General features: G+C 42.3%; 2 protein-coding genes across 2 annotated transcripts; both read right to left on the bottom strand.

The window, feature by feature from the left end:
* Positions 1-6,493: 6,493 nt before the first annotated feature.
* On the bottom strand, positions 6,494-111,602 carry LOC138982612 (putative molluscan insulin-related peptide(s) receptor). The gene is made up of 25 exons (XM_070355943.1): positions 110,912-111,602; positions 96,949-97,491; positions 65,388-65,560; positions 64,570-64,777; positions 56,503-56,601; positions 54,145-54,313; positions 53,360-53,574; positions 51,713-51,839; positions 48,549-48,602; positions 46,388-46,566; positions 30,806-30,976; positions 29,415-29,595; positions 27,460-27,742; positions 25,990-26,077; positions 24,404-24,555; positions 23,000-23,168; positions 13,827-13,932; positions 13,321-13,382; positions 12,942-13,084; positions 11,804-11,868; positions 11,308-11,440; positions 10,608-10,764; positions 9,761-9,890; positions 8,121-8,255; positions 6,494-7,281 (listed from the first exon to the last, which is right to left on the bottom strand). Exons 1-25 carry the CDS (start codon positions 111,033-111,035, stop codon positions 6,546-6,548), a joined length of 4,602 nt encoding a protein of 1,533 aa, XP_070212044.1. The 5' UTR covers positions 111,036-111,602; the 3' UTR covers positions 6,494-6,545.
* A 16,562-nt stretch (positions 111,603-128,164) lies between these two features.
* On the bottom strand, positions 128,165-142,214 carry LOC138982598 (tudor domain-containing protein 10-like). Its single transcript, XM_070355926.1, has 8 exons — positions 141,713-142,214; positions 140,963-141,030; positions 140,085-140,275; positions 139,148-139,302; positions 138,414-138,535; positions 131,798-131,955; positions 130,509-130,576; positions 128,165-129,404 (listed from the first exon to the last, which is right to left on the bottom strand). Exons 1-8 carry the CDS (start codon positions 141,992-141,994, stop codon positions 129,321-129,323), a joined length of 1,128 nt encoding a protein of 375 aa, XP_070212027.1. The 5' UTR covers positions 141,995-142,214; the 3' UTR covers positions 128,165-129,320.
* Between the last annotated feature and the right edge of the window lie 1,965 nt (positions 142,215-144,179).

Raw genomic sequence — 144,179 nt, forward strand, 5'->3', positions numbered from 1 at the left:
GACAAGAGCAAGAGTGTCTAAATCTTACAATAGAACAACATTTAGTCTCGAGTTCTCTAATGTTACCCCTGTTTCCCAGTATTATGGACTGTCACATATGGACTTTGAAAAATGCAGATTAAGAGTCCAGTGTTTGAAGAATGGATGCATAATTCTAACGCTCCAAAAACCTTTCTAGTTAAGCTTGAGGTTCTGTTTGTCTTTAGTTTGAATTCAGACACACATTAGCTGTGATTTTGTTTCTTTCCTTTCCCTTTCTATGAAATTGAAAGCCATACCTCTTTTTCGTGCAACATAGACTGCCCTCTCTCTCTCTCTCTCTCTCTCTCTCTCTCTCTCTCTCTCTCTCTCTCTCTCTCTCTCTCTCTCTCTCTCTCTCTCTCTCTCTCTCTCTCTCTCTCTCTCTCTCTCTCTCTCTCTCTCTCTCTCTCTCTCTCTCTCTCTCTCTCTCTCTCTCTCTCTCTCTCTCTCTCTCTCTCTCTCTCTCTCTCTCTCTCTCTCTCTCTCTCTCTCTCTCTCTCTCTCTCTCAGGAAACAAAAATGTATTCCATACTAATTTCTACACCTGAAGGAAGGGGCTTAGAAAGAAACAAACCAAATCATAAAATGCCAAAATGCTATGGACTTTGTTTTTCACTCACCTATTTTTTTTCATCTTCCCTTTTTGTTTATTTTGTGACTAATCAACAAACAAACAAAAAGTAACATATCGGTTATCACACAGTCAGTCGAAAGGTTTGCAAGAAAAAGATTCTGAAATCAAATCAAATAGGCAGGGGTAGAACAAATAATAGAAAAAAATAAACATGGAGTAAAAACTAGAAAATTCATCTTGACAAAGCACTTTTTCTCATTTATAGTTGGTCCTCAAATAAATAAGACTCTCGCCTTCTCTCTCACCCATGTTTCTCTACCACTCAGTCATACAAATAACAACATCCTCATTTCATTTTTCAGTCCAAGAACTACAAAAACAATGTGTATGATATTTACAATGCAAAAGAAGAGCACAAGGTCATAGATTTCATACTGATTTTACATTACAAAGGCAGAAACAAATCTTGCTGTATATATATATGCAAGTGCAACTTACAAATTCACTGATCAAAAAAACATGCTAAATCAAATAAATTTCACAACTTTACTGGAAATATGAACAATCCGGTTAATGTAACTGGCCTGCTCTTTAGAATAAGATTTAATTGATAAAATGAAAAATTAAATAAAACAGCAGAGATTTGGAGAAAGACCAAGAAAATTGCCAGAACTTTGCCTCAACCCTTAAAATAAAATAGAATTCAGAATAAAAGCATTTTTTTTCTCCTTAAAATGACACAACCTCCAATGTAAACATTCTACTCAAAAAGGAGTCTAGATTCTATGCCCTAATTCCTATTAACCCCTTCACTGCCACAGTATAACAGCATTTTCAACACGTGGTACATGTAGCAACTTTAGCAACTTATCCGAACAGTCTATGGGAAAGAACTGTGTTTAGAACCCCTACAAGTTGTTGGACAGTGGTTACCTCCCATTTAGTTTTCAGAAATGTCCTGAAATGTTGTTGACACAAATCCCACGTATGATTATGGGCGTACGACAAACTGAAAATGACCACGTATTACATACGGGGTGGGCAGTGAAGGGGTTAAAGGATTACAACCTATAAAGCCCTCACTGGTATTACTTCAATGTATAACTTCAATACAGAATCTGAATATTCATTTACTGTGCATCACCGTATTCTCTGCAACACAGAATACTGTCTCTTTCTATTGCAGAACATATTATGTACACGCAGAAAAAAAAGGTTTCAAAGGCAGAGGTAATGCCGTACTGTAGGGCATTCTTCTTGACTAAAACAATTAGCAAACCATTGAAAACAACCACCTGCCACAATATAAATCAAAAACTTTGTATACAATCATAGATGTACTAAGATACTCCCCCCTCCCCCTAACCCCAACAAGTGACCTGGTTAAAAAAAAGCAAATACTATTACCACTGTACTAGAAACTACATGAATTTAAAACACTGTAAGTCGTACACTAAAAGTTTGTCAAAAACCTGAAGATGTCTGAAACTATAAACTCTGTAAAGTCTACATAAACACTAAAACAGGACAGAATTGTCTCACAACTAGAAAGTATCCATTTCATATGCTTTATTCGTGTTCCTCTATTCCATTCCATAATTATAAGTGGCTCTGTTTGGTTTGTTTGTTTACATGCATTGTTAACAGGATAATTCAGTTTGGACTGAATGTTAACTCTGATCTATCTTGGTGAAATATAAATCTACATTATTGCAAATGAACTATGATCCATTTAGATGAAATTCAACGCCACATTATTTCCAGTTAAAACTGATCCATTTTGATCAAAATTTAAATCCACATTATTTCAAAGTATTTGTAAATGATGATAACCAGCAGCACACACTTTGCAAACAAATTTATACATAACTGTTGAACCTTATTTGCCAAGACTAAAGACAGAATTTTCAACTTTGTATTCTGAACTTTGACAAATATAATAATGTTTACTTTGACAACAACAACAAAAAGCTGTTCTACTATTAGCGACAGACAGAACTTTCAGCGATTTGATATTCAGCTCATCACTAACTGTAGTTAAAGTCTCACTAGAAATTCAAGAGGAAAATGTGTTGTCAATGGCCAACATAACTGAGACACCAAAGAGGCTTGCTTACTGCTGCACTGAGTAAAGCATGATTGAAACGGCTCGTAGAGAGTTCGAAAGAAGGAAATTTGTTTTAAGACACACCCAACATCGGGGCAAGACAAGCATTTTGTGACACCGGTTCTTTAGTTCTCTGAAGCACAAAAATGCATTTATATTATAAATGTACGAATACACATTCTCTCTCTCTCTCTCTCACACACTCTCTCTTTCTCTCTCCCTAACAGCTGAAAATTACAAATCAACATGCTTTCTCATTTGTCCCACTTTAAAATGCTTTTAAGTGCAAACAAAGCACATGCTGATGACAACACGATTCACATTTTCAAAACTTCGCACATCTGAAATGGGAAAAAAATTCACAAGAAACAGAATTCGAGCAAACTTTTCAGAAAAGGTGGTATGACAGTTAACACCACCACTGACAGTCACACAGACAAAGTCCATTAATTAAGGTAAACGACAATGATCATTAATTAGCATGTCTGATTTTCACACTGTCCGCCTGCAGCACATGTATGTATCCTGACAGTACACTGTATTGTAATTTGTATGACTTGGTAACAAGTTCACAATGAATCATGAAACTCGTCCCTTCCAGTTCCATCCACTCCCCTCAACCCCCCTCCCCACCCTCACCTCATCCCCCATCCTAATGCCCCCCCCCCCCCCCCCCACCCACCCAACCCCGATCTCTGAAGCCACTTCACTCGAACACTTTGAGCCTATGGGGACCAGGATCATGATGCACAAAAAAAAAAGAGAAGAAAAAAAACAAGTCGCGTAAGGCGAAAATACAATATTTAGTCAAGTAGCTGTCGAACTCACAGAATGAAACTGAACGCAATGCCATTTTACTCGTAGCATCGTCAGGCCACCGCTCATGGCAAAGGCAGTGAAATTGACAAGAAGAGCGGGGTAGTAGTTGCGCTAAGAAGGATAGCACGCTTTTCTGTACCTCTCTTTGTTTTAACTTTCTGAGCGTGTTTTTAATCCAAACATATCATATCTATATGTTTTTGGAATCAGGAACCGACAAGGAATAAGATGAAAGTGTTTTTAAATTGATTTGGACAATTTAATTTTGATAATAATTTTTATATATTTAATTTTCAGAGCTTGTTTTTAATCCGAATATAACATATTTATATGTTTTTGGAATCAGCAAATGATGGAGAATATATAAACGTAAATTTGGATCGTTTTATAAATTTTTATTTTTTTTTTACAATTTTCCGATTTTTAATGACCAAAGTCATTAATCAATTTTTAAGCCACCAAGCTGAAATGCAATACCGAACCCCGGGCTTCGTCGAAGATTACTTGACCAAAATTTGAACCAATTTGGTTGAAAAATGAGGGCGTGACAGTGCCGCCTCAACTTTCACGAAAAGCCGGATATGACGTCATCAAAGACATTTATCAAAAAACTGAAAAAAACGTTCGGGGATTTCATAGCCAGGAACTCTCATGTCAAATTTCATAAAGATCGGTCCAGTAGTTTAGTCTGAATCGCTCTACACACACACACACACACACACACGCACGCACACACGCACGCACATACACCACGACCCTCGTTTCGATTCCCCCTCGATGTTAAAATATTTAGTCAAAACTTGACTAAATATAAAAAGCACAAAGTGTATTCTAAGAGACTTGATGCATTGTATGATCTCCTCACAGGCACTTCAAATTCCACACTGCTTTCCTGAAGTGGGGAACCTGTTTCAGTTTCTAGAAAAGGGTTTCAGTAACCAGAGCCACCAGTTCCTCAAAACAGATTCCCAGGTTCCACTCTGAGGAAGCCACACAGGAGGTTTTTTTTCACATCCTTAAAACTGCTAAGTCTTAGTTCCCTGAATGTGAAGAGCAACTGGTTTCAGCTCAAAAAGGGGCATCAGTCTCAATTCTTTGAAACCACAGGAGTTTGTATTTTCAAATCCAATCTCTGAACTTTTAAATTTTCAAAGCCAGGAAACTGGCTTTTACTTTGTTACAACACATCAACAGCGTCTCTTGTGGGAATTTCAAGATCAGAAGTGTCTGGTTCTTTTTTCCCCCACTTTCTACAGCTCGTGTAGTTGGTTCCCAGGCACTATGCAGTGCTATATTCCAAAAAGTTCATGTTATTTTTCAATGAGTTCTTCTTCTTCTTGTCGTTCGCTGTTAGATCGTCAGTCCGGACTGCAGGGCAAAACGTGCTGTCCTCTCCAAGTCCTCTCTGGGGCCGTATAGCTTCTTTTGTAGCGCTGTCTCCTCTGGCCAGGTGGTGTCCCTCAGAGCACTCATGCTGCAATCTTTTCACTTTTTAGTCATCAGATTCCTGGTCGGATTCTGTGTGATGCTTGTGGGTTTTGACATGCATTTCTATACATCCAAGGCATCCATGACTTCCAATTTCACACTCTTCTGATGGAGCATAATGTGTTGCCATTGCACACATTTCCAGTTGCTGACAGGTACACAAGCAACCCTTTCAACTTTCAACAGTATTCATGCCCAAGCAAACACGGACTGACGCACATCCACATATGCACAGTCATCAACTCAGTCACACAACACTCCCTCTACCAGACACCTGGTGTTATACATCACGCACAACTACACACTAGAAAATTCCCACTCAGTTATCACTTCTGTCCAGCAGCAAGTTTCTCACGGACATCACATTTACAGCCTCGGCAATGACTAAACACATGCTACTTTATTGAAAGTGAAATGTGTGTCTTTTCCCATATAATTTTTTTGGCGAAAAATTCCAGGTGGCTGGTTTATACCAGTGTATAGCCGCATCCACAGAGCAGTTCAGAATCAGGAGGCTTGGAGTCCATTCACAATTTAGCCAAACCTCACCTGCCGCACTCTCAAACTTTGACTGCATGAAATCAAATAGCCCCGAACTTCAGAAGTACCTCTGTTCATGCTTTGAACATTGAGGGGGGCTTTCATTTCACTTTCAGAGCAATGCAAAGGTTTTATCTTTGTGATGAGCAGAAACACAATAGGCCCAGATCAGATACGGATCGTCACACTGCACTAGCACAGTGGGCCAGATAAACTGCACAACACTTGATGGGAAAATGGGAAGTCTTTGTGGGTACTACTCCACTCCAACCGGTTTTGGGTCACAGTGAAATGTGGTCTGTTTGAAGAACAAGGTACCTCCTCACAGCTGTTATGACTAAACACTCACAACGCTCAGTGCGTCCATCCACCTCCATGAAAATCTCACTCCATCGCCAGCCCCAGTCCCTTGAAAATATGTTTCAGGGCTGCCTCCACAGAATATACCGGAAATTTACTCTCAAGCATGTCAGGAAGCATGGGCCTTGCACTTTCCCCTCAGGCATGTGCAGATGTAAAAGCCTCTCCTTCATAACGAGCAGCTTCCACACTTGCAGAAACTTCCCCTGGGGAGTTTTCCTCTTAAAGGTGTGATAAAGTATCAGCCCTTCCTGCACAATGCATCTCCCGCCCAGGCATGTGAAGAAGTAAAGGCCTTGCTTTATGAAGAACAACTGCCAACACTTGCACAAAGTTCACCCCAGAAGTGCAATCCTGCTAGACTGCAAGTGCGAGTAGCCAACACTGCTTTTCCTAACGGATCCCATGCAAGATTCAGAACCGACTTCATCATTTCTCTCACAGAAGTTGAGGCCTTTCTTGCATCATAAGAATGCGATACACACAGCATCCTCACACGCCCAGCTCAGGAGAGGGGAGAGGAGGCAGACGGTATAGGATGGGTAGTGATGGAGGAGGGATGTAGTGGGAGGGAGTGGGGGGGGGGGGGGGGGGGGGGGTAGTAGGGGGCGGGTATGCTTGCTCCATGAAGTGAGGTTAGCACGGTTTCGTCCTCTGGGAGTAAGGGTTGTATATATGGCCGTTGGCCACACCGTTCATGTGAGAGTAACTGCCCGAGCTTTTGCTGCTCCCCTTGCTGTCGTCGCTGGGAGCGTTGGCGGAGGTGGGGGAAGAACAGGTGGAGAAGCGATGACCGTTGGGCAGCTCTTCCATCATCATGCACTCCACGGGCGACCCAGACCCAGACCCCGCTCCGGCCCCCACCAGCCCGCTCGGACCCCGGCTAGCCCCCGCTCCCCTCACCCACGAAGAAGATGAAGACGCTCCTCGGTTTCCGTGGGAGGGGGAGTGGTGTCCGCAGGCTGCTTGACCGCCCGGGGGTGGTGGAGGGGGGAGGTGGGGGTTGTTGTGTCCCCCGTGCGAATGGTCCTCGGCCGACATGAAAGGAATGCGCGACTCCTCGTGCGAGTTCATGCCCGCGAAGACCACATCGTCTATATCGTCCTCCAGCTCCCCGTCGTAATACTCCTCATCCTCCTCCTCCTCCTCATCCTCCTCATCGTCCAGGCCCGCGTTGTGCGCGCTGAGGGCGTTCATGCGAGCCTCCACCCCCACTTCCCCCCCACCACCGTCCCCGTGGCTCTCCTCGCTAAAGAAGTAGGACACGTTCTGGAAGTTGGGCTCCAGGTCTGGCACCAGCTCCTCTATGATGGTCATGAAGGTGGGCCGGTGCTTGGCGCGGTACTGCCAGCACTTCTGCATCAAGCTCCACCTGTGAAGCAAACACACACACATGGGTCACGGTTAGAAAATAGACACAAAGACGGGAATTCTGAGGACTAAATGTACATTTTATTCTTCTTCATTCATGGGCCGAAGCTCCCACCTACACTCGTGTGTTTATACGTGTATGACCGTTCTTACCCCGCCATTTAACGTACATTATAATATGCTCCACCTGAAGCACACGCACACATGGGTCATGGTTAGAACATACATACACAAAGACGCGAATTTTGAGGACTGAATGTACATTTTAATATGCTCCATCTGAAGCAAATGCACGTACATGGGTCCCGGTTAGAAAGTACACACAAGGACAACCATGTAGGTGTGGGGAGATAGCTCAGTCCGTAGCGGCGCTGGCTTTTAAAACCAGTTGTCGCTATCGGCGTGGGTTCGATTCCCTGGTTCAGCGAGGGATTTATTTCATTGAGATAATTTTGTGCAGACTTTCCTCAGTGTCTGAACACCACCGTGTGCATGCATGCGCATGATAAAGAACCCAAGTTCACAGCCCAAGTCTCAGGGCTTGGAAACATGAATACATGCATGCAGTCAGATAAATGCAACACTGAATTCAGCACTCTGAACTGGAGTAAAATAGAAAGCGAACGGTCAAGTGATGACTTGACGTAACACTGAATTCAACACTCTGAACTTGAGTAAAATAGAAAGCGAACGGTCAAGTGATGACTTGACGACACTGAATTCAACACTCTGAACTTGAGTAAAATAGAAAGCGAACGGTCAAGTGATGACTTGACGACACTGAATTCAACACTCTGAACTTGAGTAAAATAGAAAGCGAACAGTCAAGTGATGACTTACACTTTGGGTGGACAGCCAGGTGGTTGCTCCATGAGGCGGCCTTCGCTGACAAATTTGACCACCTCCTCATTAGACAGGCCTTGGTACGGCTGAGCTGCCAGCGTGGCCATCTCCCACATCACGATTCCATATGACCTGCAGCACAGGGCACAAATGTTGAATGTCAAATGTAACACAATATTTTGTTGTTGCCCGATTTCGTTTTCTGCATATATTATACGTTATTAGCATTTTGGACCAAAATATGACATTTGACACAGATCTTGACAGTCATTGCTAGCACCGTCTTGTAGAACAATGGCTGTATCGATGACAACCAAAATTACAAATTAAATTAATGTCTCGAACCAGCCTAGTTAAAATTATTTTTTACAATTGAACGCAGGTTTGTAGGCTCGGCCAGCTGACTAATAATGAGGTTTAGTGGGCCTCTGACTTCACATGGCTCAAAGAAGAAATGTTCAATTGATACATTACGTTTTATTTACCCAAAGAGCTGGTTGTAAGACAATTCACTGAAACCTTTTCAAATAAAACACGTCGCGTAAGGCGAAATTATTACATTTAGTCAAGCTGTGGAACTCACAGAATGAAACTGAACGTAGTCCGCCGCTAGTGCAAAAGGCAGTGAAAGTGACGAGCCTGTTTGGCGCGGTAGCGGTTGCGCTGTGCTTCATAGCACGCTTTACTGTACCTCTCTTCGTTTTAACTTTCTGAGCGTGTTTTTAATCCAAACATATCATATCTATATGTTTTTGGAATCAGGAACCGACAAGGAATAAGATGAAAGTGTTTCTAAATTGATTTCGAAAATTTAATTTTGATCATAATTTTTATATTTTTAATTTTCAGAGCTTGTTTTTAATCCAAATATAACATATCTATATGTTTTTGGAATCAGGAAATGATGAAGAATAAGATGAACGTAAACTTGGATCGTTTTATAAAACAATTTATTTTTTTACAATTTTCAGATTTTTAATGACCAAAGTCATTAATTAATTTTTAAGCCACCAAGCTGAAATGCAATACCGAAGTCCGGCCTTCGTCGAAGATTGCTTGGCCAAAATTTCAATCAATTTGATTGAAAAATGAGGGTGTGACAGTGCCGCCTCAACTTTTACAAAAAGCCGGATATGACGTCATCAAAGACATTTATCGAAAAAATGAAAAAAAAGTCCGGGGATATCATTCCCAGGAACTCTCATGTCAAATTTCATAAAGATCGGTCCATTAGTTTGGTCAGAATCGCTCTACACACACACACGCACAGACAGACACACACACACACACATACCCTCGTCTCGATTCCCCCTCTACGTTAAAACATTTAGTCAAAACTTGACTAAACGTAAAAACCAAGAATGGTAGGTAATTGGAACGTTGATTATTGACAAAACAAAACGTTACATTTACCAGTACGTCGACCCAAAGGTCTTTGAAGCAGACAGACAGACAGACACTTATGAAACATATAAAGAACTTATCTCAAGATCGTGTGGCTACTCGCTTGCAAAATGCCGGCGAAGTAATCATCAATTGGAACATTGGCAGTCTAGCTGTTTTTGGATCTTTTTAAAACAAAAATTAGGCAGTCAATCCCTCAAAGCACAAAGGTGAAAAAGACAAAAGTGTCTTACCAGACATCAGACATTGTGGTGAAGACACCATCTTTCAGCGACTCTGGCGCCATCCACCGTACAGGCAGCAGGCCTTTGTTGCCTTTTCTGTAGTAGTCCGTTTCATAAATATCACGTGTCATACCAAAATCTGAAAAAAGCACAAACAGGTGTTAAGAAACTGTAATGAAATGGAGAAGTACAGGCTTCTGTTTCATAAATGTCATGTGTCATACCAAAATCTGAAACAAGCACAAAACAGGTGTCAAGAAACTGTAAGGAAATCCAGAAGTACAGGCTTGTTTTGAGCAGAGAACATCTTTCATTAGGGTAAAGAACAATGCAGGCTTCAAGCACAATTATAGGTCTCTCAGCCTCAAGACAAAGCCTGACAAAAGGCTTCAATCATGATGGGAACAAAGAATAAAACACTATGTTTTTGTAAGAAGAAATAAATGAAAAATGACACACTCAGTGAATTAGTGCCTCAACCTTATAAGACTCGTTCTATTCATTCTGGTTCAGAAAAGATGGCCTTTGATGGAATGCTGCCGTCATGAACTCATTTTAGAAAACAACTGTCAAGTTTATAAACACAGCAGCCATACACGCCTTATTTCATACAGAATCAATGGAAGACAAATGCATACATATCCTCTTTACCTGAACTAGAAGAAAAGTCATGAAATGACTCCACTTGCAACTGTTCTAGCTACCAACTCAAGTAGACAACACATGAGTACACCCATGAATCGATTCACTTGTGCATGTGCATCATCAGTAGCTAGACCACACATCAAGCTCTCAACCCTCCCTTCCTCCCCTCAAAGCCTTCTCGGACTAAAAAAAAAACCCGCCCCACATTCACCTCCAATTTTGACGATTTTTTTCTCTGACACCATACAGTTTCTAGCTGCCAAGTCTCGATGTACAAATTTTTTGGCCGAAAGATATGCCATGCCATCAGCTATCTCGCCAGCCATCTGTAGAATTTCCTTCACGGTGGGTGGGTCTCCGATGCAGTCCTGCAACACAGAAATAACACGTTACTGACCCACACATCTGTAACCACGAGTGCTGTGGCAAAAAGGTCAGGGTACTTACTCCTAGGAGCTGAAGCGATCACAAGATAAGCACTGTTCCACAAGCTTAACTGCTGAAGCTCTGAATATAGTAAAAGGCAACAAAAATCAAAATATGCAAGATTCGAGAAAGACCAGAGACAGCTTATTGACAGCATATTACATGCTGACAACAAAGTTCCTGCATTTTCATCAAGCTTCAAGGCCGATGTCTTACGGAGCTGCCAACCCTTGTGAAGCCTCAAGTATAGCAATTTAGAATTGTTTTTGGAGTTTTCAGCGTAGCGAATGGTATTTAAGCGTAACATTGTTTAAAATGTATTTGCACATTCGCATTTATGCAATTTCATGCATTTTAAGCCTGGCGTACCAGCATAGCAATTTGTCTTAAAATGTAGCTTGCTACGCTGAAAGCATAGCAGTTGGCAGCTCTGGTCTTAACCACTGGGCTATTATATTACACCTCTCTATCAATCCAGCACTGACCTCTTCATCTGGTCGGTGCATCCGTAGGTAGTTTTTGAGATCGCCGTTAGCCATGAGCTCCATGATGACCAGTGCGGGCTGTCCTCTGGACACCACTCCAATCAGCTTGACCACATGGTAGCAGTCAAATGTCCTGAAAATGACACTCAGTTAATATTTACATGTATATAAAACGAGAGAAGCTGCATAATACAATTTAATACTGCTATTTTGGAGCTTGCATTTGAAGGATTCCAAAGAGCCCATGGGTGCCATGTACCGACATGGTGTAAACAAATAAGGGAAACATGCTTTGAAAGAGTAAAATGTTAGAGAATTGTTCAAAAGGACATGCACTTTCTATCTCAAAACTGATTATCGTTAGTCCCTTAGCAGGCTACCTGTTTCGGATTTCTTATGCTTGATTTAGAACGTTGGCTGTCTTACCTATACCCTGCGGACTAGTTGTACAACATGCGGGAAACGAACAACAACATCAAAAGCAAAAACAACTTACTTCATGGTCGTCGCTTCTTTCAGGAAGTTCATTCTCTCTTGGAAACCAGCATTGTCATTCACCGTCTGTCAAAATCACCAACACACTGATTATTGATACATACAATGAAATCCCCAGAGAAATAACAGTTGTGTCAAACATCTTTATGATATACAGTGCAGTTACTCTTTCAAGACCCACTCCCCCAATTTCAGACTGTCCCCTTTTTCTTTCTTTCTTTATTTGGTGTTTAACGTCGTTTTCAACCGTTCAAGGTTATATCGCGACGGGGAAAGGGGGGAGATGGGATAGAGCCACTTGTTAATTGTTTCTTGTTCACAAAAGCACTAATAAAAAAATTGCTCCAGGGGCTTGCAACGTAGTACAATATATTACCTTACTGGGAGAATGCAAGTTTCCAGTACAAAGGACTTAACATTTCTTACATGTCCCCTTTTTAAGACCCTGTTTTCTGTATCTGAGACTAACCAGAGAGAACAGAGAAATAAGCAAAAAAGTATGTGTAAATATTGTTTATCCTTCATCTGCCCATAAAGTTCTTTTATAACAATGATGTTGTTTTGGCTTACTCCAGATATGTCCCCATGGAAGTGACATCACATGCTAAAAGGCGGGGATATAGCGGGGATATAGCTCAGTTGGTAGCGCGCTGGATTTGTTTTCAGTTGGCCGCTGTCAGCGTGAGTTCGATCCCAGGTTCGGCGGAAATTTATTTCACAGAGTCAACTTTGTGTGCAGACTCTCTTCGGTGTCCGAACCTCCCCCCGTGTACACTACATTGGGTGTGCACGTTAAAGATCCCACGATTGACAAAAGGGTCTTTCCTGGCAAAATTGCTTAGGCACAATTAATAATTGTCTACCTATACCTGTGTGACTTGGAATAATAGGCCGTGAAAGGTAAATATGCGCCGAAATGGCTGCAATCTACTGGCCGTATAAAATTTCATCTCACACGGCATCACTGCAGAGCGCCTAGAACTGTACCCACGGAATATGCGCGATATAAGACTCATTGATTGATTGATTGATTGAAAAGAAGAGTGAACATTTTCACATTAATTCAGTGCAACGACAAAGCTCATTGGGGGCTAAATCTGGATACTGCCGTTGTTTTTACAGTGGCAGTCGCGACTTACCTTGATAGCGACCTTGTATTCGTGATAACCAGGCACAAGGTCATGGGCCTTGCCCTCATAAACCATGCCGAATGACCCTTGACCCAGTTCCTTGAGCAACTCAATCTTGTCACGCGGGACTTCCCATTCATCTGGGATGTAGACTGAAAAACATATACAGCGCGACTTTATTTCTTGATGTCCTTAATAAGGCTTTCATCTGTGTGTTTAAAATTGTTACATATTCAATACGTAAGTCCAGTTGAAAAGACGTAAGATTCTTATTTTGCTATTTTTAAAAAACAAATTCCGTGGCATCATGAGCTGGAAATGAGGGTAATATAGCTGTGAAAACTATCCATTAGAACTACTTAGTTAAATAAGCATTGCGCATACTTACGGTCGTCTGAAGGCATATACCCTGGGTTTGGTGATATGACTGTCATGTCCTGATTTGTAAACCTGTAAAACAAATCACCGATACTGTAACATTAGCCACAGTTACTGAAACACACAAAGAACTGGTGCCACCATATTTTGTATCTGATTCATTGGACTAATCTGACTGCATAAAAGCTAAATTGACACAACCAAAAACATCAAAATGAATTCATGCATAAATGAAAAATGCAAATTTGGCATGTAAACAATCAACAAAGAGAAAACAGAAAAAAAATATGCATATAGCAATGGACATTTCATTTGCTGTTGCAGAAAGTGTAGCAGCTCAGACAGGTGATTTTGATATCTCCATTTTTGCTGAAATTACTAAAAGTGAACAAAGCCTTTTAGTGCTGATTTTGACCAACAAAAACACACAAACCCTTCAGCTGGGGCTGTAAATGTACCTAAAAACCTCATGTCTGAGCTTAACCATGCATGAAGCATGCTGCAGGTTGCACTTACCTGCTCTTTGCGATGAACCAGACGACAACGATGATGATGATGATGACAAGCAGAACGACGATGACGGACACAGCAATTATGGTCTCATTGAGAGGCGTCTCGATTGCTAAACAGAGTAATGCAGACACCTCTTGCAGTTTAGACATTCAATTTTCAAAGCAGTACATTAAATTGTCAAAGCCGCAATCACTATTTACTCCAATAACCTACTTGGTCAGATACAAGTTTTCTAATCACTGTAATCAGTGATCAGCCTTCAATATATCTTGGTTTTATTAACATAATATATATAGAGGTTACAACACGAGTGGTTTTTTATATGGCTTGTATTTCAGTCAAGACCCAGCGGATGAATATCAAGGGACTCACGAGCCTCTGGCGAGTGAGTCCCTTTGATATTCCCGCTGGGTCTTGACTGAAATACAAGCCATATAACAAATCACGAGTGTTGTAACCTGTATATCCCATAAAGATCTAAAAGACAAAGTGTGACGAAAACATCAAGCTTTAGTTGTCTGTTCAGATGAGACACCTCTGCACATACCTTATTCTAAAGGCACGTCTGTTGATCTATGTCAAGTCGGTGCATAATATAAAATTTTTAAAGTAAATTTTCATTTGATTAATATACTTACCCCAATCACATAAAGCATTTGACACAGTCTGAGATGCTAGGTACTGAAAACGCTTACCCGTCTAACACATCAAAGGGAAGCAACCCCATCACCAAAAAGGCAAACGTAGCCATGGTAACGGGCCGGTACACGGGAGTTACCTCCCATCTAGTGGATACTACGTCACTTCCTATACCAACACGAGGTCATATTCATACGGCTTTAAAGAAATTAAAAAACCATAAGCGGGGCAGGCGGGCAGGCCTTCACTATGTGATTGGGGTAAGTATATTAATCAAATGAAAATTTACTTTAGAAATTGTATATTAAATTACATATGCTTACTCCCAATCACATAAAGCAGATAACATCAACAAGGCGGTGGGAAAGAAAAATCTAACTCACTCTAAAAACCTTGCCAGAAACTGGCCCGCTGCCAAAAAAGGCATGAAGGGCCCGGTGGGAAAGAAAATTCTAACTCACTCTAACACCCTTGCCAACAAGTCGGGAAGGGGCCATAGAAAATCCTGATAGACAGCCAGGATGTCGCTCAGACCAAACTTGCTAAAGACAACTTCAGAAAGCCAGAAAGCTGTGCCCAACACTTCCCCCCAGACCGTAAAGAAAACGGCCCAGGAAGGAAGAAAAACCCTGGATTACATGAACCCGAGCCGAGAGGAGGGGAAAGACAATCTGACCCCCACCCCCCCCTTTTTATTGGAAGGCAATGCCAAAGCCCGACAACACCTGAGAGATATAGGTCAGCTCCAGAGAAGAGTGACCAATCTCCACGCAAAAAGAAAGAGAGAGACCTGAGTACGAAGTACCAGCGTCCAACCCGATGATAAAAACTCAAAAAGAGCATAAGCGTTCCTAAAGTTCCAAGAACGTGAAGAAACGCTCACCCCCCCTAAGCACACTGTCTGCTACTCTGCGTTAGAGTACAAACTAACCAAGAAACGATCAAGGTACTCTTAGGAAGTGACATAAGAAAACATCAGGAAAAAACCCTGACTGCGATCTTTTGACATCGTCACCCATAAAGCATGCTAAAGAAAGGTGCCGTAAAGAGCCGACCTGCTGCTCTCAAAAGAGATGGTAACCAGAAATCCTCTACCCGTTCGTGCAAAAGCAAAAAGAGAAAGTACGAGGAAGTAGCTACATACAACAAGCATAAGCACCCGAAAGTGCGGAAGTCACAGAGGACAAAGTCTAGAGTGACCGGTAACCATGAACAAAATGGCTCAAAGCCATAGAGTCCGCAGTTCAGTCTGCTTGTAGGTAATTGAAACCGAATCAAGAACCCAAAGCCGAAAACACGACTGGTAGGCATACTGGAAAAAACGTGAAGCCGACCAGCCAAAAGACTCCCGAGACAAAGAGTTCTCAGGAAAAAGCTGGAAATTATATTCAAGACCAAATCAAGAGCCCTCCTGAGTTTGGGCGAAAAACCAGCAAGCGTATGTCCACGTCTGAAAGACTGAGGGACAAACACTGAGACCAACAGGCCAACGCCATAGTCATAGTAGCCTGTGATAGAAGGGTGACTGTAACAAGAAACCCGACCGAACGGAAGTCGTACTGACTCACCTCAGAAAGAGGATGAAGAAAGCCTAGAAATCCGCCAACACAGGAACCGGAAATTCCATAGCTACCTGCGAAATGCAGGAGACAATCGCACAGGCCAAGGCTAAAAGCCATGATGCCCGTAGGACAGCCATAATTCCGAAGTACCCGCCGTACACAGGTAAACGAAAGAAATAGGAACATTAGCCAGCTCCCCCCTTCCAGAAGGAGAGGACTGGCCAAAACTGAGAGAGAAGGTAAGCCACAAAGGATGACTCCTCAGACCTACATTGCCAAAGACAATGCCCCCCCAGAAAATCTGAATGTAACCTCCGAGGCCAACTCAAGAACATCTTAAGTTAGGACGAAACACCAGAACAAATCTGATCGCCAGAGAAAGACAGAGTCGGACCCAGCGACAGACAACAATGACCACAAAGGTCAATCGTTGTTTCTAAAACCCTGACGTAACTAAGACGCCGGTAAGAGAAACAGCCTCTCCGGCAAGCCGGAAGTGCGACAGAAGCAGCAGCCCGTGGCTGAAACAACTGTTCACCGACTGAGGCCGGGCACCCGTAAACCCGAAGGGCAGAGAAGTGAGGATCAAGCACCTGATCTTCGCTCACACCTGCTACAGAAAACCCCCAAAAATGTCTCTTCACTAGCCACAGACTGAAGTCAGAGTGGCCAAGCGAAAGACAATGCCGAAGTCACATCCACCAGAGGCAGAAACAATACACGGGATAACCGGAAAACCGCGTACCAGAAACATCATCCCGACTGATACCCTGACTGAAAGCGAGTCAGAAACAGCCAAATGACATCCAAGACAACGGAACTGAATGGACAGAAGCCCCCCCACAGGAAAGGTGACGAGACAACTACCCCGGCCGAGGCCAGAACGCCCGAAAGCGACCGCTGTTCCTTTCTCCCAGAAAACAACCGGAAAGAAGAGGAACAGTATATCCGGACGCAGCCAGAAATGCAACCGACGAAGTCGCACCATGCGAAAACGAAGGCTGCTTAGACTGAGGCCGGAAGCCGAAAAGCCCGGAAGCCAGTCTCCGGTCAACCCCAGCACAGACACAGAGTGACCATGTGGTGAGAGACCTATGATTCCTAAAAGGAAAGTACCGGGAAGTAACCTCCGCCGCAGCCGCAAGAATAGCCTTGAGCCTTGACGGAAATCCCGACCATGTCCCTTCGCTGACCACCGACTGAACCTCAGAGTGGACCATTGAAGGACAAAGACCAAAGTCATAAATCCAGCGGTGGGAGAAAGCACGGAATAACCGAAAACCGGAAAACCGTAACACCGGAAAAACGACCCCACTCATCCCTTGACCGTGAGGAAAAGGGTAAGTAGACCAACCATCCGACCACCGGCCTGGATAAGCGGACGTCACAACACCCTCCGGGTGAAGCAACGACTGCCCCGACTGAAGCACAGAGTGCTGAAAGCCGACTGCTATTGTTCCCTCTCTGACAGTCAAAACTGAACAAACGCAGCCGCCGAAACCGCCACAGCGGAAACGAAGACTGCACAGACTGAGGCCGAAAGCCATAAAGCCCGGAGGCCAGTCTGCGGTCCCTCCACACACTAGCGCCAAAGCGAACGTGTGTAGGTGGACCTATGCTTTCAGTCAAAACCGAAAACGTTTATCCCGGCCGAAACCGGGAACGGCCGCCGCTGCCAGTCAACAAAGTCCGAATCTGCAACAGGCGTTCTTGTCAACTGGCCGCAAGCCACCCGAAAACGCAGCCGCCGAACCCGCCACAGCGGAAACGAAGACTGCACAGACTGAGGCCGGAAGCCAAAAAGCCCGGAGGCCAGTCTGCGGTCCCTCCGTACACCGCAGCTTCAGCGTACGTGTGTAGGTGGACCTATGCTTCCGGCCGAAACCGGAAACGCAGCCGCCGAAAACGCCACAGCGGAAACGAAGACTGCATAGACTGAGGCCGGAAGCCATAAAGCCCGAAGGCCAGTCTGCGGTCCCTCCGTACACCGCCGCTTCAGCGTACGTGTGTAGGTGGACCTATGCTTCCGGCCGAAGCCAGAAATGCAGCCGCCGAAGCCGCACAACGCGGAAACGAGGGCTGTGTAGACTGAGGCCGGAAGCCATGAAGCCCGAAGGCCAGTCTGCGGTCCCTCCGTACACCGCCGCTTCCGCGAACGTGTGTAGGTGGACCTATGCTACCGGCCGAAGCCAGAAACGGAGCCGCCGAAACCGCACAATGCGGAAACGAGGACTGTGTAGACTGAGGCCGGAAGCCATGAAGCCCGGAGGCCAGTCTTAGGTCAACCCCAGCACAGACGGCAGAGCGTTATTGTGGTGGAGGACCTATGCTTCCGGTGTGAACCGGAAACAAAGCAGCCGAAAACGACCGCCTCTTCTGTTCTGCTGCACGCGATGCCACGGCCGGGAACGGAGCAGTATGAACAGGGGAATGCAAGTAGTGACCTTGCCCCAAAGAACTGTCTCCCAAAAGGGAGTGTCCGGTAGCATGACGAGTGCTGGTGGACCAGTTCGACTTACCGGTAAAGCCCCCCGCGGAAGCCGAAACCGACAAGACCGGAAACCAACTTCCTAGACCGGAATCCAAAGGTGCGGTCACGGAAGCCAAAAACCGGACATCCCCCACGGACGGCGGAAGAGCGACGCTGCTGACCGGCGTGGAGATCTGCAACCCCTCTTAAACCATGCTCCAAATCTCTGGAACTAAGGAATACATCATAGAAAACATCAGAGCGCGCTGCTCCGATGCCAACAAAAAGGGAGGCAAAAAACAAGTGTCCGGCTGCGCCAAACAAAAGAGCTAGGCGCAGAAAAAAGCAACATAAACAAAGTATTGCGAGCATCTTCCGAAACAACAAATAAACAAGAAGAGCAAACGCTCGATCGAGTCACTTTCGCAGTTCTGAATATTATATGAGGCATCAGATGGACAGGAAGAAATTGCTATTCACAACACAATGAGTCACGTTCACATAAAATTTGAGCCCGGTCACTTTTATAGTTTCCGAGAAAAGCCCAACGTTAAGTTGTGTGTTGCCGAACAGAAAAGGCTAGTTATCTCCCTTGTTTTTCTGATAACGTTCGTAAAAGGCTACAGATGTAAATACTTTGATGTAAAGAATAATCCTACAAAGTTTCAATCACATCCGATGAACTTTGTCAAAGATATAAAATGTCTAATTTTTCCTTTGACGCTGACCTGTGACCTTGAAAAAGGTCAAAGGTCAACGAAACCATCGTTAAAGTGTAGAGGTCATTGGAGGTCACGACTAAACAAAATATGAGCCCGATCGCTTTGATAGTTTCCGAGAAAAGATATAAAATGTCTAATTTTTCCTTTGACGCTGACCTGTGACCTTGAAAAAGGTCAAAGGTCAACGAAACCATCGTTAAAGTGTAGAGGTCATTGGAGGTCACGACTAAACAAAATATGAGCCCGATCGCTTTGATAGTTTCCGAGAAAAGTCCAACGTTAAGGGCCGGCCGGCCGGACAGACTAACACTGACCGATTACATAGAGTCACTTTTTCTCAAGTGACTCAAAAATGGTTTGGAAGGAAAGGAAGCGACTAGACTAAAACTAGCTCTAAACGTCGGCTTCTCCCCGCCTCTTAACCGAGTCAGTCATACTGACTGATATACAAAAAGGCGTCCAAGGCAAAACATTTTACTGAACACGCAAGCCCAAAAGGACAAAGAAATCAGTACAAAACAACAGTTATCGTCAGAAACGACGACATAACCAAGCTCGCCAACCACAAAAGCCGGCAAGCAAAGGCTTAACACCACTTAAAAGTAAGTCAGACAAACTGACCAACAACAAAAATGGCGACAACACAAACAACACTGAAACAAACACGTCCGAATGGACAGAAATTCAGCAAAGAAACGAAAATAAACCAAGCTCGCCAACCACAAAGGCTGGCAAGCAACGGCTTAAAAACATTTTGATCTACGTCAGCCAAATTGGCAACAACAAAAATGGCGACAAAACAAAAAAAGCTACTGAAAACACAAGTCCCAAAATGGACAGAATTCAGTAACTACAACAAAAATTCCAGTCAACGAAAGACAAAGGAACGAGCTCACCGACTACAGGAACCAGCAAGCGGGAAGACAGGTAAAGTGGCCGGCAGGTGTCAACAAACACCAGAGTAAGCCACAGGAGCGCAAAAAACAGACGTCCTACTCTCAAGGACTGAAAAAGACGTATGAATATGACCTCGTGTTGGTATAGGAAGTGACGTAGTATCCACTAGATGGGAGGCAACTCCCGGGGTACCGGCCCGTTACCATGGCGACGTTTGCCTTTTTGGCGATGGGGTTGCTTCCCTTTGATGTGTTAGACGGGTAAGCGTTTTCAGTACCTAGCATCTCAGACTGTGTCAAATGCTTTATGTGATTGGGAATAAGCATATGTAATTTTATGGTGGCTTGGTTGTCCCCGTCAGTTGAAAGCCTCTTACACGGATTTGACTGAATACCTAATGGTTACACACGCATCTCCTGAGATCTTGGACACCTTCATCGTCTATAGGGCCTACTGCAACGCAGAAGAGCTAGAAATAATCGCAAAATGCATTAAACTGCTTGTCCAGAGAACACTCGTAGTCGATGATGTACCGATAAGGGCGTATGTACCGGGCACGCTGTAACTTCACATGAGCATAGTCTGAACATAGCAGTGCTGGTCGGACGGATTGGGTTTTTAACGATTGCTAGTTTGACTTTTGTTTTAGTTGAGAGCACGAGCACACACACTCAAACACATACGGCTGGTCATGTTGTTCTTTCTTTCTTTATTTGGTGTTTAACGTCGTTTTCAACCACGAAGGTTATATCGCGACGGCTTGTCATGTTGATCACAAGAGAGAAATAGAACAGCGAATAGAAGGAAACATAACAGATTACGTCCCCTTAATATGACGCGATGGACGACAGACATCATGAAATCTATGACGCTACGATGATAGTCTCGGCAAGTCGAGACTAAAACTCAGCTACAGCACTGAACGACTCTCGCGCAAGTTCTCAAAAGCGTGGTTACCCCTTGCACATCCGGTCTATAGGTACATGTGCATTTTGGAATGTCAAGGACGACAGAAAGTAGAGCCAGCTATGATGTATTTCGTGCACCCTTATTTATCCTCTATTTGGACTGGGTGGCCAAGTGGTAACGCACTTGCGCTCGGAAGCGAGAGGTTGCGAGTTCGACCCTGGGTCAGGGCGTTAGCAATTTTCTCCCCCCTTTCCTAACCTAGGTGGTGGGTTCAAGTGCTAGTCTTTCGGATGAGACGAAAAATCGAGGTCCCTTCGTGTACACTACATTGGGGTGTGCACGTTAAAAATCCCACGATTGACAAAAGGGTCTTTCCTGGCAAAATTGTATAGGCATAGATAAAAATGTCCACCAAAATACCCATGTGACTTGGAATAATAGGCCGTGAAAAGTAGGATATGAGCCGAAATGGCTGCGATCTGCTGGCCGATGTGAATGCGTGATGTATTGTGTAAACAAGTTCCATCTCATACGACATCAATAAATCCCTGCGCCTTGAATATGTGCGCAATATAAATTGCATTAAAAAAAAAAATTAAAAATCCCTGCGCTCAGAACTGTACCCACGGAATACGCGTGATATAAGCCTCATATTGATTGATTGATTGATTGATTGTATGTGTTATAAGAGTGCAATAGTTACATCATAGATGAACATTGGAAATACAAGAAATATACCTGGAGTACATTTACAGAGACAAAGAAGGGAGGTCATGGGATATACTGTATATCTATCTACTAGATGATAACCCGCTTCGCCGGGAAGAAGTAGAGCCGAATACCTGGCTGCGCCTGGGACCCGGCTTTGCGCAAAACACTGGAGACCTTCTAAAAATAGTAACGTGCAGTGACCTTCTAAAAATAGTAACCTAGTAAAGGGAATATGGATTGACGCCACACGGAGGAAGGGAGATAATCGCGGCTGAAAACACTGGAGAAGATGAGGAAGAGTTACTGGTAGTGGATCCCGACAACAACAACAACAACAACAACAACAAAATCGGTTCAGCGCGCACAGCTGAGAGCACGTGTTGAAATATCTCATCGATGAGGTTGTGTCCGGGGTGTAGCTGAATACGGTGTCCAAATTTGAAAAAGATCCACTGAGAACTTTGGCCGTGCATCGCGAACAGACAGACAGACAGACAGACAGACAGACAGACACTAGTCGTATATATATATAGATATACGACTTGTGTCTGTCTGTGTGGGTGTGGGTGTGGGTGTGTGTGTGTGTGTGTGTGTGTGTGTGTGTGTGTGTGTGTGTGTGTCCGCGATGCACGGCCAAAGTTCTCGATGGATCTCTTTCAAATTTGGTGACCATATTCAGGTACACCCCGGACACAACCTGGTCGATGAGATATTTCAACACGTGCTCTCAGCGCGCAGCGCTGAACCGATTTTAGTTTTTCTCTGGGTCCATTCCCAGTAACTCTTCCTTATCTTCTCCAGTGTTTTCAGCGTTTATCTCCCTTCCTTCGTGTGGCGTCAATCCATATTCCCGTTTCTATTTTTAGAAGGTCACTGTCGACAACGCTCAATCCATATTCCCGTTATACTATTTTTAGAAGGTCACTGTCCTGGCGAAGCCGGGTATTACTCTTCTCCAGTGTTTTGCGCGTTTATCTCCCTTCCTTCGTGCGGTGCGCCAGCTAAAAGCCGGGTCCCCTGCGCAGCCGGGTATTCGGCTCGACTTCTTCCCGGCGAAGCGGGTATTCATCTAGTATATATATATAAAAGCATCAGAACACAAGTTTTCTTACAATAAACAGTGATCAGCCTTAAACAGATCTTGACTTTAATAACGTATATATATCAATCACTCATCAAAACAAAAGAACCGGTGCCTTGTCCTCGCCTACTCATATCTTTACAAACCTGTCTACGTCCGATTCAAGAACAAAATTGATGACTCACCTGTCTTGGGGGGTATGACAAAATAGTTGAGCGGTGTGTACGAGCCGTTGCCTGCGAGCGACACAGCGGCGATCCTATAGGTGTAATTGCCTGTGTCCACCTTGATGAGGCGATGACCGCCGTTCTTAAGGTACTTTCGTTGACTGACGCACACTGTCAGAAACTCATGCTGCAAAAAACAACAATATGCACTTGATGAATTTACTTTGTCAAAATGTTGACCTAACATTGTCTTTCAGTACTGTGTCTGTCAGTCTGTCTGTCTGTTTGTCTGTTTGTAGCTCTCTCTCTCTCTCTCTTTGTCTGAAACACACATGCACACACACAAATACACACACACATACCATTTGAAAAATTCTGTCTGGAAACCAGATGCACACATATCTAAACAAAATGTTAAAACAAGTCGCGTAAGGCGAAAATACAACATTTAGTCAAGTAGCTGTCGAACTCACAGAATGAAACTGAACGCAATGCAACGCAGCAAGACCGTATACTCGTAGCATCGTCAGTCCACCGCGCACGGCAAAGGCAGTGAAATTGACAAGAAGAGCGGGGTAGTACTTGCGCTGAGAAGGATAGCACGCTTTTCTGTACCTCTCTTCGTTTTAACTTTCTGAGCGTGTTTTTAATCCAAACATATCATATCTATATGTTTTTGGAATCAGGAACCGACAAGGAATAAGATGAAAGTGTTTTTAAATTGATTTGGACAATTTAATTTTGATAATAATTTTTATATTTTTAATTTTCAGAGCTTGTTTTTAATCAAAATATAACATATTTATATATTTTTGGAATCAGAAAATGATAAAGAATAAGATGTACGTAAATTTGGATCGTTTTATAAAAAAAAATATTTTTTTTACAATTTTCAGATTTTTAATGACCAAACTCACTCATTAGTTTTTAAGCCACCAAGCTGAAATGCAATACCAAACCCAGGCATTCGTCGAAGATTACTTGACCAAAATTTCAACCAATTTGGTTGAAAAAGGAGAGCGTGACAGTGCCGCCTCAACTTTCACGAAAAGCCGGATATGACGTCATCAAAGACATTTATCAAAAAAATGAAAAAAACGTATGGGGATTTCATACCCAGGAACTCTCATGTCAAATTTCATAAAGATCGGTCCAGTAGTTTAGTCTGAATCGCTCTACACACACACACAGACAGACAGACAGACAGACAGACACACACACACACATACACCACGACCCTCGTCTCGATTCCCCCCTCTACGTTAAAATATTTAGTCAAAACTTGACTAAATATAAAAACACATCCACATATACACACACACTAACCTTTTAAAGCTTCAAGAACGTATTGTTCAGATTCAGATTCACACACACACACACACACACACACTACATTCAACAGAAACTACAACAAAGACTTACGTCCTCTTGATTTGCACGGCGATACTGAATAATGTATTTTATGATGAGACCATTGGGCTTGGGAGGGGGATCCCATAGGATCATCACTTCCCCGGTACTGTTGGCAATCAGTTTCGCATTCACAGTAGTCGCATTGATGTTGTCTGCTTTTTCTGCAGAGGAAAAATAATGAGAAAACACGGTAAAGGTCCAAAAATAAATTAGATGAATGGCATTGCATTAAAATCTGAACTGACCAACTAATATGGCCAAGAATCTATAGGTAATTCTAGAACAAAAAGTTTGAACAAATCCGTGCGAACATCAATAATGATCTTCCCTCCTCTTCAAAAGACACAGTTCTGCCCTTGCACAAAGAAAAACTCCAAGCCTCAAGAGTATTCACATTCATGACAGCCCCAATGTTTGAACACTTTGCATACAGTAGAAGCCCCCTATTAACCCCTTCACTGCCACAGTATAACAGCATTTTCAACACGTGGTAGCAACTTTAGCAACTTATCTGAACGGTCTATGGAAAAGAACTGTGTTTAGAACCCCTACAAGTTGTTGGACAGTGGTTACCTCCCATTTAGTTTTCAGAAATGTCCTGAAATATTGTTGACACAAATCCCACGTATGATTATGGGCGTACGACAAACTGAAAATGACCACGTATTACATACGGGGTGGGCAGTGAAGGGCTTAAGTCACCCTAATTTAAGACTTCCCCCTTTTTAACACTTTCTACCCCACCTATGTTGACCAACTTTTTTTTAGCTGAGACCAGCTGTGCTGCAGCAGGTCACTCAGAACTGTAGTAGCTGTGTAGAAACTGTGTATCAACACGCTGGAATGCAGGCGTTAGATCGACGTTACAGGAAGCGACTGAAGCTAGTAGCTGTGTAGGAACTGTGTATCAACACGCTGGAATGCAGGCGTTAGATCGACGTTACAGGAAGCGACTGAAGCTAACAGTCTGAGCGAATATATCCGTACCTGGTCAGATAGAGCCAAATGAGTGGGTACTGATATATCCGTACCTGGTCAGATAGAGCCAAATGAATGGGTACGGATATATCCGTACCTGGTCAGATAGAGCCAAATGAGTGGGTACGGATATATCCGTACCTCGGAGACAATGAGTTAAGACCTTGATTTGTTAGACTTTCAGTTCATAACCTCTGTAAATTTACCTCTTTTTCTCCTTATTTCCTTATATTTCTGTAGATCTTAAAAGGGGGGTTCCACTGTACCTAGCCTTGTGCCTACTTTCATTTTTATTTTCTCATTTTCATTACTTTATTGTCCCATCGCTGGGAAATTCGGGTCGCTTCCTCCCAGTGGAAAGCTAGCAGCAACGGAGTCGCGCTACCCAGGTGTCTGCGTGTTTAGGTGTATTCAGCCACCTGCACTTATGGCAGAATGACCAAGGTCTTTTACATGCCATTGTGATGACACGGGGGTGGGACATGGCTTCCGTTTTTGGGTCTGCACATTAAGTTGACCTGTGTCCGTCCCGGCCCGAATTCGAACCAGCGACCTTTCGATCACAAGTCCAGTGCTCTACCAACCGAGCTACCGGGCCCCCAGAGCATGTTACTTACCTAGCCGCTTGGTCCTAGCTACAGTGATGGCTCGGTTACTGCACAGCTTTTCTCCTGTCGTGGTGTCCGTTTCTTGGCAGGCCAGCACCTGTGATAGTGTACAAAAGTGCTCTATGTGAAACACAAATAAAACAAGAAACGCAATGCTGATACAATTCACCTCTGTCGTAAGTTATATGACACAGACACAAATTATCTGCTAATGATTGGCTGAAATCATTCCATAAAACGTTTAAGAAAATGATAATGTCATTCTGATCGACACAAATTCAATACCATCAGGACCCTGGTAGACAATGGAAGTCTGTGAAGTTTCAAACATCCAGCATAAACAAGAAGGGCAAAGCCCATACGACTCACATGCTTGACCTTGACCTTTACATGACCTTGACCTTCAGGGTCAAGGTCAAATAACTAAACCTAGCAATGACATCATAAACTAAGAAATGCTTTACACATTTTTCCTACCAAAATACATGTGACCTTGACCCAAGGTCAAGGTCATCCAAGGTCATGCAACACAAAGCTGTTAATTCAAGACATAGGAAGTACAATGTTGCTTATTGGCTCTTTCTACCATGAGATATGGTCACTTTTAGTGGTTCACTACCTTATTTTGGTCACATTTCATAAGGGTCAAAGTGACCTTGACCTTGATCATATGTGACCAAATGTGTCTCATGATGAAAGCATAACATGTGCCCCACATAATTTTTAAGTTTGAAACAGTTATCTTCCATAGTTCAGGGTCAAGGTCACTTCAAAATATGTATACAATCCAACTTTGAAGAGCTCCTGTGACCTTGACCTTGAAGCAAGGTAAACCAAACTGGTATCAAAAGATGGGGCTTACTTTGCCCTATATATCATATATAGGTGAGGTATTCAATCTCAAAAACTTCAGAGAAAATGGGAAAAATGGGAAAAATAGCTGTTTTTTAGACAACATTTATGGTCCCTGCGACCTTGACCTTGAAGCAAGGTCAAGATGCTATGTATTTTTTGGGGGGCCTTGTCAACATACACCATCTTGCCAAATTTGGTACTGATAGACTGAATAGTGTCCAAGAAATATCCAACGTTAAAGTTTTCCGGACGGACGGACGACTCGGGTGAGTACATAGACTCACTTTTGCTTCGCATGTGAGTCAAAAAATGAAGCAAATGATACTATCTGACAGACCACTACGCTGGCTTGATTCAACTAAAAGTGACTTAATGATTGCTGCTGCCCTGACCCGAATGAAAACGACTTGACAATCAAATCTGATATGATGTGACTGTCACAAGTGTTAGTGTTAGGAATGAACTGGGTATGAATGTGCCGAGTCAGAGTACACTTGTGACGAGAGATTCGGGATGCACATGAATTAGTTTATGGTCATGGTTGAATGGTTTACATATGACATGTGTGTGAGCTGTGTATGAATCAGTGCAGGCTAGGACAGCGTACGGTATGACCGGACTGACCTCTATGCTGTACTCCTGGAAGTGGCCCAGGTTGGTGAGGGTGATCTGGGTGTCGTAGATGGTGAGGTGAAGGTAAGCGTTTTCCTGCGTCTGATTGGAGCCGTTATTGGCGGTGGTGGTGGCAGGAGCTTCCGTGGTGGAAGCCCGCATATTGGTGTTGGCGCTGTATTTGGTCAGGGGGTGCTCTGACAGGGGCGGTTCTGTGTCGGCCTGTCGCTTCCTCCTCCGCACCAGGTCGTTCAGGGTGTACCTCTCGTCCAGGTCGTCCGGTAGCGTATCCGACCTGTGATGTAATATTGGGTTAATCAGTGCAATAACAAGTAAACCAAATGCTCATATGACTCACCTTGGTCATAAGAAGTCTGAGCTAGAAAACAATTTGCTGCTTCAGCTCCATAAACCTTCAAGCCAATGATTTCATTCTGATCAACCTGAAACTTGATCTCATTTTGATCTTGAAATTTGATCCAAAATCAACTAGACTTATGTGTAAAGTTCCCTGGAAGTCTGTGATCAAAAAATAGGAAAAAAAAGTCTTAACAACAAGATGACTGTGGGTGAAAACAAAACTGAACAAGAAGGGCAAAGCCCACACGACTCACATGCTGAACAGACCTTGATCTTTCTTTCAGAATAATTTTACAATAAAACTGAGAAAAACAATATTTATTCAGTAAAGAAAATAATTACAGAAAACTAATGCCATTGTGAGTTGCACATTCAGTAATTGCATCCAAGTTATGGTGCATACTGTGTCAAAAGGTTCTCCATCCTAAAATGCTAATCGCTGGTCATTAGGGGATCGAGTCGAACAAGGAACGTCAGTTCTCCGACTTCTCTCTAGCCTGGCGCCTGTTTTCTCTTTTTTGACAAATATCAGTTTAACTCAAACTGACCTGGAATTTGAAGATATGTAACCTAATGTAAGTTATTATGAAAATATAATGTATTCCCCTCACACATATGTAGTTTTGGAAGAGTTATTTTCAATAGTTCAAGGTCAAGGTCACTTCAAAATATATACATTTCAACTTTGAAGGACCCTGTGACCTTGACCTTGAAGTGAGGTCAAGTTGCCAAACATGTTTCTGAAGATCTAATGTATTTCCCTCACACATATGTAGTTTTGGAAGAGTTATTTTCAATAGTTCAAGGTCAAGGTCACTTCAAAATATATACATTTCAACTTTGAAGGACCCTGTGACCTTGACCTTGAAGTGAGGTCAAGTTGCCAAACATGTTTCTGAAGATCTTGTAACCATACACCATCAGGCCACAATTGGTGTTGATAGACTTAATAGTGTCCAAGAAATATACAATGTTAAAGGCTTCACAGACGGACGGGGGGGGACGGACGCCCGGAAGGACAGGCGGACGATGTCGGTGAGTATATAGACTCACTTTTGTAAGTATAATGTATTTCCCTCACATATATGTAGATTTGAAAGAGTTACCTTCCATAGTTCAAGTTCAAGGTCACTTCAAACTATGTATACAATCCAACTTTAAAGGACCCTTGCGACCTTGACGCAAGGTCAACCAAACTGGTGTCCAAAGATAGGGTTTACATTGCCCTGTATAGCATACATAGCTAAGGTTGCCATTCTCGATAACTTCAGAAAAAAATGCGAAAATGTGAAAAATGGTCGTTTTTAAGACAACAATTACGGCCCCTGTGACCTTGAACTTGAAGTGAGGTCAAGTTGCCGCACATGTTTTTTGAGATCTTGTAACCATACACCATCAGGCCACATCAGGTGTTGATAGACTTAATAGTGTCCAAGAAATATCCAACGTTAAAGTTTTCCGGACGGACGGCGGGACGGACGGACGGACGACTCGGGTGAGTACATAGACTCACTTTTGCTTCGCATGTGAGTCAAAAACAAAAGAAATCGGTACTCACCAACACAAAGACAGCACAAAAACAAAAAAGTTTAAAAACTGGAAGGTACCTTTTGCAGTAGACATTATTGTGGAGGTAGTTCTCAAATTCAATTTCAATCTGCCGCTCGCGTTCCTCTTCCTTCAGTTCCTCCTTGGATTTGGGGCAGCTACAGCAGTTGGGCCCTTTGGTTGCGTTGCCTTTCTGTTCCTGCTCCTTCGGCGTTTTCTCCTCTTTTGCAAGCACGATAGCTGCAAACAAAAGTCAATTTTTGTTCTGACAAGCAGACGAAAATTTCTCTGAACACAAAAAAGGAAATGCACAAAAGACTCACCTATGTGATTTGAATCGAACACACATTACCTGCTCAAATGATCTTATTAAACCTTCAAGTGAATGATAATTTCATTCTGACTGACCCAAACTCTATCCCTTGAAGTTTGCCAAGAATCGACCAACTCAACAAAACATGCAAGTCTGTGAAGTTTCAAAGATCTATCATAAACAAGAGGCGAAGCCTTCAAGGCTCACGTAAGAAATCAACAAACAGTAACACAAACTCAATCACTTCGTCACACATACACACACACACACACAGTAAGCGGCATAGGTGACACTGTGCAAGAAAGCGAGACACTAGATCTAGATCTGAATGGCCGATTTCGAAGAAAAAACTAGTCTCGGCCCGCTCAAAATAACAATGACCCAGACTTTCAGTAATTCCTTCGCGTGACGTCTAACCCTCTTACGTCATAATGTGACGTCTTCAAATGTTGTGACGTCTTCAAATGTTAAAGTTTCTACCACAGACATACATACATACATACATACGCACGCACGCACGCACAGACAGACAAAAGTTAGCATCGCATAGGCTACACTTACGTGAGCCAAAAATGAAGAAAATATTAGTTTTTCATTTGTTGACCCAAACATGACCCCACTGTGACCTTAACATTTGTTGAGGAGGTAACACAATCAGTTACTGTTGTTTTTCTTTGATTCCTTATTAAACAGAAAGTGCTGTTAATTCATACGGTTCCTGCAGTAGTTGATTCCTTATTAAACAGAAAGTGCTGTTAATTCTTACGGTTCTTGCAGTAGTTGATTCCTTATTAAACAGAAAGTGCTGTTAATTCTTACGGTTCTTGCAGTAGTTGATTCCTTATTAAACAGAAAGTGCTGTTAATTCTTACGGTTCTTGCAGTAGTTGATTCCTTATTAAACAGAAAGTGCTGTTAATTCTTACGGTTCTTGCAGTAGTTGATTCCTTATTAAACAGAAAGTGCTGTTAATTCATACGGTTCCTGCAGTAGTTGATTCCTTATTAAACAGAAAGTGCTGTTAATTCTTACGGTTCTTGCAGTAGTTGATTCCTTATTAAACAGAAAGTGCTGTTAATTCTTACGGTTCTTGCAGTAGTTGATTCCTTATTAAACAGAAAGTGCTGTTAATTCTTACGGTTCTTGCAGTAGTCTCGCTTGTCGAAGGGCTCCGTGTTGAGGATTTGAAGCTGCCAGTAGACGAAGTAATGAGTCACATTACCGTTGGGAATCTTGGGAGGCTTCCACGTAACGTAAAGTTCACCTGGGTCATCCGGTTCGGCCTTTAGGTCCATTGGGCTGGTGGGATCTGCAGCAAGGAACTTACAGTTACATACAGCCTTTGTTACAAAAACGAACACTCCATTTCCTTCTGTAGAAGTTTCCACCAGACTCTTTTTTCAAAATCCAGAAAAATATCCAAAAACTGTTTTCAAAATTCCAGGTGGGAACTTTCATCCCTGCCCTACTGATGAACGTTGTGAAGTACATGTACTCAAAATCCAGAGTTAGTCACTGATGAAGGTTTCTCATCACTTACAGTTAGGCTGGCTCAGAGCGCTGGTGCTCCTCACTGAATGAAACTGAGTTTTCACAGGTCTAGTAAATAAAATGTGTATTGCCCCAAAAAGGCCTGCATTTTTTTTCTTACTTACAGTAATACATAGTTTCACTTAAAAAAAAATCAATCATTTCCATGCTTTCGTTATCTTGCATTGTTTTTTCAAACCTACGAAAAAACGCGATTCCGCTTGTTCTGACTTAGCCGTCATTTGCGCAGTCACACTACGCAATGCATTTTGAGAAATTTGCAATTCCAGGAACAAGAATGTCACCCATACTTTGATTCGCTCGTGTGGCTACAATTTTTAAGCTACAGCCAATCCGAAGACACGTATGAAAAGAGTATGGGCTCATGAATATTAATTTGACGTTCTGCAGTCAGCCCGTTTGAGAACGGTTTGTTTGTTTGTTTATTTGTTGCTTAACGTCCAGCCGACTACGTAGAGCCATATCAGGACGAGGAAGGGGGGGATGAAGGGGGCCACTTGTCAAGCGATTCCTGTTTACAAATGCACTAACCCATTACTTGTGTCCCAGCAGGCTTTAGTAAAACTAAATTAATACCTACTGGAAGATTACCAGTTTCCAGTATGTTAAAATAGGCTTAACCTATCTACTGCTGGGCTTACATCAGAACACTAACAGATTAAACTATACATGAATCGCGAGACAAGCGGCAAGAGAAGAGATTTTTTGGAAAAAATACAGGTGAATGAGCAAGAAGGCAGAAAAAAGAAAAGAATTCATGAAGAAAAAGAGAGCATGACAGGAAAGAGGAACCAAAAATCTACCTAACAGCAAACTAGAAAGCTCCTGCGGTTCCAAAAACAGGAGGGGCCTTTAATTTCATAACCGCAGTGCCCCACTGCGGGAGTTTGAGAACGGGCGCGGGATTGTCGCACCAAAAAGTTGTAAGGTTCGTAAAGCAAAAAGTTGCCAACATTTTTGTTGAAGAACATGGTAGCTTCGAAGATCAGTCTATTTTCTGCAATCTGACCGTGAATCAAGGAGTTCAATGCAGTTTTGGGAGCACACGGCTTCAAGGATGAATGCCACTTCATCGACAACCGACCATGCTGGAAAATCGTGTTTTCTGTGAGGCATAAACAGGGTTGGTGGAAGTAAGTGTCGGAGCTGTGTTGATCACTTTTTATTAATGAAATGTGAAATTCGCCACGTGTAGAAGACAAGGAATATTACTAATACTTGCTCATGTTATTCAAAACGTTGTAGGTGCAATAGTATGTTCAGATTCTTTGTTTCAATTTCCGATAATTAAAGAAAATCCTGCGCTGAACCTCAAAATGGGAAGTAACTCCATCAAGTTCCGGATTTGTCGACTGCCAGGAAAACTTGCACAAAGCATGCACAATCTCCCAGAAAATGCACCGATTCAATCATGAGAGGACTCAAAATTGTTCCTTTTGCAAGAATTTCACCATTGCAAAGGTATATATGTGGATTTTGATCAGCGTTTTCTCAGCATCAGCGATCTTTCACGAGCGGAAATGAACTTCCGGTTTATGAAAGCAGCCGATGGAAGTTCGTAAATTCGATTTTGAATCTCGCAAAATAAACTCTATTGCGATTTCAGAAGCATGTTGAATAGATTTACAAGATGCACCTAACAAAACAACATGCATTATTGTGTGGCAAAATAATCAGCGCTTTGTAAATGTGCCAATAGTGTGTGTGGTTCAATGTTTTTGGTAGTTACTGTGAGATTATGAATCAGTCAATGCCACAGTCAGAGAGTCACAGTGTGCCTGTGTGGGTATGTGCTTATTTATCAGGACTATTTCAAAAAGCTAACATGCAGAATATTTATTTTGTGGCATAAACTAGAGGTAGATAGATGATATTATGTGGTGCTTGATAACTTTTGACAGCCGACAGTGAATTTTGTTCTTCGTAAGGCACAATCATGTTTATGATGTACGAGTCATACTACATGTCGGGGTAATTCGTGCAAGACTCAAATGTGCTCAGCAGCTTCTCTTGTAGAATATTCACCACAACATTAATGGACATGGAAGAGCAACAGAAGAAAAAAAAAGTTCAATCAAGTTCACAAAGAAAAGACAGTCTTTATTCTGGATTTCTGTCTGTGATAGTCAGATAGAATAGCATCGGCTGTCGTTAAACCTTCATTATGGCCACTTTTCATCCATATTAATGTAAATACATATCAATCGCATTTTTAAATCAAAGCTTTCTGGTCAGTGTCTTTACTTTACTGGTGACTTTTGAAAATTTAGATGAAGATGAACTTGAAAAAAAAAGAAGCAAAATTGAGTATTTCCTCGACGCAAATGTCAATATTGCACATTTGCATAACTTCACAGAAGCTTAAAATTAGATAATGATAAGATAGGACAAATTGTGTATGCGATTTGAATGTAGCATATATGTTTCCAACTTGATAACACAGCTTGTTGGTCTGTGTGTGGTGTGGTTTTCTTATGGCAAGGGGTCCAAGATGACTCCTCGTAAGCAACAGACTAAACTGAAAAAGTAATATTTTAGCTTTTCATACCATTAACCAGACACACATTCATGTTTCAGTGCTTTTCCCAGTGGTTTTGTGTTATAACCAACATATCTGAGTAGAAATTTGGTTCCTTTTAATAAATTTTACATTTTCAAAATTTCCCATCAAAAATTTGCTAAGTCCAAAATCGCAAAATCTCACTACGGCCCGTTTCTGGAGGGTCACCATTTCCATATTTGTTCATCAAATGACTTGGAAATGTTTTTACAAAATCTTCTATATACATAGATTCAATATATAAAGAGAACATTCAGATCACATTTAAACATTCCCAGTTAGAATTTATCCAAAACCCGATTACAGGCAAATCCGGATAAGACGAAATTGAAGGGACCGAATTGTTATTGTGTCCTATCCGAAATTTCGACTTGGTCATAGTACAGTGGAACCCCTCTCTAGCGACCTTGAAAATGTTGACAAAAATCGGTCCTTATGGAGGGGGGTCCTTACAGAGAAAGTCACCTCAGATTTTCTTAAAAAAAGAAAACAGAGAAGTTTGAGTTGCTGACGACCGTTTCCTCAAGCAAACTGCTTCGATTTCATGTTTGACAATGTCGATGGTGTCCACCAGTTCTGGTGCATGTTTCAATGCAAAAAGAGTTAGTTTCTGAGCAAGCATTTCTTTACAGCAGTCCCTGCAATGATGAAGGCCCTCCGAGAAAGAGAGTGAAAAATCGGCCACCGTTCTCAGCATCGCGTATCTGTGTGTAACCTCTTTCATTGACAAGATACTCTTGTTTCCCTGCAGCCTTGACCAGTGAGTCGGTTACCTAATCTGTGAACCCTTCAGTTGTGTTGCTTTGTCAAAAGTTAGACACAGTCAACTAGTTTTGCTCTGAGTGAACAGTGCAGCTGGCCTCAATTAGCCGGTGACACCTCTCTGGCCACAGCACCAAACAGTACATGGCTGGTGGGAGAGAGAGAGAGAGAGAGAGGGGGGGGGGGGGGTAGCTGGCTAAACTCAGTGGGGTGTCCGGTGTCACTGAAGTCAGCAGGAAGAGCATTGGAGAGAAATAGAGAGGTGTACTCTTCCAAACAATTTCCAAGGATCAGTTGTCAGGGCTTAGGGTAGTCAGTGAGGGAGAGTGAGAGCGGTTTGTGAACAGTCCGACTGAAGAGTGAAAAGTCACTGCCACAAGATCGGCATGCAGTCAATAAAGCCAGACAAGAAGAATGATTATGACATGCGGCTCTATCTGCTGGTTTTTTTTTTTATTCAAACTGGTTTTCAACGCTTATTCTCACAAAGCATCTGCACACCTGCCTCTGCCTCTGTGCTGTGTTTGTGTGGCTGCTTTCGTATGATGTCAGCTGCATGGTGAGTGCGTTCACTGCCTTGTCACCACTTCCCCACCTTTTTCAGAATGTTTTCTTGGAGTTGGATAATTCTCCTTACTCCTCGCCCCCTCCTTACTCCTCGCCCCCTCCTAACTTCAGTTCATACTTTATTGCGTGCCGACTGACCAGTCGGTGTGGCGTCCGTGTAGAGAAGAAGGGAATAAGGTTACACAATGCGCTAGTGTGAGACGCCAAGTTTCGTGTTTCGAGTTGCTGTAGTAAATATAGAGTAAACTTTGTCTTTGGGACTGACTTTCTGTTGTGTGCTATCCGTCTTTCGACTTACGTAAGAGAAATCTCATTTCGAGCTCAGGGTACTTTGTACACATAGATAAAGAGGGATAATTCCGGACCAGAATTTCTTTGTGTGCTAAGCGAATTTTTGACTTAACCGTTTGTGAGTTAGCTGGATTTGCCTGTATGTCAATTTAGCTCGATTTCCGCTCTGAGCCAGCCTAACTTACACATTCGTACTTGGTCTTGCCTTTACACACGAAGGGGGATAAGGCACTAGCAATACTTCTTAAAAGTTGACCTGAGAAATATCTCCACGCTTAACCCACCAGACCCAGCCGAGATTCGAACCCTGAACCTTCCACATTAAAGGCTGGAGTCTTAACTACTAGGCTATTGTGCTCGTCACAGATGTTCTTTCAAAACAGGTCAATTTGGGCCAAAATTGATACACCAAAGGACAACAGGTGTCCTATATTAAGAGATGTCCTTATTTCAAAGGAGCCTCCTATTAGTATTACTACTACAGTGGAACCCCACTTTTAAGACCACAAAAAATCTGAGAAAATCAGGTCTTAACAAAAAGGAAGTCTTAAAGTGGACGTAAAATGACAGATGTGCTGTGCACAGGAAAACTTGGACATCAGTCTTAAAAGGGGGGAAGGAGAAAAATAGAGGGGTCAGAAGTTGATGGTGGTAGGGGGGGGGGGGGGGGGTCTTTAAAGGTGGTCGTCTACATTTTTGCTTTTTTTCAATAATCTTATTGTTAGATTTCGATACAAAATTATGTCAAATGATGAATGAACCACGGGGAAAAAAGTTATAGAAAAAAAAATATATGTTAAAAAAGATTTTATTTTTGGGTAGCGTGACTCACGCTTCCAATATTCGAAAATTTTTAATTAAATTTTCATTTGATTAATATACTTACCCGAGTCACATATTAGCATTGACGCAGTCGAGATGCTAGGTTGACTGAAAAACGCTATCCCGTCTAATAGTCTAAGGGAAGCAACCCCAGCTAAAAAAGTAGCAAGCTTGCTACCCTGGGTTGCCTCCCGTAGCGTATCACGCCACAGATCTCGTACCCAGTACGAGACACCCTCATTCGACTTCTAGAATACAAAGAAACTAAAAGCGGGGAAGGTGGGAGGGAATTACCTATGTGACTCGGGTAAGTATATTAATCAAATGAAAATTTAATTAAAAATTTTCGATTAAATTACATATTCTTACTCCGAGTCACATATTAGCAGATAACTCCAACAAGGTGGTGGGTAAGAAGAAAAAATTCAAACTCACTGTTAAGATCTGGAGAGGCATTGCCCCGCTGCCACCAGTGCAGGGAGGGTCCGTGAGCCATCACGGCAGACCGCAGCGATGTCTCTCAAGTAGAACGAAATGAAGACGTCATCCGAGCGCCAGTATGCTGTGCGCAGAACATCGTCGAGTCTTCGAGACCTCAAAACGGCCAATAAAGATGCCCATGCCCGGGACTCGTGCATTCTAGCTGAATCGAGAGGGAAGGCAGGCTGAGCCCCCCCCCCTTTGTGCCAGACTCCACACATAAGCTTGTTTTATGAGAGCTGACACCCACCTGGCCAAGGTAGTCCTCGTAATATCTTTGTCCATGGACGTATTCAAGGATATAAAAAGGAGCTTCTGCGAGCTCGACCTGATGGGCTGAGTACGAGCTAAATAGGCCTCCAGGGCCCTAACCGGGCAATTGACCATATCCGGGTCATCCTGCGCCACAATATGGGACAGAGGCCTCACAAGGACACAGGGAGAAGGCTGATCCGGTGTCTGATTCTTGGCCAGAAAGGCCTCCCGGAAATGCAAAGACAAGGAGCCGTCCCGCTCTCGGGCAATGTCCTGAGGACTGCCCGAAAGAGCGTGGATCTCGCTACCTCTGCGGGCCGAAGCCAGAAGTAGCAAGAACAGAGCCTTACGAGTAAGGTTCGCGAGGCTAGAGCCCTCCAGAGGCTCGAAATCCGCCGAGCGCAAGAACTCAAGGACAAGAAAAAGATCCCACTTGGGCAGAGAAGAGCGCTTGACGTCCTGCAAAGACGCGCCCTTAATAACCCCAGCGACAACTCCGCTAACATTGATGGTATGACCAATCTGTTTAAGAGTCGAGGCGATCGCCGACCTGCGAACCTTCAAAGAGGAGGAAGAAGCCCCCCGGGAAGACAAATCCGCTAAGTGGTTGGCGACGTGCATAGTACGAGGAGCCACCGGGTTCAGCCCATGAGCCTGACACCAGGTGACCCAGGCACGCCAATGCGACAAATACACTGAGGAGGTGGAGGCCCTATGTGAGCGCTGCACCAACTCCAAAGTGCGGTCGGAAGCTCCAGACCGCCTCAGAGCGGACCTCACAGTCTCCACACGTGAAGATTGAGAGACTGCGGGTGCCCGTGAGGAACTCCGGTGCGAGGCTGAACGAGTTCGCCTGGTACCAGAGCGAGAGGAATTGGAGGGCCGCGTGCGAGTCTCAGAAGGTCCGGAAACCAGGGCTGAGACGGCCACAGAGGGGTGACCAGAAGCAGAGACGGCCTCTCCAATTCCGCCTTCCTGAGGACTTGGCTGAGAAGCTGGAAGGGCGGGAAGGCGTAAGCCTCCAGCCCTGCCCAGGGGATGTCCAAGGCGTTGGTCCCCCACGCTTCCGGATCGGGGAAGGGGGAGACAAACACCGGAAGGCGCCTGGAGAATCTGGTGGCGAAGAGATCCACCACAGGCTTCGGGGCCACAGCCCAAAGGCGGAGAAGGGCACCATGCGTGATGGTCCATTCCGCCTGCAACACCCTGTCGGAGCGGCTGAGCGCATCCGCCAGTGTGTTGAGACTCCCTGGCAGGTAACGCGCTGAGAGAGAGATCCCCCGCTGGGAGCACCAGGTGAGGATCTCGACGTTCTGCGGGAGAGAGTGGGGGACCGCGAACCTCCCTGCTTGTTCACATAGGCAGCCACTGTCGTATTGTCTGTGAACAGACGCACACGCTTGGCCGCCAGGGAAGGGAGGAACGCAACCAGAGCAAGAAACACGGCCTCCAACTCCAGCGAGTTGATATGCCATGTGCTCTGTTCCACAGACCACAGTCCGGAGGCCGTGAGCCGGTCCGTGTGAGCCCCCCAACCCAGCAGGGACGCATCTGTGAAAAGGTCCATGTTGGGAGGGGGGGAAACAATGGGAACCCCCCTGCATACCCATCCCGAGTCCAGCCACGGGAGGGTCGCAGCCTGGAACCAATCCCCAAGGGGAACCAGAGTGTTCCAATCCACACAAGGAGAGTCCACGAACGGCTTCAGCGCGTGCTGAAGCGGGCGTTTGTGAACTCTCCCCAGTGGAACCAGAAGGGCCATGGACTCCATCTGCCCCAGGATGGAGGCCAGAGTCCGAAGTGAAGCCCGCAGGAGAAGCGAAGTAGAGCGAATGAGAGCCTGGAGCTTGTCCACCCGCTTCTGCGAAGGCTGGACAGTCCAGGTGACCGTGTTGAACGTCATCCCCAGGTAAGTGAATGACTGAGACGGCACGAGCTCTGACTTCGTCTGGTTGACCGAGAATCCCAGCAAGCTGGCCTCCCGGAGAACCAAGAGAGCAGAGAGCCTCGCTCTGGCCCGTGATGAGCCAGTCGTCGAGGTATGCTCGCAGCCGCACTCCCTGTGACCTCACCAGCGCGCAGAGCTGCCTCACCACCATGGTAAAGATCCATGGGGCAAGGGACAGCCCAAAAGGGAGTGCGCGGAACTGGTAGACTTGACTGGCCCACCGGAAACGGAGCCATTTCCGGTCGGCGGGATGCACCAGAATGTGGAAGTACGCATCCGTCAAGTCTATCGAGGTCACCCAGTCTCCTGGGCGGAGAGCGTCCCGGACCGAGGCAGGCGTCTCCATCTTGAACCGAATCGTTCTCAGAAACTTGTTGAGAAACGAAAGGTCCAAGACAGGACGCCAAGCTCCCGAAGCTTTGGGGACCGCGAAAAGCCGTCCATAAAACCCCGGGGAGCTGTGGTCCGAGACCGCTTCCACCGCGCCCTTCTCTATCAGTGAGGCAACCTCCGACTGGAGGACGGCCTTTGCCTCCTGTGAGAAGGGGGGCTGGAAGGCTGGAGGACACCTGGTAAGAGGGGCCTTGTCCCCCAGCCAAAGCAAGCGGAATCCCGACTTCACAACACCCACTAACCATCGGCTGCGTATGGCGGCCAGCCAATGTGGAAGTGCCCGAGCAAGGCCCCCCGCCATCACCAAGGTGGAGGGCGGGGGGCGGCGTGAAGCCGGGAACGCTTCATTGGGGGTGGGGCTTTCCGCTGGAAGAGCCCCTACCCCTCCCCGAAGCAGATCTCTTGCCCGACCCGCGGGAAGAGGCACTAGATCTTTTCCGGGAAGCAGGATGTGCCTGAGCAGAGGTCTTAGCCTGTTTGTGCTGAGCCTGCTTAGGAGCAGCCTGCTTAGGAGCAGCCTGCTTTTGCTGCTTCAGGGACTGAAGCGCAAAAGAAGAGAACTGCTGTTCCCTGTTGGTGTCAATCTCCTGCTTCCTGGCATCAGAGGCCAGGTTGCCGAAGAGAGCCCCATCCACCAAGGGCGACGATCTGAGAGTGTTTCTCGTCGACTCCTCAGAAAACTGGGAGTGGGCGAGAAACAAGTCCCTTCTGCACGAGACAGCATGTACGTACTGCAGAGAGGACAATCTCATCTGCTCCTCGTTCACCCATGCCAGCGTGGAGAGGAGTGTGGATACGTCCTCCGAATCTTGCTCCTTACTCAAGGTAAAGGGAGCTAAAGACTCGGTAAGAGCACGTGAAAGCGCCCGAAGGATAGTCTCCGAAATGGAACTGAGTTCCAAGAGCTGCCTTCCCACCTCCTCAGAGGACAGGAGAGACTGCTCCGAAAGAGGGAGAACGGAATCCTTCTTCTTCTTCTTCTTCGTTCATGGGCTTAGACTCCCACGTTCACTCATGTTTTTAGCACGAGTGGATTTTTACGTGTATGACCGTTTTTACCCCGCCCTTTAGGCAGCCATACGCCGCTTTCGGAGGAAGCATGCTGGGTATTTTCGTGTTTCTATAACCCACCGAACTCTGACATGGATTACAGGATCTTTTCCGTGCGCACATGGTCTTGTGCTTGCGTGTGCACACGAAGGGAGTTTTTTTTTTGTTTTTTTTTCTTTTTTTTTCTTTTTTTTCTTTTTCCTTTTTTTTTTGTTTTTCTTTTTTGAACCTCAGTTACAATATGACTCGCTACGAGTATGATACTGTGAGCGAAGCTGAACAGTTTAAACGTAAACAGAATGGGTTATAAATAATAATAATATCATTCTTTCGTTTAACATGGACAATCTTCGAAAATGTACAATATTTTCAATCAATTATAATTTAGCTATAATTCTCTCCGTCAACTGGCATTTGCACACTTTCTCTCTTTCTCTATCCTCTCTCCCCATCCTCTCTCTCCCTCCCCTCCCCTCTCTCCCTCTCTCTATCTTTAATCGTCCTCTCTTTCTCTCTCTCCCCCTCTCCCCTTCTCTGTCTCTCTCACCCTCCCTGCCACTCTCTCTCTCTCTCTCTCTCTCTGATACTGTGAGCGATGCTGAACAGTTTAAACATAAACCCTACCATTCTCTCTCTCTCTCTCTCTGATACTGTGAGCTATGCTGAACAGTTTAAACATAAACAGATAGGGTTATAAATAGCAATAATATCATTCTTTCGTTTAACATGGACAATCTTCGAAAATCTCTCTTTCTCGCTCACTCTCTCCCACCCCTCTCTCCGCTCTTTCTCTACCTCTCTCTCTCTCGCACCCTCCCCTTGCCCCCTCTCTCTCTCTCTCTTCCTCTCTCAATCTCTCTCTCTCTCCCTCTCTCTCTCTCTCCCTCTCCCTCTCTCTCTCTCCCTCCCTCACTCTCCCTCCCTCACTCTCTCTCTCTCTATTACCATGGTTGTGTTTAAATGAATTAATAATAATGATATATTTTGCTGTTCGTCATAATTGTTTTCATCATTGGTTCACCTTAGTTAATACATTGACATTTGCAACGAGTCATTTACGATAGCATGATAGTACTGGGTTTCTCAGTCAAAAAGCCGAATGGAGAGCTCTCTTTCAAATATACAATTTGGGTCGAAGCCTTCTCCGTATTTGTATATACTTATTGACATTTTTGCAACAAGCAGAATAAAGTTAATATTTCTTATAGTTTGGTCCTGTTGCTTGTTCGGTTGGAAACCAAATAAAACGTCAGTTTCTTTTAATTTTATCTGTGAACCTGTTTTTATATAAATTTGCTTTTCTACGTTCTTCCAAAAAAGTGATATTCTTGGGCATTTAAAGAAAAAATGTTCAATGAAATCAATATCTCCACACAGACTACAGCGATTGTTTTCACGTTTTTTCATTTTGTGTAGTAAGATATTAGTGGGGTAGATATTATGCAATATCTTCCAGTGAAGTAGCCTTAGTCGCTCTTCCTTGGTGCAGTTGTTTGCTATCATCCAATTATTTCTTTCTATTTTATAGTTATATTTATTCATCCAAAAATGTATTGAGCAAGGAGTATTTGCTTTTTGTTTGGTAAGTAGTGATCTAAATTTTTTGGGAGTCCAGTTTTTAAGAGATTGAGGTTCTAGAGAGACAGTCGCTTCTTGAGTTTGGTTATTGTCAGCTCGCAATGATTGCGCAATGAGCGCGGTTCGCATTGCATTATAATCAAACAGCAGAGCAGGGTAGTCCCCGATTTTTTCTGCAATACGTGCAAGTGGTAATAATCCCTCGTCTGTCCATATATCTTGGACGTAATTTATGTATGCATTTGTCCATCTCTTGAAGAACAGAGGTCTGTTTCTGTACAATATCTCTTTGCTATTCCAGAGACAGGTATATTTGAATTCAGTATTGGACAGGTATATATTTCTGAATTCAAGCCATTTAATTAGACATGATTTCCAGAATTTAGATTTGACTTTTTCAAGTCCTAAAAATGTTTTTGGATTGGCAGTAGCATTGAGGCAGCAAAGGTTTGTTCCAACTTCATTAAAGATGTAGGTTGGTATTAATTTCCATTTGGCAGATGTGTCTATTTTTAACTGAGTTATCCATGTCATCATAAAGGAGGCTTGCATATCTATTATGTTTATCATATTACAACCTCCATTCTCCCCTACGTTGCACATTACACATCTTTTTACCTTTTCAAAGGCTCGCGTATTTGTGTACTTCTTTTTCCATAAAAATCGAAATAAGATTGTATTTACTTTCTGTAGGATAGTGGTTGGAGCACTTAAAGCTTGCATTGGGTATACAAATTGTGAAATCAAGAAACTTTTTACAATACATAATTTGCCTGTGATACTAAGGTTTCTTTTAGACCATATGCTTATTATTCTTTCTATTTTTTCGATTCTTACCGACCAATTCTCATTTATGTCTGATGCAGTGACATCATTTTTAAAGATTATACCTAAAATCTTTAGTTGTTTTTTCCATTTTAAGTCACAGAGATGTTCTCTGCTGTCCTTTTGAGATCCTAGCCACATTGCTTCCGTTTTGTTTTTATTAATTTTTAGTTGTGATATTTTCGTGAAATCAGTGACAAGCTTCATTGCATTTTCCAGATCTTGTTTTCCTTGTAATAGCATGCTAATGTCGTCAGCGTACATTGCTAATTTTATCATATCAATTGAGTTGTTAGTCTCTATCTGGGAGCGAGGTAATCGAAGTCCGTGTATGCTTGGATCGTTTCTAATCTTTATTGCAAGAATTTCCAGTCCGAGAATGAAGGCCATTGGCGAAAACGGGCAGCCTTGGCGAATTCCTGTCTCAATCGGGAATGACACGAAGGGAGTTAAGTCACCAGCAGGTCTGCACATAAGTTGACCTGGGAGATCGGAAAAATCTCCACTCTTAACCCACCAGGCGGCAGCGACCGGGATTCGAACTCACGACCTCCCGATTAGGAGGCCGACGTCTTACCACCACGCCACTGCGCCCGTCGAATCCTTCTTCAAAGGCTTCGCCAAAAGAGGGAGCAATGCCGGCGTGACCGGAAGCGGTGCACGCGGCAGAGCAAAAGACGAAAGAAGGTTCCGTGAAGCCTTAGGCCAAGGCAACTTCCTTTGAGCCGCCAAGGGCACGAAGAAGTCTGCCTGTGTTGCAGCAGCCAAGTAAGGCAAAGCAAGCTCCGGAGCTGTGCCATACGGCACCAGAAGCGGAACTGCCGCTGGAGGCAACCCGCTGCCGGCAGGAGCGGGCTTGGCGAACAAACGAGAAAGCTGGAAAGCCACTGACGGTGATTCTTCGAACCGGAAGTAGCTGTCCTCCTCCTTCGCCCACCGGAAGTCTGCCATCGCCGACGGACCAGACGCCGAAGGCGTGGCCGAAGACGAAGCCCCTTCCGGGAAATAACGCGAAGTGACTTCCGCGGCAGCTTCTAGCGCCACTCTGAAGCTGGCCGGAGCCGCCGATGGCAGCTGCTTCTCGTCCACAGACCCAAGGTCCGAAACGCCACATGAAGGGGACGGCTCATAGCCCAAGGAACCCGACAAATGACGCTGCGAGGAAAGGCCGGAAGCCAAACGCCCCTCCTATTGGTCATCAACGAAACTCATACCCTGGCTGAGAGGAGGGTGAGAAACGTCAGCAACCGAAGGCAGCTGAAGGGAGGAGCTAGCAGTCACCACCGAAGTGGGTGGCTGCTGCTGACCCAACAGAGGCTGAAAGCCCGAATGCCCAGGAGAACGACCGAATTCGAAATTCACCGGCAACCCAACGGACGCAGCGGGAACCGAACCGGAAGAACCAGGAGGAGCCGGAAGTGCAGACGCAACAGCATAGCTATGCCATGGCTGTGGAGACTGCCAGCTACAACCCGGAAGCCCTAGGCCGGAACCGGAAGTGACAGAAGACTGTGAACGACCGGCTTGACCCACACTTCCCGCCCAGGCAGGAAGAGCAGCTGCCGGAAACGGCTGCTGAAGCAGGGCAGAGCTCGAACCGGAAGGGACCATGGGCTGTCCGCATACCAGTGAACCAACACTTCCGGCCTGAGCCGGAAGAGAAGCTGCCGCGAACGACTGCTTACGTAGTTCGTAGCTCGAACCGGATGGGACCATGGTCTGTCCGCTTTCCAGTGAACCACTACTTCCGGCCGGAGCCGGAAGGGAAGCTGCCGCGAACGACTGCTTACGTAATTCGTAGCTCAAACCGGAAGGGACCATGGTCTGTCCGCTATCCAGTGAACCACTACTTCCGGGAACCGGAAGTGCAGCTGCCGAGGACGGCTGCTGCGAGCACATACCTTGCGACAACCGTATCCCAAAAGGGACCTGCTCAGGTGCACTCCCGCAAGCGGAAGCCACCGAGCGCCGGCCGAGAAGAGAAACGCCTCCCTGTGCACGGACTCCAGCGCCATCACAGAAGCCAGCAGGCTGGACAGGTGGTCCGGAAACACCAGGAACAAAGGAAGCCAACGACCGAGCGTCGCACACCCCCGGGAGGGAGGCAGAGCTGGAAACAGGGTCTGTCCGCGACATCTCTGTACGAACGAGCGTCCGAATTTCTGGAATCAAAGAGGACAAAAGGCTAGCAACAAGAGCGCCAGCGTCCGGCGCAGGTACAGGGGTAGAAACGGCCGTGGTAGCGGCCACACCCGCCGCCCGCGAGCCAGACGAAGTTTCCTCCGGCGCCGAAATAGGCACAGAAAAAACGAAGTTAGTCTTCGGGTCAGAAACGTGAACCGTGGGGTTCCTAGCAGAAGAGGTGGAAGCCGAGGACTTAGGTTTACCAGGGCCTTTGCCCTTACCCTCGGCCTTAGCCGCTCGCTTTTTCTCACTATCAGACATGCTGTCACACGAGAAAAACAAACTACTGAAAATACACAAGTCTCTAGGACGTAAGACTTCAGCAGAATAAACTAGCATTAACGTACAAGCTACAAGCAGCTACCAATGCTACTGGTAAACGCTCAAAGTCCGTAGCACGGACCCAAACTAACCAGCAAAAAAAAACACCACGTGTAAGCGAAAAATGGCGGCCACAGCAACAAACTACTAAGCAAAATTCGTAAGTCCGCGGACGGAAAAATTCTCAGCAGAATGGCAATGCAAACAACAACAAAAAGGAACAATCTCACCCCTAGAAACAGCTATGAGCAGACGGGGAGCCGAGGCCGGTAGGTGTCAAGCAGACAGCAAAAACGGCCTAGGAGCGAAATCAAGCACGACCTGTCTCTCTGGCTGAAAGGAGTCGAATGAGGGTGTCTCGTACTGGGTACGAGATCTGTGGCGTGATACGCTACGGGAGGCAACCCAGGGTAGCAAGCTTGCTACTTTTTTAGCTTGGGTTGCTTCCCTTAGACTATAGACGGGATAGCGTTTTTCAGTCAACCTAGCATCTCGACTGCGTCAATGCTAATATGTGACTCGGAGTAAGAATATGTAATTTAATTTGTTTTCTGTTTGCTGAGAACATGTGCTTTGCCTAAAAATACTGACCAATCAAATTCATGTCACTATGCTTATAGCCACGCCCAAACAAGTGCAGCAACAGTTTGACACTGGAGCGCTGTCCACGCTTTTTTTTAAACGCACGAAATGCACGAGATTTGAGAGGAGTTTTGCGCTTGGCATTTTTCAAATAAGGATATCCTACTATGAGTACTACGCTGGAATACTACAATGAATTTTTAAACGGCTACACTGGCTTCGTCTTTCCTGGTCGAAAGGGGGTGTAATGTTGATATTTGTAGATAATAGACTCTGCATTTTAATGGTCAAATGGCGATTTTGGTATAAAAATGTAGACAAGGACCTTTAAACAGTGGGTTCCACTGTGTATCAGTACCATGACTTACCTAAGGTGAATGCTCGCCCTAATAGGCTTGAGGTTTGCTGGCCGATGTGAATGCGTGATATATTGTGTACAAAATTCCATCTCACACGGCATAAATAAATCCATGCGCCTTGAATCCGTGGTTGAGATTATGTGCGCGATATAAATTGCATAAAATAAAAAATAAAATAAATAAATGACTCACAATCTGCTAGGGTTTTGAAGAGGACCACGTCGGAGATGGCTTGGTTACTGGCGGTAGTCAGCATAACAGCCTGTATGTATACAGCATATTTGGTCCAAGGCTTCAAATTTGCAATGTAGAAATTCATGTCATCACCCGTTGATGATTCATCGCTTGGACCTGTCTCAAGCGTCTTCCAGCTGTATGGGGCAGAATCAAACAACGACAGTGAGCACACAGAGTGTTCAATACACTGCTGTTACCTAAAAGATTGAGAAGAATACATCCCAAAAATTGTCTGGTTAAAGGCCTACTAAAGTGCAACATTTTTATTCGCCTAAAACATGTGCAATAGTCATCTGGTAAATGTTCCGAAGACCTTTTTGTAAAATTTTGCATGGCTGATTTTTTATTAAACAAGAAGGGCAAAGCCCATACGACTCACATGCTTTACACATTTTTGCGAATGAGTTAATGTAGACACTGAATGCGTTAATGTGTAAGTGTTTGTGCAGCCCTCAAAGTCCAAAACATGGTGTACTAGTCTTTGGCTAGTGATTCTGAAAATGTACTAGCCAGAGAGCAAACTGTACTAGCCAAACCAACAATTTGTTTCAGCAACTTTACTCGCACTTGGCGAGTAGATGAACATTTGTACTCGCCAGTTACATGTTTCTACTCGCCATGGCGAGTAAAATACTCGCCACTTTCAGGCCTGCTGCATGACAAATAAATTGTGACTGTTGAATATTCTCCATCTCCCATCCAACAAAATTAAATTTGTGGTTAATGTAGACACTGAATGTGTGTATGTGTCCGCGTTTGAATGACAAATAAATTGTTACCGTTAATCATTCTCCACCTCCCCTACCCCATAGCCACCCTCTCTTTGTTTTCTTTTCCTCCATACCCATATTTCAACAATTTCCACCCCTTCCCACCCACAAGTGACGAAAGGAGATCTTAACACTATTGTGACTAGCACTGCCACGGCGTTAACGTCCTGCCTGCCCAAGCTTGCCACCAAGAAACTTCCCAATAATCAGTAACTGTAAAGAAATCTGTCTAGCAAGCTTGAATTAAGTCCAATCACCACCAAATTTTGTGTACTAATTCAAAAATGGATGCCCAGTTCAGTCGTGCTATTTATAAGTTTGTCACACGATTTGTTTTAGCAAAGGGGGGTGAAAGGGGGGTGAAAGGGGGATAATTTGTGTTTTTTAACGTTTTTTTGTGTGTGTTTTATTTTCCACTGCTTTTTTAAAAAGTTATTTTTTAACAGAAAGTATTATAAATAATGTTATAACCAAACAAGGTGTAAAACCTATGAATTAGCTGAAATATTGTTAACATTGTACACAGAAATAAGGAGACAGTACAAAGAAAAAAACAAGCAAATCACGCATTCACTCACAGCATCCTGACTCAAATGAAACAAAACTGTAACACTCACCAAATGATGTCTAGGTAATCCATATTGAATATAAGTCACATTTTCACAACAAAGTGCCAACTGTACACCTATGAACAATTCCAAAAGGATTTGAAGGCTCCAGCCATCCATTGTTATCAGTGCTGCCACGCCCCCATAGCTCCTGTACGATTCCGAGATACATGTTCGTCTAGCAGTATCACCCCCTACCACGTGTAGTTGCCGACTCGTACTAGCAACAACGGGACTGTTTCTTCCTCAATATCACTGCAATTATCGCTTTCTTGAGGCTAAAACGACACGATGTATCATGATCTACAGGATCCTCAAGATCCAACATCCGGAGAATCTCCTCCCGTGACAAGGCTCGCCTTCGATTCATTTTGTTTGTTCGAAAACACCACGCAAATCTGCACTAATTTGATCAAGCCGGAAGAGAAAACCACGTGTATCAAGGGAAACAACTCAATTTATTGCAATCTTCAAAAACCGGGAAGCAATCACGAGTCTTGTACCTTGTATGACTGGTCCTGAAAAATGCGCGTCCCGTCCATGGGCGTGTCAGCGCGGTTACTGATTTATCAGTGTCCCGTCGCGAAAGTGTTAAACACCCTTTTGCATCGGTAGTTGACATGTCAGAGATTGTATGTAATTGTAATTTTCGGTTTAATACTGCTTCAAAACTGAAAATACCACGCATGATACATCTCAAAGCCTTCACTGTAGTGATGTGTGATAAACCAAACTTACATGGTGTCTGAGCAAGCATCTCTCCCTTGATATATGTTGACTGAATCCGACATTCTGGGGAGGAAAAAGTAACAGATCATTATATTTCAGTCAAGATATCACTTGTATATATAGCCTTTAAGACACTGTCACTTTGTTACAATTGAGCAATTCATGGAAACAACACAGGTGAAAGCATGAGAAAAAATACTCTGATATATATATATTTTTCATCATTTCGCATGAGTTGTTCTTCAGTACTGGTGACAGAAAGGGGGAAAAGTGGTCAAAATTCAAATCTCTAGTTTTGTTTTTGAAATATAGCTTTTCATAAAGCAGAAATACTGTAGTATCTGTTGTACATAAGAAACAAGAAGGGCAAAGCCCATACGACTCACATGCTTTACACATTTTTCCTACCAAAATACATGTGACCTTGACCCAAGGTCAAGGTCATCCAAGGTCATGCAACATAAAGCTGTTAATTCAAGACATAGGAAGTACAATGGTGCTTATTGGCTTTCTACCATGAGATATGGTCACTTTTAGTGGTTCACTACCTTATTTTGGTCACATTTCATAAGGGTCAAAGTGACCTTGACCTTGATCATATGTGACCAAATGTGTCTCATGATGAAAGCATAACATGTGCCCCACATAATTTTTAAGTTTGAAACAGTTATCTTCCATAGTTCAGGGTCAAGGTCACTTCAAAATATGTATACAATCCAACTTTGAAGAGCTCCTGTGACCTTGACCTTGAAGCAAGGTAAACCAAACTGGTATCAAAAGATGGGGCTTACTTTGCCCCATATATCATATATAGGTGAGGTATTCAATCTCAAAAACTTCAGAGAAAATGGGAAAAATGTGAAAAATAGCTGTTTTTTAGACAACATTTATGGCCCCTGCAACCTTGACCTTGAAGCAAGGTCAAGATGCTATGTATGTTTTTTGGGGCCTTGTCATCATACACCATCTTGCCAAATTTGGTACTGATAGACTGAATAGTGTCCAAGAAATATCCAACGTTAAAGTTTTCCGGACGGACGGACGTCCGGACGGACGGACGACTCGGGTGAGTACATAGACTCACTTTTGCTTCGCATGTGAGTCAAAAATCACTGGTTCACATGGTTCTTACATAATCTAACTTTTAAAGCTAGTTCTTATGTGTCTGTGTGTATGTTTGTATGATGACGATAGGACCCGAAACGGCTGCACAGACTGAGACAGGAATTGCAGAGAATGTTCTTTGCCACTCGAGTCGTGTCATAGGGTACTTTTGGAATAGCAAATTTGAAAGGATTCTTCAAAAAACGGCGGAAAACATTATATACCCTGTGAGCTATCGAGGATCCTCCCCGTCTGGGCTGTCGAAACATGGTCTTGTTAAAAGACGTTTTCAAATGGTTAACGGGGAGATACACTCGAAGCACATTTGTGACCCTCCACCACGAAATGAGTCGCATGTCACCTCGCACGGTTCTGCGCTAGGCTTAATATAAGTCCGGGGAGTGTCTGGTAACAGTATGAGGGTCACCTTAGTCACAGGCTTATAACTCAAACAGTTTTCGCTCTTTTCTAAAACGATTTTCACCACTGGATAGAGCATAAAAAACTCTTTAGGAAAATGTAAAAATATGAAAATCATGCAAAGGTGACATGTGACTCATTCCGTGGTGGAGGGTCACATTTAGCGAAGTTATGTTGCCAAATCATCAAAGATCAACTTTTCGCTACACGGATCGATGCACACAGTCGAAATAGATGTGACTTTCACACGACCGAAGACTACTTACTAGCAGACGACAAGATCTAAATATTTAGATCAGTGAGAGCAATCCGTTGAAGAACAGTTACTCCGCTTATTCGTCTTCAGTTAAGCTTATTTCCCCTGCCATAAGTTTCCTTGCAGATCTGTAGTCGCGTAGTGAAATGAACTAGTGTCATCGGAAGAGTCTTCTCAGTCAATGATCAAAGCACAGTAAGTTCTATGCTGACAAAAGTCACTTTAGGAAAACACGACCATTGACTTCATTTATGAGCCTAAAGGTAACAATATCGACAAGTATGTACGCATTTGACATTAAATGAAACATTCATAGACAGTTTCCAACTCACAAGATCTGCCAAAGAGCCGTCATTCGTGAAAAAAACGATGATTTTAATCAGACAGGTATCGGAAACAAGTCTTGGTCACCTGCGTTATTCCTTCCGAGGCGACGTGACGGCGCCACATTTGTTTGTTTATGGCTGTTTATCGCGAAACAACACAGTTGAAATTTGTGTGTAAAATACCACAAATGTGTGGTGAATCAGTTCGTCATCTGCGTTTCGATGGTAATTCAGTCAGATTGGAGTTACTTTGAATCGAAGGCGAGGGTAACCTGCGTTATTTGTGTGACAGCGTGAACAAATTTGATTGCAATATTTTATACAGAAAGTAAATTTCAATGATTCTGGCTCAGACTTGTTGATCTGTTATGCAATGTTTTGGTAGTGTATCTGCTTTTCTGCTATGAAGCTCATTTGGAGTGATACGCTGATCGAAGTGGGGTACCCTATGTGGGACATCAGCCGTATGCAGATTACGCCTCAGAACACTCTCGCATTTCACAAAGACAACAATAATTTGCAATATTTCAAGAACTGCATCAGTTTTATTAGATACTATTTCAACAAAAACAGCACAAACACGACTATTATCAACAACACAGAACGGGAGGTAAGTCTTCAAAGACGCACCAAGTGTGCGTTCCCATTTTTGGACGCCATTTTTGCTTGCGTTTTCACAGTAAATCTTAATATTTCCATATCTATTGAATGATTGTGCCGATTCTCCTATCTCTCTGGCATGTACTGGGTGCTTTGTGACCAGTTTCTCCCCTAGACTGTATTGACAAAATGCGTCCGTGTGAGCTGACCCCCACTTGTGACCAGTAGCAAAGAACAACTCATAAACAAAGCTAAATGTATGTTCTACGTCATGTCAACAGCGTTTTTAATAACTTTATTGTGCTTTGCTAAATCACTAAAATAATGTCAGAATTACACTAGATTTGTATTGAATTTCTTTTGTATAAAACAAATCGTGCAAAAAAATGAACAGAAAGTTCATTGAAAATCTGTTGACACTATGTAAGTAAGTTCTTTATCTGCAAAAAAGGATTAACTGAACTTACACTTCTCTGTAATTGATGATGTAAGTCAAAATCTGTCGATGGTCCGCTGTTTTCACTTTGGGCCAAGTAAGGATGACCACATTGCGATATTTCATCTGGATTGTCACATTCAACTTGGTGATCGAACCTGAAGACAAACACAACACAATCATCAGGCTTGGGAAAATACAACAAATTGCCAGAACTTTGGCTACAGGCATAACAATCTTTATAAAAAAAAAAAAGGCCCACAACAAAATATCCCATCAAACTGCCAGAACTGCAGCTTAACACTTTGTACCCCACCTATGTTGACCAAGATTTTTTTAGCCGTGACCAGCTGTGCTGCAGCAGGTCACTCAGAATTGTAGTAACTGTGTAGGAACTGTGTATCAACACGATGGAATGCAGGTGTTAGATCGACGTTACAGAAAGCGACTGAAATGACTGTGTGTACGGATATTTATATGAAGTCTTATATCGCGCGCGTATCTCCAGACTCGGACTCAAGGTGCAGGGATCTATTTATGCCGTGTGAGATGGAATTTTATACACAATACATCACGCATTCACATCGACCAGCAGATCGCAGCCATTTCGGCGCATATCCTACTTTTCACGGCCTATTATTCCAAGTCACACGGGTATTTTGGTGGACATTTTTTATCTATGCCTATACAATTTTGCCAGGAAAGACCCTTTTGTCAATCGTGGGATCTTTAACGTGCACACCCCAATGTAGTGTACACGAAGGGACCTTGGTTTTTCGTCTCATCCGAAAGACTAGCACTTGAACCCACCACCTAGGTTAGGAAAAAGGGGAGAAAATTGCAAACGCCCTGACCCAGGGTCGAACTCGCAACCTCTCGCTTCCGAGCGCAAGTGCGTTACCACTCGGCCACCCAGTCCTATATCTGTACCAGGTCAGATAGAGCCATATGAGTGGGTACGGATATATCTGTACCTGGGAGACAATGAGTTAAGGCATTTGACTGGCGACCATAAAACAAGAATAATTCACACATTAAAAGAATTGCAAGAACTGTGACTTCAGGCATAGCAAATTGCACCCCTGGCAGTCATGAAACACTATTTTTTTATTTTTAAACTTTCACCAGATCATTCTGTTGACTAAAAAGTCCGGATGATGAAGGTCGTGGGTCGTGTATGACCCATAATCTTAAAGAAGGATTCAACGTAAAAAGTATGGGTCCTACACTACCCATGCCGTCCGAATAGGGATAAACCTTTTGCAGAGTATGGGTCGTACACGACCCACACCATCCGAATAGGGATAAACATCGTAAAATCCTTCTTCAATTCCATACCCACACCCACACCCACATCATCCGGACTGCCCAGGTCAAATTACGTCATTGTTTATTTGTTTGTTACAAAGATTATCTTTTAGAAAGTGGTTGATGGGAGGGTCATATGGTGTTTGAGGATTACATGAAGTCTTAATCAAAAACTCCCAATAGATTCAGAGATACCGACACTTTTGTGAGTCCACGACCCAGGAAGCCCCGTGAAGGTTAAATGCCAGAATTGTTGCTTCAGGCATAGCGACCAGCATCCATGAAATAAAAATGATGTAAAAAGAGAAGAACAAAAAGAGAAGAACAAAAAACATGATGTGTAAAGAGTAAGAAGGAAAAAAAGGCTTACATGGTGTGAGGTCGCCATTGGTGGTCTTGCTGACGTCACTTTCAGTGATGTTGTTGGTGAGGCCAAGGTGCTCGACCAGCGTTTGAATCTTGCTGTAGCACAGCTTGCGATTGCTGTGGAAGTTAACACTGCCGCGCAGAATCTTCAGCTTCTTGGTCACCTCCTCCGTGAACAGCTCCTGCAGGTTGCTGTTGTCCCTGACGATAAGGGTGGCCCTGCACACACATGTATATTTCATTTTTACATTTCATTTCATTTCCTTTATCATCCCAATGCTGGGAAATTACGGGTCGCTTCCTTCCAGTTGAAAGCATGCAGCAACAAGAGTTGCGCTACCCAGATGTGTGCGTGTTTAGGTGTCATCAGCCACCTGCATTTATGACAGAATTACGGAGGTCTTTTACATGTCACCGTGGTGACACGGGGGTGGGACACTGTTCTGTGAAAGTTGTGTCATACGTTTGACACACACTTCAAAGACTTGAAAATGGAGGCCCAGTATGATTTTCCCTCCACAGAAAAAACACATCAAGCTACGCTTCTTTGGCTCTTCCACTCCATTGAACAAGCAACTTTAAACACGTGTTGAGAATTTCAGCAAGAACACATATTTGCTAAAATGATGAAAGAGTCACTTTTTGTTATTGATTATGTCACAGACAGCCAGAGACAGACAGTTAGGTCTGCAGGCAAGCAGGCAGACACGCAGACAGACACACACACAGACAATCTCATTTATTATTCCCACAAAAATGCACACATGCACGCACACACAAACAACTTACTTGGCTGCCATGCTCATGTTGCCACCCGTCTCATCAATCACACCGCCGATGATACTCAAGCTTTTGAAGAAGTGCAGTGACAAAAGTGCGTAGGACCGAACGATTTTGACATGCTGTGTGATTTCCACAATATTTCCTAAGCTCTCCTCAAGTTCAATCCCAATATTGCCTGAAACATACAGATGCAATCATAATTCACTTTCATACAGCAGTGTTGTTAACATGATATCGACAAACAAGACTATTTTGCCGATTGTGAATAATCAAATCTGCTTTTTGCCGTGTTGACCTGCTGATTGTGAATAATCAAATCTGCTTTTTGCTGTGTTGACCTGCTGATTGTGAATAATCAAATCTGCTTTTTGCCGTGTTGACCGGCTGATTGTGAATGATCAAATCTGCTTTTTGCCGTGTTGACCTGCTAACATTTTGTGGCAAACTTTATACAGAATACAGTGGAACCCCTCCTTTTCTTAAAAAAACCCAACAACAACAAACAAACAAACAAACAAAATTGAGGAAATCTTTACCTGGAGATCATTTATAGTCGTTAAATCTGGAAGACTAACGTCTTAAAAGGGGGAAGGGGGGGGGGTGTCTTAAACTGGGAGGGTCTTAAAAGGCGGGTTCCACTGTACACCCATATTTTATAAACACTCATGCACACGCCCAATATATATATCTTGGTGACTGGTTGTGAGCCAGGCAATGTGCCCATGTCACTGGTATAATACTCACAGTCTCCCGTAATCAACGATGTTTAGAAATAACTCTGTCGGGTTTGCATGTGTTGAATAAGAGTGACTAGACCGGCTCGGTTGGCCTAGTGGTAAGAGGTAGCATAGGACAAATGTCCTGGCCAATGTAAAAGTGATAGGACATTTGTCCTGAACAAAAACAAATCAAAATAGGACATTTCCCGTAACAAAACGTAAATATAATTAAACTTGACTAGTTCGTGCAACAGCCCCATCAAAGATTTGAATGTTGTCATCGGCAAACACTCCTGTACCATCCAGTGAGCAGCTTTGACTGCCACAGCTGCCCCCTTTTCTTGTTTTGTCAGCTGTCGAGTTTCAACTATCTCCTTGTCTCTCTGGAGAGATGGCACTTGCACACTAACAGCATGGTCTTTGGTTTCTTGATGATCAGTAAGGGCCGATTTGCGAAAGTTCGAACAGCCAACGGTAAAAGTGTTGGACTTCCCTGTGTGCTGACATGAGGTGCAAAACATAAGTTTCCTCTCTGGGTCATGCGACACCCACGGGAATGATGTCGCCCAGCTTGAGACGAAGTTACGCGTGGGGGTGAGGGAGGGGGTAGTGTCTTTCTTCGGCTCCGATGTTTGACAATCGCGATCGACATCCTCACCTGGGCGATCGGGCTCTAACTGCTCTGGGGCTGGAGGAAGCTCAGTTTCTGTGCTACTGACAGATGATGAGGGAAGGGACTTGAAGTGTAATTTCTTCTGTCCCTTTTCTGGGATCAGTTTTCGTTTTGGCGGCATGTTTGTTATTTTCGGGGAAAGCGCGAAGGGAGGCAACTCTCAACTGGCTTCGAGCATTCGAGTTGCGAGCCTTGGAAACTCTTTGGTACTAGAGGCACAACGTGTCTAATTTCGTCTGCTACACATCGCTTTGCAATACATCGATAAAATAGCATTCAAACTACTGTAAATTGAGAAGTACTGATGATGTCCGAATCAAATGATAGAATAATCGAACATTGACCACTTTGTGAAAAAAAACAATAGGACATTTGTCCTCCTGCATGAAAAATGTATGGGACATTTGAAAAAAATATCCTCATATGTCCGATGTGGATGTGAGGCCCTGTAAGGCGTCCGCCCCGTGATCGGGGGGAGGTCGTGGGTTCGAACCCCGGCCGGGTCATACCTAAGACTTTAAAATTGGCCATCTAGTGGCTGCTCCGCCTGGCGTCTGGCATTATGGGGTTGGTGCTAGGACTGGTTGGTCCGGTGTCAGAATAATGTGACTGGGTGAGACATGAAGCCTGTGCTGCGACTTCTGTCTTGTGTGTGGCGCACGTTATATGTCAAAGCAGCGCCGCCCTGATATGGCCCTTCGTGGTCGGCTGGGCGTTAAGCAAACAAACAAAATATAAGAGTGACTACTCTTGCTTTAAGCAAGTCAAACTCTCCCTTGTGACTGACATTATAGGCTAGTCACTAGTGAGGGGTGTGTCTGAAATATGCCGACAAGGAGTTGAAAGATTGCCTCACTAAAAGCAAGAGTATTGATTCTTTCATAACCCATACAAACCTTAGTTATTTCATTCTCTCACCATAGACCTACACTCTTTAGCACAAAATACAAAAATAGCTTAAGTATTACTTACTGCCTCCCATGATTTGGATTTCCAAAGGTCCAAGGATTTTGTTGCATCCTTTTAGCTGCTGGGCGGAGTCAATGCTTTCGACTACTTTACCCATGCATACTGCAAAATACACACATTCAGTGTTATTTTCAGACAACTGTACCATTGTTGTCCTAAATCAATGCAAACTTCAAAATACAAACTTTCAGTGGGTGGTTTTTTTTCTTCATACAACTGTACTTTCTTACTTTGGCAAAGCAAAATGTCAGTAAATTCAGACATTTGGTGTTATCTTTATGCAAATAAATTGTCCTGCTTTGACCCCCCCCCCCCCCCCATTATACACTTATCATCATATTATAAAAAGTACACACAGAGAGTGAGAGAGAGTGTGAGAGAGAGAGAGAGAGAGAGAGAGAGAGAGAGAGAGAGAGAGAGAGAGAGAGAGAGAGAGAGAGAGAGAGAGAGAGAGAGAGAGAGAGGAGTGTGTGTGTGTGCGTGTGAGTGACTGTGAGTGCACGCATGTGAACCAGTGTCTGCTTGTGAACAATGATGTATACAAATATGTATAGGTTACAACACGAGTGGTTTTTTATGGCTTGTATTTCAGTCAAGACCCAGCGGATGAATATCATCGGGAGACACGAGCCTCTGGCGAGTGGCTCTCGATTGATATTCCCGCTGGGTCTTGACTGAAATACAAGCCATATAAAAAACCACTCGTGTTGTAATCTGTATATCCCATTCTACCATCAAACACAAAGTGTAGACTACTAGCGGCACTGTTGCGATCTGTGGAGAGTGAAACAGTGGTGCCAGCGAGACTTGGCCCTTTTGCAACCTTAAACTAAGTGACCGTCGCTGAAAAAAATAAAACGAATGAGTGCATCGATAAGTACGCGGTAACACAACTTTCAGACCATTTAAAAGCTTTAAGTAAAGGTTCATAAGTTGCAAGAAAGTAATGAAGTCGTATAGAAATTAATTTAGTTGAAGCGCACAATTCTTTTGTTTTGCGTTTCAGGTCGGCAGAACGGGCGAAACCGGGTTGGCACCCATTTGGCTTACTCGATTCAGAATCGATTCCACGTTGTTTTTCTCGAACGTATTATTATACAATCAGGCTTATTGACAGAGAAGCAAATTTTAGGGAACAAATATGTAGGTTTAGATTTAACCATTTGCTCCATATTTGAAATGTATCTACATGAGAAACTGTTTTGCGAGTGTGTTTGCATGGGTGAACCTAAACTGGTATGGGTGTGAGGAAAACGGGACCCAGTTGGTGAAGTCGCGAATTGCTGACACCAAGTCTGTCACCGCCGATTGATTGCATTTTGAAGGAATATGACTGGATTACGGAAAAATGCACACATGTTAAGTTCTTGGATACCTTCATTGCCAATGTGGACTTACTGCAGAGCCAGGCAAAAGAGTAGACTTGCTCGCAAAATACGTGAAACAGCCGATGTTTGATACGAAGCGAAGCCACCCCAAACCATGCAGTAAGGACGCTTCTCCGGCGGTCCCGCTACGCATGACACCAGACCAGTGTTGTTGCTTTGAGTTTGACTAACAAACTCGAAACTGTCATTTAAAACATGAGCCAAATGTGTATTGATTGTGTGATTAGTCTATGTGACAGGGCTTCTATTATCTGTGCTCCCTAGCTTCTGTCAGTTCCCACACCGACACTGCTGAGAGACCTGTGTGACAGACTCTCACTAACAGTCGTCTGCTTCGATGCAAGGGAGGGTACTCGGTTTTTTTGTTTTGGTTTGTAGCCATGGGCATTGTGATAGTGTTCGACTGTTCAAACTAGTGTTATGCACGGGTTAATAAAACTGCGGATAGAACTCTTTAGCAGCAAAGCAATTAAGAGTGTATTACAATCTATTTGTTTGGCGCAAGGTCAAAGGTCGGGAGGAAAGTAGTTCTTTGCCCAAATCGGAATCTGCACTATCATATATTTTTTGGAGTCCATGATGTATTTATTGAGCTATAAAAATACAACATATATATCCATACTGAAGTAACAGAGACAAAGAAGGGAGGTCATGGGATATATATATATATATATATATATTATATATATATTATATATATATATATATATATAAACTCAGAGGCAAAAGAAACGCAAATGCTGCAGTGAAGATGGCTTACCCATGAATTTTAATGTCGAATTAATTATTTCGGGTTAACAATAACAAGGAAACGAATTGACCGATACAAAAACCATACGGAAAAGTGTATTGGGATGAGAGCATGACGTGCCATGTTCCACTGAACACTGTTTGAAGACTGTTGAAAGTCAAAAGCGTGTTGCTCCTCCCTGGGCGTTGATGACTGTGGCGCACCTCCGGTACATGGAGAGGACGAGGTGATTAATTTGCTGCTGAGGGACCTGAGCCCACACCTGGCTCACGGCAGCACGCAGTTCTGCTGCTGTGCGGGGTCTCCGGGCAAGGGCATTAATCCTTCTTTGCATGATGTCCCAAAAGTGTTCGATTGGGTTGAGATCCGGAGATCGAGCAGGATGAGGCAGAATGTTCACGCTGTTGTGACGCAACCTGTCCTGGGTAACACGTGCAGTATGGGGACGGGCATTGTCTTGCTGGAACAGGCAGTTCTGGTACCTCTGGACAAATGGAACCACATAGGGACGCAGGACTTGATTGATGTAGCGGTCTGCATTGACACCATTCCCACGACCTTGGCCGACGTTCTGAAAGACGATAGGTCCCACTCGCTAATTGACACCAATGGCGCCCCATATCATGACGCTGGCACCTCCCCATCGATCATGCTGCAGGATGTTATTGTTAGCAAACCGCTGTCCAGGTCTTCGCCAGATCCGGACACGCCCATCGCCAGGTTCCAGGCAAAAGCGCTTCTCGTCTGAAAAGAGAACCCTCCGCCAGTTCCGATGGCGCCAGTGGGCATGCTGCTGGGCCCAGGCTAGACGATCCAGGCGATGCTGAGCTGTCAAGACGGGACGTCGAGCAGGACGCCGATTTACCAGGTTCTGCCCACCAAGGCGTCGGCGTAGAGTTCTGGCACTGACGGGTTGTCCATGCACCCCAAATGTGTTACGGGCTGTGTTGGCGGCAGTTTCGAATGCATCTCGCTGGTGTTGATGGACAAGATGGCGATCTTGTCGGGCTGTTGTTACCCGGGGTCTGCCACGTCCTGGCAAGTCTCCGGGACTGTTATTGGCATGAAAACGTTGCTGCAGGCGATAAACCGTGGTGACATTTACTCCAAATGCCCTAGCAACTTGCTGAACTGATTGTCTGGCATCAAGTCTCCCGATCGCCTGTTGGCGCTGATCTGGTGATAGTCTCGGCATCGTACCTGTGTCGCAGAAATGAATGTTGTAACAGTTTTCTGAGTATGGTCAGACATGAGACCAGCAAATGTTCCAAAAGTAGGAAAGTAAGCCGGGGATGAAAAGTGGGGTCCAGGGGCAACGCCCCGGTAGGGGATTGTTAGAATTATAAAGGCCATTTTGGGGCCTCTCCTAATAGCAAAAAAAATTAGATCATGCCTTTTCAAAAAGCTATAAAAATCACAAGAATAATATGTTTTAGCATTTTAAACAAAAGTGTAATTTATAACAATCACACACACACAAAACTTACTTGAAAACTTTCAGAACCAACATATTTTTTTCCACTAAGTCCGTATTTCACCACGCAGTGGCCGTTGTCGCACCACGTGCACACGGCCTGACCGGAAATGGATATCTTGGCGATACTGTCGCCAATTAGCTTTCTTGTTGTGATAATGACAGTCACTTCTTCTGACAGCCAGTTGGCTTTCCACTTGTTTTTCACACTTTGGTCGTCGATCGTAAGAGCTTCCACAGCCGACAAAACAATACGGAATCCACACGCCATGATGCTACTTTTTTCACCTTCGGCGTTTGGAGATCGGCAGCCAATCAAAACAACCCGCAAACCGCCATCGGTGAATAATTAGGCCCAGGCGATAATCGTCGGAGATCGACAGCCAATCGAACGCGACCCATGATACTGCTATGGGTTCACGCGAGTGCTGGGGTGCTGCGAATGCACTGACTTCAGACGCAGACAGCTTCAGCTGAACGGTTCATACCACGACCACCCCCCCCCCCCCCCCTCTTTTTTTTCTCAACGAATTTGCATCGATCTCAAGAATGGTCTGTGAGCTAAGAAAAATATCGGAATTCCGATAAAATTCGGACCAGTCCCATGTCTGTATGGTACAGCTTGCCTGAACACTCTGAACACGAAAAGCTGCTTTTCCACATTGTGCATGTGCTGAAAGTGGTCCCCATGACGGTTTGGGATCCCCGTCAACAAGACCTCACGTGTGACCCAGATAACGGCAAACACGGTTCTGACAAGACAAGACCGCTAAAACAACACGTGCAGAACATGCTAGTATCATTCTTTTCTTTTTATTTCAAGTCCATAAAGGTTTAATTAACGTATCCTTTATTTGCGTTTCTTTTGCCTCCGAGTATATATATATATATATATACTAGATGAATACCCGCTTCGCCCGGTACGGCAGCGCCGGGCAGAAGTCGAGCCGAATACCCGGCTGTGCCGGGGACGCCGGCTTTGCCGGCGCACCGCACGGAGGAAGAGAGATAAACGCGGCTGAAAACACTGGAGAAGATAAGAAAGAGTTACTGGGAATGGATCCAGAGAAAAACCCAAATCGGTTCAGCGCTGCGCGCTGAGAGCACGTGTTGAAATATCTCATCGATGAGGTTGTGTCCGGGGTGTAGCTTAATACGGTCTCCAAATTTGAAAAAGATCCACCGAGAACTTTGGCCGTGCATCGCGGACACACACACGGACACACACACACACAGACAGTCAGACACAAGTCGTATATATATATAGACTAGAATGAATACCCGCTTCGCCGGGTAGCCGGCTTCGCCGGAAAGAAGTACTTAGAGCCGTACGCCGGCTTCGCCGGGTCCGAACAATGGACCCGCCAAGCTTAGGTCCCTCCCAGATTCGTGGAATGGGAACAGCACGAAAATGATTCAGTGGCCATAATGCCATTCCTGACCATATCGAGTCCCATCCTTGTCGACGAATGTAACCGTGTTAATCACCTTTGGAGGCGAACTCCACTCAAACAGGACTGAGCAAGTTATGGCTTCTCAAAGGAAGGCCAGTACATAAAATTACGTTAAAATTAATATTAAAAGTCCTACGGTTTTGAGCCATTAAGGACTTGAGTGTTTCACATAAAATTACACAAAAGCCGCCAGACCACATCACAAACAGAACTGAACAATGCACAGGTGTTGCTTACATAGAGACACACACACTCACACACACACACACACAAAAACACAGAGAAGCCGTATCTATAGAGAGATAGATGACAGTGTATTTTTCGCGTGGCTATAAATTGATTCGACCTTTGCACTTTTACAGTGAGGATAATTTACGGGTCCAATTTACGTTCTGTACACTGCGTTGACCTTCTAAAAATAGTAACAGTAACAGAACGCCGGGAATATGCGAAGACGCTCAGCGCAGTGGACAGCGCAGTGTAGTAACTTACAACTGAACGGGAAAGCCACACGAAGGAAGGGAGATAAACGCCAAACACTGGAGAAGATAAGGAAGAGTTACTTATAATGGTGAAATGAACACAAAAACAAAAATCTGTTCAGCGCTGCGCGCTGAGAGCACGTGTTGAAATATCTCATCGATGATATTGTGTCCGGGGTGTAGCTGAATACGGTGTCCAAATTTGAAAAAGATCCACCGAGAACTTTGGCGTTGTGATGTGGTGTAGCGGCTATGGTGTGTGGGTATGGGGGCCCGGGTAGCTGAGGTGGAACCAAAATAGCTGAGGTGGAACCAAAATCGGTTCAGTGCTGCGCGCTGAGAGCACGTGTTGAAATATCTCATCGATGAGGTTGTGTCCGGGGTCTCTCTGAATAAGCCCACCAAATTTGAAGCAGATCCATCGAGAACTTTGGGCGTGCATGGCGAATACACAAATACACAAACACACAGATACACAAACACACAGACAGACACAAGTCGTATATATATATAGATAGAAGATAGATATATATATAGAGGTTACAACACGAGTGGTTTTTTATATGGCTTGTATTTCAGTCAAGACCCAGCGAATGAATATCAAGGGACTCACGAGCCTCTGGCGAGCGAGTCCCTGTGATATTCCCGCTGTGTCTTGACTGAAATACAAGCCATATAAAAAATCACGATTGTTGTAACCTGTATATCCCATGAAGATCTAAAAGACAAAGTGTGACGGAAACATCAAGCTTTAGTTGTCTGTTCAGATGAGGCACCTCTGCACATACCTTATTCTAAAGGCACGTCTGTTGATCTATGTCAAGTCGGTGCATAATGGTGGCTTGGTTGTCCCCGTCAGTTGAAAGCCTCTTACACGGATTTGACTGAATACCTAGTGGTTACACACGCATCTCCTGAGATCTTGGACACCTTCATCGTCTATAGGGACTACTGCACCGCAGAAGAGCTAGAAATACTCGCAAAATGCATTAAACAGCATGTCCAGAGAACACTCGTAGTCGATGATGTACCGATAAGGGCGTGTGTACCGGGCACGCTGTAACTTCACATGAGCATAGTCTGAACATAGCCGTGCTGGACGGACGGACTGGGTTTTTAACGATTGCTAGTTTCACTTTTGGTTTAGTTGAGAGCACGAGCACACACACTCGAACACATACGGCTTGTCATGTTGATCACAAGAGAGAAATAGAACAGTGAATAGAAGGAAACATAACAGATTACGTCCCCTTAATATGACGCGATGGACGACAGACGTCATGAAATCTATGACGCTACGATGATAGTCTCGGCAAGTCGAGACTAAAACTCAACTATAACACTGAACGACTCTCGCGCAAGTTCTCAAAAGCGTGGTTACCCCTTGCACATCCGGTCGACAGGTACATGTGCATTTTGGAATGTCAAGGACGACAGAAAGTAGAGCCAGCTATGATGTATTTCGTGAACCCTTATTTATCCTCTATTTTATGTGTTATAAGAGTGCAATAGTTACATCATAGATGTAACAAGAGAACAATGGAAATACAAGAAATATACCAGAGTACATTTACAGAGACAAAGAAGGGAGGTCATGGGATATATATATATATATATATACTAGAGGAATACCGCGAGACAGAGACAGACAGCGTGGCGGTTCACCACAATCACCTTTTGAAGGCGAAGTCCTGTCAAACGGGATTGAGAATTTTAGAGCTTATTTCTTAGCCCTATATTATCTGTTATGGCTTCTCAAATGCCAGAACATACAGACAGACAAAAGCCGCCAGACCCCATCACAAACAGAACTCTACAATCCACAGGTGTTGCCTCCACACACACACACACACACACACACACATAATATATATAAATATATAGAGATAGATGACAGTGGATTTTTCGATAAATAGATTCGACCTTTTCACTTTTACAGTGAGGACAACTTACGGGTACATGCAAGGAAAGCCCACAACTTCTAAGGCGAACAACTCTGTAGAGTCTGCTGTGAAGGGCGACGGTAGTCTCCCTGTCACACTCGACCCCCTTTGAATGAACTTAGGTCCCTCCCAGGTGGAATGGGAACAGCACGAAAATGATTCAGTGGCCTGAACATTTCATGTCGAGTCCCATCGCTGTCGACGACGCCAAATGTAACCGAGTGCCAAAACACCACAATCACCTTTGAAGGCGAAGTCCACTCAAACGGGATTGAGAATAACTGTTATGGCTTCTCGAAGGAAGGCCTGAACATACAGACACACCAAATCCGCCAGACCACATCACAAACAGAACTCTACAATCCACAGGTGTTGCCCACACACACACACAAACACACACACACACAGAGAAGCCGTATCTATATATATATATACGACTTGTGTCTGTCTGTCTGTGTGTGTGTGTGTGTGTGTGTGTGTCCGCGATGCACGGAGATGAACATTTCTGCTCGCCAGTTACGTATTTCTACTCACCATGGCGAGTAAAACACTCGCATCTTTCAGGCCTGCATACTCACCTTTGGGACAAGAATTGTTGCACCTGACGCACTCTGATTCCTCTTCATTGGGAAAGTATCCGTTGGGACACTCATCCACACACTCCGGAGTCAATGATTTGTTCTCAGGTTTGTATAGCATCCATTTGGCGGTCTGTGAGTTGGGGCTGTTGGCCTTGCGAGTCAGGTTCAAACACTCCTGTGCACTCAGGCACCGCCGCTTCATGAACTGAGCATCAGAACAATAACCATGTCAGACTCAGTTCTACAGTGGAACCCCCCATTTTCCCCCCGAAAGCGGCGTATGGCTGCCTGAATGGCGGGGTAAAAACGGTCATCCACGAAAAATCCCACTCGTGCACAATTGTGAGTGAACGTGGGAGTTTCAGCCTGTGAGCGAAGAAGAAGAAGAACCCCCCAATTTAAGACTCCCTCCTATCTAAGACCTTGTTTTCTCAGACTTTCTGTTCATAACCTCTGAAAAGATTACCCCCATTTTAAGACTCCCTCCTTTTTAAGACCTTGTTTTCTCAGACTTTCTGTTCATAACCTCTGAAAAAATTACCCCCATTTCTTCTTCTTCTTCTTCTTTGTTCATGGGCTTAGACTCCCACGTTCACTCATGTTTTTAGCACGAGTGGATTTGTACGTGTATGACCGTTTTTACCCCGCCGTTTGGGCAGCATACGCCGATTTCGGGGGAACCCCCATTTCAAGACTCCCTCCTTTTTAAGACCTTGTTTTCTCAGACTTTCTGTTCATAACCTCTGAAAAAATTACCCCCATTTCAAGACTCCCTCCTTTTGAAGACCATATAGTAGTGACAGCACAATACTCACCATGAAAGTTGTTGGGGGACAGCGATTGAGGCATTTATTCTGGTACATGACGTTGCGGCAAGCCACACATTTCAGATCCGTTCTTCCGTCCTTAACCACCTCCGTACAACCTCCGATGCAGTTACCGGTACAGCAACGGACCCCTCCGTTGTAACAGGCGGCGCAGGGACACTCTGCAACCAGATAAGACAATTAAGATTTTGATTTCAATTTCAAACAACAATGACAAGATGTCACAGAATGTGTCCATAATAAAAAGAAATAAAAGAAAAACAACACCCACTATGTTTGTGCATCAACTGTGTGTATCCAGATGTGTTGTATTTTATTTTGTAGAATTTTGTCAAATGAAAGGAAAAAGAACGCTGTCTCCACTTCAACTGATCAAAGGCAAGAACACCCTCAGAACAAAAAGCAAGTCGAAATGAGGGTTTAATCCCCAGCACACACTGAATAGCAACTGTTGCTCACACCCTTAAAAGAATGTGTGTGTGTGTGTGTGTGTGTGTGTGTGTGTGTGTGTGTGTGTGTGTGTGTGTGTGTGTGTGTGTGTGTGTGTGTGAGTGTGTGTGTGTTCGTGTGTGTGTGTTAGTGTGTGTGTGCGTGTGCGCTTGTGTGTGTGACTGTGTGTGTGTGTGTGTGTGTGTGTGTGTGTGTGTGTGTGTGTGTGTGTGTGTATACGTTTATGGTGTGTGACAGTGTGTGTGTGTGTGTGTGTATACGTTTATGGTGTGTGACTCTGTGTGTGTGTGTGTGTGTGTGTGTGTGTGTTTATGCTGTGTGACAGTGTGTGTGTGTGTGTTGCTGTTTATTCAGGCTTGCCCACTCTTAGCAGCTACTGAACAGCATATCAATAGAATGACACTACATGTACTACCCTGAAAATGGAGAATGGCTGTCTAAATGGCAGGGGAAAAACAGTCATTAAACCCCAATCAAGAAAAACACAAGTGTAGGTGGGAGTAGCAGCTCATGAACGCGGAAGAAGAAGAAGAAGAATGACAGAATTAAGGGGTGGTTATCATTAGATAACAGGCTCTTTCTGAAAAGCGGTCTTTCTTTCTTTCTTTATTTGGTGTTTAACGTCGTTTTCAACCACGAAGGTTATATCGCGACGGGGAAAGGGGGGAGATGGGATAGAGCCACTTGTCAATTGTTTCCTGTTCACAAAAGCACTACTAATCAAAAAATTGCTCCAGGGGCTTGCAACGTCGTACAATATATTACCTTGCTGGGAGAATGCAAGTTTCCAGTACAAAGGACTTAACATTTCTTACATACTGCTTGACTAAAATCTTTACAAAAATTGACTATTTTCTATACAAGAAACACTTAACAAGGGTAAAAGGAGAAACAGAATCCGTTAGTCGCCTCTTACGACATGCTGGGGAGCATCGGGTAAATTCTTCCCCCTAACCTGCGGGGGGACTGAAAAGCGGTAATTAGAAGAAGAAGAAACAAGTCGCGTAGGGCGAAATTACAACATTTAGTCAAGCTGTCGAACTAACAGAATGAAACTGAACTCACTGCATTTTTACAGCAAGAGCGTATACTCGTCGTCAGTCCACCACTCGATGCAATGGCAGTGAAATTGACAAGAAGAGCGGGGTAGTAGTTGCGCTGAGAAGGATAGCACGCTTTTCTTTATCTCTATTCTTTTTAACTTTCTGAGCGTGTTTTTAATCCAAACATATCACATCTATATGTTTTTGGAATCAAGAACCCACAAGGAATAAGATGAAATTGTTTTTAAATCGATTTCGGAAATTTTATTTTAATAATAATTTTTGTATTTTTAATTTTCAGAGCTTGTTTTTAATCCAAATATAACATATTTATATGTTTTTGGAATCAGAAAATGATGAAGAATAAGATAAACGTAAATTTGGATCGTTTTAAAAACAATTTTTTTTTTTACAATTTTCAGATTTTTAATGACCAAAGTCATTAATTAATTTTTAAGCCACCAAGCTGAAATGCAATACCTAAGTCCGGCCTTCGTCGAAGATTGCTGGGCCAAAATTTCAATCAATTTGATTGAAAAATGAGGGTGTGACAGTGCCGCCTCAACTTTTACAAAAAGCCGGATATGACGTCATCAAAGATATTTATCGAAAAAAAGGTCCGGGGATATCATTCCCAGGAACTCTCACGTCAAATTTCATAAAGATCGGTCCATTAGTTTGGTCTGAATCGCTCTCCACACACACAGACAGACAGACACACACACACACACACACACACCACGACCCTCGTTTCGATTCCCCCTCGATGTTAAAATATTTAGTCAAAACTTGACTAAATATAAAAAAAACACAGAAACGAGAAGAAGGGAAAGGGGGCTGCAGCTTAATTAGTAGAGCTGCAGCTATATACTGAAAAATCGGTAAAACAGGTTTGGAGAAAAAATACCAGTTTGCATTCACTGTAACAGTTTTAACTGGTATTCTTTGATAATTTCCGCAGCGCTCACCCGAATATGATCAAGGTAACAAAGTTGCTTTCCACTGCTGGGGACATTTTGAATGACAGATCAGAGAGCATCACTAAAGGCAAAACAGTTGAACCGCTTTATTGTTCTGAAGAAAACCTTGAAGTAAACAGTCTGGGGCTGTGTATAGGCTTCAATGCATTGATGTAAAACCACCTAGTCAGAATCTCCGGTACAAAATACCTGTATGACACAAGAAACCCGAAATAAAACCAGTATGGGAATTCATACAGGTACACAGCTCTTAGTCATTAGCACCAGACCTCAGTGTTAACCAAATTAATCTTTTGAACCAAATCTTCTTCGTTCATGGGCTTTGACTCCCACGTTCACTAATGTTTTTAGCACAAGTGGATTTTTACGTGTATGACCGTTTTTACCCCGCCATTCAGGCAGCATACGCCGATTTTGGGGAAGCCATGCTGGGTATTTTCGTGTTTCTATAACCCACCGAACTCTGGCATGGATTAGAGGATCTTTTCTGTGCGCACTTGGTCTTGTGCTTGCGTGTACACACGAAGGGGGTTAAGTCACTAGCAGGTCTGCACATACATTGACCTGGGAGATCAGAAAAATCTCCACTCATAACCCACCAGGCGGCAGCGACCGGGGATTCGAACTCACGACCTCCCGATTAGGAGGCCGACGTCTAATCACCTCGCCACTGCGCCCGTCTAATAACTACAGTGGTACCTGCAATAAAAGGACACCCTAATGAGACCAGTCAAAAGTGACCCTACATTACAGGTGGCCAGTCATGACAGGTATATTTTTGTAGAAATAATAGACAAAAGGACAACTGGGGCCAGTTTCATAAGATAGCAGTGAACCGACTGACAGTCGATCGACTGCCCAGTCGATCGACTGTGGTTGATCGCCGGGTCACCAAAAAGTGCATTTCATGAGCGAATCACCGTCACCCGCGGACAACCGCAGTCGACCGACTGTACAGTAATCCGAATGGCCAAGTCGAAGGCTAAATTTAGCAACATTACCACTTCCGTTTGCTCATTCGCACGTGGAAATGGCCGATTTCGAAGAAAAAAGTAGTCTCGGCCCGCTCAAAATAACAATGAACGAGACTTTCAGTAATTCCTTCGCGTGACATCTAACCCTCTTACGCCATAATGTGACGTCTTCAAGACATAACCCTGACTTGTCTCCTGGATTACTGCGTCATGATAGATAAATTTTGAAGAACAATCACAAGGTTTAGCTCACAATCCAAAAAAGTGTGAGCATTCTGCCATTGACTGTGCGGATAATTACATTTATTTTCGGTTTACCGCAGTAAGCCGAACACAGTGTTGGGGGGAGAGCATCACCGTGTTTGGCCGACTTTCGGTGAGACGACCCGCAGTCGGCCGACTGAAATTTTGTTCGTGAAACCCAATAACGTCGGATTACCGTGGTTCTCTTGGACAACTGCAGTTGGTCGACTGTGTTTCTGGCTTATGAAACTAGCCCCAGGTGTCCTTTTAAGGGAGGTGTCCTCTCCACTGGAGGGGTCACACATTGCAGGCACCAGTATACTTCCAAAGAAATAGCTGCAGCTGGAAACAAACCATTCAACCACACCACAAACATCCGCACAGAGAAAAAAACAAGAGGGGCAGAGAAAAAGGGGGCAGCAGAGGGGTGAGGGAGGGAGCAATGAGAGTAGAGCACATTCACTATCGGTGCTTCAATAATCAAGCTCATAAATCTGTCCAAACAGAAAATATCAGAGAAGAAATTTCTGCAGCTGGAAAAAGAACATGTATTCAACCACAACTCGCTTGCAAGGTCACAGAAAGGGGGATAGCCTCATAGGGGAAGGGGGTGTAAAATGGGGAAGGAGAGAGGAGAGAAGCAGAGGAGAGAAGCGAGTTCATCCACAACACGAGCTCTATGGCATAAAAACCCTATTTGCCTGTGTCTTCCCTGCAAGCGCCCGAACATTTGTTCAAGATAAGTTTTGTGTAATTAGTGTTTGTCTGTGCACTTAACAGATCGCTGGGTCGGTATATTTGTGAACGTAAGGTTATGTTTTGTCAATAACATATTAACTAAACGTCCCAACAACATACTTTTCTTGGTTTTGGATTCTTCATTCATCAAAGCTCATCAACCTGTCAATCATTACACTCTGCAGAAAGAACAGATAGATCTTGCCAGTAACAAAACATTCAACAACAGCACAAAGAATTCTACACAGACACAGAAACACACGACAAGGGGTGCGGGAAGGTAGACCTGCAGCGGAGGGGATGGAGGGGGAGGGGGGGGCGGTAGGGGATAGAGGAAGTGGGAGAAAGAGATCAGTAACATCACCTGGCCGCTCAAGGTCACCTGGACCGATGCCAGAAGGCAAGTCACAACGTTATTGATGTTGGGGCTGTGAGAGCAGAGACACACACCCCATATCCTAACTGTACTTTGCCTACCATGGCCCAGTGAGAACGCGATTTTACCCTTCCCTTCCTTCAAAGGGGAGATCGAGCAAAACTCACACTACCCACCCCTCTCCCCCTAAGGCTGCTCAAGGCCACATGTCCTTAAATACTGCAGCCTCTCTCTCTCTCTCACACAAACACATACACAAACGCGCGCGCACACACACACACACACTCTCTCCCTCTCTCTCTGCATAGTCAGCTATCCACCAACTTAAACTTTGTGCTTTTATCACAAAATGGGTTGTATATATTCTCAACTGCGACAAAAAGAACTCTAAAAGAAAAAGGCCCGCGCTGTAGAAATGTGACAGGTGCCATTGTTTAATTTGAAAATTTGAACTTCCGGCATAAAGGAAGTCAGACAGACAAAATACATTCGTGTCACGCACAACTATTGGTAATTCTGGATGAGTCCATCTCTCGACAGAGGGGCTCGCGTGCTCCAACATTATAATGAGCCAGTACAAAATGCTGCAGAAAAAGTGCAAACAGGTTTTCTGCAGTAAAACAACAGCACCGTTTTACTGCAGCATTCTTGATTTCAATTTGACTGCAGTAAAATGTTTTTCTCCAGAAAAACCCGTTGCTTCGGCGAAAGATGACATTATGCAGAAATGCTGCATAAAAGACAGTTTTTCTCCAGCGTTTCTGTTTTTCTGCAGAATAACTGAATAATGCCAAAATGCTGAAGAAAAAGTGTAAACAGTTTTCCTCAAAGGCACAGTAAGCCTCCCGTAAACCATCACAGAGCTCCCCGAGCGTCTAAATACAGTACAAGCATACTTCCATTTGAACGCTCACCGAACGGGAACATCCTGGCTGCTTTCTGTCGAGCGTGAGACATTTTCAAAGAATTTATTTTCGTAGACTTGTTCCGTTAACAACAACGGCGCCTCGTTTTTGCGCTAGACCTAACTTTTAAAATCTAAATAATAAATTGACAGCTTGTTACACAAACATTCTTTAATCATAAAAGAATTCGTTTTTCATCAAGACAAGATCAGAACAATTCGAAGTTGTGAAAGTTTAAAAAAAGAAAAGCCCGGAAGCAGGGTCACGCAAGGGTCGTAGCAGACGACGGCCGGTTTATCAGTGCAAATCGCCGTTCCTCTCAACAGTCAAAAGCCATCGCTAGAGTTCTTGTGAACCACAGCCGTTGTTTCGTGCATAAAAAAAACGTGCTATTGTAGATAAGCTCACGTCGAGTCGCATTCAAATGACTAACTATGACGACTGCATTGTGAAAAGGGAAAACTGGATCACACGGGTTCACGATGGCTCAGGGGTAAGATAAACCACGCAAAAATAAATTCTTTGAAAATTGTTCGCTCTTTACGGAGGGCACCTAGGATGTTCTCAATTGGTGAGTGTTTAAATGAAATGGTGTTTGTACTGTGTGTAAAAGCCTGACCGTATCTGTGATGGTTTACGGGAGGCTTACTCTGCCTTTAAGTCAAACAACATCACCGTTTTACTGTAGCATTCTTGATTTCAATTTTACTGCAGTAAAACTGTTTTACTGCAGAAAAAAACATTGCTCTCGCGAAAGATGACATTATGCAGAAATGCTGCAGAAACAAAACAGTTTTTCTCCAGCATTTCTGTTTTTCTGCAGAATAACTGAATAAAGTCATAATCCGCTAAGGATACCTCTCCTCTCTCTCCCCAACCCCCTTTCTCTTTCTCTCTGTTAACAAGTTACTCGGTGAGAACAGATACTCTGCATCTGCATGGTCATCACAGTACGCGACCGGCGCAATGGCTTGGTGGTAAGACGCCGGCCTCCAAAGCGGAAGGTCGTGGGTTCGAATCCCGGCCGCGCCAGGTGGGTTAAGGTGGAGATTTTTCCGATCTCCCAGGTCAACTTATGTGCAGACCTGCTAGTGCCTTATCCCCCTTCGTGTGTACACGCAAGCACAAGACCAAGTGTGCACGGAAAAGATCCTGTAATCCATGTCAGAGTTCGGTTGGTTATAGAAACACAAAAATACCCAGCATGCTTCCTCCGAAAGCGGCGTATGGCTGCCTAAATGGCGGGGTAAAAACGGTCATACACGTAAAAATAGTGGGAGTTTCAGCCCACGAACGCAGAAGAATCACAGTACGCCTTTGACAATGTGATCTATTTTTCTATACATTTCAAAGCTAATCAGCAACAGCAAAGAAAGGTTTTTCCCTTTCAAACGCTCCTGTAATATACAGATAGGATTATTATAATACTCTTTGTCCTGTTTTCTGCCCAGATCAGCAGCGACTAAAGACCATGTCAGACGCACAACACAAAACAGTGTTTTCTTTCAAAACAAACACAAAACAGCGTGTTTCCCATGTGACATCCCCCAAAACGCGTTTCAGAAAACACTGTTTCGTGTTTTCGCATCGTGTTTTGGGTTTTAGTGCATGCTCTAAAATCTGAAAACACGTTTTGGTAGTCAGCCAATGAGCGCGGACGATCAACTCACGTGACTCGGTTTCCGGCACCACAGAGATAGAAAAAATGGCCGACTCAGATGTGGTACCGATTCAGGGTAGTATCGGACCCATGAATCCTAACTAGAGTCTATGGAGCCTGTCACTATTGAAGAGAGGCAATAATATCAGTGGGCGCTGCCAGCCATGTTGTTTACAAACCCAAACACAGCGCGATAGCTGGACGGGTCAAGCTGACACTGACCGTATCAGCTTGGGCGCTGCCAGCCGTGTTGTTTACAAACCCAAACACAGGGCGATAGCTGGACGGGTAAAGCTGACACTGACCGATATTTCTGTGAAAACACGCACCACGCTTCATCTGTGTGTTTCGCGTGTGACATCCCCTCTTTAAAAACATGCGTTTCCCCGACGTTTTCAGATGGTGTTTTTGTCGAAAACATGGTTTTGTGTTGTGCGTCTGTCTCCGCCTTAACAAGGGCCAATGACCGATGAAACCTCAGACAGCACCACTTACTCATGTGATCACTGATTGCATGTCTATGACTGCATTAGGCTGTTGTTGCTTGCCACCTTCCCGCATAAATCAAACTCCTGCGTTAAAGGTACATGTATCTTCTTTCCATGTTCACCATTGCAGATCGGTTGAGGCTTTTGCATGGGATAAGATAAGGGCTTTCTCCTTCAAATTCAACACAAACCAACCTGAATGCTTCTTGTGAAGAGCAGGATTTTGTCCTAAATTAATTCAGCAGATTGGCACGGATGTTACGTTAAGAAATTAATTCAACAACATCTGAACAAAATGCAGCCATGCTATTGATTTTGGGTATTTGTCAAAGTGAAAGGATTGCTGTTACTCCAGGTCTTTAAGCTTTGCTTGTTGTGTTTGTTTATTTGTTTGCTTAACGCCCAGTCCACCACGAAGGGCCATATCAGGGCGGTGCTGCTTTGACATTTAACGTGCGCCACACACAAGACAGAAGTCGCAGCACAGGCTTCATGTCTCACCCAGTCACATTATTCTGACACCGGACCAACCAGTCCTAGCACTAACCCCATAATGCCAGACGCAAGGCGGAGCAACCACTAGATTGCCAATTTTAAAGTCTTAGGTATGACCCGGCCGGGGTTCGAACCCACGACCTCCCGCTCACTGGGCGGACGCCTTACCACTAGGCCACCGTGTTGCGGTTGCTTGTTGTGTGCTCCATTTACTAATTGATTGTATGCGGGTTTGTTATATATGTAATTTTTTTTCTGAATAAAATTGTTTAATTAAACCAACTCCACGTAAAACTAAAAGCATGGACAGATCCACGGTGATCATCCTGATGTATGCAGACCTTTTAATTAAACCATACAATGATACAGTGGAACCCCCCTTTTTTTGTTTGTTTGTTCGTTCATGGGCTGAAACTCCCACGGCTTTTACGTGTATGACCGTTTTTACCCCGCCATTTAGGCAGCCATACGCCGCTTTCGGAGGAAGCATGCTGGGTATTTTCGTGTTTCTATAACCCACCGAACTCTGACATGGATTACAGGATCTTTTTCGTGCGCACTTGGTCTTGTGCTTGCGTGTACACACGGGGGGTGTTCGGACACCGAGGAGTCTGCACACAAAGTTGACTCTGAGAAATAAATCTCTCGCCGAACGTGGGGACGAACTCACGCTGACAGCGGTCAACTGGATACAAATCCAGCGCGCTACCGACTGAGCTACATCCCCGCCCTGAACCCCCCTTTTAAGACCCCTGAATTTAAGACCTCTCCCCTTTAAAGGCACAGTAAGCCTCCCGTAAACCATCACAGAGCTCCCCGAGCGTCTAAATACAGTACAAGCATACTTCCATTTGAACGCTCACCGAACGGGAACATCCTGGCTGCTTTCTGTCGAGCGTGAGACATTTTCAAAGAATTTATTTTCGTAGACTTGTTCGTTAACAACAACGGCGCCTCGTTTTTGCGCTAGACCTAACTTTTAAAATCTAAATAATAAATTGACAGCTTGTTACACAAACATTCTTTAATCATAAAAGAATTCGTTTTTCATCAAGACAAGATCAGAACAATTAGAAGTTGTGAAAGTTTTAAAAAAAAGAAAAGCCTGGAAGCAGGGTCACGCAAGGGTCGTAGCAGACGAAGGTTCATCAGTGCAAATCGCCGTTCCTCTCAACAGTCAAAAGCCATCGCTAGAGTTCTTGTGAACCACAGCCGTTGTTTCGTCCATAAAAAACGTGCTATTGTAGATAAGCTCACATCGAGTCGCATTCATGACTAACTGACGACTGCATTGTGAAAAAGGAAAACTGGATCACACGGGTTCACGATGGCTCAGGGGTAAGATAAACCACGCAAAAATAAATTCTTTGAAAATTGTTCGCTCTTTACGGAGGGCACCTAGGATGTTCTCAATTGGTGAGTGTTTAAATGAAAGGGTGTTTGTACTGTGTGTAAAAGCCTGACCGTATCTGTGATGGTTTACGGGAGGCTTACTCTGCCTTTAAAAACAGATCTTGCTTTTACAGATTTTTTGTTGATAACCTCTGTAAATGTACCCCCATTTTAAGACTCCCTCCTTTTTAAGACCTGAATTTCTCACATTTCTGAAGGTCTTGGAAGGGGGGTTCCACGGTACATGCATGGCAATTGTGTCTGGGTCATTTATGCCAAAAAGCAGCCACCTTTTAAGACCTACTTCATCAGATTACCTTTACATAAGGTCTATAAATTTATCTCTATTTTAAGACTCCCTCTTTTTTTAAGACCTGGTGTTTCCAGATTTTACAAGGTCTTAAAATGGGGGTACTGTGCAGCAAAACTGGACTAAGTAGAAGTGGATGTTCTTGTACTAATTATTGAACAAAAGATGAAAACTAAACAAAATCTTTTGCAGTACATAACAAAGCCCTCAGCTACAAATTATTCTGGAACATTTCTTGTACAGGTTATTTTTTATTTCTTTTGTTTCTGATTTCATTTTTTGCTTTAGTTTTGTTTGTTTCTTTCTGTAACCGTGTGCCGAAACACTACGATCACCTCGGGAAGCGAAGTGCAATCAAACAGGTTAGAAAATGTTAGGGCTAATTTCTTAGCCCTATAAAAACTGTTATGCAAACCCGAAGGTTTCCATGAACATACAGACAATCGGAAACTACCACACCCTATCACAAACAGATTTCCACAAACCACGGGTGTTGACTTTAAAGGCCAACAACTCGGGTGCAGAGTCTGCTGTGAAAGGAGCGGTAGCCTCCCCTGTCACAATCGCCCCCGTTTGAAATGAACTTCGTCCCGAAGTTCCAAACCGGGAGACCACTGTCCATCCCAAGTTCGCAGAATGGGAACAGCACGAACATGTTCAGTGGTCATATTATGCCATTACCTGAACATATCATGCCGAGTCCCATCCCTGCTCGCAAGCGCCAGATGTAACCGTGTGCCGAAACACTACGATCACCTCGGGAAGCGAAGTGCAATCAAACAGGTTTGAAAATGTTAGGGCTAATTTCTTAGCCCTATAAAAACTGTTATGCAAACCCGAAGGTTTCCATGAACATACAGACAATCGGAAACTACCACACCCTATCACAAACAGATTTCCACAAACCACGGGTGTTGACTTTAAAGGCCAACAACTCGGGTGCAGAGTCTGCTGTGAAAGGAGCGGTAGCCTCCCCTGTCACATTTCCAAATATCTTTTTTCTGAATAAATGTTCACCATCCCCATAGCAAGAATTATGTAGGACAGTCAGTAACAACTAAGACATACAGGGCTCAACCTGGCCACAGCGATAGAGAGAATACAGAGAATACAGAGAAATGTTGAGGTAGGACACACTCTAGTCACAGAGCTATTACTGAGACGTGTAGTATGAACGCAGCCCCAAAGAACAACTACAACAACAGTGCTTGCCATATAGACATCACAGAGCAGAGAGAGAGAGAGAGAGAGAGAGAGAGAGAGAGAGAGAGAGAGAGAGAGAGAGAGAGAGAGAGAGAGAGAGGAGAGAGAGAGAGAGAGAGAGAGGGAGAGAGAGAGAGAGAGAGAGAGAGGGAGAGAGAGAGGGAGAGGGAGATCTGTTGAAGCACAGAGAAGTGTTGTACATGTGGGAACAACAACAAGACCTGAGACCACCACAACAACAGTGCCAGGGATAGACAGAACACTAGAGCAGATAGAAGTGTTGGATTGTAGCAGTAAACGTAGAACTTTCAAGTAGAAGCTATAGTGTAGAAAGGCAGTGGCGATGTGGTGTACTTAGTTGTTGCCACACAACAACAACAACAACAACAACAGGGCTAGCGGTAGACAGAACACAAGAGCAGAGAGAAGTGTTGTATTGTAGTAGTCTATGCAGAAGCTAGTGTAGAAATGTAGTGGCAATGTGGTGTACAGCACAGAGAGTAGTGTAATAGTGTTGTTGTCAGTACTAGCAGCGTAGCTAGTAAAGAAAGGCAGTGGCGGTGTGGTCAAAGATCTTGTAGACTACGCTTGTTGCCGCGCAGCACAACAGGGCTAGCGGTAGACAGAACACACAGCAGAGAGCAGTGTTTTCGTACAGTACTAGCAGTAAAGCTAGTGCAGAAAGGCAGTGGCGGTGTGGTGTACATGTACTTAGTTCTTGCCGCAGAGCACAACAACAACAGGGCTATAGCGGTAGACAGAACACACAGCAGAGAATAGTGTGGTAGTGTTGTTGTCAGTACTAGCAGCAAAGCTAGTGAAGAAAGGCAGTGGCGGTGTGGTGTACATGTACTTAGTTCTTGCTGCAGTGCACAACAACAACAGGGCTATTCCGGTAGACCGAACACGCAGCAGAGAATAGTGTGGTAGTGTTGTTGTCAGTACTAGCGGCGTAGCTAGTGCAGAAAGGCAGTGGCGGTGTGGTGTACATGTACTTATTTGTTACCGCAGAGCACAACAACAACAACAACAACAACAACAGGGCACAGAGAGTAGTGTGGTAGTGTTGTTGTCAGTACCAGCGACGTAGCTAGTGAAGAAAGGCAATGGCGGTGTGGTGTACTTCAGGTTGTGTGCGCAGGCTGTGAGGCGGGCCGGGCTGACTTGTGATTGTGAGGTCAGGTTGGTCACAGAAAAACAGATCAATACGAGCTTCTGGGACTCGGGGAGTGTTGACAAGCCTCCCTCAACCACAGGCGCTTCAAGTCAATACAAAAACAAGAGGCGAAGCCTTCAAGGCTCACGTAAGAAATAGACAAACAGTAACACAAACTCAATCACTCCGTCACACATACACACATATGGCATTCCGTTTGTCAAATAATGATTTGGATACTTTTTCATGTTTTTTTCACCAGTTTTAGCTAAATAATCATTATTTAGAAGCTCATGTGCTAAATAAGTAATTGTTTATAAACAATGTAAAACAATTCTAAATATTTTTTTGTTTACGTAAACAATTCATTATTTACCTAAACAATTCATTGTTTACGTAAATAATTCATTGTTTACGTAAATAATGATTTATTTACGTAAACAATATATTATTTAGACTTATATTACATTGTTTATAAAGAATCAGCAATGTTGCTAAATAAATCATTATTTACGTAAACAATGAATTATTTACGTAAACAATGAATTGTTTAGGGAAAGCAGTTTTCATTATTTAGGGGAATCAAGAATTGACTTCTAAGCTTCATTTTTTTTCTTTGTGTATATACTATAATTCAATACAAGGTATCTCCAAACATTATTTATCAGAAAATGTTCGTAAATTTGTTTATTTTACAAGCTGAAATTGCCGTACGAAAAGAACTGAATGCGAAAACAAACAAAAGGTCAAGGTCATAACCGGGAGTGTTTAGTGTTTGCATTCTCTCCCTTGAAGTTGTTGAAAAAAAGTTTTCCGTCCTAAGTTTTCTGTTCTGTCTCAACAAAACCTTTCTCTTTCCATTTCTCTTACTGCATGATTACACTTTTTTTTTTTATCTGTAGGTTACACAACACAACACAACTTGGTATGAGCTCTGACGCGATGACGTCACACAGTCGTGTGCAGAGTTGTCCGGCCTTGCCTCTGGCATTCCGGCGGAACTCGCGAGAAGGCAACACGCGAAATCTGCACTCTGAATCTTCCGCATTTATCGACATGGTCTCTAGTTGTAGTGTTAAACATTGCCATAACAGACAAGATAGAGATAGGGACAGAAGATTCTTTTCTGTTCCATTTGTTGTCAACGGAAAGGGCAAAGAGACAAGGGATTTGACTGCACGACGCGGGCGAGAATGGTTGGCACAGCTTCAGCTGAAGAATTTCAACTTTGAATCAACAGCTAGGAGATACGTGTGCTCTGATCATTTTGTCAATGGTAAGTACTCATGCTTTTGTTCACCTGCCTTGGTTAGTCTGTGTTTTATGCAAGCTGTGTTGTGATGGTAGTGTGCAGACAGTCGGTCAGTCCTGCACCGAGTGCAGTCTATGACTGAGTGAGTCAGTCTTACACTTACTCTCAGTATAACAACTTATCATGGTTGCCCAAAACCATGACTTGTGAGAAGGTGTGAAATACTTGGATTTGATAATCAGAATTTATTTGAACACTAAATGGTCATTGTTGATACAACTTTATAGTTCAGTTTTAAAGGGTAGATCTGTGTCTAGATTTACTCATTCATTTTGTTTGGGTGACTTATTTTTAAAATAACTCCCAATCCATAATTTACAATACATTTGCCTTTGATTTTTTCTGCAGGGCAACCATCTGTGAGAAGTAAACACCTACTTTGAAACTTGGGTATGGTGCAGGGACACAGCCTGACAGCCCAACAAGGACAGTACCAGAGACTCAAGGAGAGGAAGAAGCTTGTGGGGAGTGAGTCAACTCCTTCTCACCCTAATTTAGCAGAGGATGCTGTTGATGGCGAAAGTGAAGGTACTTCGGATACAGCAGAACTGGCTGCTCCTCTTCCCGAGAGAGGTGACTGTGGCGGTACTTACTGCCAGACTGAAACCTATGACAATTTTGCCTGGATTTCTAAAGATGAAGAAAAGCAGCAACGGGATGAACTAAACAGGCTGGTGCTAGAAACTCGGGAACTTAAAGACGAACTTGCCAAGAAAAAAAATGACACTTGATTCTTTGAGGGACAATGACGATACTGTACGATATTTTTCTGGGATTTCTAATTTCTTCACACTTGTTACATTATTTGATTTTCTTGCATGGCATTTGCCAACACACTCGCGCAGAGCACTGACACAGTTTCAAGCTCTCATTCATGCATATATACGCCTTAACACACCTCTGCAACACCTGGCATACATCTTTTCTGTGTCAAGAACAACTGCCAGCAAAGTTTTTCACGAGACTGTGCATATCATGTACCACAGACTGCAGCCACTTGTTTTCTGGACAGACAGGCGAAGTATAAAGACAAGTCTACCGCCACAATTCCTTCCCTATCCATGGAACAGAGTAGTCATCTTGAACACACACGGCCAGTACCGTGTAACTGGCCTTGGCACGGAACGATCCAAGGGGGGCAATCTCAGTCATCTCAAAGAGGGAAATCCAAACGCAATCCGCTTTGTTCGATTTTATGGGCTTGGACGATAAGAGAAAAATAAGAAAAGCAAAAGCTGGAGTCCAGTCTGGACGAAACTGCTATCAAGAACGCAGAATTGCTTTTTCTGAGGTTTTTTTTAGCCGTAAGCACCATGTTTATCGGAGCAGGAAACTCTTCCATAGTGAGGCCCCTTTGTTGGTTTCACTGCGGCCGCATTGTGAACAGCAGTTAAACATGGCGCTTACGGCTAAAAAAAAACTCAGAAGAAATTAATTCTGCGTTCTTGATAGCAGTTTCGTCCAGACTGGACTCCAGCTTTTGCTTTTCTTATTTTTCTCTATCGTCCAAGCCCGTAAAATCGAACAAAGCGGATTGCGTTTGGATTTCCCTCTTTGAGATGACTGAGATTGCCCCCCTTGGATCGTTCCGTGGCAAGGTCAGTTGCACAGTACATGTACTGGCCGTGTGTGTTCAAGATGCAGAGTAGTGTCCATTATTGACTGTTTTGAAATATATTCATTAAGAGACCCTCCAGTGTTGATGCTAGTGCACTCACCTGGTCAAACTACAAGCACAACAATACAATTAAATACCTAATATCAATTACACCTCAAGGCCATAATTCTTTTATTTCTAAAGGGTGGGGTGGGCTTTCAAGTGACAAGCACATCACTGCAAATAGTGGGTATCTAGACAATATTGTACAAAATGATGTGATTTTGGCCGACAGGGGATTTGACATTAATGAACTAGTGGCTATGAGAGGTGCACAAGTGAAAATCCCTGCCTTTACAAGAGGGAAGAGTCAGCTTACAGCTTATGAGATAGTCAACACGCAAACTAGCTAATCTGAGAATTTATGTTGAACGAGTTATCGGTATTCTTTGTGGAAAGTACAAAATTCTGAACTCTGATATTCTGACTGATCTTTTGTTTGCAAGGGAAGAGGAAGAAGTGGTAACACTGGACAAAATAGTCACTGTATCATCTGGGCTTGTCAATGTTTGCACTGGTATCATGTGATTCTTGCTGTGACGCTGCATAAACACAGCCTCGTGAACTGAAGGCATTGTTTAGACTAGAGAATATGTTAATTAAACTGTGGTGTATTGTATCTGATTCTGATGTCAAGCATGAGCAGTAGCAATAGTCTTTCTGTTATGTTTTCACTGGACGGAATCTTGAATTTGAAGATGAAGGCATTGTTTAAAGAATGTGTTAATTAAACTGTGGTGTATTGTATCTGATTCAGGTGTCTCACATGAGCAGTAGCAACAGTTTTTCTGTTATCATGTTTTCACTGGATGGAATCTTGAATTTGAATATACATGTGTATATGATCTGACCTGCTGCTATTTCCTTCCAATTCAAGAGCAGATTTCACTCTTTCTATCACACACACACACACACACACCACTTTAACATACACTTTGAAATCATTTTGCATAAATGTGACATGTATTGACACAACTGACAAAGGTTGAATTATGCTGATTAACCTCAAAATAGCTCTACACAGGAAACAAGATAAGGAGCATTGAAAAATTAAATGGCCTACACTTGAAATGCGAGCACACATTTAAACTACCAATAACATGCAACTGCAAGCAACACTGAACATACCACTACCAGTATTGCAGGTATGAAGCCAAAGTGAAGAGAACACTTTCACTAAATGTTCAAAATTGAAATAACATACTGTGGGTATGTGAGTCATTAACTATTCATTATGATCAAAGACCTGTGCGCTTTTTTGCAGAAATAAATGTGTTCAATTTTGTTGTCATCAAAACAGAACTAGTTGATAATAGAAACTAACTTTCAGTTCCACTGCCAATTTAAACACTGTATTACTTGACTGTACTGATGCAGAACTACGCTGGACCACACACTCTTATTTGTTCCCTAAATCAAGCAGCCAATCCGTGTCACTGGAAACATTGAACAAGGAGAATGAACAATATACCTGGCTGAATAAGTTGATAATCAAACTGCTCATGATTCTTTGTTATTCACAGCAGTGGATGTAAAACAATCACAAAATAAGGTCCTGTATGCATCATAATTTATACTTGTAGCACTTGATTTTGTATTGTGGTCGGTGATCCTAAACAAAATGTATGTCTACATCTGTGCATGATTTTACTTTAAGAATAAAATGAAACAAGAATGGAACAATTGATGACTTCTCTGTGAGTGTGAACTGTGATTTAAAACATTACATGCTCTCTTTTCTCTCCCTCTCTTCTTCTTCTTCTTCTGCGTTCGATGTATTCTCTCCCTCTCTACAACTTTACTACGTACTGCCACTTTCTGTGTGTACAGTCATACATGATGTTTGTTTTCCCACACACATATGAGCAAGCGAGTCTGGCATTTTTCACTGTTTCTTGCTGCATTTCACGGCTGGTGTTTGCAGCTGCTCCTGGTTCACATCCACTGCTTGTAGAGGCTCAGCTTCTCTGTCCAGCCAGTTTCCAACTAGCTCTGGAAGAACTGCGAGTCTGAACACTTTCAAAGCTTTCTCCACACACATTGCCCAAAAATCACAGTCAGGCAATACTCGGACAATAACTTTATCCACAGTAGTCCACACCATGAAATCGCAGTAGGAGGAACTGGTCATAACAATCTGGCACTGTACTTGACTAAAGTATGGGTGGTCTTTGCGCAGACAAAGCATCCCCTCACTGTTAGATTCCAAACAGAAATGGCGGTCTGCCACAGCACACTCAACAGCTGACTCCTTGAAGGTGAAGGGACGTGTGTGCAGGTTTCTCCAACTCCGGCCATGCCGGTTTCTCCAACTCCGGCCATGCAGGTACAGTGTGCTGCCAGTATGTTGCCATCAGAAGTGGCGATGATCCAAGGAGAAAGTGCTGGTTCATTAAGGCGTTGTGAATGAAGAATCTGAAAAATAAATTGAAGGTCGCACAAATCAGCATTCAGCTAGGTCAATCGAATGAATATAACTCTAAGACGCACATAACGTGCTTTACAATAACCTTAACAATGAAAAGTAAACAACATATTTTTAACTGAATATGAACATGAAGCTCATTATAAATTTATATAATATTTTGCAAGCTATTTCAAAATATAAATATATTCAAGACTATCTACAGCTTTTGTCGTAGTCCAGAATACAAACTGAAGCGAAGAATATATCAAAGACAAAGCCTCAACACAATATCCTGAACTGTAACTTGTGATATCAGCAACACAAGACAGAGAACACTCACGTTCATTCATTATAAACTGAAAGCACATTCTTACCTTTGCAGAAATGACATGTAGCACTTGACATCCCTCACCCAGCCAGAGACAAAAAGTCGGTAGGAATCAAAACTGTTGTAAGCTTTTCAGCTGCTCACATGTGTATCTGTATGCACTCTTGCCAAGCACAAAATAATTTACGATGTTGATGTAACTCAGCTCTGGCAGATCGTCCGGATTTGCTGACCAGCACCTGGTTGAGAATGTCATACGGATCATTCCCGTCAATCTCCAAAATCTTCTGGTGGTATCGCCGCCTCTCCTCTGGTAACAATCGCTCAGAATATTTTCGCTTCTCGCCCGATCGCAATGTTTTGCATGAGGCCTGTGCATGAGGCAAGGGAAGTCACTCCAGAGTCTTCTCGGAACGCGTCGGAGGCATTGTTTCCCGTTTTTCAACGGTTCACAGCTGTTTTTACTTTTCTCTTTGAAATGAAACGATGAAAGGAAGAGAAATGGAAAGACAGGCATGTTGTTGGGACATAAACAGAACAGAGAACATAAGGGGGAAAAAACTGTGTTTCAACAACTTCAAGCAAGAAAATGCAAACACTAAACACTCCCGGCAGGGAAACACCTTAATTGACCTTGACCGTTGACTGTGTATGAGATCAGTTATTTTCGTACTCGGCTTGTAAAATAAATAAAATAATATCCAAACAACAGCTATTTTAAGATAAGAGTGTGTGGAGAGACCTTGTATTCAATTATAGTAATCACTGAAAGACATAAAACTTAGTTCAGAAGCGAATCCTAGAAACCCCTAAATAATGGAAAATGTGTTGGCTAAACAATTCATTGTTTACGTAAATAATTCATTGTTTACGTAAATAATGATTTATTTAGCAACATTGCTGATTCTTTATAAACAATGTAATATAAGTCTAAATAATATATTGTTTACGTAAATAAATCATTATTTACGTAAACAATGAATTATTTACGTAAACAATGAATTGTTTAGGTAAATAATGAATTGTTTACGTAAACAAAAAATTATTTAGAATTGTTTTACATTGTTTATAAACAATTACTTATTTAGCACACGGCTTCTAAATAATGATTATTTAGCTAAAACTGGTGAAAAAAACATGAAAAAGTATCCAAATAATTATTTGACAAACGGAATGCCATACATAGACACCCACACACACAGTAAGCTTAGGTGACGACTGTGCAAGAAAGAGAGACACTAGATCTAGATCTGTCTGTGTCTGCATGTAGCCTACTTACAGGGACACGACTGCCAAATAGTCTCGGCCCGCTCAAAATAACGATGACCGAGACCACACACACAACGCGAGAGAGAAAGACTACAGGGAGGCATGCCGTCATGATGCATTAATTGACGTCAAACACTTTTGACCGTGACGTAATCTTATGCGAGCTTTATCCATAGTCTTGGATAACCACTCACACATAGACTCGGAAATGTTAAAGTTTCTACCACAGACATACACACACACGCACACACGCACACACGCACAGACAGACAAAGTTACGATCGCATAGGCTACACTTACGTGAGCCAACAACACAAAAGAAGAACAAAGAAGAAAAACAACAACGGGATACCTTGGGAAAAGGGTATCTCTCCGCAAAGCTACAACCTAGACTGTGAAGAGGTCCATCGCCTTGGATGTTAAACACTCACACCCACACACAAGACTAATTAACATATATATTATATAATAGTTCTTCTACACAACTGGAACAGCCATCCTGTCTTGGACACTGTTCCTCGCTCTCTCTCAAACACACACACACACACACACATATACACAGTCTCTCTCATTCAACCACCTCCGCCCATCCCTCCCCACCACCACCACCATACCACGACTAATACCACGACTAACAACAACACCATACCACGACTAACAACAAAAATCATTAATCCCGCTCTAGGCGGCTATGACCAGGAATGCCAGCTTATTTTGCCCGCAGCGGAGAGGTCAAGGGGCAAGGTCACAGAAAACGCCCCTCCCTTCCTTTCCCTCCCCTTATACGCCGAGAAGGGGGCAAGCTATACATGGCGCACAACCCCCATGTAATCTCCCTCAGTCCAGGCAAAAACAAAGAACAAAAACCACACACACAAAAAGCATGCAAAAAACATGGAAACGGGAGGGGACGGGATTAACTACCTTGTTTTTATGGCTCACAGCAACAGCATTCTTGTACACATTACACACTTGTAGTTATCATTCACTTGTGTAACAGTTGAATCCCCCTTCATTAGACCTCCGAGAATCTGGTGAAATTAGGTCTTAGAAGGGAGGGATGTTAACATGGAGGTACATACATTAAGTGATTAACTAAGAGTATGAAAACAAAATTTGAATGGAAAAGCAGGGTCTTAAATGGGGGGTCTCAAAATGAGGGTTCTACAGTAATATACCAGCATTCTTTTGCTGTGAGAATGGAGGGGTGGAGGGTGAGTCTCTAAGACTGAGATTACATTTCCTGCCTACTGTATTGCAAGCAGACCACAGAACCTAAGTTGTGGTTTTGTTTTCTTCTCGTGTTCTCTGTATTCATTCAGGTCTGGTTATTCCAGCGTCGCGGACGACGCTGGTATCTGCGGTCGGGAAAGACTTTCCACGAATTTGCCACAGGGCGCCGCCATGTTTTCTGTGCTCGACTGCGAGCAGACCACAGGCACATTACACCCAAAATTCTTGTAGGCATACACGTACACAGACGCAACATAGCATATACAGACAATAACACCCACAACACTTCAACTGCATATGAAAGGAATAAAAATAAATCCGCAAATCAGTCGCGCACAATACACCAGTTAGAAAAACAAGGAGTACCAAAGCGGCGTGCAGAAACTAAACTGACTCGGAGACTGAGAAGAAACATTTATCACACGATGTGGATAGCAAACATTAAAATAAAACAGATAAGTCAAGCAAAAAATAAACACAAATATCGAAAACACAATAAACAAAGGTAAAGAAAACAAAAAGAGATGCTTGCCGACAGTCAGTGTGTGTGTGCGTGGTTTGCCGTGTGCGTCAGCGGGGTGTGTGTGTGTGTGTGTGCGTGCGCGTGCATGCGTGCGTAGGCTACGTTCTTGCGTGTGTGCGTTCGAATGAGAAAGAAGAGAGAGAGAGGATTGAACAATGAGGTCACGTTCTCTGTCACATGAATACATATACACACACTGAAGGCTACTTCGGACACGAACACTTGCCAACAACTCTGGTTGGACATGCTTTTGAAATGTAATATTTTTTCGACATGATTTCTGGACATACGAATCCCGCTGTGTTGCCTACTGATGTTGCGAATGATGAAGGTTTTGAGTTGACTGACCTTGAGGAGGGATTGCATCAGGCGTTTATCGTCTCAAATTATATCCTTGCTACTTTTCAGGAGTCAACTATTGCCATTCATGGTAACTTGGATAGTCAATGTTTTTATTTGTTTGATTCCCATCAAAGAAACAGAAATGGTAACCATTCGTCAAATGGCGCTGCAGTTTTGATGTCATCAAGTTAATTCCTTTGCAGAATTGATTGATTTTCTCAAAAGCCATTATCAATGTGTTTATCAATTAACACCTGTTCATTTCTGTCCAACTGCAATGCAAACTCAATGTGGAGGAAACAAGGATTCATTACAAACAAGTCATCCCTGTACATCAACAGATTTATGTACCTCAATCAATACTGCTAGTATGAGTGACAGGAATCTAAAAGAAAAAACAACCAAACGCAAATGTACTACTACTTCTACGACTCGTTTGAATGTAAAACAGAAATGTAACACTATCTGTGACAATGACGGTTCTACGACTCGTTTGAAGGACAGTATAGATCGAACCTTAACCCACAACTACGACAATTTGTGTCAGACTTTTTTGAACAGGAAAATATGCCTCTGTTCAACAGTAACCAAAACATGGAAGATGTTTTTGAAACTTTACAGAAATGTAACACTAGCCTATCTGTGACAATGTTGCTTTTGAATTGAACCCACATTTGTTGAACAGGAGAGAATGTTCCTGTTCAACAGTGCCCAAAACACTGAATCTGACGTTTTTGAATCTTTTCTGTCATCTAACTGAATCTGACGTTTTTGAATCTTTTCTGTCATCTAACCCAATATTATTGCTCATGACTTCATCGATCTTGAACATGCCTACTTTTCAAAGAAAGACAGACAAAAGCGAAATCTGCATGTTAGCCATCTGCCTGAAATGGTCAATGCACTTTTGTAAAATTGTCACAGCTGTTATGCACTTTTGTGAAATGGTCAGTGCTGTTGTGCACTTATGCAAAACTTGGTGCTGTGCTGTTAACATTTGAACAAAATGCATTTTGTTCAAATGTTTAGTGCAACTTGCTACTATATAATCGCTGTATGCGCTTTGTGGTAATAATGCACTGTTGTGAAAAGTTTGCGCTAAATGTTGGCACTATGCATCATTGTTGGAGCACCCTCCTGTAGATGCACCATGCTGAAAAATGTACTTATGAATCAAGCATTGACTGAAATAAACAATTTATATATCCAGCACAACATGCAATTCATTAACTTTTGACCCTAACCTTTAACACTTCCCAAAATAAATCTTTGGTGGACATTGCATCGACGCTGTTCATTTTGAATGAACATTTTTCTTGTTCTGATTGTCGTTTGTTTCTTGACTGACAGTGACATGACATTTTCTGCCTACCTTATTTCAACTTCAAGCAGATGTTAGAACTTCTGTTTTGGTCAGGTTTTCTTCTAATGACCTATGTATTCTTTCTTTGTGGTGTAGTTTCATTTCTATGTGTGTGTGAATGTGTGTTTGTGTGTGTGTTCGCATGTGTGTGTGTGTGTTCGCATGTGTGTGTGTGTGAGTGTGTGGTCAATACCCTCTAGGGTATCTCAGTCTTGTTGATATACCTGCTTTTCTCACAACTCTGCCATTATAATAAAGGGATGCATGCATTCAAGCATAATCCTTCCCAATGATGCTGTTCATTCTTTTCTTCTTTTTTTTTTCAATTTCAAAAGTGACTGTCAGTTCTGTTCAACGGCCTAGACCTTGATACTTTTGTATGAAAAGAAATTACTGTAAGTTCATAACAGTACTAAAATAAATTTAGTTGCTGAGATCAGCCATGCATGTAAATTGACGCAGATACAGATAGGTCAGTATTTTCTACATAGGTCCCAAATATTGACTTGCACTGAAAAAGAAAACCATTACTGTGGATTACATGGCTGATGGAAAAGAAAGGTGAGGAATGCTGACAGTCTACACAAAAACTTTTTTTTTTATCCAGAGGTTCACACTTGAATTGCAAAATTTTCAGTAAATTACTAAATATTGCATTTTTTGGATGCTGCACGTATTTTTGTTGTACCACTGACACAAAATAAGTCTAACTGTGCGTCAGCAGACACATATCCCTAAAAGTCAGACTGATGCCTGCAACCATAATAAGTACGATCAGTACATGTATGATGTTGTTGAAACCTACATTTGGACATGAGTGACTCAAAACACTGCTGTTCACACACCTGCTGAAGCAAGGACACTCAAAATGATCTATATATAAATGTGTGACAACTGTACTTAAACACATGCCAACAACTCATAACTTGATGACTACATTGACGTGGGTATGAGATGATTTGGTTCTATTGGCCAGTGTGCCAATTGTCATTTCTGTGCTGGCATATTAATAAATTATACCTCTTGCAGATTATCTTTCATCTTGGATGACAGAATCCCCTCCTCTGTACTAAGTTGCCCGGCGAGTGTTAAAAAACAATACGCTGAACAGCAACAGCAACAACAACAGAAACCGCAACAACAACAACAACAAACAAGTCTGTCCCTTAGTTAAAAACGGCACCTGTTCATCTTCTAATTAAACATCTTGTAAAAACTGCACTTGTTAATCTCCCCAGCTAACTGCTGATGGTTGTTTAGAAAGAATACAAGAATCATCACTCAGGTTGCAAAAATGTCTTGAGAACATGGAATGGGACCAGCATTCCTTGCACACCAGCTTGCGACATCACACTCACAAGAAGTTTGTGCATGAAAAAAAAAACTCTGCCAGATTCCAGGTTAACAAAAACATTACAATGGAACATTGGAACCCCCCTTTTAAGACTCCCTCCTTTTCAAGACCTTGTTTTCTCAGAAATGTACCCCCATGTTAAGACTCCCTCCTTTTTAAGACCTGATTTTCTCAGATTTGTTTAGGTCCTAAATTGGAGGTTCCACTGTATATCAATTAGATGAAAGGCAAGTGTTCAAGCTAGTACTTTTAGCCTCTTTTGATGGTTACACTTGTATTGTCTTTTCAATTGCACAACCTCTTACTGCTGAAATTGTTGGTGTCGTTTCTTTGTTCACAGGATTTTGCAACTGTTGTCTTCATTCCCTTAACTGTTGTCAAATCACATGTCAAAGATTCCTGGATGGATCAGAGGATTACAGCTACATTGTATTATACTTGCAATTCTGTTTTTAGTCAACCATACTAGTACTTCCAGCTAAACCAGTCAGAGCTGAAGCTTGATTTTTTTGTAAGAAGAAAGAAACAACAATAAAAACAAAAGCGAAAAAAAGAAAAGAAGGAAAGACCAGTTGTGAGAAGTCTGCTTCTTCAGACAGTTTTTCCCCCTACCAGTTTTCTTCATTGGCAAGTTGTATTGAGAATATTGACAGATTGATTCTTCAAATCAAAACAATTCACACACATGCTCACTCACTCACACACACACACACACACACGCGGGCGCATGCACACACCTCACCCCATGCATAACAGAAACACATATCAACAGCAATAGCATCCGGCAACAAACAAAAACACGCACAACATTTCTATTCCAACTTCACATGCTGCCCTGACATCACAAACAAACACACACACACACATTATCAACTCTGGTGAACCCAGCTGTAGTGGCAGTCTCTGTACTACTGCTACGGTTTCAGGAACCGATGTGCCTTTACTTTGAGTTCGCGGAACTGTTGTGTTGACTGATCACCTGTAGGGCAGGCAAGGCATGCCTACGTGTGTGCCTGCCAACCAACGCCACCCAGGAACTCTTGCTATCTATAGCATCAGAGCCATTACCGACAAACACACACAGACGCACACACGTTTCAGTGCAGGAGCACCTAACAATATCATAAAACAAGGGAGCCCCTTCATCCATGACACGAGCCAGTCCTGCTTTCTAACCCAACGGAAATGTGTCAAAGGCGATGTGCTTCTTGGACAGCAAAGTTTCCTTAGTTATCCAATCCATTCCTCAGTCCTGCTTTTTAACCTCATGGTGTTAAACTTAAAGGTTCTGTGCTTCCTGGATACCAAAGTCTCACTATCTAATTCATTGTTTAAGTTCTGTTCTTTTTGTATTGTGTTAATTGTATTCTTACTGTGTTAATAAGTTGTTAAACTTAAACTATAAAGGCGCTGTGCTTGCTGGATACCAAAGTCTAAATATCTCATTTATTCTTTAGTTCTGCTTGTCAACCCCCCCTGTGTTCAAGTTGCTGAAGCTGAAGATTGTAAACTAAAGTCAGTGCAACTAATAGTTACACATTCTATAAGTATGATCGTAACAACAACAACTCCAGATCAGTCAGGAGAAATGTTCAGCACATGCGTACATACATCTAAATGTACTTCTCTCAGGCTAAAAAACATTCACACAAAAGCTGCTGAAACTGATACATGTAGTGTAATACAAAGAATACACACAGAAATGTTGTGTACGCCTGATTCTATTGCGGAAAAAAGAGTCTGACAGTGACATGCAACACCTGTAGTGAAACAGGGACAATGACCTTTCGCACTTTCTTTCACACTTGTAATTGTATACTTTCAAAACATCAACTTGTTTTTCTCATCATTAAATTTCATTTAAATGAGCAAGCCATGTCATTCTGAAGAGGACACATGCCATGTCATTCTGAAGAGGACACATGGACTGAGTGTGCTGAAGGGAGTGGGCGTAGGTAGGAAGAGGGATTGAGTCAAGGCAAGGGGAATAATACCAAAAAAATGATCTTTTGTGTGTGTGTGTAGGAGTTTATTTTTTTAATGTTTCCTTCTTTGTTTTTAGAATTGGGGGTTTGGTAATTTTTTTTCTTGTTTTTATCTTTCTTACTGAAGTTCGTTTTCCATCAGCATTTCAAACTCAGTTCAACTAATCAACAAGGGCTGATGCTGTGCAGGCATTAATACAATTAGGCCACAAAAAAAACAAAAAAAATTGTCTGTTTACGGTAACATAGGCAAAAAAAATAGGGTCAGTAGGTCGGAATTTTTTTTTTCTTTTTCAAAAAAACATATTTTTAAGTTATTTTGCCAAAAAACAAAGACCTTTTTTTTCTTTTCTTTTCTTCCAAATGCAAAAACAAAAGTCTAGGGTCGCGCGAAAAAATAGGGTTGGTCGGGATACCGTAAACAGACTTTTTTGTTGTTGTTGGCCTTACAAGCCAACTTATATTTTCTATGAATATTGATTATTGAAAGACCTAACTGATAGTCATGAAAAGCAACAGTAATATACGGATACCAGTACAAAGTTCACACAGTATCATTGAGGCAATCAAAAAGATGATCACAAACTCGCAAAACAGTCCGATGCCCAGGATACCAACAAGTGAATACAAACAGTTACAAACATCTAAACAGAGTTTGCAGGGGAAAAAACACACAACATGACACACAGAAGTTGAGAACTTTATCTTCTGATTCTTCAGTTATTTATTGACTCGGCGTTTTTTTCAGGTCTCAGTTCATGTTTGTAGCTTATACTAACTACCATCAGTTTGTAGCTCATACTAACTACCGTCAGTTTGTAGCTAATAGTAATACTAACTACCATCAGTTTGTAGCTCATACTAACTGCCATCAGTTTGTAGCTTATACTAACTACCATCAGTTTGTAGCTTATACTAACTACCGTCAGTTTGTAGCTTATACTAACTACCATCAGTTTGTAGCTTATACTAACTACCGTCAGTTTGTAGCTTATACTAACTACCATCAGTTTGTAGCTTATACTAACTACCATCAGTTTGTAGCTTATACCAACTACCGTCAGTTTGTAGCATACTAACTACAATCAGCTTGTAGCTTATACCAACTACCGTCAGTTTGTAGCTTATACTAACTACCATCAGTTTGTAGCTTATACTAACTACCATCAGTTTGTAGCTTATACTAACTACCGTCAGTTTGTAGCTTATACTAACTACCGTCAGTTTGTAGCTTATACTAACTACCGTCAGTTTGTAGCTAATACTAACTACCGTCAGTTTGTAGCTCATACTAACTACCATCAGTTTGTCGCTCATACTAACTACCGTCAGTTTGTAGCTAATACTAACTACCATCAGTTTGTAGCTCATACTAACTACCGTCAGTTTGTAGCTCATACTAACTACCGTCAGTTTGTAGCTTATACTAACTACCATCAGTTTTTAGCTTATACTAACTACCGTCAGTTTGTAGCTTATACTAACTACAATCAGTGTGTAGCTTATACCAACTACCGTCAGTTTGTAGCTTATACTAACTACTGTCAGTTTGTAGCTCATACTAACTACCATCAGTTTGTAGCTTATACTAACTACCATCAGTTTGTAGCTTATACTTCTTCTTCTTCTGCGTTCGATGTTCGTGTAGGCTAGCTTATACTAACTACTGTCAGTTTGTAGCTTATTCTAGGGCGCTATGAGCGCCCTAGTACTAAGGTCGCGATTGAGCTTGCCACTGGCGGCTTCTATACCACTGGCGGCTTCCATTTTGTTGTGACGCAGCTTGTCATTCCTTTAGAAATGTATTTGTGTTTACTGTGAATGTTATTCACGACCCTATTTATCCGGGTTGAACACTTTAAAAGTGTTTGTATTGAAGCCTGGGTGCTTACAGGAATGGCAAAGTTGTTAACACTTCAGAGAACCAAATACATGCATTTAACTTGTTATTGCGCTGACATATTTTGTGTGAAAATGAAAACTATATGTATCATCATTTGCCTACATTACAATTTACATGAATCTGATCAGTGCAGCTCATTGATTTTCTAAATCTTTTTCACTCTGAACAACCTCCCATCACCCGGATGACCTAACACTCCTCATACTTAAGACTCTCTTGATTACTCAGTCAAAAAAACAACCTGAATTTGAGCTCAAATCTTTTGTTTGTTTGTCTGGTTGTCTGTACCTGCGATGAAAGGATACCCTTGGGACCAGCTAAACGTGTCCCTACCTTGCAGGTGGCCTGTCATGACAGGTATATTTTGGTAGAGATAAGAGACAAAGGGACCCCAGAATGTGTCCTTTTAAGGGAGGTGTCCTCTCGTCAGAGGGGCCCCACATAGCAGGTACCACTGTAACAAGTGAAGCTATCAGGTTACTAATTACTAATAGTCTGTCTGCTTTTTCTGTAAATAAATCCAAAAACAAAGAGACTGCCAACGTTCCAAAATTTAGAATCACTCTCAACTCATCGCATGTAATGATGTATCAACTTTCTACCACTTCTTCTTTTTACATTTAGTCAAGTTTTGACTAAATGTTTTAACATAGAGGGGGGAATCGAGACGAGGGTCGTGGTGTATGTGTGTCTGTCTGTCTGTCTGTCTGTCTGTGTGTGTAGAGCGATTCAGACTAAACTACTGGACCGATCTTTATGAAATTTGACATGAGAGTTCCTGGGTATGATATCCTCAGACGTTTTTTTCATTTTTTTTATAAATGTCTTTGATGACGTCATATCCGGCTTTTCGTGAAAGTTGAGGCGGCACTGTCACGCTCTCATTTTTCAACCAAATTGGTTGAAATTTTGGTCAAGTAATCTCCGACGAAGCCCGGACTTCGGTATTGCATTTCAGCTTGGTGGCTTAAAAATTAATTAATGACTTTGGTCATTAAAAATCTGAAAATTGTAAAAAAGTTATTTTTGTTATAAAACGATTTAAATTTACGTTCATCTTATTGTACATCATTTTCTGATTCCAAAAACATATAAATATGTTATATTTGGATTAAAAACAAGCTCTGAAAATTAAAAATATAAAAATTATTATCAAAATTAAATTTTCGAAATCAATTTAAAAACACTTTCATCTTATTCCTTGTCGGTTCCTGATTCCAAAAACATATAGATATGATATGTTTGGATTGAAAACACGCTCAGAAAGTTAAAACGAAGAGAGGTACAGAAAAGCGTGCTATCCTTCTCAGCGCAACTACTACCCCGCTCTTCTTGTCAATTTCACTGCCTTTGCCATGAGCGGTGGACTGACGATGCTACGAGTATACGGTCTTGCTGCGTTGCATTGCGTTCAGTTTCATTCTGTGAGTTCGACAGCTACTTGACTAAATGTTGTATTTTCGCCTTACGCGACTTGTTTTACTTGCTCTTCTCGTTACTCATTGTTTGTCTGTGCACTGTAAAGACCGTTGGAACGATATATTTGTGAATATATTGTTTTGTCAATAACAAACGTTCCAACAACCTACCTTTCTTGGTTTTTTTTATCTGATTCTGCTTTTTCTTTAAACCAACCAAAAACTGACTTAAAATTTGATTACCTGTATTCTCACTAGAATTGTTGTACAGTCTGAAAGAAACTAAAGTTGTGCTTTTCGCAAAGTTTGTTTGTTAACTGCAAAGTTATACCCTCTATATACCTCATAATGTCACTTTGATGTGGTATTGCACAGTTTTCAACCTTGGCCCGACAAGTTTTTTCACAGCTGAATTAATCTCAAATTCGGGAGAACAGTGAATGACGAAATTAAGCATACATTATGTTATAGTATATATATCAGGGCGGGGATGTAGCTCAGTCAGTAGCGCGCTGGATTTGTATCCAGTTGGCCGCTGTCAGCGTGAGTTCGTCCCCACGTTCGGCGAGAGATTTATTTCTCAGAGTCAACTTTGTGTGCAGACTCTCCTCGGTGTCCGAACACCCCCCGTGTGTACACGCAAGCGCAAGACCAAGTGCGCACGAAAAAGATCCTGTAATCCATGTCAGAGTTCGGTGGGTTATAGAAACACGAAAATACCCAGCATGCTTCCCCCGAAAACGGCGTATGGCTGCCTAAATGGCGGGGTAAAAAACGGTCATACACGTAAAATTCCACTCGTACAAAAAACACGAGTGTACGTGGGAGTATCAGCCCATGAACGCAGAAGAAGAAAAAAAGAAGTACATAATTATATCCATGTAGGGTCCTGGGTGTATTCTCAATTTCTGACAACAGAGGGGAAGGGCAGGTCAGCTTTTAGAGGGAATAGATCTTGAACATTGATCTTGAATATTGATCTTGAACATTGATCATTTGATGACTTACTGTTGGTGTCTCCCAACTCCTATCCAGCTACAGTAGTACCAAGAGCATCTATAGGAAGAACAAGAAGGGCAAAGCCCATACGACTCACATGCTTGACCTTGACCTTTACATGACCTTGAGCTAAACCTAGCAATGACATCATACACTAAGAACTGCTTTACACATTTTTCCTACCAAAATACATGTGACCTTGACCCAAGGTCAAGGTAATCCAAGGTCATGCAACACAAAGCTGTTAATTCAAGACATAGGAAGTACAATGGTGCTTATTGGCTCTTTCTACCATGAGATATGGTCACTTTTAGTGGTTCACTACCTTATTTTGGTCACATTTCATAAGGGTCAAAGTGACCTTGACCTTGATCATATGTGACCAAATGTGTCTCATGATGAAAGCATAACATGTGCCCCACATAATTTGTAAGTTTGAAACAGTTATCTTCCATAGTTCAGGGTCAAGGTCACTTCAAAATATGGATACAATCCAACTTTGAAGAGCTCCTGTGACCTTGACCTTGAAGCAAGGTAAACCAAACTGGTATCAAAAGATGGGGCTTACTTTGCCCTATATATCATATATAGGTGAGGTATTAAATCTCAAAAACTTCAGAGAAAATGGGAAAAATGTGAAAAATAGCTGTTTTTTAGACAACATTTATGGCCCCTGCGACCTTGACCTTGAAGCAAGGTCAAGATGCTATGTATGTTTTTTGGGGCCTTGTCATCATACACCATCTTGCCAAATTTGGTACTGATAGACTGAATAGTGTCCAAGAAATATCCAACGTTAAAGTTTTCCGGACGGACGGACGGACGGACGACTCGGGTGAGTACATAGACTCACTTTTGCTTCGCATGTGAGTCAAAAAGTGCTCCAGGCAGCCAAAACAGAACACTGAAATACTGGCGAAGGCATTAAGAGAGAAGATGGGAGAGAGAGAGAGAGAGAGCACGCGAAAGAGAGAGAAAGAAAGAGAGAGAGAGAAAGAGTGAAAGATGGAGAGAAAACAAGATAAAGGACCTAGCCGACTCACCTAGACTCTTCTGGCAGTGCTCGGAAGTCCAGCACCTCTTGGCCTCTTTACCATCCACAACGGTGGCAGGGCAGGTGCTAGGACAGTAGTTGACACATTTCGTGGCATCCTTGTTCTCCTGGATGTGGTGGTCGCTCTCCTTCAAGCCCACAGCGATGCGTGACCAGTCGATGGTGTCCACGTAACACAGGCGATTGTTCTTGGTCAGCCTCACTGCTCCGCGCATGATGGTGGTGAGGGACACCAGCCCGATCTCCTCCAAGTCAGGCATCTCGTAGGCCACCAAGGCGTGGTTGTAGAACAAATCCTGGCCCCGAATCACGGTCAGGTTGGGGAAAATGTGGCGCAGAGTCTTCAGGCCGTACACACGGTAGAGGAGAAGGTGGCCCGTGATTTCCCGCAGCTGAGGGAACTGGTACTTTTCGTAGTCGTACTGCTCGGCATGGTCGATGAGCAGAATGTGCACGTTGCCCTCAATGACGGTACAGTTTTCCAGCTTCTGGAAATGCCCCACTTTGTTGCGTATATCGACGCTTCCACAGGCTGAAACAAACAACAGATTTGGTTACAGTAAGAGTAAGGCTGAACAGATGTAAAAACACTTTGATGTCTGCAGCTTCCAAATAAAGGTAAATTGTTAGAGAAAAAACAGGTTTGGTTAAAAATAAGACTACGAAGGCCTGGATTAGATACCATCATGTCTGTACTTCCTAGCAACATCCTACATTGTGCCCGGCATGAACAAATGCCTTGGGGACCAACTAACACAGGCATGGAAACTGAAAAAAAATAAAATACTGAAAACAAAATTCGAAGGCGCGCAGCGGCAAGTTTCGCAGGCGCAAAGCGCCAAGATTTCTAGGGGGGTCCGGGGGCATGCTCCCCCGGAATTTTTTTTTTTCAAGGGTGCAATTTGGTGCAATCTGGGGCTATCTGAGCCTTAAAATTGGATTCAAACATGGCCCCAACACTATTTTACTATAACTATGACTAGGAAAAAAAAAGAAAAAGAAAAAAAAAAAAAAAAAAAAAAGGAAAAATACGGAAAAGAAAAAAAAAACGGTTTATTTTTTTCAAAAATACGGAAAATACGGAGAATTTTCCTGCCTGTAACAGTGTTCTTCATAACATGTATGAAAAAATCTACTTGTCCAAAGAAAGGAGTGCGCGTGGGAGTTGCAGCCCAGAATGCAGAAGAAGAAAGAAAAGAAAGCTATCAAACATTTTACTTCCCAAGACAAAAGAAAAAATTTGAAATACACAAATTGACAGAAATGCAGGACAATCCCTGTTCACATTTGCATGAAATCACACGCCTGCTCCAGTTTAACCAATTAGGTCTGTTTCTGTTTTTCTAATCCGCTGAGATCTAGAACAAAGATATCGACTAAGCATGTTGCTGAACAATGGCAACTTTATAGACAGCTGTGGCCTTTGGGAAGAAATGATTATACATTCCACAAAGGAGCGTCAAACACTAACATGTATGAACTCAGCAAGAACAAAGTTTAATCAATTGCCTCAAAGTTTAATCAACTGCCTCAAAGTTAATCAAAGTGTAATCAATTGCCTCAAAGTGTAATCAATTGCCTCAAAGTTTAATCAATTGCCTCAAAGTTTAATTGCGACATGCACACAAAAATTAAACTTGCGAGTCTTCTGCACAAGTTTCTTTGTCCTGTCATCTACTTCACCTTTAAATACAATCAAAACTGCTTTGTTTAAACCACAGATCAAAACTGCTTTGTTCAAACCACCGAAGTATCCAAAGAGCGGAGAAAAAAAAACCTATGAAGGGGCACAGAAGAATATAGTTGTGCATGCCCTCCTCAGCACGCTACAACCATTCTGAAGTCCATCAATTTCAAAGCGCATTATTTCCTTTGCAAAAGAAACATGGTTAATCACAAAATGCTTCATCCTTTAATAAACTTGTTCTGTTAAAAAAAAAGTGACTTCAATCAATCAAAAGCATGTTAACAAATTCAGAGTCAGTCTAAAATCGTGAACGTGGAAAGTTAACATTAAGGGACCTTCACATTTGTCAAATTTTCAACATCACCAAAGCTGTTCTGCCATCCAAGAAATATACTAAAACAGGGAGTGTTAAAACAGTCATTTTAGTTTCGACAATATAGATCCACATTTAATTTTTGCATGATTCCTTTCTTCCAATTACAGTGAATTTGGCTTTAAGTCTAACCTTTTGCTTCATGTATAAAAACACGGACTTTCTTGCTAATTCGTCAGCATAATTGTATGACATTTTTTCAGCCCTGAAACCAGACAAAATATAGGGCGCTTGATATTGAGGGCACAATCAAGTATTAATTGAACAATCTCGGAGACCCACTGTCTTTCCGTCTTCCAGGTCTTGGGCTGCCTGCTAACCTCCTTCCCTATTGGGTCCTGTTTCCGGAGCAGGGTGGTATTTACAGCAAAGTAATATTGACAACTGTCACCTTGGGCAAAAGCACACTTCTGGGTGTCTGGAGTGACTGTAGGTCATGATAATTGATTCACTTTTTCCTCATAGTTTATCCTCAAATTTTTTATTTTTTATTTTTAATACCTGAGGTACGAGGAAAAAACAGAAAAAAGGGCCGGAGCTTACAGACAAAAATCTGTCTGTCCTCGAGAAATATCGACCCAATGAGAGAATGCATTTACATTTTGTTAGTGTTACATACGGCTGTGCCTATCTTAAAACTTTGCATGTTATCCCTTTTCTTTATTTAAACTAGAGACCCCCGTCTTTCTGTTGAGAGCTCCTCTGAGGTTCTATAAAGGACATGCAGTCAGAAATTCCCTGCTAATGTAACCCTTTGTACATTATTGACTACTCAGTGTTTTTTCCTTTATAGTTTATTTCTCTTCACTGCTCTGATCCTTTTGAGAAACTTTCTACAATATGTAACCATACCTGTCAAGTCCTACGCATTCTGCGTAATTCTTACGGTTTTTCGGTGTTTTTTGGGTCCTACGTCGTATACCTCAAACCATACGCATTTTCAGCATTTAAAAAAAAAAAAAATTTTGTTTTTTGTTTTTTTGTTGCTAGCATGGACTGCCGTTCATTCATTTCTGAGGAGGAGCTTGCACCAGCCACACAACAGAAGTTCTGGCATGATGTGAGCCAGTTCTACGTGGCCTGTGTGAGGAAAATGTTGAATAAATTTCCATTTGGCAGTGAAACCCTGCAACACCTTCAAGTGCTGGATCACAGTCTGGGAGCTGACACACTGACTGCCTTCTTACAGGTCAAAATTAACTCTGATGCATGCTGCCATGATTTTAAGATGACTGGCAGCATGATTGACAAAGCAAAGATTTGCACAGATGAATACAACAAAGAACACAAGTGACAAGTGACAAGTGACAAGAAAAATGAACGAACAAGAGTGCAGTGTAAATGTATTACATGTAGTGGTAAATAAAGAGCAGTTTGTGTAGAAAGGAATTTATAGTGTGTTTTACTTTTAGTTTGCGAAAAACAATCTGATTGGTTTAGTGTGTATGCGTGAGAAGGTGAATTTGCGCGTTTAACCACATCCTGATCCACGCATTAACTATGGTTTTTGATCCCCAACTATGGTTTCTTATGCCATTTACTATGGTCAGAGGCCAAAAGTACTTGACAGGTATGTGTAACAAGAGTTTTCCATGTGTTCCCATCCCATTGCCAACCCCATCTTCCCCCTCCTTTTCTTGGCCGTCTCTGATTTTGTCAAGTTTGCCCATTATCTTGTACTTCGTTTTTCCAATGCAGCTCGAGCCCCCCTCCCCCCGTTTGTTTGTTTTTAGAACATACACAACAGTGTGTAATCTGTACAGTGTGCAGCAGACTACAGTCTGTATTCTTTTTTTCAAGGTACATTTTTGTGATAAAGTTGTTCTGCTGCTGATGGTACAGTGAAGTGTGAAATCAAGTGGCAATATTAGTTTACTGGTGTGAGAGAAGATATATATGATATATTATATATATATATATTATATTGTTGTTCTGTGGTAAGAAGTAAGAGTAAAGTCATACACTTATTGACATGCGCTCCCCCCTTTCGTTGATCAAATGCCAGAAGTGGTTTTTCAACGTATTGATACAGATACAGATTTAGCTTACTGAAGAAAATCCTCCGAAAACCGAGTATGACTGCCTAAATCAAATGACGGGGGAAACACGGTCATGAAGGTAAAAACCCGTGGGAGTTGCGGGGAGTTGCAGCCCCATGAACGCAAACGAAAAAGATTGATGACAAATATGTAGTTGCAGTAATATTTCTGGGAAGTTTACTGACCAACGGACAGAGGCCGCATAAAACTAAAAGCGGAGCAGAGATAATAGACCCTATCGGTATTCCAAGCTCTCGTAATCTCTCGCAAACTTCAGAGCATAGCAAAGCATGCGGTACAGCGATCTCGTGCGAGCTGCACAAGCCAAGGTTCGAAGTTCTCGCGATGTTCAAAGCATAACAAAGAGCGTGTCTCGCGAGAGCTGCTCAGATACCGAAAAGGTCTATTATGTTTAGCCAGCTCCGGGCTCTCAGCGAGTGGACAGTAATGACCAATCCCCGAACACAGCTGGCCTGTTTACTTCCCGGGCCTCGGCTTTTCTTGCATGATGTGACTTTGGATTGCATGGGCTGACTTGGAGGGCAAAGTGACAAAGTTAGCAGTACGTGGTAACCAAGCTTGACCTATCCGTATGCGTGTTCATAGTATGTGGGGGAGGGGTTGGGTGTGAGAGAGAGAGAGAGAGAGAGAGAGAGAGAGAGAGAGAGAGAGAGAGAGAGAAGAGAAGAGAGATAGGGGGGAGGAGGAAGGTTACTATTGCCAAGAGCTCTCTCAGCCCCTTTATAAGTTTTTGTCAGAAGACCCCCCAACAATTATTGTTAGATGATGAAACCAGATATGCGCTCCTGCAGTTGATCATTTCAGCCATGTGCAACAATCTTCAATCATGACCCAAATCCTTTTTTTTGTTTCTGTAAGTGTTTTCTTTTAAAATATTTAAGTTTAAAAAGTGATACATGTTCATTGTTCCAAATAGTCCACTCCTGAAGAAAACCACCTTAGATCCGCCAATTGGCACACAGACAGGAGAGTCCACTGGAAGCATTTTTTACTTCGTCTAAAACTAGACATGTAGTAGTAAAGGAAACATGTTCTGTGACAAGGAATACGACTGCAATGTCTTCCCTATCTGTAATTCTGTTATGTTTGTGTACATCTTTCTTTCTTTATTTGGTGTTTAACGTCGTTTTCAACCACGAAGGGTTATATCGCGACGGGGAAAGGGGGAAGATGGGATAGAGCCACTTGTCAATTGTTTCTAGTTCACAAAAGCACTAATCAAAAATTTGCTCCAGGGGCTTGCAACGTAGTACAATATATTACCTTACTGGGAGAATGCAAGTTTCCAGTACAAAGGACTTAAACATTTCTTACATACTGCTTGACTAAAATCTCTACAAAAATTGACTATATTCTATACAAGAAACATTTAACAAGGGTAAAAGGAGAAACAGAATCCGTTAGTCACCTCTTACCACATGCGTAAATTCTTCCCCCTAACCCGCAGGGGGTATGGCAGCTGTATTTCACTTAGCACTAACAGTACCTATACAGTGGCGCCCCCTTATTTTAAGACCGCCCCCCCCCCCCCCCCTCCAAGACTTACCTTTTTAAGATAAAAAAAATAATAACCTAAACCAACCAACCACCCCCTTTTTAAGAACGTAATTTTTCAGATGACCTTGTCATTACCTCTGTAAATGTACCTCCACCTTAATACTGTCTCCGTTTCTCAAATTATAGGAGGTCTTAACAGGGGAGTTCCACTGTGCTAATAATATTTCTGCCACTGCTGCTGGCACTGATGCTGCTGACACCGATTGCTGTGGATCAGTTCTTGTTGTTGTTTTTCTTCTGGGGGTGTTTTAACCTTAAATAAGGACCGCATTTGGTCTTGTCTACCCCAAATCAAGACATAAGCAGTGAAACCCGTTTTAAGATTTAAACAAAATCTGAAAAAATAGTTGTTATAAATGAGGGAGTAAATGTACAGATCTTAGCAAGAGACAATCTTGGGAAATAAGGTCTTGAAATAGATTGGTCTTAAAACAGGTGTTACTGTATTTATACTGCACATACATCTGTTTGTGCTTTTTTGCTTCCTGACTACTTTTGTCATGAGGTAAGATTAAGAATCAAAAAGTAGTGCGCCCCCTAACAAAGCACAAGAACGGCCAATGGTAATAAGGGGGCTGTACTAATGTGCTTCTAGTTTACTGTTCTGCGTCACTAATGACAGTGGCAATGGTGATTTGGATCAACTGGGAGAATGCATGTGACTAAGGAACAAGGAGATAGGGTTGAGATTGTACCTGCTACTGCTAGGAAAAACATGCCACCGCGAGGAAAAGGTCAGCATGACCTCATAGCCAGAGGTTGTTTACCTGGCAGTGAAAATGAGGAGGATTGGTAAACTTAAAATTTGCAAAGCTATAGACTAACTGGGTCAGTGGGTGCACCTATCAAATGTGATAATGGTATGCAAAACAATGTTTTGATGCAGATCTATGCATGCATGCAGGAATGCAATACAGTTAGTGAAAGTGAGAAAATGCACTTTTACAAAAGTTTCCAAGGCCACTTTAAATTTTATGTCAACATATAATATATAATATACCAGATGATATGGGTTCTCCTCTTGGTATTCATAAAACAATACATGTCACTCAGCAGTAGTGTTAGCACGTCAATTCCAACTGTACTTTTAGCAGACACATTTAGCTGATGGCCAATGCAATTTAATACAATAACTGTCAAAAGTAGGTCTTCTAAGTTCTTTTCTTTAAAAAAAAAAAAAAACCCTACTATTTCACCTCTTTACGTTACAATCTAAAATTCAGCACTGAGTGGTAAATATAGTATTATGACAAGCGGCTCAAGAAACCTCAAATCAAATATGAAATAAGGAAATTTCAATTCTACATCATGGCAAGAAGTGTTCATGAGAGATCAAACATTCCTTTGAAACTTCAACAGTACAATTACAGTACCAGAAAGTTCTTGTTAACACACATATATATATATATATATATATATATATATATATATATATATATATGTATATGTAAATTTTCCATTTGACTCCTGAAAACTAGGCTAAACATTAAACACCAAATACCATTATCAAAACCACATAAAAACGACGAAGCACTTGTTCAGAATAACTGCATGGCTAGTATAATTCTCAGAAAAGGGCATTTGCCAATCCTTATAACTACTGTAGTTCAAAACATGTCACATGTCCTTATTTGGGGACAGTCAACACGAAACACTTCAGTGTTGTGAGGGTTGAATAACAGGTGTAATGGGAGACGGAAAACACCGGATCTGAAACTTCTGGGTCAACTGGTGTGATTCACTGTCACTGATTTTGTGTATAATAACTGAAGGTTTCAAGCTTCTTTTATCTCACAAGAAGGAAGTTTCAATGTTAAATTTAAGCCTTAAATTGTTTGTTTTTTTAAGGTGTTTAATTCCACAGGTGTCATCATGACACAAGGGTAAAGCATAACTATCATAATGTTCATAAGAAAAACCCAAAAGAATCCAGTCAAACTTCCACAGGGTTCGTGCAACTATTTGCCTCTAACTTTATAAAGACCTTTAAGTATAAGAACCACCATAACAAAAATTCAGACGGCATTCAACAACAATCTTAGCCACTCAAAACTGTCAACATAAAATACAAAATATGATATACACACAAACATGAAACAAGTATTCAGTGAGTCAGTGCCCGTTAAAGTGACTGAGTAATGCCCTTTAATTATCTATTTTCTTCTTGCATGAGATGTGTCCATGTTTAATTGAGGTTTTCAAATCTCAAATTATCAATAGCAACTTTTTCACAAAGTATGCTGTACATTCACAATCACATGGAAGAAACATGCTTTGAAAAATAATATATATATTTCAATCTCACAGCAGATTTGACCAACTTTTAGTTTTTACAAACAATTTTAACAAATAGGGGGAGTCATGTTTTACTAGGTTTTTATTAACTTTAAGACTATCCCAACTCTGTTCCACTGGAAGAACAAGCCTCATAATGTCTTGTCTCAAAAAATGAATGCTTTCAAAGTACATGTCTGCTAGTGCTACTCCATCTACAGTAATCAGATACATGTACAAACATATCAGAGATATTTTTGGAGTTGATCTGGCACTTCTCCCTTACAATTGAACTGCTTTTGAACTTGAAGACTGATACCAAACTGTCAACAACAACAAATGCAAATAATTAGTGATTTCCCATACCTGAACTTTTTTTTAATGAAAATATGAAAGAAAAGGCACAGTCGCCAAGGCTCAAGTATGATAACATCAGTCCACCAACTAATTTCATCCCTAATGTAATGAAATGTTGCATGCCGCGGACAATTATTCATCGGTGTTGCAATAAAACAAAATGTTGGTGCTACATTTATAAACACATTACATAGTCAGGGATTTTCAATCTTCAGCGATGAAAATCTAGATGAGTACTACATCCAGTGTTTGTTGATGTTGTTTTTAACAAATTTTAGCACAAATTTTTCAAAGAAACAGCCACAATGATTCGACTAAAGTAAAACATCAAAAAACATTTCAAACAATCTTAAAAGTGTACTGCACTTTATTTCCAAGTGACTGTTCTTCACCGTCTTTCAAACAACATAGTCACATTAATTTACTGTTCAAATTCAAACAGCTGAAATAACCGTTGTTAATTTGCTAATGCTATTAGTATTAGTAGCCTGATTACTTTTAGTTCTGTTGTTATTTTTCAAAACACTGTGCCCACAATTTACTTTCATTTCCGGTTGATATAAATGCGGACTGACAGTGACAAACTATCATTACACTTGCATCACCTCAAACATCATTTAGTATGATTGATTTACATGTAATGTTTTCTTTTGTCTGAAGTCCCAGGGGATTGGTTAGCAATTATCTCTCATTTACTCAAGTTACTGTTGTCTACAGTTTGAATACATGTTGATGTCCCTTTCTTATTTAAAATCTGTCAAAAATGTGCATAATTGTAATGCTCAAAAAAGTCCAAAAATGAATGGCTCCATTCTAAGCATGGATTGTATTCTGTTGCTGTAATTATAAGGCCTAGAAAAATAATATCATCTAGATCTGCAGGTCAGGTTTTTCAATTAACAATTCAAGACATTCTCAAGCAGTATTCTGATCACCCACTGTAGATTAGAAGAAAAAATTTTTCCAACACTTTTCCAATTTCATTTTCAGCAGTCTCGGCCATGTGTTTTGTCAAATTGTCTTCACCTGTTTACATTCAGTCAATATTTGACTGAATGAATTAACCAGGGCAGAGGGTGGTGTTGGTCTTCCTAGGTACAGAGGGGTGACAAAAGTGATGCATACTCGAGGTCGACAAACTTCCAACTGAAATTTGGAGTGTCGCGCAAAACTTTGCTTTGTCAAAACTAAACAACGGAGCATCACAAAATTTCACATGGCGACAGTAATTGATGTGACCTTTTTGTTCAAGAAGTTTATAACTGTCGTCTGGCAGTCTTTTGCTGTGTGCTTGTGGAGTTATGAACATGACCAGGAAAAGTAAAAACCTTACAGTTAGATGTAAACAACCCACTGTACAGGTAAGACAAGCCTAATAAAATAATCTCAATTAGCAACAAAGTCTGAGAGAAACTAAGGAAATATATATATCGTAACTGTTCAAACAGCTTGACTTGAACGAAAAATTGAATAACATCATGGGTGGGAGCCCAAAATGTTGCCAGGACTGAACATTTTGGAAGGCCGGGGTCCAGGGGCCGCTAAGGCTCTGGCGGGGTGCAGGGGCAGCGCCCTTGCTGGGGGGGGTCTAGGGGGACAGCGCCCCCCAGCCGAAAATGAATTTTAACATAATAGGGAGGGTTTAGGTGGCCTCTCCTGACTCTAAATGATAAATCTTAGAACAAACAAGCTATTTAGAGATGCATAATATATATAAATCTTGTAAACTTGAAGGTATTTGTAACTGACCAGCTGAAAATTAATTTTAGCAATTCAAGAGGGGCTATTTGAGCCTCTCCCGGCTTTAATGAAAATGAAAACAGCAAACCAACAAATCAAAAAATGGGGAGGGGGAGATGAGTGCACAAGATCAAAAACCTCTATACTTGAAGATGTTTAGTTGTATCACTCTTGCTAGGGGGTTAACAAAAACAAGTGGTAAACAAATTTCAAGAAGGGTTTTAGAAGAAGCCTCTCCTTGCTTAAACAAAAACTTAAAATTGGAGCTGCACAAAATTAAAAAAATCTTGCAAACTTGAAGGTATAATTTGTAACTAACCAGCTGAAAATGAATTTTAGCAATTCAAGAGGTGCTATTTGAGCCTCTCCTGGCTTTAAAACTGAAAACAGCACACACACATTTTTATTGGAGGGGGGGGGGGGGGGGGAGGGGAGGTGAATGCACAAAATAAAAAATACTTGAAGGTATTTGGTTGCATCACTCTTGCTAGGGGGTCTTCAAAACAATTAAGTGGTAACAAAATTTCAAGAAAGGGTTTAGTAGCCTCTCCTTGCTTAAACAAAAACTTAAAATTGGAGCTGCACAAAATTAAAAAAATCTTGCAAACTTGAAGGTATATCATCACCTAGTTATGTCTTTGATTTAAAAAATGTTTACTGCATTAATTTAAAGGCACAGTAAGCCTCCCGTAAACCATCACAGATACGGTCAGGCTTTTACACACAGTACAAACACCCTTTCATTTAAACACTCACCGATTGAGAACATCCTAGGTGCCCTCCGTAAAGAGCGAACAATTTTCAAAGAATTTATTTTTGCGTGGTTTATCTTACCCCTGAGCCATCGTGAACCCGTGTGATCCAGTTTCCCTTTTTCACAATGTAGTCGTCAGTTAGTCATTTGAATGCGACTCGATGTGAGCTTATCTACAATAGCACGTTTTTATGCACGAAACAAACGGCTGTGGTTCACAAGAACTCTAGCGATGGCTTTTGACTGTTGAGAGGAACAGCGATATGCCGCATAAACCGTCGTCTGCTACGACCCTTGCGTGACCCTGCTTCCGGGCTTTTCTTTTTTCAAACTTTTACAACTTTGAATTGCACTGATCTTGTCTTGATGAAAAAATAATTCTTTTATGATTAAAGAATGTTTGTGTAACAAGCTGTCAATTTATTATTTAGATTTTAAAAGTGAGCAAAAACGCACCACGGTCCAAAAACATTCTGATAATCATCGATCCACGGCTATCGCCAGTTTAACTTTAAGGGAAGTAACTCATTTTTGACCTGAGTTCAGAATGGGTTCAAAAAGTGTTCGAGACAATCTGCAAAATTAATTCTTTAAAAATTGCTCGCTCTTTACGTAGGGCACCTAGGATGTTCCCGTTTGGTGAGCGTTCAAATGGAAGGGTGTTTGTACTGTGTGTAAAAGCCTGACAGTATCTGTGATGGTTTACGGGAGGCTTACTGTCCGGGCGTGATTTCCGGGATATTCATAACAGCCGTCCAGCACCAAAACGAGGCGCCATTGTTGTAAAGGGCCAAGTCCACGAAAATAAATTCTTTGAAAATTTCTCACGCTCAACAGAAAGCAGCCAGGATGTTCCCGTTCGGTGAGCGTTTAAATGGAAGTATGCTTGTACTGTATGTAGACGCTCGGGGAGCTCTGTGATGGTTTACGGGAGGCATACTGTGCCTTTAAAGGAAAATCACCATGCAAACAAAAAGTTAGGCAAACACAGGAAATATCAGTCACCTCCCTTGTATTACACATTTTTACTTGTAGCTTATGATTTTAATTTTTATCATTGCAGGTGGTATATTCTCAAATTTTTTAATTGTTGAACCATAGCTTGAACCAAATGAGAAACAAGTTTCAAGTCAGTTTGTTTCAATTGAACACCTTCAAAAGGGCTAACTGCTCAGGTTAAAAAAGAAGAAGGTTTAGACAAAAGCAGAAACACCCGGAGTTATATCCCTTGCTAATGCTATACACAGATGCTGCTTTTCAATTCATCATTTCAGGAGTTATATTCTAAAATGATTGTTGAATCATAGCTTGAATTAAAAAAGAGAAATATGTTTCAATTAAGTTTGTCTCACTTGCTAACTTTCTGAAGGACTCAATGTATCAGAAGCTAAATACCATTGGTTCATACTCATAGTCATAGATCAGGAATGCAAGTTTTCTCTACCCCACACCACTGAAGGTCTCTGAATACCTGCAAGAGGGGTAAAGATGTGGGTGAGCTGAGTTTTCAAATCCGGGCCGGGGCGGACACGGGTCAACTTTACGTGCAGACCCAGAGACGGTATCCATCTCCAGGGGCGGATCTGGGGGGGTGCAATGGGTGCAATTGCACCCCCCCCCCCCCCCCCAGCGGGACAAAAAAAAAAAAAAAAAAAAAAAAAAAAAAGAAGAAAAATGTATCACCTGAAAATAGCACTTTACACGCACGCTCAGATTGCACCAGATTGCACAATTTTGCTTCCTTTTTAAAAAAAAATTCCGGGGGGGGCATGCCCCCGGACCCCCCTAGCATGCTCGGCGCTTCGCGCCATCGGTTCGGCGCTTTGCGCCTTCGCTGATAAGATACAAAAAAAAAAAAAAAAAAAGAACTTTGCACCCCCCCCCTTTCAAAACCCAGATCCGCCCCTGCATCTCCCACCCCCGTGTCACCACAGTGGCACGTAAAAGACCTCGGTCATTCTGCCATAAGTGCAAATGGCTGATACCACCTAAACACGCATACACTTGTGTGTCTCATCTAAAGTCGGGTTAAAACCTGGGAACATGCCCCTAATGGCTTTGCCGTGAGGGCGTAAAACTTGAATTTCTCTGAGTTTTCAAATAGATGGCAACTAAGATGCCACATTCCCCAAAATGACATGACATTGCTGCCACCTTATTGAAATCAGTCTGGGACATGGTGAAAGGTGGCTGACCTGGCACAACCACATCGGTCACACAAACCCAGTGTAAACAACAGCTGCCAGGGATTAAAAGGTATATAAAAAATATTAAAAAATTGCCAAATTCTTCCTGGGACGGAAATCCGTCTAGGACGGAAGAAATCCCACCCCTGTAACATTAACAACGCCAGATTAAAAAGTCTCAGTGAGAGTGTCAATTAGCGTTTGTGAAGTACATACATGTACTCGTCGAACTCCAAGAACCAGAGCAATAACCTCCACATGTTTTGAAATGAATTAAGATGATCAGTAAAATTGTGATAATGTGAATAACGCTTTGGGACTTTCTCAGTCTAATCATGCCTTCTTTGTGCACGAGAGCTAAAGTTGTGTTTACAGTTTTGAGGTAATTATTCTCTCAACTCTTTTTTTTTACAGCCAAGACTACACTGCGGAAGACAAAGGGAGGAAAAGACACGAGCGTACTCCACACTGATTGCGATAGTTCTTACTATATAAACTTTTATTGGTGGGACTTGAACATGTTGAGTGACCCATACATCATGTACAGTTTTGCACTTTAATGGTCACTACCTAGAGTTTTGCACTTTAATGGTCACTTATCTCTGTACTTCCACATTTCTGGGTACTGAGAACCCTGCAAACTGACCATTGATAAACTGGGAGCACATGTATGCTTTACTTTAAAGTTACTTGAACATTACAGTAGCAAGTAAAGAGACATAGTTTGTGGAGGAGAGACACCAGGCATGAATTCATAGCGTGGACTGTTGAGATTATTCCACTGTGTTGAAAAGTGGTGGGTGGCAGCATATTTGATTTTACTTTTAGGAGTGTCAACTTCAACCTGCTTAGCTGATGGTGCTATGTCGGTTTTTGCAAAATCTCGGGATACACAACACTCAAGTAAATAGCCCAGGCATAAACAAAGACAACAACGTTGCAGCAGACTCCGGATTTAGCTTACCGCCATCACTTGGATTCGCCACCAACTTGCTATCAGTCGTTCGTGCCCCGCACGAAGCTCCGACAAGCACCACACGGAACAGGCCACACCAACATATTGCAAATAATAGATGTCTCGTGTACATAATGGCAACAGTTTGTTTAGATCCTTTGCTTTAAGGTGTTTTCAAGAGGCAATATGCCACTCGCATGTGTAGCCGATACATAACTTTCAGTCCACCATAGCGCTGCTGATAAAATCAATGAATGAAAGCTCAGTCTGTCCACTATCTCACAAACAAGTACACAATAACACATCCACTTCCATTCAGCATCGCATGGCTTCGTTTGTTGAGCAGCTGGTACCGCGGAAATACGTTTTTAACTTGTCCGATTACTTTTCGTTGATCCTGATACAAAGCCACATCCGCACGATTTTTATTGTCGAAGCGCAGGAACAAAAATAATCTCGTGTCTTCATGAACATAGCCTTGAACTTCTGTCCTGGCCGACGGATAGTCCTGTATTTTCTTCAAATTAAGCGATCACAGACAGAATCAAGACAATCAGTAGGTTGATCCACAAAGAAAACACTCCACATAGCCCATATCCTATGATGTGAGCTGGTGTAAACCTTAGCAAATGGCTGAAAATAAATCGAAAAGCGTCAAAATTCTTCTCGGTCTACAATCGCCGCAGCCGAAAAACAAGACGTAAACAAGCCCTCGCAATGATTGGTCGACATCGAATACGGAGCCACTCGAACACGAACAGCCGCTAGTTGCGAAGCAGTTATCAAGGACACGCACTTGCTGCAGATCATAGTGTGGTGCTGTTTCCAGTTTGCTTGAGCTAGAGAGCAAGAAATTCATTCTTTTTCTCTTCTCTTGTGATTAACGACATGCACTATGCACTCTCCCTTTTCTGCTGTTAAATTTCCGCACAATTCTTTTTCGTTGTCTGTCAAAAGACAGGTGCGGCTTATGCTTTCGCAAAGCTATTTTTGTGGTCAGTATGCGTATGTATGTCATTTAATAATGACGAACACGGCGAGTTTCCTCGGGTCTTCCGCATTGTGGCTGACCGAGTTTTTCGTTTATCAATTTAAATAGATAGATCCACCATCTTTTACGAAAACTAGCAATTCACTTTCACTAAGAAAGCAGTACTTTTCGTGCTGGGTTTAAACAAAACGAGAGAGAAAGAAACAAGTCGCAAATAAAGCGAAATTCAAGTTAATACATTTAGTCAATCTGTCAAACTCACAGAGTGATACTGTAGAACGCACTGCATTTCACGAAGACAATGCTTTGCGGATTACCGCGACCAAGACTTGAAAGCGCTGAATTCACGTGGAAAACGTGACCGCGGCTTCAAATGACAACTGAAGCCAGTTTAGCGCAGTAGCGTACAGCGCGCCACAGGAAAGCGCGCTTTTCTTTATTTTTTACATTTGGTCAAGTTTTGACTAAATGTTTTAACATAGAGGGGGGAATCGAGACGAGGGTCGTGGTGTATGTGTGTGTCTGTCTGTGCGTGTGTGTGTGTAGAGCGATTCAGACTAAACTACTGGACCGATCTTTATGAAATTTTACATGAGAGTTCCTGGGAATGATATACCCGGACGTTGTTTTCTTTTTTTTGATATATGTCTTTGATGACGTCATATCCGGCTTTTTGTAAAAGTTGAGGCGGCACTGTCACACCTTCATTTTTCAATCAAATTGATTGAAATTTTGGCCAAGCAATCTTCGACGAAGGCCGGACTTCAGTATTGCATTTCAGCTTGGTGGCTTAAAAATTAATTAATGACTTTGGTCATTAAAAATCTGAAAATTGTAAAAAAAATTTTTTTTATATAAAACAATCCAAATTTACGTTCATCTTATTCTTCATCATTTCCTGATTCCAAAAAATATAAATATGTTATATTTGGATTAAAAACAAGCTCTAAAAATAAAAAATAAAAAAAATATGATCAAAATTAAATTTCCGAAATCAATTTAAAAACACTTTCATCTTAATCCTTGTCGGTTCCTGATTCCAAAATCATATAGATATGATATGTTTGGGTTAAAAACACGCTCAAAAAGTTAAAACGAAGAGAGGTACAGAAAAGCGCTATCCTTCTCAGCGCAAATACTACCCCGCTCTTCTTGTCAATTTCACTGCCTTTGCCACGAGACTGACGATGCTACGAGTATACGGTCTTGCTGAAAAATTGCATTGCGTTCAGTTTCATTCTCTGAGTTCGACAGCTTGACTAAATGTTGTATTTTCGCCTTACGCGACTTGTTTTTATTTATCCTAGTTTGTTTTTAATCCAAACGACATAACATATCTATATATTTTTGGAATCAAGAAAATATAAGGAATATGATTAAATCAGTTTTTGACAGATTACTACCTTTTTTAAGTTTAATTAGAATGTTGAGATTTTTAATGACCAAACTCATTAACTATTTATTAAGCTTCCAAGCTGAAATCTAATCCCATAGTTCGGGCTTCGTCAAGGGCCGCCTCAACTTTTACAAAAAGCCGGATATGACGTCATCAAAAGTATTTATTGAAAAAAAGAAAAACTTGAACGTCCGGGAATATCATTCCCAGGAACTCATGTCAAATTTCATAAAGATCGGTTCAGTTGTTTGGTGTGAATCGCTCTACACACATACACGCACAGACAGACTGACAGACAGACAGACAGACAGACAGACAGACAGACAGACATACACACACACACACACACACACACACACACACACACACACACACCACACACACACACACAATGACCCTCGTCTCGATTCCCCCTCTATGTTAAAACATTTAGTCAAAACTTGACTAAATGTAAAAAGAGGCTAGGAAATTATGTGCTTTTCTGTTGGTTACAAGTGCAAACGGGCTCTCCATTCATCACGGTACACTGCACTCAGTCACCCTTGGATAAAATTAATGTCAAGTTATTCGGCTTTAAAAATATTAGGCCCTACTGAAATAAATGAAAAACAATGACTGATTTTCTCGCGAAATGCACAACCGGCCGCTACCACACACACAAAAATTCGTCCGTTTTCTCAGTTGTCACGGATCGCCGCAAATAAATTATTTTTCATTAAAAGCCAAAACAGAAGTCCGTGATTTTGACCTCGGCCATGTTGCCATAGGGAGATAACATGAATGTCTGAACTAATAAAACAGTGTTACAATATGATTTACGTACGTCAGTTTTTGTGCTTTGATGAGGATAAATGGTGACCTGAAAGATCATAGCAAATATGGTGCATCTAAATTATTTTCGCCGGGTTTCTGTGATCAATACTATGTGTTAAACGGTTTCTCATCACACAATTCAACGCACACACGCACACACAGTCAAAATTGACCACCGTATAGGCACACTTACGTAAGCAAAAATAAATAAATAAATAAACGAAATAAAAAAGATGAAGAAAGGGAAAAACAAGGCGAGCAAAGATAAAAACTTTGACCGTTAAAGAAAGCATGGTTAGGAGGGGTCCCCCCAAAAAATAGTAGTGCTGCTGAGTGTTTATTTGTTAGAATAAAAAACAAAATTAAAAAGCATTTAATTGTTGACAAAAGAATTAACAAATTGTTTTGTTTTGTCAAAAATTAAACGTTCCATTAAACTAACCATTTTTGGTTTTTGATTCTGAATTTTAGAACGCTAGCAGTCGATCTGTTTTTGGATTTGTGTTAATTGTCTTATATTGTCTTATATTGTCTTATATTGTCTTACATTGTCTTATTTTGTCTTATATTGTCTTATTTTGTCTTATATTGTCTTATATTGTCTTATATTGTCTTATTTTGTCTTATATTGTCTTATATTGTCTTATATTGTCTTATATTGTCTTTCACTTCTTTTTTTCTGTCATTATTTATTTCATTCGTTCTTGCGTTTAGTTTAGTTTAGTTTATTGTTATAATGGTGTTTTTCTTCAAATCATTCAGTCTTTTTTTTCAGTTCTTTTCCCCCCTTTCTGACGGTTTTCTTATCTCTTTCGTCGTTTCTTTGTGACACTGATATCACTGAGGCAGCGATGCATCTTCGCAACCCACTCACTCATCATTCACACTGACCCACCCATCCCCTGCCGCCGGTGTAACTACATGTAATGGCATGCTCACACCAGAAGTATAGTGCATTTCCAAAACTATGAACAGTACATTTCTTTTAATTTACGAGAAAGCAAAACACATTTTTATACTACTGCCTGGTCAGGGAATTTATCTCAAGCAGTCTGGTACTAACTTTCTGTAGCCGCATTAAAATATCTGCACTTTTTGTTTAGGTTGACATACGCTTGGGCATCGCATTTCAGACCGATAACTTTTTATAAACCACACAAAGCGGCCTCATTGACGCATTTTATTACAAAATATGAAACCTTTATCTAGGTTACGGTATGGATGACAAGTGACGTCATAGAAGCTCGGAAAGGGAAGGAATAACACGAAGGGTGGCTGAGTGGTAACGCACTTGCACGTGACTCGGAAGCGAGAGGTTGCGAGTTCGACCCTGGGTCAGGGCGTTAGCAATTTTCTACCCCCTCCCTAACCTAGGTGCAATGTCAAAAACAAGAATACTTTCAATTAAAGTGCGATAAAAAGTCCCAGCACACTTTTGATTTATATTCCAATATTTTATTTTCCTGAGAAGGAAAAAAGTCTCTGCTGACCTTTCTGATAAACCGCATGAACATGATCACTAAAAGTCAACTTGTTATCAATTAAAACACCCAGATACGTGCAGGTTTCTACAAGTTCAACTGATGATCGCTTATTCTCACTTGTTGGGAACAACAAATATCACTCTTCCCAAGTAAAATTATTTGTTTTGTTTTAATTACATTTAATTGCAAGAGTCTGGACTAAATCCATTCATTCAGAAGATTAACTTGGGTAAAGTACTTTGATAAAGTTTTCTCGTCCTTCAGGCGCTCAACAAACCTAGCGGCCATCAATAACAGGTCACAACAAAAACGCCCTCGGCTTTCTTATTAACACTTCTTTACTACGAAAGGACAATGGCAGTAAAGCCACTTTTTACATGAAATAGTGTGGAATCCCATTTTTAAGATTATATGAGAAAACCAGACCAGATAGTCTTAAAAAGGAGGTAAATTTTACAGAGGTTATAATAAAAACAAAGACAACCCGAGAGAGCATGGTTTTAAATTAGGGAAAGCCTTAAATGCACGTTGGGGAAGGGGGTGTTTTTTTCTTCCTGTGTGCGCGTCACCATCGTGAACAATGAATATCCCGTACCCAAGGACACGTAGTAGTTCCTCAGAAAGATCGCTCAGAGCCTGCAGGCTCATCACAAAGGTTAATCTGATGAGACCTGGAACAACCATTATGGTAAAGGCCCGAAGACCAGCCGCGGGAATAGTACGTAAGACTTACGCCTCGCTGATCACGTTGTTATTATCTTCGACACTGTGTTCTTTTTTTGCAATGACTCATTAGGGGGGGGGGGGGGGGGTAGTAACAGTAACAGTGACGTTACTGGCTGTCGTGTACAGTGACCCTTACCCCCCCCCCCCCCCCTTTTCAAGACCGTATAACGCTTTGGGAAAAGTCGAGACTTTAAAAAAAAACGGAGAGCATTAAAACAGAGGTAAATTTAGATATTATGAACAGAAGATGTGCAAAACCAAGGAAGGTAAGTCTCAATTTGGGTGGTCTTAAAAGTGGGGTTTTACTGTATACACATCCCCTCCTGTTTCCATCAGCGGAGTTGAGCTTCCGCGTCAGTTCTGTGGACTGCCAGAGCCTCCGAGCCACCGGCACGGTTGGCCGCTCTAGTGGTAAGGCGTCCGCCCCGTGATCGAGAGGTCGTGGGTGCGAACCCCGGCCGGGTCTTCTTCTTCTTCTTCTTCTTCTGCGTTCGTGGGCTGAAACTCCCACGTACATTCGTGTTTTTGCACGAGTGAAATTTTACGTGTATGACCGTTTTTTACCCCGCCATTTAGGCAGCCATACGCCGTTTTCGGAGGAAGCATGCTGGGTATTTTCGTGTTTCTATCACCCACCGAACTCTGACATGGATTACAGGATCTTTTTCGTGCGCACTTGGTCTTGTTCTTGCTTGTACACACGGGGGTGTTCGGACACCGAGGAGAGTCTGCACACAAAGTTGACTCTGAGAAATAAATCTCTCGCCGAACGTGGGGACGAACTCACGCTGACAGCGGCCAAGTGGATACAAATCCAGTGCGCTACCGACTGAGCTACAACCCCCCCCCCCCCCCCCCGGCCGGGTCATACCCAAGACTTTAAAATTGGTAATCTAGTGGCTGCTTCGCCTGGCGTCTGGCATTATGGGGTTAGTGCTAGGACTGGTTGGTCCGGTGTCAGAATAATGTGACTGGGTGAGACATGAAGCCTGTGCAGCGACTTCTGTCTTGTGTGTGGCGCACGTTATATGTCAAAGCAGCACCGCCCTGATATGGCCCTTCGTGGTCGGCTGGGCGTTAAGCAAACAAACAAACAACAAGAAGCCTCCGAGCCTTCTTTGAACGACAAAGGGAGAAAACAATGCAACTCCCATTTTAGGGCTGCCTTATTTGAGAATGTTCCCCGTTTTAGAAGTTGCTGTTGGGGATTTTCTGTTCATAACATTTGTAAATGTACCCGGCCCAAGTTAAGACATCCTACTTTTGAAGATCCGCTTTTCTCAGATTTGTTGAGGTCTTAAAGGGAGGTGGGGTGGGGGTGGGTCCAGTCTTAGACAATCTCAACCTGTTCAAAGATATGTGCATGGATGTTGTCTGATGCTCTGTACGGAGTTATCTTAAAGCATACTTTGGAAAGATGGAGGGGAAGACGGGCAGGGTGGGAGGGGTGGTTGGGGGCGGGGGGGGGGGGGGTGGGGGGTAGGTGGCGGAAGGAGTGTGGAGAGAGAGAAGAGAGAGAGAGAGAGATAAGGAGAGATATCAAGAGAGAGAGGCCAGGGAGAGTGATAGGTGTCAGGTTAGTTTCTACTAGATACCTCAGTTATGAAGGCGTTACACTACTGACTAGCAGTCCGGCCGTCCTCCCTTGATAATGTAACCGAGTGCCGAAACACTACGATCACCTCGGGAAGCGAAGTGCAATCAAACAGGATTGAAAATGTTAGGGCTAATTACTCCCCACAGACAATCGGAAACCACCAGACCCCATCACAAACAGAACTCTACAATCCACTGGTGTTGACTTTTAAAGGCCAACAACTCGGGTGCAGAGTCTGCTGTGAAAGGAGCGGTAGCCTCCCCTGTCACAATAACAAGCAAAGGGAAGAAATTAAGACACAATTTGAGAGAAAAAGAATGGAGTGAGGTGGGGCCGGTGCTGAAAGTGTTGAGAAGAAAGACAGAGAGAGAGAAACAGGTGTACATCACTGCTAAAACACACACAGTTCTTTTTTTGCATTTATTTTGAAGAACTAAAGTTATTAAAGAACAAAAACCATAAACTTGTACTTGTTTTGTGTCTTAAAAACATTATAAAACATAAAGTGAAGTCAATCAATTCATAAAACCCAAACAGAAGTCAATCGTCTTTAGTCGTTGATACATGTAGTTTCAACATGTAAAAACAAACGAAACAATGTAAAAACCAGATCAATTGTATTGTACCAAATGAAGAGCGAAAGAAACAAATGGAACGTCTGACACTTCATGGACCAAAATTGAAAGCGCAATTTGCCAACATAAAAAATACATTTAAATAAAAATGGATAGGTATACAAAGCAACCTTTCTTCATATATACCATGGATATCTGTATAGGTGAGTTATGCCATCATTTTATGCAGTAAAACTCCCTTGTTGAAAATCAAGTGTTAAGTAAGAAGGGGGAGGAGTGTGGAAGAGGCGGAGTAAAACGTTGAGTATTTTGGTAATTATGATTTAAAATTCGTCCTTTGTATTTTTTTTTATAAAATTCTTGTTCAAAGTTAAATTTTCTTGGTTAAAATTCTTACTAATAGAACAAGGAGGTTAAGAGTTAAAGTCATTCACCATCCACATTATTGGATAGGGGAGGGAGATCCAGATATAGAGGAATCAAGATAGAGGTGAAAGAGAGGTATTTAGAGAGAGAGAGAGAGATAGAGATTAATCAATCAATCAATCAATATGAGGCTTATATCGCGCGTATTCCGTGGGTACAGTTCCAAGTGCAGGGATTTTTAAATTTTTTTTTTTTTAATGCAATTTATATCGTGCACATATTCTAGGCGCAGGGATTTATTTATGCCGTGTGAGATGGAATTTTTTTACACAATACATCACGCATTAACATCGGCCAGCAGATCGCAGCCATTTCGGCGCATATCCTACTTTTCACGGCCTATTATTCCAAGTCACACAGGTATTTTGGTGGACATTTTTATCTATGCCTATACAATTTTGCCAGGAAAGACCCTTTTGTCAATCGTGGGATCTTTAACGTGCACACCCCAATGTAGTGTACACGGAGGAACCTCGATTTTTCGTCTCATCCGAAAGACTAGCACTTGAACCCACCACCAAGGTTAGGAAAGGGGGGAGAAAATTGCTAACGCCCTGACCCAGGATCGAACTCGCAACCTCTCGCTTCCGAGTGCAAGTGCGTTACCACTCGGCCACCCAGAGAGATAGAGATTAAGAGAGAGAGATTAAGAGAGAGAGAAAGAGAGAAAGGGAGAGGGATAGATTAAGAGAGAGAGAGAGAGAGAGAGAGAGAGAGAGAGAGAGAGAGAGAGAGCTTAAGAGAGAGAGAGAGATTAAGAGAGAGAGAGAGAAAGATTAAGAGAGAGAGAGAGATGTTGAGAGAGATTAAGTGAGGGAGGGAGATTAAGAGAAAGAGAAAGAAAGAGATTAAGAGAGAGCTTAAGAGAGAGAGTGAGAGATTAAGAGAGAGAGAGAAAGATTAAGAGAGAGAGAGATGTTAAGAGAAAGATTAAGAGAGGGAGAGAGATTAAGAGAAAGGGAGAGATTAAGAGAGAGCTTAAGAGAGAGAGCAAGAGATTAAGAGAGAGATTAAGAGAGAGATAGAGAGAGAAAGATTAAGAGAGAGAGAGATGTTAAGAGAGATTAAGAGAGGGAGAGAAATTAAGAGAAAGAAAAAGATTAAGAGAGAGAGAGATTAAGAGAGAGAGAGAGGTTGGTTGGTTGCTTGTTGGTTTTTAACACCCCTTCTACCGATTAGGCTATGGGGGACCAAGTCAATTTTGTTCTTTTCACAGTTTACAGAGAGAGAGAGAGGGTCACGTTAGTTTCTATGAGATTCCTTACTTATTAGGGAGTCAGACTAGCAGTCCCAACTCTAAATAACAAACAAAGAAAAAAAAATAGAACCTATTACACAAGAGAACAGGCAATCAGAACTGATGTAGAGCAATTACCTGTAATCAGAGAAGTGACTTCCACACAACCATCAATACAGGTTTAATTTCAAACTCTCATTCATCTATATATATATACGACTTGTGTCTGTCTGTGTGTGTGTGTGTGTGTGTGTGTGTGTGTGTGTGCGTGTGTGCGCATGTGTGTGTGTGTGTGTGTGTGTGCGTGTGTGTGTCCGCGATGCACGGCCAAAGTTCTTGATGAATATCTTTCAAATTTGGTGGCCATATTCAGGTACACCCCGGACACAACCTGGTCGATGAGATATTTCAACACGTGCTCTCAGCGCGCAGCGTTGAACCGATTTTGGTTTTTCTCTGGATCCATTTCCAGTAACTCTTCCTTATCAGTTCTCCAGTGTTTTCAGCGTTTATCTCCCTTCCTTCGTGTGGCGTCAATCCATATTCCCGTTTCTATTTTTAGAAGGTCACTGTCGACAACGCTCAATCCATATTCCCGTTATACTATTTTTAGAAGGTCACTGTCCCGGCAAAGCCGGGTATTACTCTTCTCCAGTGTTTTGCGCGTTTATCTCCCTTCTTTCGTGCGGTGCGCCGGCAAAGCCGGGTATTTGGCTCGGCTTCTTCCCGGCGAAGCCGTACCCGGTGAAGCGGGTATTCATCTAGTTTAATATATATAACCATCAGTACAGGTTTAATTTCAAACTCTTATTCATATAATAAACACTACAGTAAGAATTAAGGAAATTATCAGTGCATTGTTATTGACAAAATACATGTTGTTTGTTGTTTGTGTGTTGTTTTTAGTTGTTTTTTTTAAACAGTGTGAAAAAATGGCAGCCCAGTGATTTTGGATTAAAAAAAAAAGTGTCCAGTAACAAAGATGAATAAAGACACCCCCTGCCTCCATCCTGACCTCAGGTCAAAATGAGTTCGGCTCATTCTCTCCCTGACAGGATGCCTCGAGTTTCCTTGTCTGGCAAGGAAACCGATTTTGTTTACATATTTAGAGCTTTTTGTAATGTATTACATGTATTGATATAAGTAGAATCGCGATCGTCGATAATGATTTTTCATGGTGTGTAATTTTTAAATTACAAAGGAATTGATTTGTAAGACAGTTTCAAGGGAGCTATTTTTTCGCGGCTGTATTTACTGTGCAAACAACTCTAAATATGGCAAAAGTGTCACGTGATAATCAACCGTTTGGTTTCGGCGCTCACTGGAGCAGACGATTTTTTCTGTAGTGATGCAACCATATATTACGGTCTCCTTCCGGCAGCAGTCCCAAAATTTCGACTTGTTTTGACCTTAGAACGATGTCTTTATCATAACTGTGAAGAACAGAACGGAGATCACTGTCGAAGTCGGCCAATCTGCAATCATTTTCGTCTCGCGAACACTGATCTCAAATTTAGATCAGTGCTCGCAAAAAACACATGGGAGATAACTCTGTATTCCTAGTTTTGATAGATTTGCGCAGGACTGTCGCGTCCGGTCAGGGAGAGAATGAGCCGAACTCATTTTGACCTGAGTTCAGGATGCCCCTGTCTCCTGCAACACAATGATTTAAAAAAAAGTTTTTAAATCTTTCTCTTGTGAGTTATGTCTTAAATCACACAGATGAGTAACCTAGGTAAAATACTTTCAGATCCTCATAAATCTGTGGAATTCTCCACAATCTACTTTGTTTTTACAACATGGAATGTCTGCTAGTTCCAAAGTCAGCTATCATTCCTCAACAAACGAAGATCTGTGATAATTCTTTGTCTCTGAATCAATTCCACAACAAAAAGGCAACATCAGCAATCCATACATCTTTGTACACTACATTGGGGTGTGCACGTTAAAGATCCCACGATTGACAAAAGGGTCTTTCCTGGCAAAATTGTATAGGCATAGATAAAAAAAATGTCCACCAAAATACCCGTGTGACTTGGAATAATAGGCCGTGAAAAGTAAATATTTGCCTTTATTCGCTTGAGATTTACTGGCCGATGTGAATGCGTGATATATTGTGCAAAAATTCCATCTCACGCGGCATAAATAAATCCCTGCGCTTAGAACCGTACCCACAGAATACGCGCGATATTACCCGCTATTACGAGTTAGTTGGACTGGGTGGCCGAGTGGTAACGCACTTGCGCTCGGAAGCGAGAGGTTGCGAATTCGACCCTGGGTCAGGGCGTTAGCAATTTTCTCCCCCCTTTCCTAACCCAGGTGGTGGGTTCAAGTGCTAGTCTTTCGGATGAGACGAAAAACCGAGGTCCCTTCGTGTACACTACATTGGGGTGTGCACGTTAAAGATCCCACGATTGACAAAAGGGTCTTTCCTGGCAAAATTGTATAGGCATAGATAAAAATGTCCACCAAAATACCCGTGTGACTTGGAATAATAGGCCGTGAAAAGTAGGATATGCGCCGAAATGGCTGCGATCTGCTGGCCGATGTGAATGCGTGATGTATTGTGTAAAAAAATTCCATCTCACACGGCATAAATTCTTTCTTTCTTTATTTGGTGTTTTACGTCGTTTTCAACCATTCAAGGTTATATCGCGACGGGGGAAGGGGGGAGATGGGATAGGGGAAAGGGGGGAGATGGGATAGAGCCACTTGTTAATTGTTTCTTGTTCACAAAAGCACTAATAAAAAAATTGCTCCAGGGGCTTGCAACGTAGTACAATATATGACCTTACTGGGAGAATGCAAGTTTCCAGTACAAAGGACGTAACATTTCTTACATACTGCTTGACTAAAATCTTTACAAACATTGACTATATTCTATACAAGAAACACTTAACAAGGGTAAATCAGGGATCGCGCTAGCTTTTTAAAAAACGCGTAAGTCATACGCAACGAAACGAAAAAAACGCGTCACGGACCAATATTTTTGCGTACTATGAAAACACGTACAGACACAAACAAAACACGCACGAAAGACTTAAAGACACTCCTTACCTAAATACGGCGAGTTTTCCTGTCGAACTCCGCGCACGCCTGTCGAATAACACCCCTGCTGTCTCCAACCTTCGGGCCTTGCGAGTTTGTTTCCCGCTCTAATACGACTAGACACACTTTCCGCCTTTTGGAAGCGCGAGATGGGAGAGCAGCTAATGTCTGTTTCATTATCCGACAAGACATTATCTGGTAATACCCTCGTTACGTTCGTTTGCGATACTTCGATGCAAAAAGAAACGGACTTTAGTTTTGACGCGCAGATTTCATGTGTGTCGTCACTTCTCGAGCCCTATAGTCAGTTTCAGGATCGGGTGATTATTAAGTCAGAGCAAAAGCGCTGCGTGAAGACAAGAAAAAGTTACAATATTTTTGCGTATGGCTTACGCGGCGCGGCGAAAAAAACGCGTCAGCGACTTTTAAAATGCGTCAAATACGCAAAAATCGTGCGTAAACGCGATCCCTGGTAAAAGGAGAACAGAACCGTTAGTCGCCTCTTACGACATGCTGGGTAGCATCGGGTAAATTCCTTCTCGTCCCAACCAATATGGGACTCCCCCTAACCCGCGGGGGGTCACGGCATAAATAAATCCCTGCGCCTTGAATATGTGCGCGATATAAATTGCATAAAAAAATATATATATAAAAAAAAATCCCTGCGCTTAGAACTGTACCCACGGAATACGCGCGATATAGGCCGCATATTGATTGATTGATTGAGTTGTGTGACAGAGAGTTTTCTTGCACACGAGACTGTAGATGTCTCATGACGGCGTAGCCGAAGTGAGACAGCAGCAGTCGAGTGTGCAAGAAAACTCTGTCACACGACTAACTCGTAATAGCGATTATGTCTCACAGCATCGGCATAAAAAGACAGAAATGAGTTTTTGGGGATGAAATAACAGGCACAAAACAAGACTGAAAAACACAATTGCCCTTTTACACATACCCTACACACGCATGCGTGCAGAAGATAGATTCAATGCGTTTCGTGTCTTTTCTGGTTGAATGCATTCAACACACCAACGTTTCTGAATCTTTCAATGAAAAAAGATAAACTTATTTTGAACCAAACAGCACATACCAACGAAAGCTAAACACACACGCGCACTAACACAGATTGAATGCAAAGCGCGAACGAACACGGAGGATTTTTGTAGGTCAGGTCGTGGGAAAGTCCACCCGAAATGTTCCACAGGGGAACTGGTTGTGTTCGTATTGTTTATTTTCTCACAGTGATGTTGATGGTTTACAGTGCCGTTTTGAAAGAATATTTTCTGAATTTGGGGCACACTTTTGACTTTTGGTTCGTTTATCTCGTCGAAGTAACATTCGAGTGTTTCTAAATCAAAACCTTCCAACACCGCTGGTGCAGATTAGACCTGCCTGACTGTCTGCGTGCGTGTTAGAGCTGAAGACGAAGCCTCAATCGCCAAAGCGTCACCTATCTGTAGGTCCTGAGCATCGGATGTACGTTGATACGTGGTGAGATCCGCACGGAACGGTTTATGCAACTTTTCCTAGTCACAGGTGTAAGGTTCGATCTTTTCTTTGAAATTTCGTCCTCTGTGTACGTAGCAAAGCGTTTCGCCATTTTCGGTTTTCGTTGCAGACGACGATAGTGAAAGTAGTACCTATTGTTTTGTTTTGACCTTTCGTATTCAGGGTTCTTAATTGAAGCTTGGTAAAGGGAGCTTGTCGTGTAAGTGGAAAGTTGACAAAGCTATTGAAAACAGAAATTGAATGAAGAAGAAAATGTGGCTTTCAGTTATATACAGGAGAACAAGGTTGGTGTTATTCTTTTTCCGTCAAACACGAAGTACACAGATAAAACGTGGTTGACTGACCAAGGCCTGTTGGCACACTATTCAGAATGCACAACAAAATGTAACAACACTTTGATACCCATTTTTCTACGTTCGTGATCACTTGAAATGAATACTGAAAACATAAGTGTTTAAGGTAGTGACTGAATGTATGTGAAGGTAACATTTTTTAGAAATAAATGCATAATCAAAATAATTGATTTCGGCATCAAAGCGTGTAACATACAATCTTGCACACGTTTGCTTTAGTAGTGGCAAAGAAGGAATGCGTGTGACATAAGCTTCATATTGATTGATTGATTGATTGATTGATTGATTGATTGAATGTAGAAAAATATGAAAGTGAAAACAAACTCATATCAAAGACATATAATAACAATTTCTGGACAACATACAGGTTCATTGAAAAAAAAAAAAGCGAATGCAGGCCCACACACCTTTTGTATCATTGGCACATTTTCAAAGCAAATGGCACAGATATCCAATGGCAGAAACAAACAGGCAAACAGAAAAATATATATACAAATGTCCTTTATGTCAGAGATTAAGCTGAAAATTGCTCATTGCTCCTTTTTTGGCACAGTGTTTTAATAATAATGTGAAGGAAAAACAAACTCAGGTTTGTTTGATCGACAAAGATTTAAGGGAAGAAGATTGGATGCTTGAGAGTAAAAATGAAAAATAAGTGACCGTCACTTGAACATAATCAATCAAATAATATATATGAGTGATCGACAAGAAGAAGAAGAATCAAATAATATGATGTACATGTATAATTATCAAACATATTTTCCACCAATCAAAATCAATGAATGTCTAGATGGAGAACTTTCTTTCTTTTTTTTGTTTGTTTGTTTGTTTATTTGTTGCTTAACGTCCAGCCGACTACGCAGAGCCATATCAGGACGAGGAAGGGGGGGATGAAGGGGGCCACTTGTCAAGCGATTCCTGTTTACAAATGCACTAACCCATTACTTGTGTCCCAGCAGGCTTTAGTAAAACTAAATTAATACCTACTGGAAGATTACCAGTTTCCAGTATGTTAAAATAGGCTTAACCTATCTACTGCTGGACTTACATCAGAACACTAACAGATTAAACTATACATGAATCGCGAGACAAGCGGCAAGAGAAGAGATTTTTGGAAAAAATACAGGTGAATGAGCAAGAAGGCAGAAAAAAGAAAAGAATTCATGAAGAAAAAGAGAGCATGACAGGAAAGAGGAACCAAAAATCTACCTAACAGCAAACTAGAAAGCTCCTGCGGTTCCAAAAACAGGAGGGGCCTTTAATTTCATAACCGCAGTGCCCCACTGCGGGATTTCTTTCTTTATTTGGTGTTTAACGTCGTTTAGATGGAGAAAATGGCCTTCATTTTTGATAGGATATAAAAGTCCTATGCATGACCATAATATCTAAAGGCAAACCACGGAAACATCAACAAAAAACAGTGTAAAATAATGGCCTTCATTTGCGATAGGCTGTCACCGTCCTATGCCTGAACACATTTTAACAGAAATCATGAAAAGAAACATACAGTAAAAATATTGGCCTTAGTTTTGGATAGGATATTACTATCCTATGATTGAACACATCTTAACAGAAAACATATATATAAGCATCAATTTATATACAGTTAAAAAAAGAAGTAATGCCCGTTTTAGTGGACAATTGTTTAAACTGAGTAAAAGCACTTTGGCCAAATGAACACATTTTGGTGAGGAATAATACTCCCTTGCAAACAAGCTCTTGTTTTTCACGAACCATTCACAACCCGACGCACAATCTGATATATATGTCGTGCCAAATTCACGTAATTGCCGAATTCGCGAAATCGGCAAAATATTTGCCTATTTCACGTAATCGGCAAAACGCTGCCTATTACGCAAAATCGGCAGCGTTTTGCCGAAAACGCGTAAAGGCTTGTAAAATGTGCCCATTTTGCGAAATCGGCAGCCCGTTTTTGGCTTTAAAGTTATCAAATGCCTAGGATATCATCACACTTAGACAGCTAGCAACTCGAATGGATAAATGTTGCAATAATTGATAAGTTATGGCAAGTTATTGCAAAAAGTGTAGTTTTCGTGCATTACCAGAGTTATGCTTGACACAGACCAACACAGACCATCAAAACCAAAATAGGGAGGTAAATTCATGTTAATGCAATGATCTGGTGACAAAAAAAGTAACAGACTGGCTGTCACTTTTGCGAAATGAAACATTTTTAGGAGCCTTTACGCATTTTCGGCAAAACGCTGCCGATTTCGCGTAATAGGCAGCGTTTTGCCGATTACGCGAAATAGGCAAAAATGTTGCCGATTCCGCGAATTCGGCAATTCCGTGATTTCGGCACGACATATATAAGCATGAATTTATATACGTGTACAGTAAAAAAAAAAAAAAAAGCAATGCCCGTTTAAGTGGATTGTTTAAACCGAGTAAAAGCACTTGAGCCAAATGAACACATTTTGGTGAGGAATAATACTCCCTTGCAAACAAGCTTTCTTTCTTTATTTGGTGTTTAACGTCGTTTTCAACCGTTGAAGGTTATATCGCGACGGTGCAAACAAGCTTTTATAAAACAAAACTGTCAAATTCAATAATAACCAAAGCAATTTGTGACCAGTTTATTGTTCAATTTTCAATATTTGTATCTTTTCTCCGGTTCTGGAGAGGGTGCTTGTACATGTAATCAGAATATACCTGTATACGTACCATCTGAGTTGTATGAGGTGTTATTTTCACGAGTTATGTAAATGGCAATGTTTACACTATGTTTTGTTGTGTAATGTTCCCAAGTGTATTTTACTGGGATTTATATTAATGATCACGATAATCTTGTTTTTAATGAACCATTCACAACCTGATGCACAATCTTATTAATACAAAAACTGATACAAAACTGATAAATACATTCAATAATCTCTGGGTGCAAAATCTGCACAAACAACTCATAAATATCAATCCCAGTAAAATACACTTGGGAACATTACACAACAAAACATAGTGTAAACATGGTCATTTACATAACTCGTGAAAATAACACCTCATACAACTCAGATGGTACGTACAGGTATATTCTGATTACATGTACAAGCACCCTCTCCAGAACCGGAGAAAAGATACAAATATTGAAAATTGAACAATAAACTGGTCACAAATTGCTTTGGTTATTATTGAATTTGACAGTTTTGCTTAAAAAAATTATCGTGATGCTGTTGCATTTAATTTGTGCAGTTACCACAACCGACCGACTAGATTTTCTGGGTCTATTTTTCCCCTTTTCATGAGGTACACATTTAAAAAGCACAAAGTGCAATGGCTGTACAAGTGTACGGTACTATGAGGTAGCAAAGTACAGCGTACAGTACATTATTTTGGTCAAATTTGCAGTTGACAAGGTGTTCGCAAGCAACAAAGCTGAGATGACTGAATCATCCCTCCTCCTAAGAATGTCCAGCAGGAATAACAGAATCCTTCAACCGATTGTCCCCATTGCCAGAATACAGCTCTTACATCAAGACAGTTCAACTTCAAATCTCCCTTAAGCACGTACATTACAACAAAGCTGACTACCCTGTCCACACATCATTTTAGCAGGAAAGAACACGATCGCTCTATTTTGACCTTTTGGATAAGCATGTTACCACACTGTTCCACTATTTTTTGCAGGCAAACTAAACACTCACTTTAAACGCGTTATGCTACTGTACTGACATAATGTGTACCCGGCCCCAACCAACATCACAATGTCAAATAGGCTCATCAATTGTCTGTCTTTCAGGAATATCCAGCACGATGTCTGTATTTCAGGAATATTGTGCATGATGTCTGTATTTCAGCAATATTCAAACGATGTCTGTAATTCAGCAGTATCCAAGGTTATGTAGATATTTCAGAGATATCCGAAACGATGTCTGTATGAATTTTCAGCAATGTTCTGCACAATATTTGTATTTCAAGAATATTCTGCATGATGTATGTATTTCAGGAATATTCTGCACGATGTCTGTATTTCAGCCATATTCAAATGATGTCTGTATTTCAGCAATATTCGACATGTCTTTATTTCAGCAATATACTGCACTGTGTCTGTATTTCAGCAATGCAGGCAACAGACCGCTGATATTTTAGCTGACTAGATGAAGAAATTATGTCGTTTCTGGCAGCCCTTCAACAGAACACCATCACTTCAAACCTATGCAGAGCATCCACAGTTCATATCAGTCACCACAATGTTTACGGTACGTTCCATTCTAGCTGTAGAACAGCACTGATGCTTTGGTTTGCTGTTCAGATCACCAGTTTCTTCACTGTCTTCAGCAACTCCTTTGAGTTTGGCAGCAGCGATATGGGCTTGGCGACAACCATGCCATTCTGAAACAGTTAAATAGCAGAAGATATGTTATACATAAGACACTTTGTCCCTACCTCGTACACAGACGCATACCCAGGCATGGGAACAGGAAATCATCAAAAAGGAGGAAAATAATGTTGGGGTGCGGGGGCCGCTATAGGCCCCTCCCTGCCAGGGGGTCAGGGGGCAACGCCCCCTGAAGCTGAGGGTTTTTGATATTTTTCACACCTAAAACGTGCACCAGGAGACACCATAACTTTACAAAACAGTGCACTTGAAGCTGCAGTAATTTCTCACCAATGTGTTCAAAATCGTTAACAGAGAGCTCCACTGTGTGTTCGTTTTAGACTTTGCCTTTCGTCAACCAGATCGAAGTCTTCACTCTCTCCTCAAGCCAACCAAAATTCCCTTTGTTTTTCACACTTGGGTCGATTTCGGCCGCAAGGGCCTTATCGCTTTTCGTAATTCGTCGATGCATGGTACCCAAAATGGCGCGTGGTCTAGAAACTGCACGATCCGTAAAAACCAAAGAAAGCGCTCGGAAATCTTCGGCAAATTCCGGAACAAGCATGAAACCACTTGCTCGGCTGTTTCCAACAGCATTCTTATCATCCTCGGGTTCTACTCGGCAAATTTCGTATAAGCAACATTCAGTCCAAATAAGAATACGCCAATTGAGAATAAACTATCGCCGATGGAAGCTGTTACGCGGATGAAAGTACCGTACCCCCCCCCCCCCCCAAAATTTTCTCAACGGATCTCAGAAATGACCCTGGGGCTCATCAAAAAGGCGGATTTCCGCCAAATGGCGGAAGATTCTCTTGCCTGATACCTCCCTTTTTGTGTGTTAAAATCCATTTACTCAAGGACCATAAATACAACACATAGAAACTACACAAAAGGGCACACACAGAGACATATAATTATATACACATACACACACCCATGAGGTGTTACTGACTGCAAGTGAGTATGATAAAAAAAGTTTAAAAATAAAAGTGCCCAGGAAAGCTACCATAGTTTCCAGACTATAACGCGCACCTAAATAGTTTACTCAAATTTGACCCCTGCATCTTTTTCACCAGTAGTACCTTGTGCATGACAAAGATCCTGTAGGCACTAACCTTTTGTACGGTCTGGATCTCCACAATGATATGAGTGCCCAGCCTACTTCTCAAGTTCACAACTGGCTCTGGAATAGAAAATGTCAGTTTGTAGAACACAAATTAGTGGTCTCAGCATGATGGGTGCATTGGCCTAGTGGATAAGACATCGGGCTCCCAATCGGAAGGTTGTGGGTTTGAATCCCGGCTGTGCCTGGTGGGTTAAGGGTGGAGATTGTTCCAATCTCCTAGGTCAACTTATGTGCAGACCTACTAGTGCCCTATCCCTCTTCGTGTGTACATGTAAGCACAAGACCAAGTGCGCACCGAAAAGATCCTGTAATCCATGTCCGAGTTCGGTGGGTTATAGAAACACAAAAATACCCCAGCATGCTTCCTCTGAAAGCGGCGTATGGCTGCCTAAATAGCAGGGTAAAAACGGTCATACTCGTACACGTAAAAAAAGCCAAACGTGCAAAAAACACGAGTGCACATGGAAGTTTCATCCCGTGAATGCAGAAGAAGAAGAGTGGTCTCAGCTACTACAGCACTGTACTTGTGAACCCCAGATTACAGGTTATGGAATCCAGGCTGGAAATTGGGGGGGGGGGGGGGGTGTTTCAACGAGGGGGTGGGGTATCCACTGTATTTTGAATCTAAGTATTTTCTTTTTCTTCAGCGTTCATGGACTGAAACTCCCCAGTGCACTTGTGATTTTTAACGTGTCTGGTCGTTTCCCCCTGGCTAGTTAGATATCCGTACTCCGATTTCTGAGGTATCATGCTTGTTTTTCGAGTTACTACAACCCACTGATTTTACCATGTGTACTTGATCTTGTGGGGGATAAGGCACTAGCAGGTCTGAACATTAGTTTACCATGGACATAGCAAAATCTTCACCCTTAATCCACCGGTATTTAAACACTCAACCTTCTACCAGGAGGCCGAGGTCTTATTCATTAGGCGATTCCGTCTGTCAATTTTAAGTATCTGAAAATCTGTGTGACTTCTGTAAGTTTCGGAGTCACACGTTCCTTTTTGCTTTTTAAAACTCAGCAGACAATGCCGCCTTCAGATTTGAAGCTATTAAGTATACTTGAAGTAACCAGTTAATGCAATCCCAGAATGTACACAGACACAATCTTCCCTACAGTGACATTATACTCTAGACACCCCCACCCTTTAAGACTATATCTTTTTCAGATTTTCTGTCAATAAGGTCTGTAAACTATATTTTAAGACTCCCTCCGTAGTTTTCCCAGAATTGTGGAGGTCTTATAAAAGAAGGTTCCAGTGTATACAAGAACGTACCAGTGAGAGTGAAAGGCACAGCCACTGGTTGAAGGTCCCATATCCCCATATGGTCGGCCGTGCGCATTCTCCACTTGGGCACTGTTTGCACGTGACCACCGTCCACGAAGAACACTTCTGCCTCTGCAAAGAAAGGTTTGTGGCCCAAAATCCATCCCCTGTCACAGAAAAAACAAGTCGCGTAAGGCGATATTATTACATATAGTCAAGCTGTGGAACTCACAGAATGAAACTGAACGTAGTCCGCCGCTAGTGCAAAAGGCAGTGAAAGTGACGAGCCTGTTTGGCGCAGTAGCGCTGTGCTTTACAGTACCTCTCTTCGTTTTAACTTTCTGAGCGTGTTTTTAATCCAAACATATCATATCTATATGTTTTTGGAATCAGGAACCGACAAGGAATAAGATGAAAGTGTTTTTAAATTGATTTCGAAAATTTAATTTTGATCATAATTTTTATATTTTTAATTTTCAGAGCTTGTTTTTAATCCAAATAAAACATATTTATATGTTTTTGGAATCAGGAAATGATGAAGAAAAAGATGAACATAAATTTGGATCGTTTTATATATATATATATATATATTTTTTACAATTTTCAGATTTTTAATGACCAAAGTCATTAATTAATTTTTAAGCCACCAAGCTGAAATGTAATACCGAAGTCCGGCCTTCGTCGAAGATTGCTTGGCCAAAATTTCAATCAATTTGATTGAAAAATGAAGGTGTGACAGTGCCGCCTCAACTTTTACAAAAAGCCGGATATGACGTCATCAAAGACATTTATCGAAAAAAAGAAAAAAACGTCCGGGGATATCATTCCCAGGAACTCTCATGTAAAATTTCATAATGATCGGTCCAGTAGTTTAGTCTGAATCGCTCTACACACACACACGCACAGACAGACAGACAGACAGACACACACACACACATACACCACGACCCTCGTCTCGATTCCCCCTCTACATTAAAACATTTAGTCAAAACTTGACTAAATGTAAAAAACAAGTCGCGTGAGGCGAAATTACTACATTTAGTCAAGCTGTGGAACTCACAGAATGAAACTGAACGCATTGCATTTTTTCACAATGACCGTAGTCCGCCGCTAGTGCAAAAGGCAGTGAAAGTGACGAGCCTGTTCAGCGGTTGCGCTGCACTGCATAGCACGCTTTACTGTACCTCTCTTCGTTTTAACTTTCTGAGCGTGTTTTTAATCCAAACATATCATATCTATATGTTTTTGGAATCAGGAACTGACAAGGAATAAGATGAAATTGTTTTTAAAACGATTTCGGAAATTTAATTTTAATCATAATTTTTATATTTTCAATTTTCAGAGCTTGTTTTTAATCTGAATATAACATATCTATATGTTTTTGGAATCGGAACATGATAAAGAATAAAATAAAAGTAATTTTGGATCGTTTTATAAAAAAATAATTTTAATTACAATTTTCAGATTTTTAATGACCAAAGTCATTAATTAATTTTTAAGCCTTCATGCTGAAATGCAATACCGAAGTCCGGCCTTCGTCGAAGATTGCTTGGCCAAAATTTCAATCAATTTGATTGAAAAATGAAGGTGTGACAGTGCCGCCTCAACTTTTACAAAAAGCCGGATATGACGTCATAAAAGACATTTATCGAAAAAAAGAAAAAAAAGGCTGGGGATATCATACTCAGGAACTCTCATGTAAACTTTCATAAAGATCGGTCCAGTAGTTTACTCTGAATCGCTCTACACACACACATGCACAGACAGACAGACAGACACACACACATACACCACGACCCTTGTCTCCATTCCCCCTCTATGTTAAAACATTTAGTCAAAACTTGACTAAATGCAAAAACAACGTGTGTCAATACAGTGTTAGGCCAAAAAAATAAATAGGTGTGGTTACGGTAACATAGTTAAAAACAAGAGGCGAAGCCTTCAAGGCTCACGTAAGAAATCGACAAACAGTAACACAAACTCAATCACTCCGTCACACATACACACACACAGTACACACACACACACACACACACACACACACACACACACAAACACACACACACACACACACACACACACACACACACACACACACACACACACACACAGAAAGAGCATAGGTGAAACTGCAAGAAAGCGAGACACTAAGATCTAGATCTGTCTGTCTGCATGTAGCCTACTTACAAGGACACGACTGCCAACTAGTCTCGGCGCGCTCAAAATAATAATGACCGAGACTTTCAGTACTTCCTTCGCGTGACCCTCTTACGTCATAATGTGACGTCAATGTAATGTGACGTCTTCAAATGTTAGAGTTTCTACCACAGACATACACACGCACAGACGCACGCACGCACGCACGCACGCACGCACGCACGCACGCACAGACAGACAAAGTTACGATCGCATAGGCTACACTTACGTGAGCCAAAAACAAGAGGCGAAGCCTTCAAGGCTCACGTAAGAAATCGACAAACAGTAACACAAACTCAATCACTCCGTCACACATACACACACACAGTACACACACACACACACACACACACACACACACACACACACACACAGAAAGAGCATAGGTGAAACTGTGCAAGAAAGCGAGACACTAGATCTAGATCTGTCTGTCTGCATGCAGCCTACTTACATGGACACGACTGCCAACTAGTCTCGGCCAGCTCAAAATAACAATCACCGAGACTTTCAGTAATTCCATCGCGTGACGTCTAACCCTCGTACGTCATAATGTGACGTCAATGTAATATGACGTCTTCAAATGTTAAAGTTTCTACCACAGACATACATACATACGCACGCACGCACGCACAGACAGACAAAAGTTAGCATCGCATAGGCTACACTTACGTGAGCCAAAAATAGGGTAGGAAGGTAGGCAATCACTTTTTTTCTTTCTTTTTTTTCTTCTAATGTGTACAAATTAAACCTACTTGACAGGGAAATAAGTGTGCGACTCGAGCGCTTTCGCTTTCATTGCGTTTTCTGCACTCGTTTTCTTGTTTTTTGTGGGTTTTTTTGACAAATGTAATAAAAAGTTATAGGGTCGGCCCCTAAAAATAGGGTAGGTCGGGTTACCGTAACCACACCTATTTTTTTTTTAGGCCTTACCAGCAATGTGTGGCCCCTCTGATGAGAGGACACCTCCCTTAAAAGGACACATTCTGTTGTCCATCAGTCTATTATCTCTACCAAATTACACCTGTCATGACAGGCCACCTGCAATGTAAGGTCACTTTTGGTTAGTCCCAAGGGTGTCCTTTCATCACAGGTACCACTGTACAATAAAACCTCTTTCAAGAATAAAAATTTTTTTTGACAAAACAAAATATTCACAAGTACATCGACCCAATGGTCTTTATGGTGGACAGACAAACAAACAAATAATACGAGACTCTGATGGCACCGCCTTGCCAGAAATCGGACGAAAAACATTAGCAGGTAAGTTTAATTCATCTCATATTATTTGTTTGTTTGTTTGTTTGTCTATCCACCATAAAGACCATTGGGTCGATGTACTTGTAAATGTTTTGTTTTTTGCACAAATTAAAAGTCACTAAACATTCTTGTTTTTTGATTCTGAATTTTGGAGCGTTAACAGTTTATCTCTTTTAAGACACTGATTCCAACAATCTTTTCCAATTGAAGGGATTCTTCCATTGAAAAAAGTTCTGTGTCTTCATCATCCTACCAGAAACCTAGAATAACAAAACAACAAGTCGCGTAAGGCGAAATTACTACATTTAGTCAAGCTGTGGAACTCACAGAATGAAACTGAACGAAGTCCGCCACTAGTGCAAAAGGCAGTGAAAGTGACGAGCCTGTTTGGCGCGGCAGCGGTTGCGTTGTGCTTCTTAGCACGCTTTACTGTACCTCTCTTCGTTTTAACTTTCTGAGCGTGTTTTTAATCCAAACATATATCTATATGTTTTTGGAATCAGGAACCGACAAGGAATAAGATGAAATAGTTTTTAAATCGATTTCGGAAATTTAATTTTGATCATAATTTTTATATTTTTAATTTTCAGAGATTGTTTTTAATCCAAATATAACATATGTATATGTTTTAGGAATCAGAAAATGACGAAGAATAAGATGAAATTGTTTTTGGATCGTTTAATAAAAAAATAATTTTAATTACAAGTTTCCGATTTTTAAAGGGCAGCTGTCGGGTTGTGGCTTTCAAAATCTGTTCCTTAGAATGAGTTATCATGTAACTGAAACTATACTTAAAAGTTACTTGGTGATTTTGACAGCTTGATAACACAAGTCCGAAGACTTTAGACATGCTACAATGTCTTTAATCGAAGAAAGTTTGCATTCTTGGCCGAGTCAATGCAGCCCGCTCGAAAATTACTTCCCTTGGACGCGTGACGTCAGCCGCGGAATCGGCCGGGTTGAACGGTGCTCTCTTTATGCCGTGTAATGGGCGCAATCGGGTTGTCTAGTCAAGCCCTCAAGCATACTTCACGGGTAGGTGAAGAGAAACTTAGGATGGGGTGACTTCTCCCAGGCCAAAATTTCGCAGAAAAAACGGAGTTCATAACATGTCGTCCGTCCCCCTCCTGCTTTTGTTCCACTTGAACTCTGTTTTTGTTCAACTTATTGGCAGATATTGTCACGCGTCGAGGAACACAAACACACACACACAAACACACTCACACACAGACACGTTTTATCACACATATACACACACACACACACACACACACACACATACGTGTTATCACACACACACACACACACACACACACACACACACACACACACACACACACACACACACACACACACGATAACCATCACAAACACAGTTTGACAAATTCATCTTTGATTTTTTGCGGCCGAACCCCCCTCCCCCATTTTCCACACTAGATCCACTGTTTCATCATTGTCTCCGTCTCTCTTCCCTTTATCTTATCTCGTCTATCTACTTGAGTGAGTAACTGAAGATGTATTATCATCATCTCTTTCCTAGATTTTCCCACCGACAGAGTTGGCTTTTGTCTTGAATTCAGTACCTCACACGTACACGGTAATTGGTGTGACACCTCAAGCGGACCTTCTTCATAAGTGTACAGTGTCTGCTGACAAGGGACACGAGGGTCTGTGGTTGAGCAACTTTATGGTTTAACCGGGTGGACTGGAGGAGTAGCAACAGCATGTGAACCACTTTAGAAATGACTTGTAAAGGTTGCAGTCGGTCAGATCAAAGAAGAGAAAATGTGAACGTGGGTCTTGAGAAGATATTACCATCCTAATACTTTACTTTGTGCAAGAATCAATCACGCGTACAGCATTACAGATGTCCAGCTGTAGTCTACATTGTACTGTAAACTTCACAGCGGCCTTATCGGCTTCCTCGAGTGACGTCACAGCAAGGCTAACGCTGCGGCGTCTTTCTTGTGCTGACAGAGTTGTCGGTCGCGGATTTTGAGTCGTTTCGGCCTGCCAACTGCTTCGTTTTTTTGCGGATTGTGAGAACTAGCAGAAAGTTTCACGCATTTTAATGGTTTCAAACTAATGATGAAAGTGTCTTCTTCTGGACCAAATCAACAGTCTTTAGTTGAATCAACTCGGAAAACTCTTAAACGCGTTTTTGCACGCGACTCCGCGCATTTTTGAGACCAGGCAACCCGACAGCTGCCCTTTAATGACCAAACTCACTCATTAGTTTTTAAGCCACCAAGCTGAAATGCAATACCAAACCCCGGCCTTCGTTGAAGATTGCTGGGCCAAAAATGAGGGTGTGACAGTGCCGCCTCAACTTTTACAAAAAGCCGGATATGACGTCATCAAAGGTATTTATCAAAAAAATGAAAAAAACGTCCGGGGATATCATACCCAGGAACTCTCATGTCAAATTTCATAAAGATCGGCCCAGTAGTTTAATCTGAATCGCTCTACACACACACACAGAGACACACACATACACCACGACCCTCGTCTCGATTCCCCCCTCTATGTTAAAACATTTAGTCAAAACTTGACCTTTCGTTTTACATTTAGTCAAGTTCATGGAACATTTCATTGTAGACAAAACTAAAAATTCACAAGAACTTTGACCTATTGCTCTTAAACGTCAACGAACAAAATATATAACATACAAAAAATGATGGTAAATGTCACTGAGACGTATCTCTCAGTTAACTGTTGTTGCTTCCAAATGGATGAAGCAAAATTGAACGAATGTTACAGCAGGAATAACACTATGTGACTGCAGTTTGATAATCGTTCATTAATATGACCATACTGACAACAACAGCTGTACACCATTTCAGCCCATGATATAGGGACTAACTTTAGCACAAAGATGTCTAGAAGGTAAGGTAAGGTGAGGTAATTTAATATGGTTCTGTGAGATTGCCATCATTGACATTTTGGTAGCTTTCTCCCTGGGTAAAGCGAGCACTACCAATTTGTCTGCATGTGTGTGTTATGTTTTCCGAATGCTGAAACTTTTGCTGTGAACTGGGAATCTTTATTGTGTGCATGTGTGCACATGAGGGTGTTGAACACCGAGGAGTCTAACAAAGTTAAGTTTTCGAAATAAATCCCTCGCCAAACCCGGGGACCCACGGTAACAGCGATGAACTAGTATACTCCATACCTGTGAAATAGGTCGTCCTTTTTGCTGTGAACGATACAGGGTCCATCACGCCTGGGAGGAAGTGGGTCTTCACAAGGTTTGTTCATTTCTTCTGAAATCTGCCTCAGAATCTCCATGGCTTCCTGAGGAAGAAAAAACCCAATCTTTTTGAAAAACTGAACCAGCCATTCAAAGAAATAATAATTTTTTAGTTTTTTAATCTCTGATTGAAAGTCCACTAGAATTCACCCAAAGAAGTTGAATATGGCAGCACCCCTCTACCAGCCTCAACCTTTACATGTTTTTGGCTTTTTTTGTCTTTTCATTTTTTTATTTTTAAGAAAACAAGGCAATACAAATTATTTTTTTTAATCATTAAGAGCGTGGACAACTTTCCATTGATGACATCTTTAAAACCATAACAAACGTTCTGTGGCGTCTTTGCTGCGGTTATCTTTAAGCGATTGTGGAACAGTTGTGTCCCCTCTTCGAAAATCTCGGCCATTCTCAGACACTCAGTTCTGTGAACTGCACACACATTTAACTATTTCTATGATTTTAGACATTTAAAATTATGTTGGGCTGCCGATATATTATTGGAAAATATCAATACGAGGAACAAATATCGCAATAATATCAATACTTTTTTTCAATGAATATACAACTCTAAATCTTAGCATTCCTCGCAGGAGTCGCTCTGCATTGGAGGCGCAAGACAAATGTCCCAAAAGACACAGAAAAAAAGCAACACTCACTTTGTCTAAAACCTGGCCGAAGAAAAGTTTATCGGTGATGACATGTGTGACGATAACTTCTACTTGTCCGCAGATCAGCCTGGTTTGGGTCTGCAATAGCGCTACAATCACCTGGTTGCGAAACTCCACCAGTTCTTGCATGAGGCCATGATCACCTGACAACAGATTGAGAAATCCTTTGCTTAAATGTTCAACATTGGAAATTGAAAAGAAAAAGAACATGTGAGATAGAACTTGGAGGGTATAGAGATTAACAGAAGAACAAATTCTGTCATTTTGTTGTCTAAATCTGAATTAAAAAACAATTAATAGAAATCAGGATTGAGGCTTCAAGAGGTAATTAAATCTTAGAAAACCAGGGACGGGTGAAGTGGCGCAGTGGTAAGACGTCGTTCGAATCCCGGTCGCTGCCGCCTGGTGGGTTAAGAGTGGAGATATTTTCCGATCTCCCAGGTCAACTTATGTGCAGACCTGCTAGTGACTTAACCCCCTTCGTGTGTACACGCAAGCACAAGACCAAGTGCGCACGGAAAAGATCCTGTAATCTATGTCGGAGTTCGGTGGGTTATGGAAACACGAAAATACCCAGCATGCCTACCCAACAAAAGCAGAGTGAAGCCGACTATGCTCTCAGAGTATAGTGTGGGGAACCCAAATGGGCTAACGAGCTCACACGTCACCAGAATTTCTGGAACGCTGAAGAAGAAAAAGAAAATCAGGTCTTAAAATGGAGGGAGACTTTTACGACAGAGATAAATTTACAGACTCTACCAAGTCTTTTCTGTGATTTTTTTCCTGCAAACGTGGACTTTTTTTCAAAGCCCTGAGACTTTAGTTGTGAGCTTATGATCTCTACTGCACATGTGTGCATGGGTATAAACAGGGGTGTTCTGATACCTGGAAGAATCTGCACAAATCCTCCCATCTATACACTCACCTGTCACCTGCGGCCGCCTGTTTCTCAGGATACTGATTTTGCCGCCTGTGCCAAGGATCTCCCGTCGCAGTTTGGGCAAAAAGTACGGCACGTCAACCTTCAGGGACAGGCCATTGATGTTCTCGTGACACATCTCAGCGATTGCACTCCTCACCTGCTGCTTGTTCGGCAGCTCGAGAAAGGCTTTCTTCCTGCCATGCAGTCAGGGAAAACATTCATAATGAGCAATGTCTCAAAGGCTTTCTTCATGCCATGCAATCAAGACAAAGATTCATCATAACCAACTTCTCAAAGGCTTTCTTCCTGCCATGCAGTCAAGACAAAGATTCATCATAACCAACTTCTCAAAGGCTTTCTTCATGCCATGCAGTCAAGACAAAGATTCATCATAACCAACTTCTCAAAGGCTTTCTTCCTGCCATGCAGTCAGGGCAAACATTCGTAATGAGCAACGTCTCAACGGCTTTCTTCCTGCCATGCAGTCAAGACAACGATTCATCATAACCAACTTCGTAAAGGCTTTCTTCCTGCCGTGCAGTCAAGACAAAGATTTATCTTAACCACCTTCTTAAAGGTTTTCTTCCTCCCATGCAGTCAAGACAAAGATTCATAATGAACAACTTCTCATAGACTTTCTTCCTCCCATGCAATGCAGTCAGGCCAAACATTTATAATGAGAAACTTTTTGAAGAAGGTAGGGGTTTGTTGATTTAAAGCAAATTTTCAAGAGTTAACGCACACAATACACTCCCAATGAAATAAACGCTACAGATGTTAAACGTGTAGGTCCTTTGTTGCTGCCCTACATGCCAACCGGCATAATGGGCAGTAAGTAAGTAAGATGTTAAACGTCACAATAATTCTGTAACTCCACTTACAGTCCCCAGTCTTGCACGATATCAATGGACAGAGGCTTGAATTTGGCAAACCATCTTCTGACATCTTTCTGCAACACAACAAACAAAAGGTCGATCTCTGAGAAAATTTAAAATCATCATTATCATCATCATCATATCATCGTTCATGTACATCATAGCTGTCATCATTGTTACAACTTTTGTTTTTCAAATTTTGTTGGTGATAAATAGGTCTTCTCGTGCATCGAAAAACAAAAAACAAAAATCAACTGACTAAAACTCAATATAATTCACTCTATGACATGACACAAGTGGTCCAACCCATCCCATGTGGGTTCAATTAAAAACAAAATGATCAAAGAGAGTTGACCAGTTTGCAATTCATTCTTTACTGTTAGATTTTCTGATTAAAAAAAAAAGAAGAAATGAAACCACACTCTGGCCACAGCCTCACTCGCTACCTCTAGCGCTCCCAGTACCATCAGGGATGGCCAAATCGTCTGCCTGATCGCCAGGGGCGTGTAAAAAATCCGCCGGGCTACTAGAAACCGCCTGGCAACTCGCCCGGCTGGTCAATGAAAATTCTGGTCCAACGGCATCACTTTTGGTTGTAATATCGAGTTTCAAAGCAATATAAACACTGCAGATGCAGCAATTGTAGTATGTACCGGGCGAGCGAAATTTCTGGCAAGCTAGTAACTTCAATCGCCCAGTTGGCCAGTTAAAAGTTTGAGATTTGGCCACCCCTGACCATGAAACACACCCCCTCACCTCTATGAACTTGCTCAAGAAGTTGGTGACAAATATGGCAGGAACCTCCACTCCTGTCTTTCTCACTTCACGTTCCATGGCTGATATTTCATAAAGCGCGTCCACGTCTGGCGTCTGCTCCATGTCTTCAATCAGGCGACTGGGAAATGGCCTTCTAGGCTCCTCTTCGGACACACACATTGGTTTCCGTTTTGGTGACAAGGATTCACAGTCGGAAATTGCAGGTGTTCGTCCCAATTCCTCCATAATGTGAGCGAGACATGGGAGTCTTGGAATGTGCATCTTTTCAAGCTTCGGAGATACAGCATCTTGACCTCCAATGATTGGAAAGTTAATTTGCGGTTAACAAATCAGAGAATGGTAGATGACAAGATAATGCTCTGTGGGAAAATTCAGCGCTATTTAAAAAAAATAAAACGCACAGGAAAATGTGCAATCCTTTTTACTCTGTAAGACATAAACTGGTTCAGGATCCTCCCAAGTACGGTGCAAACGAATACCAAGGTCAAATGTAATTTAAGAAGATCACTGTTAACTCGAAAATTTTTTAAGTAAATTTTCATTTGATTAATATACTTACCCGAATCACATATAGCATTGACACAGTCTGGGATGCTAGGGTCTGAAAAGGCTACCCGTCTTAAACAATTTTAAAGGGAAGCAACCCCACCACAAAAAGTGTAAATGGAGCCAAGGTAATGACTACAGACCCGGGGAGTTACCTCCCCTTGGTGTGTACTACGTCACTACCGCTCCTCAACACGTGCTCAAGATCATACGGCTTTAAAGAAACTAAAAAACCATAAGCGGGGTTGGTGGGAGAGCATAACCTATGTGATTCGGGTAAGTATATTAATCAAATGAAAATTTACATACAAAATTATCGATTAAATTACATATTCTTACTCTGAATCACATATAGCAGATAGCGTCAACAAGGCGGTGGGAAAGAAAAAATTTAACTCACTCAAAAAATCCTTGCCAGAACTGGCCCGCTGCCAACAAGTCAGGAAGGGCCCGGTGGGAAAGAAAAATCTAACTCACTCTAAAACCCTTGCCAGGAACTGGCCCGCTGCCAACAAGGCAGGAAGGGACCCGAGAACCGTCCTGATTGACAGCCGCGATGTCTCTCAGGCAAAAGTTGCGAAAGACAATTTCAGAGAGCCAGTAAGCTGTGCCCAGCACTTCTTCCAATCTCCTGGACCGTAAAACGGCCCGGGAAGAGACCCAAGCCTTGGATTAATAAACCCGAGCCGAGTCGAGGGAAAGACAAGCTGCCCCCCCCCCTTTCTATTGGAAGGAAATGCCAATGCCCTGGAACGATCCATGCGTAAGGTTGTCCACTCAGTGCTGAGAAGGACGAACCCTCAAGGTGAGCGTAAGACAATCATGCCAAAGTATGCAAACCTTGGGATGGAGTGAAGCCCGAAAGGCCTGAGAGATAGAAGTCAGCTCAAGAAAAAAGTGACCGATCTCCACCAATGAGAGAGAGAGAGACACCTGAGTACAAGGTACCAGAGTCCAACTCGATGAGAAAATCTCAAAAAAGAGATGGTCGCCAGTTATCCTCTACCAGTCCATGCGAACGCAGAGAGAGCGGTAGTACGAGGAAGCAGCGACTTACAATTGTGCGTAAGCCACCGGAAGTGCGGAAATCACAGTGGTTGAAGCCTGGTGTGACTGGTAACCATAAACAAAATGGCTAAAAGCCAGAGTGTTCGCAGATCAGTCTGCTTGTAGGTAATTGAATGTGAATCAAAAACCCAAAACAGAAAACAAGACTGGTAAGCATAAACGGAAAACCGTGAAGCCGATCAGCCATAAGACTCCCGAGACAAGAGTTCTCAGGGAAAAACCGGAAGTTAACTTCGCGGCCAAATCAAGAGCCTTCCTGAGTTTGGCCGAAAAACCAGAACGCGTCTGTCTACCTCTGAAAGACTGAGAGTCAGACGCAGAGATCAACGAGCAACGCCGTAGTCATAGTTGCCTGTGGTAGAAGGGTCACGGCTGTTCCTAGCTTACGATTAAGTTGGCAGCTAAATAGGCCTTGACCCTCTGTCACGGCTGCTCCCTGTACTTCCCCTGATAAGGTCCCTGCTGCCAACGCTACAGCGCGCGAGCAACGAAAAGCAGCCTCGCCCCGCGCAATACTACTGCCAGCGCTCGGCGCTGCAACGTAAACAAACCCCGGCGAGAGCGATAGCTCGCCGCCAAAAGAATAAAAGAGACATGCTCGGCTTCGTCTACAATTGTCTCATTTTGAAGCAACGTACATTTATCACTAAAACCAAAAAAAAGAAAGGACCATACATAACCTTTCCAAAGACACCAAACACGACGTACATACATTCAGACATGCGTGCCATGCGTGAAGTTGAAAATAACTGAAAAGCCGACCATATTTCAAATGTTTGTGCGTGCGAGAGGTTTTCATGTTTTTCAATAGACTGTAAAAACACAAAGTCAC

This window comes from Littorina saxatilis, linkage group LG1 (genome assembly GCF_037325665.1).
Source record: "Littorina saxatilis isolate snail1 linkage group LG1, US_GU_Lsax_2.0, whole genome shotgun sequence".
NCBI lineage: Eukaryota > Metazoa > Mollusca > Gastropoda > Littorinimorpha > Littorinidae > Littorina > Littorina saxatilis.

What these genes read in the sequence shown, in the direction of transcription:
- LOC138982598 (XM_070355926.1), bottom strand. Translation starts at nt 141,994, where the DNA reads ATGCACATTCCAAGACTCCCATGTCTCGCTCACATTATGGAGGAATTG. An exon ending in ATCGTGCAAGACTGGGGACT is followed by an intron (nt 140,276 to 140,962) that starts GTAAGTGGAGTT and finishes ACTGCATGGCAG; the next exon opens with GAAGAAAGCCTTTCTCGAGC. An exon ending in TCGGCCAGGTTTTAGACAAA is followed by an intron (nt 138,536 to 139,147) that starts GTGAGTGTTGCT and finishes TTTCTTCCTCAG; the next exon opens with GAAGCCATGGAGATTCTGAG.
- LOC138982612 (XM_070355943.1), bottom strand. Translation starts at nt 111,035, where the DNA reads ATGTACACGAGACATCTATTATTTGCAATATGTTGGTGTGGCCTGTTC. An exon ending in AATCCAAATCATGGGAGGCA is followed by an intron (nt 54,314 to 56,502) that starts GTAAGTAATACT and finishes TGTATGTTTCAG; the next exon opens with GCAATATTGGGATTGAACTT. An exon ending in AAAAATCGTCAAAATTGGAG is followed by an intron (nt 9,891 to 10,607) that starts GTGAATGTGGGG and finishes TGCTTTTTTCAG; the next exon opens with ATTTTGGTATGACACGTGAT.